General features: G+C 37.1%; 1 protein-coding gene across 1 annotated transcript; it reads left to right on the top strand.

Moving 5' to 3' along the window:
* The first annotated feature begins 14,908 nt into the window (after positions 1 to 14,908).
* Positions 14,909 to 110,349, top strand: frem2b (FRAS1 related extracellular matrix 2b). Its single transcript, XM_048161110.1, is given in 25 exon segments — positions 14,909 to 20,088; positions 23,616 to 23,705; positions 62,249 to 62,395; positions 65,823 to 66,053; positions 69,390 to 69,515; positions 70,670 to 70,921; positions 82,847 to 82,924; positions 82,927 to 82,995; positions 84,033 to 84,242; positions 84,771 to 84,968; positions 87,519 to 87,683; positions 88,197 to 88,379; positions 89,317 to 89,447; positions 89,565 to 89,720; positions 89,828 to 90,131; positions 93,573 to 93,704; positions 94,373 to 94,704; positions 97,234 to 97,426; positions 97,892 to 97,996; positions 99,012 to 99,139; positions 99,295 to 99,429; positions 104,730 to 104,856; positions 104,976 to 105,163; positions 108,178 to 108,324; positions 108,404 to 110,349. Coding segments are annotated over 25 exon segments (9,336 nt in total). The 5' UTR covers positions 14,909 to 15,071; the 3' UTR covers positions 108,896 to 110,349.
* Positions 110,350 to 116,017: the final 5,668 nt, after the last annotated feature.

The following is a 116,017-nucleotide window of genomic DNA, read 5'->3' as shown; positions in this document are numbered from 1 at the left end:
GAGATTAAAGCTGGCAGCCTTTAATGGGCCATACCCACAGCTTCAAAATCTCGGGATGAGGATTCCATATCTTGCCCTGAAGCTGAGACAGCAGGAGAAGAATCAGCTCTGAGAACCATGTCTGGGATGGCCAGAATGGGGCTACAAGTAGGAGACGGACCTGTCAGCTTGACAGGTGGGAACACATAGAGTTTCAGTCTCGGCCATGGGTGAGCGAACGCATCTATGCCCAGAGGCGCTGGGGGGCTCAGGGAGAACCAAAGCGGGCATTGAGATGACTCATGCGATGCAAAGAGGTTCATCTCTGCTCTGCCAAACACTTCCCAAATCTGGGCTACTGTTTGAGGGTTTAGCATCCATTCCCCAGATCTGAGTTTCTGCCTCGACAGAAAATCTGCCACAAGGTTCAGTGTCCCGGGTTCATGAACTGCTCTCAAGGAGAGGAGTTTGTTCTGAGCCCAAAGGAGGAGATGACGTGCATGCCTTTCCAGGGGTGCGTGATCGTGAGCCCCCTTGGCGATTTATGTGAGATACCACCACCATGTTGTCCATCCTGACAATGACGTGGTGTCCCCTGAGAAAGGGGAGAAAGTGCAGCAGGGCCAGGGATACAGCCCTGAGCTTTAATATTTATGTGCCATTAGAGGAACTCTCCCGTCCACACTCCACTCGCTGGCCTGCCCTCGAAGACCGTGCCCCAGCTGGTCAGAGAGGCGTCCGTTGTAATCAATGGGTGACCGCAATGGGCGACCACAGGCTCCCCAAATCGTAGTCAGTGGGGGATGAACCGGGTCACTTCTCCTACTGGCGGACTCCTTCCTATGCGATTCCTATTCCTCTCTTTATTAGATTGCTCTTAAGGCCAAATCTTTGGCTCTGCAGAGCTCCTTGACCACTTCCGGCGTCAGACTATCGCCCTCATCCATTTCTTTCAAAACATCCGCCTGGTAGGCTTGGAGAATGGCCATTATATGAAGAGCCATGCCAGCCTGACCAGCTGCCATGTAGGACTTTCCGATAAGGGCGGAAGTAGACCTGCACGGTTTAGATGGAAGGAGGGGGCGGGGACTTCCAAGAAGGAGCCGAAGATGGAGAGATGTGTGTAGCCAGCGTGTCTTCAATTGCTGGAATGGCAGTATAGCCCTGCTCCACAGAACCAACAAGGTTGGTGAAGTCAGCGGCTGCCGCATTAGTCAAGCGGGTGGAAAACGGCTGCTTCCAGGATCTGGAAATCTCATTATGCAGATCACTGAAAAAGGGCAGCTTTCTCCGTACTGGCCTAGAATTGAGGCTGCTCAAAAACCTCTCATCTAGTTTAGACAACTGAGCTTTGCAGGGCTCGTTGAGCCAATCAATAACGAGCTTCTCTGTAGCGCGCAAAAACACGTCGATAAACTCAGAGTAGGCCATACTTCCTAGCTGCCAATCGGGAGAGCGTCAGCTGAAGCAGGCGACTCAGAGTCAGATGCTGCGGTGTAAATAACATCGTCTAACATGAAGGAAACCGTCTTTGCATGCCTCCGGGCTAGGACACAGATAATCATGCGAGAATTCGACCGGCAAAACCCCACGCGTGTGCTCAGGAAAGGGAGGGAGAGAAAGGGCGAGGCCCATCTGCTCGCTCTCCATGTCCTCGAGCTCTAAATCCGAACTACAGGACGCGGATTCACGTGAGGCCTCGGCGGCTTCGGGAGCGCAACGGGGAAAAAACGGATGACACCTTCTCAAAAACCGCGAGTCTAGAACAAAGAGTTTTACAAGCAAAAGTGCCATGAACAGCCTCACGCGTGTGCGAAAAACCCAAACATTTAACACACTTACTGTGTATACTAGAGCCCGACCGATATATCGGCCGGCCGATATTATCGGCCGATATGAGCTAATTGCATTTAAATCGGCATCGGCGTTTATAACGGCAGATGAAACATGAGAAACAGAGTCTCATGCTTCACTCATGTTATGAGTGTTGCATAGTTTGCCCACCAGAGGGAGCTCTCAACTCCCCAGTTGACAACAGCGCCAGAAATCCACTACAGAAGAAAGCTATCAGCCGAGCCTTTTGACAGTGAGTCTGTCGTTCGTCATGTGAAATGATTGTAGATTTAGTTCATAGGTAACACGTTAGAATAATGGTCATTAGTTAACATTAATGTATTAACTAACATGAACTAACCATGAGCAGTTCATTTGTTACTGTATTTGTTCATTTTTGTTAACATAAGTTAATAAAAATACAGCTGTTCATGGTTTGTTCATGTTAGTTTACGGTGCATTAACTAATGTTAACAAGATTTTAATAATGTATTAGTAAATGTTGAAATTAACATTAACAAAGATAAATAAATGCTTTATAAGTGCAGTTCATTATTAGTTCATGTTAACTAATGTAGTTAACTAATGTTAACTAATGACCATTATTCTAAAGTGTTACCAGTTCATACACTGTATATAAAAACAGTGTGGTAGTTCTAGCTAACGGTCCTATCATTATCACTTCTAAATATTCTGAAATCACTTACAGCCGCTAATGCATTGCTATATTAGATTAGCCACAAAGCTAATACCATGTTTATCAGTGGAAGAGCGTGAACGTTAATAAGAGGTCAAACATAACGTTAGCGTTTAACTTATTCTAAATATATCTGCAGTGTTTCCCATTTAACTTATTTTAATTTTATTTTCAATTCATTGACATGGTTTTGTGGAATATTGAATTTGTTTGGTATAGCTCTTTTACTTAGTATTATAATTTATTTACAGTACACACACAGACTGTTAAAACCAGCTTCAACTGGAAGTAAGTAAAACTGTTAAATGTTTAAAACCAGACTGTTTTTTGATCAAAAAAATATATACTTTTGATGTGCAATTGTTTAGTCATTGAGACTGTAATCTAAGCTTTTTTTTAACATAATCCCTTCTGGAAAATGGTTTATACAGCCCACATATAGAACAGGCAGATATTTTGCTATTGAATGTTGTGTAAGTGTAGTTTATAGGAAATGGGTCTAATATCCAGTTTATTTTCAAAATCAAAATATCGGCTTATAAATCGGCTCTTTTCGAGTTAATATCGGCATCGGCATCGGCCCCCAAAAATCCATATCGGTCGGGCTCTAGTGTATACAATGGTATACAACGACGAAACTCCATGACACTTCACCACAAGGAGAACTGAGTTCCATTATTGCAGTCGCTGAAGTGCAGATGAAGAAACACTCGAATAATAATCCAAAATTCAGGTCAGATAAACCATAGCAGAAGGGCTAAAATGGCCACTTCATGAAGGCAGAGAAATCTGAGGAGCACATGGCACGTCTTCAGTATATGCGCCATCAGCCAATGTATTGGCGTGATTCTATATGGGCTTCAGACAATCGGCACACCCAGAGGGCGTTTCCATTGCATCATAGCTATGCAGCTCGAGTGAATCTATGAAAGAGAACACCCGCGTCACTATTCTCCTCCGTGTGTATGACGTATCCTCTCCCGTGGCCTCCTGGGATAGAAAGTATCATCGGATGAGCACTCAAAATCCGGGCGGAAGCAGTAGGCCATCCAGGAACTTCTCGACTACTCTTTTATGATTGCTGAGGTTTCGGACATACTTATTCACTCTCCTACTGCTTTTCCCCTACTATATCGAGAGAAGTAGGTGGTTTCGGACGCAGCCAGTAGCTTGTCTGTTGGATCGGACCACATGGGCCAGCCTTCGCTCCCCACAAGAGCTGCATTTTGGAGACGCTCTGACCCAGTATCTACATCACAATTTGCCTTGTCAAACTCGCTCAAATCCTTCGCTTGCCCATTTTTCCTGCTTCTAACACATCAACTTTGAGGACAAAATGTTCACTTGCTACCTAATATATCCCACCCACTAACAGGTGCCGTGATGAAGAGATAATCAGTGCATTTATGTGCATTTAAGTCTTAGTGCAGGTTGTCACTTCAATTTTAGTGAGTGTATATATTTTTTTTCATATATATTATATATATATATATATATATATATATATATATATATATATAAAAAAAATATATATAATGAAAAAAAGCTTCTGAAAGCTTCTATACTGCAGATCTCATTTATTGTGGTTTCACATTAGCAATAACTGTAATAACGAACTATGGTAGGCTACTTGGAGAAAACATTAATTTTGGTTCTTCAGTAATGTAGATTAGTCATTGTCACTGGAGAATAGAAATGGACAGGATGGGAGTATTCCATGAGCAATGACAATGTGACTCATCTGCTGCTCATTAAACTGATTTCATAAATACAGTTTAGTTTGCCATGAGTTGCTTGTATATACAGAGTCACAGTGAAATTAATTCAAGTGGTGGTTGTTTTTTTAAATTGGACAGTTAACGCTTTCATTCCCATTGTTGTTCGGAACAGCAGATCAAAAACCTGCAGATGTAAACAGAGCAGATTGTATTATATCCAATCTGACATGAAATATGATGAGGTTAAAACTGATGTCTGTATACATGCCACTTTTTCAATTGCAACCTATTTTACATCATATCCACAACCACAACAATCCCATATCCTGTTTTTAAAGGTGATTTTGGAAAGTAAAGTTAAAAGTTATTTTTTTTTCTTTCTCTCTCTCTTTCTTGTAATGCAATATTTTGTGTAGGCAGTGGGGAATGTGACACTTTTTGATTAGAGCGCCATCTAGCGGCATATCCAATTTTTCTCCTAAATTAAACTCTTTCTTTTGTTTTAAATAAAACAGAGCTATGCTGGTAGAAAATGATAGTAATGTATGCTTTATGGGTTTATTAGATTGTATTATTAGGTTTCAAAACACTTAAAACAAATGTATGCATTAGAACAGGGGTTTTCTTTAAATTATGACCTTTAAATGGTTGCATATCTGTAAAGTGGGCACAAGGGGGCAGTTCAGACCTAGTAGAATCACATTCACACCTGACCTGCACAAGGGGGAAAATAGAGAGGGACAATGTATCATTGCATTTACTTAAAGATTGTTTGCGTGACCTGAGGCTTTTTCTTACAAACTTATAGCAAATATAAAGAATTGAGACAAGTCAGGTGATTACTGCTTTTTACAATAAAAAAAAAATGCTAAAAAAGTTGGGTTCAATATGGACAAACCCAGCGACTTGGGTTGTTTTGAACAAGCAGTTGGGTTAAATGTTTGACCCAACCTGCTGGGTAGTTTTATTTAACTCAACTATTGTTTAAAAATTACTATATGGCTGGCTTAAAATGAAGCCAAAATTAAAATAAAAAATCAGATACATAATTACTAGAGGAAACGGTAATTATCAAAAGGGTGAACACGTAATAATAAGCAATTTAATAAATGTTAATTGTTTACTTATTATTTATTAAACTTGTTAATGTTCATGTATTAAACATATTAATAATTGTTAAATTTCAACCTTTTTTGGGTTAATTTGAAGTGAGCAATATAGTATATTTTAAACAACAGTTGAGTTAAATAAAAGTACCCAGCAGGTTGGGTTAAACATTTAACCCAACTGCTGGGTCAAAACAATTTAATCGCCAAGTTTGTCCATATAAAACCCAACTTGGGTTGTTTTTAACCCAGCATTTTTTAGAGTGTAAAAAGCATTAATCACCTGATTTGTCTCAATTCTTTATATTTGCAATGAGTTTGTAAGAAAAAGCCTCAGGTCATGCAAACAATCTTTAAGTAAATGCAATGATACATCGTTCCTCTTTATTTTTCCCCTTGAACAGGCCAGGTGTGAAATGTGATTCAGTAGGCTTACAGCAGAATAGCATTCTTATAAGTTACTTTTTCAAGAGCACAGTAGTGATGGAGCAGGATTGAGAAGATGAGGAAATCTCTCTGACTTGACTTTCTGTCAACCTACCCAGGAATGAATGATTCATATGTTAAGAGACTAGACTTACATTAACCTGACATGATTAGCCCGGGTTAAAAAGTCAATGTTAGTGGTTTAAATGGGAGTTTATGTTGATTCTGAACAGTAAATTTGAGTTGAAGGTGTAAGGTGTTCAATTCAATACAAATGAAATTCTGAATAGTTATACTGGTAATAATGGTGGTTCATCAATGCAAAAAAACAAAAAAAAAAAAAAACCTCAATCCCTTGACGCAGACATTTTGGACTATATAGTGTCATACCTGCTGTTAAGTCTAGTGGAAAAAGCTTAACTTTTGGAACTTTTGAGAAGCTCAATGAAAGATTAATGTTGCGCTTAATTAATGCCAAGCAGGGAACAGTGAAAATATTTTTGTCAACCCCAAAACAAAGCAGCATTAGCTGCCATTGATGTTAACCTTTAGCTGGCAGTTTGACAGCACTCTGAAATAATGAATTTTTCACTTACTCTTCATTCAACAGAACTTTGTAATTAATTCCAAACAGCACTTACAGACCTTGGTTACACTGTAAAGAAACTTGTTAAGTGACTCCATGTTGGTAGGTGAAAGGGATGATGGCATTTGCAAAATGTAATTTTCACTTTTTTTCATCCAACAAGAAAAAAAAAAAAAAAAAAAAAAAAAAATACAGGGAAGCACAAGAAACCAAAGCATATAAAACATATTTTCTACACACTATTATAGAATGTGAAGTAAAACCACTTGAAATTAAATATTTATGTGTTAAAAGACCTTGTAGGCTTTTCAAAACGCTATAAAATGATACATATTTCTGCTAAAATATTTTCTTTCCACAGTGTGCAGCAGTGTATGCACCAAGTGTCAGCTTGAGGGTCCATCAGGCAGAAATGGTATCGTGCTGGGTGTGGATTCAGTTTTGGCTCAAAGCAGGATTAGAACAGGTGACCCCTAATGTGCCTTACTGACCACTGAACAGCTGGAGGCCCTGAGACTTATTAACAACTGTTTAAAAGTTTAGGATCTAAGGGGTTTCTCCTGAGCGAGCTTGTTTTATAACTGAGTAACTTCTGATGTTAATGATCTATGACTAATTTATTTCTAAGCGCCCCCTCCGGCACAACTTTAATATGAATTTATCTTTCTGCTCATTACTATTTCAGCATCAGTTTTAGCACTCATCTCATGCAAATATGATTTTAGGCCAAATTTGAAAGTTTCAAAACAAGATATAATCAAGATAAATCACATTGGGTATAAAATAATAAAGGTAAAGCACTTTGATTATGAGAACAGAGTTAATTAGAAACCATTTTAGCTTTAGAAATGATGTACAATATCATTCAAACGTATGGGGTCAGTAAAAGACAAAATTCATATTTTTATACAGCAAGGATATATCAAATTGATTATAAAAGACAGCAATGGAATTTATAATGTTAAAAAAAGAGAGCTTTGCCATCACAGGAATACTTTTTAAAATGTATTAAAATAGAAAACAGTTATTTTAAATTGTTATAATATGTTGCAATATTACTGTTTTACTGTTTTATTGATCAAATAAATGCAGCCTTGGTGAACATAAGAGACTTCTTTCAAATACTTTAAAAACTCTTACTGACCTCAAAGTTTGTAACAATAGTGTATCTTTACCTCTAAGTGCATGTAATGGTTGTTTAGACAAGATGCAGATGTCTAGCTAAGCCTAGAAGAATGTAGCATTTTTATGGAAATTCACAGAACAAAAGTCATTTTAAAAGCATTTTATGCAAACACATATGAACAATATGTCTTAAAAGCATTTTTGCTGTAGATCTAAAACTTCACAATTATAGATGATGGCATACTTTCTTTGATGTTTTCACTCCAAATCCATTTCCTTATAGACTCAAAGACAAGCCCAGACATTTGCACCGCTGACACATACTGTTTTTTGACCTCTATTTGCTGACCTGAACTTGTATGCCATAAAAATTGTGTTGACATGTTTTAACAACAAGCTTACCTCGTCCGGCCGGAGAGCATGTCCAATCAAAGACAGAGTTCAGTAGTGAACTAAAATAGCGCTAATGAGATATGTGGGCTGCATTGTCACAACCAAGTGCATTTCAAGCAAAAAATAGACCCGATAAGCTCAGCAATTGTTGCAGTGGAAAGGCAGAATGACAACTGCGAGTCTTGGCAGCTATGAATGTTGAAATCCACATGGAAAATCGGCAGCATCAAGAGCGCAGCATGTTTTCTTTATCCATATTATGATGTCATAGCTATTCATTTCTCCTGTTAAAGGGTTAGTTCAGCCAAAAATGAAAATTCTGTCATTAATTCCTCACCCTCATGTCGTTCCACACCCGTAAGACCTTCATTCATCTTCAGAACACAAATTAAGATATTTTTGATGAAATCCGAGGTTTTTTTTTTTTTAAATCTTTTTATCCGTTTTTTCTCATCACTTCAGAACATTAAGGTTGAACCACTGTAGCCACTTGACTATTTTAATGATGTTTTTACTACTTTTCTGAACCTTAAATGTGGTAATTATGTTACTTTCTATGGGGGATAAAAAACAAAAACAAAAAACTCTCGGATTTTATCAAAAATATCTTTGTGTTCAGAAGATGAATGAAGGTCTTACGGGTGTGGAACGACATTAGGGTGAATAATTAATGATAGAATTTTCAGTTTTTGGATGAACTAACCCTTTAAGCTTATACAGTAGGCTAATGATTTCAAATGTAAGACAAATTATGCTTTAATTCTTCAACATTTGATTCCATCAACCAGTCCTGAATGATGCAGGGTAATGTTTGTGTGCACACCATAATAGAGTGCCCCAGGGATGACGCGTTTTTGTAGGCCAACCTGGAAGTTAGCGGCGCGCGGGTTCCCTCGACTGAAAGCCTATTCATTTTTCCCATAGACTTTTGGAAAATCGCAGAAAATAAGCTCTGTGTTTAACAAAGGGTTATGACACTTACACGTTTTGTCTATCAAGATAATCTTTACAAGTTAACACAACATTTATAGATTTTGAAGCCTAAATAAAGTCGTCAGATATAAAAGGCTAACAGTAGGCTATAAACGGACTACAGCACACCATGGTCGCGGATCAACGTCGTCACCACCAAGCGTCCTCAAACTTTATTTAGAAATCAACATTATTTAAAAACATGTTCACTGATTATGATCTGCGCTGTGTATGAATACTTATCCACTTTTTCATGAGAAATGCTGTCCAAATGTCCCGTTTTAATGATGACGTCTAAAGTCCCCGCCAAAGGAAGTAGTCCCTTTTAGCAATTTGTTAGCAACCGCCGATTTGAAGACGCAGTAAAAGTTTAAAAAATCACAAGTGGGTTATAACTGGTGTGTTTTATGTCATAGATCAAAACGTGAAAGTATTTAGAGGCTTTGTTTACCACAGACCTTATTTCAGGCGATTTAGCAAAAACCCATTAAAAAAACCCATAGACTTTATGGCGTTGGAACCGGAAGTCCTAAAATGCTAACTCGCTTCCGGGTTTTGCCTACAAAAACGCGCTCTAAATGGCATGCCATAATTTGTCATACAAGCCCACTAGGTTACCTTAATCAAACAGAACCTGATGCAGATGATGGTGTCACTGAAAATTGTCTAACCTATAGACCAGAGTAGACCTTGACTGCGTCCGAAAACCTAGGTAGCTGTCTTGCTGCATCGCTATCTTATAAGAGAATGACTTGTACGGCAGCATTTGTGCATGAAGGTACCTCACGAAATTGATTTCGGACAGACTTCTGAGGCAGCGTAACAGTTTAATGATCTACAACAATATAGCGCGAACTTTGGTGAGAACTAAACAAATATTTAATTACTACAGTAGTAATTTCTCGATAGAAATGATATCAAAATTGAAACATGTTGATCAAAATCGTACATTTATACACTAAACTGAGCAGCAAACGCAACTTTCGGACGCCATCTTTATTTTTCTAGCTTAACTGTCACAGAATGGAAAGCACAGGATTGTGGGATATCAAAGGCAGCTAAGGATACATCTATGCTTCCTTCAAAAATCGATCTGAGGAAGGTATCTCATGAGACAGGAAGTGAAGCTAACATTGGATTCGGATGTGCCTTGATGCCTTACTACCTTGAAATGTGTCCTCGGAAGGCAGCATTTTCCAGTTTTCGGACGCAGCCCTTATTTACCAGAGAAACATGCGCGCCGCCATCTTTAGAATATTGTCTTTGAACTTCCGTTTTTGCGGTAACGTTAGCCCCATTTCTATGGCATCGCTGTTGAAGAATAATTAGCTGGTGAAGTGAATTTACCTGTTGTAGAGTTAATGAAAGTTATCATGAGCCTTGTTATGTTTAAAGCAGATGTCTTAACAAATGTCAGTAGACCGGGAAGATTTTAAATGAGCAGTTCATTCATAAATACGTAAGATCGCTGTGGAAATACAAACCGGAAGTCAAAAGACAACGAGCGCAGCGCTGAAAAGGGGCGGGGCTACATAAGGTCTATAGACAGTTTTAATCTTTTTTTTTTTTTTTTTTTTTTTTTTTGCTTGAGGAAACTCAAAAATTGACAAATTTTTGAAAAGCATTGCACTTAGAGAGTTACCTTGTTGCATGCTTTAATATTTTATGAACCCTATAAAAACACACTGCTACATGTGTTTTAAATATAGGCTACTAAAACTCTCAAATATGAACTTAAAATGTGTAAAGTAGTTTTGTTATTAAACCTTAGAACAGTCTAATGTTAAATAGCATCTGATGGTATTAAGACTTGGTCACTTTTTGCATTTTTACTGATCTGATAACAGACACACCTAGTGTTAAAGCCCTCGAAGATGCATTTAAACTGGATAGTGATCTGATTAATTAAACCACAGAGTAGATCAGATTTATATATGTTTTGCACAGATTCACACTATGTTCAAAATCCATCTAAACGTATGAAGTGACCAGGTGTAAGTACCCCCTCAGGGAACAAATGCACTGAATAACAATCAACCAACATGTCAAGTCTGGGCACACAACCACCGGTGATGTTCTGGAAAAACTATGCAGCAAAAATAAGACAAACCGTTTTACTGTCTGGTGCGTTACTCATAATAGTAAGGAAGGGGTATCCTTAAATCAAGCCTCGAAGAGAACTTAAAATCCTAAGTGGAAAGTCCCCTAGAGGAAGTGCTTTAGAAAATAAATGGATTTGAATGGAGCTCAGGTAATACTGGGTTTATACTCTAGATAGAGATGTAGAGAGCTCATGCTGTAATTGTCGAGTAGGATCAGACTGAGGTAATGACAATAATCTGGGCTCATGCGAGAGGATGTAGGAGGTTTCTCAGTTTCTTACATTTTCTTGAACTGTTGCATGACGTTATCACCATGACAAGTAATGTAAAAGCATAAGACATATAAAAGAGTAAGAGTGCATTTCATTAAAAATGATAAAATTGGCCTATCTCTTTAAGATGTACATGAAAATACAGGCAGACTAATGCTTAAACTGCTGACTGTTTCACTGCTGCCTTTCATCTTTTGAGAACATCTGCAGCTTCCTACACATCCAATAAGACCAAAATAACCATTATGTTAAATACAGGGCAGCAGCCAGGTGATGATAAACACTCATAGAGCTTTCACTTTGACCATTTCCCTGAAGTCAGAGTTGGAAAAACCTTTTTCATTCTTCATGCAAGTCACATGTGAGAAAACACTATGCCAGATTAAAGGTAGGGTAAGCAATTTGTTTTATAAATACTTTTTGTTATACTGGTTGAAACTCTCTTCATATCCTGAGAGCAATCAATAATAAAAGTGGTCTAAATATTATAACATGTACATATATATATTCTTGGGAAGTCACAGGACCAAAAAGTGTTCGTCTAATCATTCTGCTACCTCCCAGTGACGTTCTACCCAGCGCCGAAATGAATATGCAGCAGTCAAGTGGTACAACTAGAGCTCTGTAAGTTCTTTGTTTATTATTATTGTAATTATGTGCTTTGAGACATGAGGTAATTTAACGCCATCTCTCAACCTGTGACTCTTTGCAGGCGCTGCTATGTGCGTGGTGTTAATGGGCCCTATTTTAATGATCTAAGCGCATGGTGCAAGTTCACTTATAGGGCGAATCCACTTTTGCTAGTTTAAGGACGGGAAAAATAGTCGCACACCCGGCGCATGGTCTAAAAGGGTTGTCCTAAAAGGGTTGTCCCTATTCTCTTAATGAGTAATGGGTGTGTTTTGGGCATAACATGCAATAAACCAATCAGAGTCTCATCTCCCATTCCCTTTAAAAGCCAGTTGTGCTCGCACCATGGCAGATTTGCTATTTACATGACGGAATTTGCAAGCAGAAAAACTGAACACTTCTCCGGTGTTTTGCTTTGCTTTATCCTCTGAGCTTCCGCATTCGGCATGCATTGGGTCAGAAGTCACTATTCCACTGCAAATCGATACCTATGGCCGTCTGCTGGAAGCTAGTTATTATACTTAATAAAGTTTTAAATATGGATATTTTTCTTACAAAAAATCCCATCGCTTCACTTCAGAAGGTCCTCACCCCCCCATTCACTACCATTATAAAGCTTTGGAGAGCAAGGATATTTTTAAATATATCTCCAGTTGTGTTAATCTGAAAGAAGGTAGTCATATACACCTAGGATGGCTTGAGAGTGAGTAAATCATGGGATACTTTTCATTTTTGGGTGAGCTATCCCTTCAACGAGCGGTTTTCATGGTGGAAAACCACTCATCAAAACTGCTTAGAGGAAAATGTATAAATTGATATGAACACTCAGATGAAACCAGACCAAAAAGTTCCAATAAGAGCAGCATTCCAGTCGATACATCCAGTCGTTCATACACCCGCATTGCGCCGGGTGTATGATAGGGCCCGATGTGTTTTACCAGACTACCTTTAAGTCTGGTAATAGATTGTGTCATACAATTAAGACCCTTTAAGCTCTTCTGATGGTGAGCATTACAAAGAGAAAAATTGCAAATATTTCACGAATGGGCAATAGGTGCATAAATCAGCACTAGGCACCTCTAATCTGATCTGTCTGATTCATACTGGGGGTGTTGACAGGGTTGAATTCCTCTGTGATGTGCATAATTTTAAGCCTTTCTGGAAACATCAGCCAAACAGCAGGATGCCAAAATAGTTGGCTGTGTGAGTTAGTATGACTGTGTGTGTAGATGAAAGTTTCTTCGTGCATTTAAGCCACTTCTAATTTCTCAATAAGAATAGTGCAGGGATGTTTACAAATAATGAATTAAAATTGGTCTCATGGTATCATTTATGCAGAATTTTTCATATCATAGATGATTTTGCACAAACATATATTGGATAAATTGAAAAGTATATGTAGATATTTTATATACTTCAACTATTTATGCCCGCAGTATTAAATAAACCATCTTAAATGTATGTTTAAGCACTTCAAATGGTGCCCATACCTATATAATTTACCATGCAAGCATTAATGTATTACAAACTGTATCACATTGATTGAATAAAATATAAAGATACGGTTTAAGACCGCTGTTGAGTGTATTATGTTCTCCTCTCTTCCTCTCTCTCTCCAACACCTGCTCTGTTCTCTCACATCCTTTGGCAGCTGCACAGAAAGATGCACATGTCTTATCAGTCAATAAAACCTATCACATGTGTGAAATACAGCTATGGTCCTAAGGAACATTTGACCTAAATAACTAACATGCCTGATTTTGAGTCTCATTTAGAGGGTATTATATAGCTGGAATAGAACAATACATTATTTGAAGGATAAAATATATCACTATAGTTTTTTTTTTTTTCTCATGTTTTTTTTTAATGCCAAGGACCCCAAATGTAAGAGACCCCATTCTTAAAATATAAAGGCAGCTGAATATTTTAATGTATTCAGACCCATTTGTGATGTGTGTAAGAAACAGCAAGCATTCTATTATAAAGACAACATGTTTGTAAGATTACAAAATGATTGGTTTTTATTTGGCCAGAATATATTTAAATAATATGTGGAAAAAGTTTATTTTGTATTAAATCAATAGGGTGTCTTTTTTCCCTTTCCAATAGAGCAATGCCAAATTAAAAATCATTCATCTCAACTGACTATTTTGCAAAGAACAGGAAAACTGTTATAAAGTGGTAATCAAAAGTGAAGCTCAAAAGATCTACCGCACAATGAAGTTCATGATTTTATTTTTCACCACCAGAGAGAGCTGACACAATGCACAGCAGCTGTAATACATATTGGACAGTTAAATTATGAAAAAGTCTCTACATCATTTATTTTCTGCTTTCTGACTGTTTTTTTTTATTATTTGTCATTGCCTGTCAAAGCAAATTGTCTCAAAATGAATAGCACCAGGATTTATGTATTCATTTATTTACTTTACTTATATATATATGCTGATAATAATGTTATTGTTTTGATTATTTCATAAAACCAAATAGCCTAATAAATAATTACGGAATACATCACCATCTGTTGGCCAAGTCCATTTAATTGCATGCTACTGTATCGGTTGTCTTTATTCTTTCCGTTTTTGTAGAAAAGTAGGCCTACATAAAATGTTTAGATTACAATTAAAATAAAAATAAATTCAGAAGTGCTGGATTTTATGTCATTGTTATTTCAAAGCTTATAGCACATGATTCAAAACTATACATTAAGAATGGCTACTATGTAAACGTTATTTTATTTAATTTTAACATGTTTTCATTTGGATATGAGGCCGTGGGACTCTTTAGTCAGAAGGAAAAAAGATCACCGTTTTTGCTCTAAATCAACCCAGATGAAAAACTTAGAAAAATAAAAATAGATGCTATTAGTTTAAAGGAAGGAATGCTAAAACAGCTTGCCATAAGACGCCACAACAAGTCATTCCTTCTGAATACATGTCGATCTGTCCCCGCTTGCCTTTGTGTGACAGTTCGTGCGACCAATCAGGGCTCTCCGAACGAATTCCATCGTAAAGTTCAGCCAATAGCGTGAGAGAGGGGCGTGATTTCCCTCACACGGCTCCGAGAGGCATGAAGTTTATTCAGAGTGCGAGCTGCTCAGGGAGAATGATGCACCTTTGCGCGGATGCGAATGGGAGATTTTTCTGTTGTGCGCTTTAACTTTTAACACTTTCTCATCTTGCCACGGATTGTGCCGAACGCGAAGTAGTAATTCTAGCTCACATTATTACAAATGGCTTGGAGTATAACAGAGCAGCGAGAACGTAGAGTGTGTCATGTGCACTTGTTTCTCTTTATATTGACTTTGATTCACGATGCATCTACACAGGGATTTGAGAGTTTGGGATTAACCTACGGTTTAAGATCTGAACTTTCAGAGGATGCTATTCTTGTTGCCAATAATGGAATACGGGTTCCCTTTGGGAGATCTGTTTATATTGATCCAATCAATGATCTGGTTATCCAAGTTCAGCCGGGAGACAAGTGCACCATAACAGTTCTGGATAATGACCCACTGTCACAGAGACCGGGACAGCTGTCCCCGAAAAAGTTTCCTTGTGAATTCGGTCCCAATGATGTAAAGTACTCGCATTTCGGATCCAGGAGCCCCTCAAAAGACAGAGTAAGACTTCAGCTCAGATATGATACTCAGACTGATACAGTCATCATTCCCTTTATGATGGAAGTGGAGGTGATTTTCACTCAGCTTGAGATTCTCACCAAACACATGCCTGTAGTTGTAGAGAAACTGCTTGGAATGAGTAATCCCATTGATAAGAAAATCCTGGAGTTTACTTATGATAGAAATGCTCATTTGTGTAAAGTTACATCTCTGGCCAGTGGCAGCTCATTACCCAGGTATGGAAAGCTGGTTGATAATGGAAAATTAGGGAAACCAGTGAACTGTGATGAATTTGTCAGAATGGACATTCGCTATCAGCACACTTTTGCACATCGTTCACCAAACCGAGATTATATTCCCATGTATTTAGAGTTACAAGACAAAGAAGCGAATGTACTGAAGCAAGAGTTTTTCCAAATTGTGGTGCTTATAAAAGAGGGTGAGGAAAACACAGCTCCTAAACCGAGTTTTGTAGCAATGATGATGATGGAAGTCGACCAGTTCGTAATGACGGCTATAACCCACGACATGCTTGCCGCCGAGGATGTGGAATCTAATCCTGATGATTTAATCTTTAACATCACTTCTCCGCTTTCCTTTGAGGAGGGCTACATTGTAAGCACAGATGACAAGAATTTGCCCATCACGTCTTTTTATCAATCAGACCTGAAAGATTTTAAAATAGCCTACAAGCCTCCTTCTGTAGATTCTGATGTGGAGAGAATTTTCCAAATAGAGTTTGAAGTCGTAGACACTGAGGGGGCTATATCAGACCCTTTTGCTTTTATGATAGTGGTTAAGCCCATGAACACTCTAGCACCGGTTGTGACCCGTAACACTGGCCAACTGCTTTATGAGGGTCAGTCCAGGCCTCTGTCCAGCTCACAAAACCTACAAATTAGTGACGAGGACAATTTAGACAACGTCCAAATCACAGTTATTAATGGGCTCCGCCACGGAGAGCTCACAGTTCTGGGGTCCAAGCGAAAATTTTTCACCCCAGCAGATCTTGATGTAGGTAGCGTCATTTACCAGCATGATGGCAGCGATACGTACAGCGATAATATCATTTTCAGAATGACAGATGGCAAAAATGAAGTTGAGTTTCTATTTCCCATTACAGTGGTGCCAACTGATGACGAACCTCCCATAATCAATGCCAACACGGGTTTAGTTTTGTTTAAAAACCAAATGATCCCCATTTCTCCTTTAATGCTTAGTGCGGCAGATATAGACTCTGAGGATTCAACTATCAAATTCATCATAGTGCCTCCCTACTCTAATATTGGGGAAGTGATTCTTCGTCAATCAGATGCACCAGAGGATCCATCCACATGGAAGTTCAATGCTGAGGAAGAGATGTATGAGAAGGTAGTGACCGAATGGTTCCAGCATGACATCACAGAAGGCAAGCTGTTTTACAGACATATCGGGCCGCATAATACAAAAACCATCATGGACCAGTTTGTTTTCCGTGTGCAAGATGACAATGACCCACCAAACCAATCAGGTGAGAACTCTTTCATCATCAAAGTTCTCCCCATTGATGATATCCCCCCAGAGTTGTACCCCGGGACCACTCTGCAAGTGACTGTTCACGAGTACCAGCTCACCTATTTTCGAAAGAAATTCTTGCGCTACACAGATTTGGACTCAGAAGACAGAGACCTGAAATACACAATTACCCAGCCCCCCACTGACACAGATGAGAACAGCCCTGGCATTCTGGGAAGCATCGTTCTAACTGAGAGTCCAAACTCAGAGGTCACCGAGTTCACTCAGGCACAGATAAACCATCACAAGATAGCCTACAAGCCTCCTGATCTAGAGCTCGGAATAACTCCACATGTGGTGCAATTCCATTACAAAGTCGAGGACATGGCGGGAAACAGCGCCAATGGAGTTTTCACTATATTTTTACAGCCTGTTGACAACAAGCCTCCCCAGATTACCAACACAGGCTTTACCCTGCAAGAACGAGGGGTGCACGTCATCACACGTGCTGAGCTGGACACCACAGATGCAGACACGGACAGCTCACAGATACTGTTTACAATCACCCAGCCTCCAAAGCACGGTCAGATTAAGTACACATTTACTGATATGACTAAAGGGAATTCATTCAATTTGGACGATATATCTAATGGCAGAATATCTTACATTAATAACGGTGATGAGTCAACCAGTGATTTCTTCCAGCTTGATGTCAGTGACGGTGTCCACATTGTCACGATCACAGTCAGGATCAATGTGAAGCCTATTGATGATGAAGCACCAACCATCAGTCTTCCAGAGGGCACTATCGGTTCCTACATAGATGTTTTGGAGAACGGAGCGACTGAGATCACCACCAATGTCATTCAGGGTCGAGACGAAGACACTGATGATCTCAGGTTGACCTTTATCGTGGAGGATCCACCAGTGTTTGGTGAAATATTAGTGAATGGTGTACCTTCCAATAGGTTTACTCAAGCAGACATCATTAGTGGATTGGTTGTGTATGCACATAGTGCTGGAGAAATTGGCGTGACAACAAAACACGACTTCTTTAATCTGACGCTCACCGATATGTCTGATGAATGGACAGTTGGGGGAAATAAAATCAAAGGGGTTTGTGTGCAGGTCACCATTCTGCCGTTGGATAGTCAGGCCCCTGAGGTCTTTGTGGGCCCCCAATTCATTGTCGTGGAGGGCGAGAAAAACGTTATCGAAATTTCGCATATAAGTGCTAATGACATTGACACCCCTAACGATGACCTTCTTTGCACAATTATTGTGCAGCCCACCTCAGGATACGTAGAAAACATCTCCCCTGCACCAGGCTCTGAGAAATCCAGATCAGGGATTGCAATAAGTGCATTCACCATCAAAGACATTCGGGAAAACCACATTTATTATGTGCAAAGTATTCATAAAGGCGTCGAGCCAGTTGAGGACAGGTTTACTTTCAGGTGTTCAGATGGGATAAATTTTTCAGAGAGACACTTTTTTCCAATCGTGATAATCCCATCCAATGACGAAAAGCCAGAGATCCATATGAGAGAGTTTGTTGTGATGGAAGGCATGAACATTGTGATTGACACTCCAATATTAAATGGCGCTGATGCAGATATTCCAGCGGATGAGCTCACGTTTATTATTTCAAAACCCCCGAAACATGGATATATCCTCAACCAGTTAACCTCAGGCACTATTCCTGTCACAAACTTCACTCTTGATCAGATACGAGAGGCTTCAAGTATTGTCTACGAGCATGATGATTCAGAAAACACAGAGGATAGTTTTGAAGTTCTTCTCACTGATGGCAAATTCACAGTGGAGAAAACCGTCATGATTATGGTAATTTTGGTCGACGACGAAACGCCAAGGATGGCGATTAATGATGGCCTTGAAATAGAGATAGGAGAGGTAAAAATAATCAACAATAAAGTCTTAAAAGCGACTGATCTGGATACAGAAGACAGCATTCTGACTTACATCATCCGCTATGGTCCAAATCAAGGGTTTTTACAAAAGCGAACACCATTCGGAACACTAGAAAACATAACCGCTGGAATGAACTTCACACAAAATGAGGTTGACCAAGATATGATCATGTACATTCACAATGGACAAGAGGGAGTTCGTGACCTTATCAAATTTGATGTTACTGATGGCATTAACCCCTTGATTGACAGATACTTCTATATAACTGTGGGTGGAATAGACATGGTGTTCCCTGATGTGATCAGCAAAGGTGTTTCTCTGAAAGAAGGAGGAAGGGTGACTCTAACCACAGACCTGCTCAGCACCAGTGATCACAACAGCCCTGATGAGCATTTGGTGTTCACCATCACTCGTGCCCCTATACGAGGACACTTAGAGTGCACTGATACGCCAGGGATGCCCATTAGTTCATTCACTCAGCTTCAACTAGCTGGGAATAAAATATACTACATCCATACTGCTGATGACGAGGTGAAGATGGACAGCTTCGAGTTTGAGGTGACTGATGGTTACAACCCTGTGTTCCGCACATTTCGTGTGTCCATTACGGATGTAGACAACAAAAAGCCTGTGGTCACCATTCACGGACTGGTTGTTAATGAAGGCGAAAATAAGTTAATCACTCCTTTTGAGCTGACGGTGGAGGATCGTGATACAGTCGACCAGCTTTTAAAGTTCACAATCACCCAGGTGCCTGTACATGGCAAGTTGCTGTTTAACAACACCAGACCTATCACTTCCTTCACCAAGCAGGACCTAAATGAAAACATGATCCGCTACAAGCACGATGGAACTGAGTCTCGTTCCGACAGCTTCTCATTTACTGTCACCGATGGAACTCACACAGACTTTTACGTGTTCCCTGACACGGTTTATGCGACTCGCAAACCCCAGATGATGAAAATCACAATTTTTTCGGTGGACAACGGAGTTCCGCAGGTTGTGACTAATAAGGGTGGTACAACATTAAGAATTCTCCCTACTGGTCACCTTGGGTTCCTAATCACTAGTAAAGCATTAAAGGCAGAGGACAGCGACAGCCCTCAAGGAGCAGTGACGTTTAAAATTACTGTGGGTGCTGAACATGGCTATCTCATTAACTTGGGAAAAGGCAATGCCACAATCACTACATTCACCCAAGGTAAGTTTTGTGAAGTTAATTTAATGCAGTATAGGTTATATTAATTTAAAACATTTATGAATTAATATTAACGGTGGATTAATGCTTAATGCATCAGAGTTGTATGTGAGAGAATACTGGAGTAACATAAATGTGAGAATACTATATTAAAGGGATAGCTCATGCAAAAAATGAAAACACTGTGATCATTTATTTACCCTCATGTTGTTCCAGACCTGAAAGACCTTCTTTCTTTCATGCAACACAAAAGGTGATCTTTTTGAAGAATTCCTTGGCTGCTCATTTCCATATAATAAAAGTGAATCTGGACTGAGTCTGTCAACCCCTTTTTGAGAAAAAAAAAAACAAAAACTAAAAATACGCTTAAACCAGCCAAAATGATCTCCCAGCTTGACCATAAGAAAAATGGCCAAAACCCCTCTTAAACCACCAGCATAGGTTGGTTTAAGTTGCTTTTTTTAGCCAAGGAGTTACAAATTTACACAAAGGCACAATAAAATTATCATACAAAATAGCAGGAGCATACTCAAATTTAAGATGTTTGTCCCCAAAAAATAAAACCTTACTTTGGATTGTCTCATGACCAAAAGGTTTCAGAGGACTTTTAGTGGAAAAGTCTGTTTATCACCCAGCTAAAATACAGTATGGTTTCCTAGTTTAGACCCCTTTTATGACGCTTTTTCCATTTTGGAGCTTGGAGCACCAAGTTTCTTTCATTTTTATTAGATGGAGAAGAGCAGCCTGGATAGGAGGGTGAATAAATGATGACAATTTTTTTTTTGGGTGAACTGTTATACAGTATACTGTCTTACAATGTTCTGAGGAGTGGATGGATGATTTATCTTGAAAAGCCTATCTGGAAAGTGCACACATTGCCATAAAAGAATGGCGTCAGTATTCTATAAGATGTTTTTGGCATCGATTAAGACTGGTAATTTACAAGTCTTTTTCTTTCACCAATAGATCGTACAAAGCAAACAGTTGTGAGTGTGTTACACGAGTCATAGAGTTACAATAAAGGGCTTTTTGAGCTTTCAGGCATATCAGGAAAGCCTAAGTATAGTTGTACAAAGTTGTAAATGTCAAAACTAGCAGGGGACATGCTCAACTTGCCACTGTGCTTCCCAGTTCTAAATAAGCTCCTTTTTGAGGATTCTCTTTGAATATTTCAAGGGAATTTAGCACAGTTGGGGGTGGGAGGGAGGGGGTGTTGGTGTGGGCTACTGACAGTAAATAAAGTTGCTGCTCCCTTGTGGGCATTTGAAAATGATGGGTTTACATTTTTATGAGCTGGCCACTTTGAAGAGAAATGTTTTGACATCAAATATTGAAGATAGGCTAGTGCTGCGGATGTAACACCCTCTCAGAGAAAACACATACATAAAATGCGCTCTAAAGTTTGAGCACAAGAGAGGGTGATGGAGAAATTAATAGATGGGTGCCAGCTGGAGACCTGCTGCTCTTTGTGGCTCTTTTCAGTCAGAAGGGAACTGATGTACCGTGGCTTTTTTGCCTTGTATTTTTTTTCACTCTAAATTAAACACTTGCCCAACTGACAAATCTCAGACATAATGCAGTCTGGTGCCTACAACCCTCTGTGCAGGAGCAGATGGGCAAAATGCCCTTATTTGAAAGCGTTTTTCAACCTAGTTCATATAGACCCTTTTCACCTTTTTAAAGTCTGTTCTTTGACACATGGGTTGATGGCTGTTGGATAATAGTTCATGTGGAGTTCACATCAAGTGCGCCATTTGGGATGCCTACACTTTTAAGAAAAATGTGCAGAGATTTTACATTTAGGACTTATCTTTTGTGCCTTTTCTACCCCTAAAAGGTGTGCATTAGTACATTGGCAGTACATAATAGTACATTAAGACAGGAGTTTTCAAACTGGGGTCCAAAGACCTGCAAAGGCTTGCTAGGAAAATGTGAAAAAAGTTGCACTGAGCCAATATTTATTGTGAAATGTGATATACAAATACATTGTATTTATTTATTTATTTACATTATATTATTGGCTTTAGTACAATAACAAATGCAATTATTTAATTTTTAAAAGGTTAGTTCACCCAAAAATGAAAATTCTGTCATTTATTATTCACCCTCGTGCCGTTCCACACCCGTAAGTCCTTCGTTAATCTTCGGAACGCAAATTGAGATATTTTTGTTGAAATCCGATGGCTCCGTGAGGCCTGCATAGCCAGCAATGACCTCTCTCAAGATCCATAAAGGTACTAAAAACATATTTAAATCAGTTCATGTGAGTACAGTGGTTCAATTTTAATATTATAAAGCGACGAGAATATTTTTGGTGCGCCAAAAAAATAAAACTTATATAGTGATGGCCGATTTCAAAACACTGCTTCAGGAAGCTTTGGAGCATAAATGAATCAGCGTGTCGAATCAGCGGTTCGGGGCACCAATATCAAGTGATTTCAGCAGTTTGGCGGTTTGACACGCGATCCGAATCATGATTCGATACGCTGATTCATTATGCTCCGAAGCTTCCTGAAGCAGTGTTTTGAAATCGGCCATCACTAAATAAGTCGTTTTTTTTTTTTTTGGCCACACCAAAAATATTCTCGTCACTTTATAATATTAATATTGAACAACTGTACTCACATGAACTGATTTAAATATGTTTTTAGTACATTAATGGTTCTTGAGAGAGGAAATGTCATTGCTGGCTATGGAGGCCTCACTGGAGTCCATCGGATTTCAACAAAAATATCTTAATTTGTGTTCCGAAGATTAACGAAGGTTTTACGGGTGTGGAACGGCATGAGGGTGAGTAATAAATTACATTATTTTCATTTTTGGGTGAACTAACCCTTTAATATCACACAATATACATTATAGCTGCATTTATATTTTTTGGATTTTTCTCATGGGGATCATATTTGGGGGTCCTTGGCATTAAAAAAAGTTTAAAAACTCCTGCCTTAATCTACTAATATGTCTATCTTTTAGGTGTAGAAAAAATACTTAAAGGTATAGATCACCCAAAAATGAAAATTCTGTCATCATTTTCTCACCCTCAAATTGTTCCAAACATGTATGAATTTCTTTCTTCTGCTGAACTCAAGAGAAGATATTTTGAAGAATGTCGGTAACCAAACAGGCCCAGGGCCCCAGTGACCTCCATAGTATGAAAAAAAAAAAAATACTGTCTAAGTTAATGTGACTCATCAACTGTTTGGTTACCGATATTCTTCAAAATATCTTCTTTTGCGTTCAGCAGAAGAAAGAAATTCGGGTTTCAAACAGCTTGAGGGTGAATAAATGATATTGGATAATGCTACAGGAATAGATTCTGGAAAAATGTTTGAAATGCAAGGCAAGGCACATTTATTTATATAGCACATTTCATACAGAATGGTAATTCGAAGTGCTTTACATATGAATAATAAATGCATAATAAAATCGATCTTGATCTATATAAAGCAATAAAGTGCATCACAACTTAGCTTAATATAGTTTAAGTAACTTAAAAAGTTACTTATCTGTCTGAATGTTTCCTCCTTCAGCTGACATTGATGACATGCACATATGCTACGTGCTTCGAGACGGAGACAATGCCACAAGCGACATGTTCCACTTTTCCATTGAAGACAATGGTAAGCCATTTCAACCTCTATTTATTATTTTGGCCTCAGGATGTTTAAAATATGACTGGTTGGATGTGCATTCCTATCTGCATCATCCTTCATCTCTTTGTGTGCTCGACAAGTGCTTGTGAAGGTGTGACTGTGCAAGAGCAATAACTGGAGTTAGTTCTGTCTGGAATGTCTTTTGATTGACACCTTGGCATATTGGGCTGGAAAACTTTCATACAGCTTTGGTTGGGTTTTAATCATTTTATTGAAAAACATTTTTCAGTCCCAGACTTTCACTCATGGGTTGAATGAAACTGTCCAATTATAAACCTACCAAGTGCACTTAGTACGCAGTGTGGTAGAAGTCCCAGAATGCAATTAAGGACTTATTGCTTGACTGCCAAGTAAAATTAGAGCTGATATGTTAGAAACAAGTGTTCTACTTTGTAGATCAATTGTGTGATGAAAGCTTTTGTCTATATTTAGCCACCATAATATAATTTGAGAAGGATGACTGTCTGACTTAATGACTGCCATTGTCGGGCTAATTAGGTGATGCTGAGTAAGTTTTATGATAGTTTTATTTGAAACTCTGATTGATTAGATACATTTTTACAAAGATTATCCATGCCTTCGTTATTTGATTTTCTTGTCAATTTACAGTCCTACTTGTCTTCCTTTATTCATTTTTGTACTCACAGCCCACTATAAAACATTAAAGGCTTCCACTTTTACATATGCAAATGCCGATTGCTTGTTTTAGTGGGCTTTTGAGGATGGTTTATGTTTCGAAACCCTCCTGATAGCATGTTTATTGTTCTCCTTCACCATGGCTATAAAGAAACATGCTGTATTGTGGCACGATTTCTCTTTTTCCCATGAATATAAAGAAATGCTCTCACCTCCCACTCCCAATCCCAATCTTCTGTAGCCACAGTGGAATCAGCTGGTGAAAACAGTTTGCATGGTTCTGTATGGGAAATGTAGGTATATCAATTTTTAATGAGGATAAGAGAAGACAAAAATGAAGCGTTTCGCATGGTTTACTTCAGATCTGCAATATGAGTTTGAACTCTTCCTGAGTAGGTTAATTTGTTCATTTTTTTGCATTTTGTATCATAAAAGCAAAAAGCATAAAAGATGAAAACTATTTTTTAAAGAATTTGACATTCTCTGCTGTTTTTCTGTGTGCATGCTAATTAGATTATTCATTTGCTGAGTCAATTGACTGGCACAAAGAGCCTGTGTCTAACAGAAGTTGGCACGAGGTGTGTGTGTCTTCTGAAGTTTGGCAATTATACAATGGGATTCTGCAGAATGTTGTCATACACTCTGTTCAGAAAGGGCTCAAGATGCCCTCATTGTGTCTTATGGCTGTTTGTTTTCTAAATTAAGTTTTCCTCTTTCATTTCACTGCTTGTCAAAAGGTTATGAGGAATTTTGTGCTTCTTCAGTAATAAGCACTGTGCCCAGTGGACTTTACAAACTATATAAACTCTGAAACATAATCTCATCTCAACAGTGTACATTCGCAAATTACTGGAGAATTTTGTAATTTTCTGAAACATCATGATCATTTCCACTGCATCACAATTATTTATTTTGTTCAAGTTCAGTTCTGTGGTGCAAATGATGTTGATGAAGGATCAAGGATAAAGGTAGGGTTGGCAATTACTAATAGGCTAGCAATAATACCCTCCCATCAGAGCGCTCTCCAAAGCCACGCCTCCTCTAAAACGCCTGAACGCGCACAGCCAGAGCAGAGTCTGCAAAGCGTCACGACAGACGGCGTTAAAATACCTCATGTCTCAAAGCACATAACATTACAGTATTAATGGCTGCTGTTTGTTTGTGGCACTCGGTGACTGTCTGTCTACAACTCTGCATCACCTAATGGAACACGCTGATGATGTATGATGTCTGCGCGAGCAGGGTGCACGGAGGTATGGAAATACATACGCTGACTGACATTTTATCGTTGGAATTGCAATGATCGGACAAACATTTTTTGTGTATACATACTGTATATATTGTATGCTAAGTGTATCCTAAATACACCTAATAATATTTCTGTAATCAGAAATACAGTAAAATTTAAAAATACAATTATTTTAAATTGTTGCAATTTAAAATAATTGTTTTATATTTTAACAAGTAGTTTATTCCTGTGATCAAAGCTGAATTTTCAGCATCATTACTGCAGTCTCCAGTGTCACATGATCCTTCAGATCATTCTAAATCATTCTAATATGCTGATTTGGTGTTTAAGAAATATTCATTATTATTTTTATTAGTGTTAAAAACAGTTGTGCTGCTTAATTTTTATGGAAACTAATACATTTCTTTCTGGATTCTTTAAAGGTGCCCTAGAATTAAAAATTGAATTTATCTTGGCATAGTTAAATAACAAGAGTTCAGTACATGGAAATGACATACAGTGAGTCTCAAACACCATTGTTTCCTCCTTATATAAATCTCATTTGTTTAAAAGACCTCTGAAGAACAGGCGAATCTCAACATAACACCGACTGTTACATAACAGTCGAGATCATTACGCCCCCAATATTTGCATATACCATGTTCAAGGCATTACACAAGGGCAGGACGTCTGGATGTGTACAGCGGAATCATCAGACTAGGTAAGCAAGCAAGGACAATAGCGAAAAATAGCAGATGGAGCAATAATAACTGACATGATCCATGATATTTTTAGTGATATTTGTAAATTGTCTTTCTAAATGTTTCATTAGCATGTTGCTAATGTACTGTTAAATGTGGTTAAAGTTACCATCGTTTATTACTGGATTCACTGAGACAAGACTGTCGTTATTTTCATTTTTAAACACTTGCAGTCTGTATAATTCATAAACACAACTTTATAAATTTCTCCAACAGTGTAGCATTAGCCGTTAGCCACGGAGCATAGCCTCAAACTCATTCAGAATCAAATGTAAACATCCACATAAATACCATACTTACGCGATTAGACATGCTGCATGACGAACACTTTATAAAGATCCATTTTGAGGGTTATATTAGCTGTGTGAACTTTGTTTATGCTGTTTAAGGCAGTCGCGAGCTCGGGGGGTGGGGAGCCCGAGAATTTAAAGGGGCCGCAGCCTGAATCGGCGCATATTTAATGATGCCCCAAAATAGGCAGTTAAAAAAATGAATAAAAAAAATCTATGGGGTATTTTGAGCTGAAACTTCACACACATTCAGGGGACACCTTAGACTTATATTACATCTTTTGAAAACACGTTCTATGGCACCTTTAAATAGAAAGTTAAAAGGAGCAGCATTTATTTGAAAAGGATAACATAAATGTGTTAAATGTATTAAAATTAAAGTCACTTTTGATCAATTTAATCCATCCTTGCTCAACTAAAAATACTTAATTTCTTTAAAAAAAAACTCTTACTGACCCCAAACATTTGAACAGTAGTGTACGGTACATAACAGCATTTATGTATCATACTGTATGTAGTATCTAAAGTGATTTTTCTTGATTTCTCTTTAGTTTTTCCCTCCAATATATATAATTGTGTCTCCTTATACACATAAACTAACTTTTAAAACTTTTAGTGGCAAAATTGAGGGACATGCATTGTGGAGCTCCCTGTAATGGTTTACACCTCCTTAAATGGACAGAATTTGTCCTCACCCTCATGAAACGTCTGTGAAATGGACTTGATAAGATCTAGAGGCCCCTCGGACCCGTGTGCAGTTCAAGTACGCCTTAACATTTGCTTACTGGTGAGTTACTCATGTTCCTCCCCATGAGAGAGTGCCTTACATGTTTAAAATTATGCCCAGCAGGTGAACCGATGAGCAAAAAGACATGTTGAGGGCTTCAAATCTCCAAGCCAGCCCAGGACTTTGCTTTAATGTTCTCACCTTTTCTTGCCTATAGCGGAATTTGTTACCTTAATCATATTGGACTTTTTTTCATTAACCATTCATTAGTCTTAGTCATTAGCTGCATCCCAATTCTCTACTCATCTGACTCATATTGAGGCTTTATTTTTTCATAATGTGTAGCAGTGAAAGTACACATATTCAGATGCAAGGATTGTGATTAGATATTCAACCTGACCTGGGGTTAGCTTTTAGAATTTAATTTGTGAATTGTGTGCTTATGAAACTCTGGATCATTGATAGCGAGGCCGCCAGGCTGCTGATGTTATTTGTAGGCATGAGAGCCACTGTGGCTGCCACACTAAATTCCCCAGGTACCCCCTGCGGCTGTTTCAGTGACTGTGTATCATGCAGCCACACTGGATTGTGAGTGCTCAGATACAGCTGTATCCTGTCATGTTCCAGCAACCAAAATCACTTTGCAGGTTGTGCTTGTATAGTAAGAGAAAAAATGGAGATGAATCCAAAGGACTGTTTATTCTAATGCAACTTAAGGTGAGTGAGCTGCAGTACAGCTCATTCAGGTTGTAAAATAGGGCATTTTTGTTGCTTGTAGAGATTATGTGTTGGGTTTATATAGGGTTTATTTAGGCTAAGCTGAATAAAGTCGAGAAAATGCTACTAGATGTGTGGTCAGATTAAGCAGTTTGTTTTATAAGGCATTGCTGTGTTTAAAAGTGTATCTGTCATCTCATATAAATATATTTTAATCTCAGTCTTGAGCTATTGGGAAATTTAGCCAGTCGTAGTGAAAAAAAAAAAAACATTAGTATTCTCAGTCAGCTAGTTTCAGGGCTTGCTTTCAGAATCGTAATCAGATTTTATGTCTATTAGCAAAATATGTTGCATATACAGGGAATTTGACTTAAGAGAACACGTTAAAACATGACAAATCAAATACTCATGATATGACATTACATATAGATGTATATACAATACATATGGGGTGTATAAGTAAATAAATATATCCAATAAATGCAATGAATTATACAGCAGATGCATGCTGCCAATCTGTTATTCACTGAGTGAACTGAATGAAATGTTTTTCTTATTGAATCATATACAGAGTATTTACATGAGTATATCCAGTGTTATTAGTACTAGCATTTTCTTTAGGTATAATTTTATTTTAATTGTTGTCAGAATTAATTTGTTGCCAATAACCTTTGCCCTTCTCCTTCTCTAATGGAGGCCAAATTAAATCTAGTGCAAGTAATTAATTAGCATCATTTTATAAGAGGTGTTGAAATTGCCCTTCAAAATGATGCTGTTATTTGGCAGCAGATTCTTCCGTTTAGTTGTTTTTTGGCTCATGTTCCAACTGATTAATATAATTGGTCTCCCAAAGGATTATTAAGTTTGCAAACTTTGACACAAATATCAGCAGGTGGTTACTCAAGGATCTAAAGCTGATGATGGTTTTTGGATGATTCCAGTTTTTTAGTATTTGGGGAAGTGGTTACATTGCCAAAAAACATGCCAGAAATTGTACATTAGAAGATGAAGATGCCAGTAGATATTATGCTCTAGACTTTAGATGAAGAAACAAGACACACACACAAAAAAAAAAAAAAAGAGAGAGAGAGAGAGAGAGAGAGAGAGAGAGAGAGAGAAATACAACAAAATATGGTTTTATAGATGTTTTGTGTAATTCTGTCCTTACCACCAGTGGAACATGGAATTGGAAAATTATAATTTTATTTAGATTTATTTAGATTCTGCTCTATATTTATACTATTACTTTTTTATTATTTAAGTTTAATAAAGCTTTGTGTGTATGAGACTAATTCAAAGTTCATGTTCTTTGGTAATGTTTGGTAATGTGAATGTTCTCTATGTTGATCCATGAACAACAATTTTATGTTGTATTTTGTGACCTAAAAATAAAACAACAAAAACCTGAGGTGACTAACAAAAAAGCAAAGATATTATTCTTTTTGCCTTCAATTTAATATCTGGAGGCTCTATTTTTCTGAAGGCAAGTTTAAAATTACCCAGTTTTGAATCTGAAATGCTTTTGAATTGAGTGTTAACATGCAGTTAAATCCTTTTTTAATGCTGCTATTGTGATGTTTGTATTATAGTTGCTGGTGTGATGATTTGCTGATTCCTTGTACAGATCAGTCAAAGAATTGATTTGAGAGAAGAGAGTCTTGTAGCACCATGATTCTTTTTAAAGATAGTGTAGGCATTTTTTTTTTTTTTATAAACAATTTGTTGTTCTGGTTGAAACTCTCTTTACATCCTGAGAGAAATCAATAATAGAAGTATTCTAAATATTAAAAAATGTACATATATCTTCTGTGGAAGTCTCAGGACCAAAAAATGTTTGTCCAATCATTGCATTCGGTCCAATACAATGTCCTACTTGCCTGTCAACATATGTACAGTTTTTCCTCCGCGCACCCTGCTAACGGACATCACACGTCATCAGCTCATCCGTATGGCTATGCAGAGTTGTAGACAGATAGCCAACGAGCTCCAAAAACAAATAGCAGCCACCTTTTACAGTTCCTCCTGAACAAAAACAACAAGCTTATGCTGCATACATGCCATGGGAGTCACCTTAGACTCCCGGGTTTGGTAACGATACGCGAATGGGTTCATAAAATACAGCATTTTTGTACAAAATTCGAAATGGCCGTTATGGGAAAAATGGATATCTTTCGACTTGGCATGGCACCCGGAATCTAATGAGACCAGATTTTGTGATTTTTGGACAAACCCATCAGAAGTTATAAGCAAAAATAGCCATTTTTTTTGTATCTCCGGACCAGTGGGTGGTGTTGCGTTGAAACGCTGCATGTTATCTCAGGTCATGCTTGTGATAACATGTAGCAAATTTGGTCTGAATACGATAAAGTGCTGCAGAGATACAGCCTTATGTTTATTTTTGTAAGCGCTACGTAAAATTCGTTAATGCGTTTTTCGAAAAAGGATTGAGAAATCGATTTGAATTCTAGAACTTTTTGTCGGCATGGTCTGAAGATGATATAGTTCATTTTTTGTGTAAATCGGAGCAACGGCCTAAGAGGAGCTCGAAAAAGTAGGTTTTTCAGAAAATTCAAAATGGCGAAAAAATTTCATGACAGAAAATAACGGTTTTATGGTTCATGTCATAACCGTAATTATGAGATGGTAACCTGTGACATTCTACCCAGAGCTGTTCATGTCCTCAGACATGGATCAACGCCGAAATGAATCTGCAGCAGTCAGGCGGTACAAGTAAGAGCTCTGTAAGTTTTTTATGTTTATTATTATTGTAATGTTATATGCTTTGAGACATGAGGCAATTTAACGTCGTCTCTTGTGACGGTTCGCAGACTCTGCTGTGTGTGTTCATGTCTTTTGGAGAAGGCGAAGCTTTGGAGATGCTCTGAAGGGAGGGTGGGATCTTATGCTTTCGAAGCTAGCTTGCTACTGTTAGCCTGTCTGAAATTGGCTACCCTACCTTACCTTTAACTAGAGAAATTCAATCTCACAGCCCTCAATGCAGAAATAATGGAACAAACATCATTGAGACTACTAGGTGGTTCTGATTTCATCAAAAATACTTGGGTTAAAAAGTTTGAGAAGCACTGTTCTGCCTTTTTCAATCCCCTCAGTGTTGTTTAATACAGCTTTAGACTGAACACTGCTCAACAATAAACAGATGAATATTTCTTGTCATGCTGTCAAATAGACGCTGAAATGGCAGTTACCTGAAGGCACCTCATAAATATTCTCAGCTAAGTTTTATAAAATGTTTGTCCCACACTTCACAAACACAATTTAGTGGCTCATTTAACCTTCTTGAGGTAGACTACAAAGGCCTGGTTTCCTCATTTTTGAGAAATAATACTCTCCTTTTTCAGGTACGACATTCTTTACCACATTTTTCTGCATTCATTTGAATAAAGGAAGCTGCTAGGCTTTAAAAAAAATGGTATTAAGGAAGGATAAACTCTGGAATAGGAGATGAACGTGGCAATAATTGTTATTTGTTAGACCTGTCAGGTAGCTGAATGGAGATTAACAGAGAGTGGATACTTGTGCTTTTCTTTGGCTGAACCCAGCAAACTCTCTCACCTTTCTCCCTAAAAATTCCCCTTGGCAGTGGTCAAGCTACAGAGACTGTGTGGATAAAGATACGTAGATGGACATGTAGCCACCCTAACCCCTCTCTTTCATTTTCGCCTCTGATTCTTTTCCTCTGCCTCAGTAAATTGAGCTTACCTGAGCACACACACAAGTTCTAGCACTGCCTGTGGGTTGTTTGTGGAGCTTTAGAGAAGCTGTCTGCCTCCAACCTCTAATCCACTCAGTCAGTCAGCGGAGGAGATGTCCCCACTGACAGATTCCCGCCTGCACCTTGCTCTTTGTTTTCAATTCCTGCCTTTTCTTTCTCTCTCCCTCTCCCTCTCTCGCTTTACTGACTTGTTTGTCTCTGTGCTTGCACCTCCTGTTTTTTGTTTTTTTTTGCCAGTTCTTAATGAAGTTGTGTCTGTTCACTCTCTACATTTGTGATATTTTAAATGTGAGCAGTCAGTGATGATGTTTTATTCATTATTTTATTTTCATGGCATGATGTTTTTCAAGACAAAAAGAGTATAGGTTCCAATCCAACAATGCAACAAGTTTGCATGCGTGCTTCCTCAACTGTTTTATTACTTTTAACTTTTACAGCAAAAAATGGTGAACATCTTGGTACACTTTTGGAGATAAAAATAGCACTGATTCTGCCTACTGTCATAAAAAATAAATATATAAAAATAAATTAAATTAAAATAATATATACACAATACATATAACTACAATAATATTATAATTGTCAATGTCATGGCTGGGCAGGCAATCAAGAGAAGAATAGGATCTAATTGCAACACGTTAAAGTATAGATAAACCAAAAACAAAGGATTGGAAACAACAAAGAATAAACAGAGAAAACATGTGGCAGCATGAACAACACAAGACAAAGAATAGAACAAACCGAGGGCTTTAAATACCTACGATAATGAGAACTATAGAAGAATAGGTGCGAATATAATCAATAACTAAGGGAACAAATGAGGACACACTTAGAAACTATATGACTGTGTCCGAAATCGCCCCTATACACTTAAATAGGGCACTATTTGAGGGGACAGCCATTTGTAGTTGTGTCTGAAACCATTATCGAGTGCATTCATTCAATCCCATAATGCACCTCAATAATGAGTGCACAACTAATGTGCACTCAACGGCTAGAGAATACCCATAATGCACTGTGAGAGTCGGTCACTGAATGAATTCCCGCGTCTGACCAGAAGATGCTTTTTAATACTGGTTGATGCTGGTTTAATATGATATAATATAATATAATATAATATAATCAGGGCTGGGACAATAAATCGTTGAATCGCGCATCGAGAAATGATTATTTTAATGATTTTCCGAATGCATCGCAATTGACTATTCGCAAAGACCCGCCTCCTTTAGTTACTGTTGCTATGTCTGACAACCCATGCCGATCTCTCTCCACACATCATGTTCTCACAGTGAAAAATACATCACAGAGCAAAGAGGACACTGACAACGCGTCGACAGACAAGACAGAGCAGGTTACTTTTGATATGAAACAAAGTCTCAAATTTCAAATTTTGTCATTTTTAAAGAAATTTAAACAATAAAAACCCTTTTGTGGCTCTTTAATGTGTCATGACAGATCGCTATAGCGCCTCAGCTCAAACGGCTCGTGAACCGATCATCTCTTCTTACTAGTTAATTTATAGCATCAAATAAACATGAATGAACATTATAAGGAATGTTGTTTCAGTCGTGGAAAGATGTCAGCATACACCATTTTTCAAGTTCAAATCCACCGACGTAATCCACTAACTTACCTGACTGCTTTGTCGGACAAAATGGCGGATTCAGCGTTATGATTGGTTAGATCGCCTGTCAATCAAACTCCTGGTGAAGGGTCAATTCCCTCTCGATTCGATTCTGAGCTTAGTTTTTAGTGCAATCATGTTTATCTTAGCTCAGCAAACTTTTGTGGGTGAAAAGCAGTCATTTCAAAAGAAATATGCGCAATCTAGAGTTTCGTGTGTAGGGGTAAAATATTCCCTACAAAGATTTAGCTTGTGTTCAAGACAAGATGGTCACACAAATTCACTAAACAAAAGAAAGCTGCTTGGTTTGAAAGTAAATTTGAAAGTGTGAGTGGTGCTTACTGATAATGGACAACGGACATTTTTTTTCTCAACATTTTGCAGAAATTTCACTAATTTGACTGCATGGAGCAAGAATACACACAACTTTTGTCCAGATTTTTGTCCCGATTTGCAGTCTGGAGGAGTTGACACTATAGTTGCCAAATATCACAGTCTGCAGATTTGAGTTGACCGATTCGGAATTCGGAAGTACTACATCTGCCATGTTGTTACTGTCACGTGACCTACCAGCGTCAGTTGTGCCGTTTCACTTCCATTAATTAATCCTCTGCCATGGCCTCATGGGATAGTAAAGTGTCCACCAAATGCGCACTTTAGAATCTCGGCGGAAGTATTAGGTCATCCACGGACGTTTCGCCTAGTGTTTTTCGAATACTATGTATTCGGACATACTACAATTTTGGTGTACAGTTTTTTGCATACTATATAGTAGGGAATTATTTGATTTCAGACACAGTGTTTGTTTTCATTTGTTATGCGTCTACTAGCAACAAGGCACATGTTTCTGCATGAGTTTGTTGTGTTTGGGACAACTTGAAAGTCTGGTAGTGTGTGCTCCTCATTTGTATACTGTATAATGCCTACTTCTCTGCAACTAGTTACAAAGATGGCAAGTGTATGATGCCTTGTGTTTTAAAACTTGTTCATATTCAAGTCGTGAATAATGTATTGCAGCCTTTATTCGGCATTTATCATAGTAAAACCACCAAACACACTGGGCTGAATTCACTAAACAGTAATGTGCTGTGGAATTGCATTCAACACTAATTGTTTGGGCATCTTATGCTTTTAAAATGTAAAACATGTTTTTTTTTCTTTTCATGAATTGGATGCAGAGAGTATGTGCAAATAATCTATTACACTACATTCATTCTAAGTGAATTCCTCCCTCTTTGCTATTTCATTTAAAAGGAATTGTTTGGGTCATGTTGACTTGCAAAACCTGTGCAAGCGTTGGTCGCTCAACACAAATCTTTTGTGTTCATTCATAACCATTGACTTTGGAGGAACTCTTTCCAGCTCATCTCTGAAGCACCACCTCACTCCAATCTCAGGTTAGCAGAAGGATTAGGTTTCACCACATGCCATGAAGTGCTACGAAGACAACAAGCTCATACATGCACCGGTCAGGTCAGAGAGTCTCTTACAGGCTTTATCCTTTATCTTCACAACGGATGTGCATAGATCAGCATATTTTTTTTCCACTCTCTCATCTGTTCGCATTCCATTATTAATGAAAATACCACCTTTGGCTCTGCAGAATGGCACTTTAGCAGTGGTACAGATCCTCCAGCGATTAAAGCAAAGTCATTCATAATTACAGGATAAGCACAATCATAAATCGCTGCAGCCAATTTTAGGCCGTAGACAAAAACATGTGCTATTTAGCACATTCATTGACGGCAGGCCGTGTAAGTAGTGATTTTGACATTATAGACACTGATTCACATAAACCATCTGGTTGTGGATTATAGACCATATACAGGTAACATCTGCTGCCCGGAAGGGTGTCATTATTATTTTCCTGGATCGGCACATTGGTGTTTCAGAGAAAAATGTGAAGTGGTTTGATTTTAATATCCCTTTCATTTTCATGTCCACTATTTGGAAATATAGGCTCATAGTTAAAGAGTAAAATAGTTACAATAAAGAAGTAACAAGCACTAAACTTGTTGATGTAACAAGCGCTCCCTCATCCTCCTCTGCACACTTGTTCTGCACAGCAGTACCTTCAGTACTCTTGAGTGGGAGTTTTGTTTCTCAGCAGTGGAGCTTGCTTACAAATACATGAGGTTAGCGGGTCATGAAAGCATTGCTTGAACTCCACTGCCCTACTTATCTGTTCTGTTCTTTTTCCTGTCCGTGAATTGAATACTTTAACACAGGGGGTTGTAGCGCATATCAAGTAGGATAAAATAAATTAAGCAGTATCGGCTGATTATGGATATACAAAGTTCTGTCATGAAACTCTAGATGGCACAGGCTGATAGGTCCTTCTCAATCTGCTTACTGTCACATCATTATCTATAGGGCACAGCTGATTGGTTCCTGCTGTATCAGTAGCCAATAAGCTTGCTGCTCAACCTTCAAATACTTGGTCAGCATTTGCAGCGTGCTTTCAGAAAGCCTCCACCTTCCCCAGCTCCACCTGTATAAATGTATAGATCTGCTATGGGTACAGCATATATTGTACAGCAGCTCTTTCGCCAAGATCTATCAACATATGAGCATTGTCATATCCATTACCATGCCAAACACTTCGAGAGTTGTCATGACAGAAATTTAATTTTGTGCATACTTATTTCCCCTATTCTTACATTTGGATTACCTTTGCTATCATTTAATCTTGACTTGAAAAAATAACAATTGGATAACACTTGTAATCTTTGGCAAATCTCAATATCAATATCTGATTTTTATACTGTACATTATAATGTTGTGATACCTAATTTTACTTGAAGCATTTAAATTGATTTGATTTTAGTTTTTAATGTTTTTTTTTTTGTTTTGTTTTTTGAATTTCAATATCAGCTTAATTTTATATTGTGCATCCCTATACTGCAGCTAAATATAAGATTAAGTTTGGCAACCAAATCATTTTTCTTGCTGCTGAAAATGAATAGTCTGTATAAATTGGAACAGTGCATACAGCATCATATCATCATCTATTTTTTTTTGGCTGCTAACAGAAAGTTTGCAGGTTTGGCGGCTGAGAACTGTGGTGTTACTGAGATCAATTTATCACATTGTGCCCTAGAGCAAGGCACTTAACCTTAGGATTCTCCAGGGTGAGACTTCCTGGAGTTCTGGAATGAGTTTTAAATGAATTCAAATAAAAAAAAAAAAATAAACTAAAATTGTCAGTTGACAAAAGGAGTTATATATAACTTGATATGGTAACTAAATTGGTCAAATTATAGCTGTGAAGTCAACAAGATGCTAACCCTCATAATTTGAGATTGTACTATCTTTGTATTGAAATTGTGTTTTAGGGTCTCTGTCCAGATTTACATGCCCAACATACATTCTCCCCATTCTGTCCAGGCTTGCCCTGCCGGATCATTTGTGTGTCGTCATTCCCTCCCTCAGGATGTTGCTCTTGCTGTGGAGGGTTTGAAGACGAGTTTTTATTAGGCTGTACATACCATTCCAAAATCAAAGTTTACAGAAAACCAGCTATTAAACTGGGTCAGTTTTCCATGCCAGTGCACATCAAGACCTGTTATGCTATGGTAACTGGCTATTGAAATATGGAGTAGGGCTGGGCAGTGTTTTTTTTAAAAAATCTATATTTTTCATCCTTTTGATTATATATGCACTGTAAAAAGTGGTAACCTGCAATTAGTCATTTTGTTGGTATAAATTAATGTATATAGGTTAGTTCAGTGATGTTAAAGGTTCCCTAGATTCAAAAATTGAATTTACCTCGGCATAGTTGAATAACAAGAGTTCAGTACATGGAAATGACATACAGTGAGTCTCAAACTCCATTGTTTCCTCCTTCTTATATCTCATTTGTTTAAAAGACTTCCGAAGAACAGGCGAATCTCAACATAACACCGACTGTTACGTAACAGTCGGGATCATTAATATGTACACCCCCAATATTTGCATATGCCAGCCCATGATTGAGGCATTACACAAGGGCAGCCAGTATTAACGTCTGGATGAAAGGCATTAGAGAAGGGCAGAACGTCTGGATGTGCACAGCTAGGTAAGCAAGCAAGGACAATAGCAAAAAATGGCAGATGAAGCAATAATAACTGACATGATCCATGATAACATGATATTTTTAGTGATATTTGTAAATTGTCTTTCTAAATGTTTCGTTAGCATGTTGCTAATGTACTGTTAAATGTGGTTAAAGTTACCATCGTTTCTTACTGTATTCACGGAGACAAGAGCCATCGCTATTTTCATTTTTAAACACTTGCAGTCTGTATAATTCATAAACACAACTTCATTCTTTATAAATCTCTCCAACAGTGTAGCATTAGGTGTAATATTTAGGTGTAATAGGTGTAATATTTTTTTTTATTACGTTAGCCATGGAGCATAGCCTCAAACTTATTCAGAATCAAATGTAAACATCAAAATAAACACTGTACTTACGCGATTCGACATGCTGCATGACGAACACTTTGTAAAGATCCATTTTGAGGGTTATATTAGCTGTTTAAACTTTTATGTTGTTTAAGGCAAGCGCGAGCTCTTGGGGCGTGGAACACGAGATTTAAAGGGCCACACACCCTGAATCGGCTCATTTCTAATTATGCCCCAAAAATTAAAGTTAAAAAAATGAATAAAAAAAAATCTATGGGGTATTTTGAGCTGAAACTTCACAGACACATTCAGGGGACACCTTAGACTTATATTACATCTTTTAAAAAAAAGTTCTAGGGCACCTTTAACTAATAATTTTGACTTGAGTAAAACCAGTTAATTTAGATGTTACCACTTTTTTTATCAGAATAGATACAAACAGAGTTGCCAAAACCTCTAAGTACATCTGACTTTTTTTTACCAGGCTCCTATGTTTAGGGTCAGTTATTAAAATGTCCTTGTTTTCAAAAATGTCACTTTAGTCAATTCATTGGTATTTAACAAATTTGACTGTCTTTTGCTGCAAAACCAGCTAAGTCCATGTGTGCTTTTTTTGCAAAAACCTCTAAGTCCAATTCTTTGGAAAACAAGACATATTAAAACGTCAATTTCTGTCAGTTTTACAGCAGCAAAAGGAATACTGTTGTGTTTACTTGTTACTCTCAAAATCCTGTCATTGCCACTGTAACGATGGACAAAACATGATAAAAACTTGCAGCTGGGCAATTGAATACCAGCTCATACACACACCGTCATTCATCTTGAAATCATATGATTCGATTTGCGTCTTCCGATTGGTTCTTCTGTGGACTTAGAGGATTTTGCTGACAAAGGGAAGTGGCGTTTAGTGGTTTCTGCCAACGAACCGGTATTTCTGACTGGGCTGACGCTGGGATTTAGCGGATTTGAAATGAAAGTATTTGATGAATGTATACTATGTGAGGAGAGCATTCGCACGAATATCTAATTTTTAATGGAGGTGGCGTTTAGCAGGCTTTTGCATCTGAACTCTTTAAATATATTGTAAATATTCAATATATTGTCCAATGCTAGTTAAATATCCAAAGTAAGTAGTAACATTTCAAACATTTTTAGACTATAAGCACTAAAATAGACTGTAAAAATCACAGAATGACAACTGTGACTCAATATATGAAACATTGTCAAGACAGTGATACAGTTTTCTTGTTGGCACTGTAAGCATGAATGCTCTTCACGGTAAAGCCAGTCTTTCATCTTATTTTTTGTGGGCCTCAGTCATGGTTTTCAAAGGTAATATCCTGCAAACAAAAAGACCATGTTTGCTGTTCTTTCGAATGCCCCAGCGCTGCAGACACGCTGTCACTCTGCATCTGTAAGCCTGGCACTATCACTCAATATATCAGCCTGCATAATGTTTCCCTGGCCTTCAGTTTCTCACCGCCTCCTTCCTGCTTCTGTCTTTGAGGAGCTGCTGACAGCGAGGGCCAAGCTGCAGCCTCGCAGTCCCTTCCCGCAGGGCCTGGGTGTCTTGACTTGAAAACGACAAGCTTTTCTTCTCCCTCCCCCCATCTTTCCCTCTATCTTTTCTCTCTCTTGCCCTCCTACTCACTGACACAGTCTGAAAGTGATAGCCTATCTCATCGTATAGCTCCGGCAGAGCAGTGTACCATCTTGAGAGCTTGGAGAGAAATGAGATCTCGTCCAAATTCCTGATATAAAGATGTAAAAATTGTGTGGTGCTGTCCATTATGGAATAAAGTGTTTGAAATTTTGGTTTTGGACTGAATGATCTTTGACTGTGGTGTAATATTTTTTTTTTTATTACGAATTGTCCCACAGCTGCCTTGTATGTTCTGGCATTGTGCTAATAGTCAGATGCAAGTATCTCAGGGGAGGAAGATGTGAGCAGCCGGTGCTGTTGAGCATCTCCTCCTGGGAGATAACCTGTGAAGCACTACCCACCTGCCCCCGCCTCAACCTCCCTTTGAGATAAGAGAATATTTAGAGCTGTGTAATGGCTGGGAGGAAGTGCAAGGGGAGATGAAAGATAGAAATGTGGCTCAATCCCTTGGAGTGGTTATGAGCAACTTCCGAAAGCCCTAAGCCATGTCACGCCATTCTTTCACTCTGTTGCCTCAAATAAATTCTAATTTCTGACTTCTAGCTATTTACGGTTGTGTGGCTCATCTGAACAAGCGTTCAGTTGAAAAGAAAAGCACAGTTTAGTTTCATTCTGGATTTTCTTAAAGGATTAGTTCGCCCCAAAATGAAAATTCTGTCATCATTTACTCACCCTCATGTCATTTGAAATTTGTATGACTTATTTTTTCCTGTTGAACATAAAAGGAGACATTTTTAAAGAATTGTACTGGTTGTTTTTTGAGATGGAATCATGGATGGGGATTGAGACTTTCAAGATTAAAAGAGGATGCAAAAACAACAATAATTAAGACTTTATAATCAAAGTCTTATGAAACCATACAATATTTTTGTTTGAGAAACAGACCAAAATGTATTTTTTTTTTTAAAAAGTTGTTATTCACCTTAGTGGTGCGCAGTGGTGTAAAGTATTTTAATAAATGTAATTAATTACTGTACTTAAAGGTGCTAAAGAGGATGTTTTGTTTTATACATTTTTGCAATATTACTTGAAACTGCCTTTACTAACGGATAAAAGACTATTTATTAGGTGCACTGAAAGGAATAATATTAATATACATCATCTGTGCACGAGGTAGGGCCTTAAAAACATCAGCCAATCGGCCAATGGCAGCCAATTGGCCCTCTGACTTGTCAATCACTGCCATGACGTTCCTTGTGAGAGACGTGCGCGGCTGCGTGCTCCAGTAACTTTCCACACTCTACAGGCGCCGCATGCAATGTTTTTGTCAGGAGACAGGAGTAACAACTGCAGATTATGAGTTACCTGCGCTGAGTCCGACATAATGAATCCACTAACATGACACAGCGAATGCCGGTGGTAAACACTCGTGTTCCAATACTCGTGCATGAGTTTTGGGAGGCGTTCCTTCGAAATGAGCTGTGAAGGAGGGGGTTGTTCTTACGCATGTGCTCATTTCAAAAACTCACTAACAGTCTTTGGTTTCTCAGTCGACGAAAAGATCCTCTTTAGCACCTTTATAGGTTCCCTATAATCAAAATTTGAATTTACCTCTGCATAGTTAAATAACAAGAGTTCAGTACATGGAAAAGACATAAATTGAGTTTCAAACCCCATTGCTTCCTCCTTCTTATGTAAATCTCATTTGTTTAAAAGACTTCCGGAAAACACGCGGATCTCAACATAACACCGACTGTTACGTAACAGTCGGGATCATTAATATGTATGACCCCAATATTTGCATATATGCCAGGCCATGTTCAAGGCATTAGACAAGGAAAGGCAGTATTAACATCTGGATGTGCACAGGTGAATCAACAGATTAGGTAAGCAAGCAAGAACAACAGCGAAAAATGGCAGATGGAGCAATAATAACTGACATGATCCATGATAACATGATATTTTTAGTGATATTTGTAAATTGTCTTTCTAAATGTTTCATTAGCATGTTGCTAATGTACTGTTAAATGTGGTTAAAGTTACCATCGTTTCTTACTGTATTCACGGAGACAAGAGCCGTCGCTATTTTCATTTTTAAACACTTGCAGACTGTATAATTCATAAACTCAACTTCATTCTTTATAAATCTCTCCAACAGTGTAGCATTAGCCGTTAGCCACGGAGCACAGCCTCAAACTCATAGAGAATAAAATATAAACATCAAAATAAATACTTTACTCACATAATTCGAAGCATGCATACAGTATGCATGACGAACATCTTGTAAAGATCCATTTGAGGGTTATATTAGTTGTGTGAACTTTGTAAATGCACTGTAATATAGTCGAGAGCTGGTGTGGCAGGGAGCAGGCAAATTAAAGGGGCGGCGTGCTGCCAAAATCAGTGTATAGTTAATGATGCCCCAAAATAGGCAGTTAAAAAAATTAATTAAAAAAAATCTATGGGGTATTTTGAGCTGAAACTTCACAGACACATTAAGGAGACACCTTAGACTTATATTACATCTTGTGAAAAAGCATTCTTGGGCACCTTTAAGTATCCTTGCCTACTTAGTTTGTAGTTTGACTGAGTATCAGAGATATTAGCAATTTTTATTCTCTACTTGACAACATTTCTAAATAAGTATGTGTACTCTTTACTCCAATACATTACATTTTGCATGGCAGCTAACTTTTTCTACAGCAGTTTATTTGTGTCTCAGTGTCTGTAGACGTTTAAGAGGCTGTTGTGTCTATTTAATTTTACTTAACATTATTTTATTTATCCGAACTTGATTTATTGCAATTTTGAGGTGTTATTTAAACATGATTGCGTTCCTCACAAATTTCTTGTTTTTCATTGGCATGTCTCTTAGGTGTTGACTAGTGCATCTTTGAACCTACCTTCAGTATGAGTGAAATTACTTGGTAAAATCAGATACTCTAAGACTTTTAATCAATTCTTATTAGAATTGGTGACTTGTAACTTATAATGGAGTCATTTTCGCTAAAAGGTATCTGTACTTTTGCTAAAGTATGGTTTTCAGGTACTCTTTACACCTCTGTTGGTGCGTTTATGAGAAAAGAAGAGATGTCTGACTCATTCTTTTGAATTAGATTTTTTCAATGAATCAGGTCATCACTGCAGGGGAAGATAATTGAACATTAAAAAGAAAATTTACTGTATAGTGACTCACTTCAGCAAATCATGCAGTATTGCTTTCATGGTAATTCTGAACCATACTGGAGCCAAATTAACCATAATTTAGACTCCCATTTTCAAGATGTTGTTCTTTGTGCGCATTCGAGTGCGAATTCGAACAAAACTAACCAATATCTGACATACTTGGTTGGTATGCACCCAAAGTTTTTAAAAGCATCATTTTCTGGATGACATCAGTACTCATTTAACATGAAAGATGAGTGCTGTGACTGAGGAGCTTTAAGGACCATGAGGGATAAAGCTCATGAAAGGACAGGCTTTTAAACCTCCCTTTTTCCTTCATTCATTCAGTTTATTTATTCATTTATTCATGATTAGTCAATAGATGTCATTAACACTGCATGTCTTTAGCACTTGTCTAATCATCAGTCGACGCTTTTGCCAAGATGTAGCACTTTTCGTCACTGTCCTTGTAACCTTGAGTTTTACAAGGAACTAAAGGGGATTTAGCGCATGTTGCAGACTGTGAAAGAGCCATCAGCGAGCGGAGCCCAATCCCAGGGGATGAAAGTCAATCTGTCCCGGCTGTGAGTGTGACCTTCGTCCTGTAAATCAATGACACGCTTGCTGACCGCCTCTTCAAGCCTCAGGACAGCAGCGTGAGCACCTTAGTCTGTTAAAGCCGCAATACGTTTCCTATTCGCTGCTCTTCATCACAGCGCTGTACTTATGTGCAAGCTTCAGCATGCCTCTTTTGCCCTACTAAATCAAGTAAATCACTTGATTTATGTGTTTTTTACATGTCGTTGGGACTTTAGTCTGTTTGGGAACTTGTCCGGGGGCCTGAAAATGGCCAACGTTTAGCAATGTATATTTACATAGCCATAAGATTTATTGATATTCAGATTCCCGGGACTTGTTGGGGTTTTTTGTTTTTTTACTCCAAAACATTTGGAGTACACCCTTTGGATTCATTTCTTGTCAATAGCAAATCTGTGAGTGTTTTTATAGAGGCAATCACCTCCTGTCTTGTCTCATTGTTTGACCTCCAGGTTAACTTAGCCCTGACTTTAGTTAACTTTTAAGTCATTGGCTCAGAGATTTATATACTTTTTCCACCCTGTACTGTGACTTTTTTTACATGGTGTGTTCATTGAAGACATGAAATTGTTTGTTATTTATTTGAAGCACAATGTGTTTGTCTGTTATAGTAACTAAAGAGGCACTGATATTAAAATTTAGATTAATTATTAATTAAAACCGATCATTTTCATGTTGATGTGTGTGTATATATATATATATAATTTTAATAATATATGAATATTCATGGCTGATTATTACAATAAATTATCTACATAAATTAAAAACAAAAAAAACTGAAAACTAATTTTTGTTGTTTTAAATGCTGCATCACAATATTATAATTTACAGTATGAGAAATATTCGTTTTAAGATTTGCTAGATTGCCAGTGTTACAGATTGCATCAATAAATTATTAGAGTTTTTAGAGAGAAACTTGTGTGTTAAAGGGTTAGTTCACCCAAAAATGAAAATTCTGTCATTAATTATTCACCCTCATGTTGTTCCACACCCGTAAGACTTTCGATCATCTTCGGAACACAAATTAAGATATTTTTAAAGAAATCTGAGAGTTTTCAGTCCCTTCATTTGGAGCAATGCAATTTACAAGGTCCAGAATGATAGGAAAGACATCATTAAAGTAATTCATTTGATTCCAGTGGTTTAACCTCATATTTTATGAAGCGACACAAGTGCTTGGTTTGCACATATAAACATAATTTACCACTTTATTTATGAAAATATTGACCTGCAATCTCAACCTGTGTTGACTCAAGACCGGAAGTTGTTCTGTGAACATGCTTTGGACAATATCATTTTGTAAATTAAGAGGTAAATTATGTTTTGTTTTTTGTTTTTTGCATAAAAATTATATTTCTTTTCCATGATTTTATCCCACATAACATATTGCTTAATAAGCTGGTCCAATACTCACTCTACAACAATAAAACCATTAGAAAGATTATACAAACAAGCATTAAAAATACTGGATAAAAAACCATACCACTACCACCACTGTAGTATTCTGAGGAAATATCAGTTACTTACCTGGGATAATCTAATTAAATTTAAAAACATTTGTTTAATTTATAAAATTAGATATGGCTTAGCACCTCCTCCACTATGTGATTTTATACATTTTAGATCCAGTGAGGTTAGGGTAACTAGAGGGGCAGTGAGGGAAGACTGCATCATACCCCGGAGAAAAACAAGCTTTTGGTCAGGCTGTCTTCTCCGTAAGAGCAGTTCAGCAATGGAACACAGTGCCGGCAACCATTAGAGAGTCTTTGTCATTCTTTTCATTCAAAAAGAATGCAAAAAAAATGGCTTGTAGAGAGCCAAACTTGTGGGCACTAATGCTTTTATGTGTGTATTTAAATATTATATCATTTTTATATGAATTGTATTTATTAATCATAATGTATTTATTAACCATATTTTGTACTTGTGATATTTTTAAAGGTTGCCTTGTTTAAATCTGGCTGGGGGACTGCCGATGAAAATTAGCACTTTTGAGCTAACTCGGGTACATTTACATTGTTTTAATGTTTATTAATGTACATTGTCCCCTTTCAAATAAAGAAATAAATGAAAAAAATAAACAAAGGACTTGCGTCACTTCATAAAATTGAGGTTAAAGGGTTAGTTCACCTAAAAATTTACTCACCCTCATGTCGTTCCACACCCGTAAGACCTTCGTTCATCTTTAACACAAATTAAGATATTTTTGATAAAATCGATGGTTCGGTGAGGCCTGCATCGCCAGCAAGATCATTTCCTTTCTCAATGCCCAGAAAGCTACTAAAAACATATTTACAACAGTTCATGTGACTACAGTGGTTCAACCTTAAAATTATTAAGTGACAAGAATACTTTTTGTGCACCAAAAAAATAAAATAAAAAAATAACGACTTTATTCAAGAATATCTAGTGATGGGCGATTTCAAAACACTGCTTCATGAAGCTTCAAAGCTTTATGAATCTTTTGTTTCGAATCAGTGTTTCGGAGCGCACTTGAGACTGCCAAAGTCACGTGAACCATTTAAATTTTTAAAACACTTTAACAAACTCGTGTACTGAAATCATGTGATTTTGGCGCTGTGAACCACTGATTCGAAACAAAAGATTCATTAAGCTTTGAAGCTTCATGAAGCAGTGTTTTGATATCACCCATCACTAGATATTGTTGAATTATTTTTTATTTATTTTTTTTTTTTTACAAAAAGTATTCTCGTCGCTTTATAATATTAAGGTTGAACCACTGTAGTCACATGAACTGTTTTAAATATATTTTTAGTTCCCTTCTGGGCATACTGCCTACATTTTGCTTGCTGGCTAATGCCTTCGTCATGCAAATGCATATTACCTGGTTGCGATAATATACAAGACAGCTCAGTCTTCTTATTTAAATTTCCTAAAAATGATGATATGAAGAAGGGGTGGAATTACTTTTGTCTCTGCAGTGATCATTTTACCCTGGATAGTTTCACAAACTTTCATCAGAGACAACTGGGATTCACTTATAATCCACTGTTATTGGTGCAATGGGGCTGAACAGACTATCTCCCGCTTCGGCCTTCATCCTCCCTTCCCACTGACAACCGATGACATGGGGCCGTACAGAGTCTCTCCCGTCCCGGCATTCATCCTCCCGTCTCGCGCCGCCGACATCTGTCGACCTCGACAACAGACGGCAGTACGTGCCCACCAATGAGTGCAAGTTGCCTTATGTGCTTATGTTACAATTTGTAGGTAGTCCGCAGTAACTCTACTAAATTTTGCAACCTTCTAACGTGATACTTTTGTTTATATGCATCAGTATGTTGGACTCACTAGGCAAGTCAGTTGAGACGGCAGCTCTCGCGCCACCAGTGGACACGCCCCCAGCATTTGAGAGCAGAGAATACTGCTTATTTTTTCACGATTTTGATAACTTATTTCATTTACTTGGCGACTTTACTTACTTTTACTTTACTTTTTTTTAATTATTCAAATTTGTCTGGGTGGTTAATAACACATTTTTCTGTGGTGTGACAAACTCAGAACATATACTTTAATATGGCTTTACATGGACTTTAAGTGAGTGTTAGGTTATGGCAAATGTTATCTAAATGTAAAAATAGGTACTAAAAATGTAATATATTTTGTGTGTCTAATTGTGACGTATTTGAATTTCATGAGCGATTTATGCATGTAAATCTACTTTTTCCTGTATCTGATTCTGAAGTATCCTTTTATTCACAGCACATTTGATTGTCGGTTCTTCCTTTCAGCTGTGTTGCTAGTCCGCTTTGCACAGCCTCTTAAGTGAAGATCTCTTGGAAATGGCACTCTGAATACCACTTTTCAGTAAAAAGGTCACCGGCTGTCCAGAATGCATCAGCACGTACTCTAGAACATGGTAGTGGCCTTTCACGCTTGTACACCGAGAAAGTTAAGGGCAATGTTCATTTTTAGGCACTCTTCAGGACTGTGTATGTCACATCAGACTACTCAGGTGTGATGCTCACTATGTCATATTTTGTTACTTCAAACCAGTGTTCATCTTTATAATAATTTTCTGATTTGCTGGATTCCTCCCTGTCTTCTATTTATTTATTTATTTATTTTGCTTCATTTTTCATGAAACCGCAATGAAACTCTTACACATTCAGGGATGCTATCTTGTACTTTATTTCTTAATTCATTGTATGTACGGCCACTAGAGTTTTAGACTTCAGTTTGGTCTCATGCGAATGTCTTTGGGGATTTGAGAAGAATGGGGTAGAGTTTCAGGGGAGACAGGGAATAAACTAGGCTTATACTGAATTAACTCGGACTTTGTCAGTCCCATTAAAAAGTTATTCTTAGCCTCTGGAGTCAGACTGAAAGGGACATTTGGAAACTTTGTTTAGAGCACTTTGTTTGGGGTTTTTGTGGTGTGAATTAACAACAAACAGGCTCATTTAAAGTAAAGCCTCTGTTGGCTGCTCAGTACTTAAAATTCATGTCTTTGCCGATAAGCAGTGAAATGGTTGCATTTAATTAACTGCGATGAAAGAACTGTGTATAAAAGCATAAATATGTGTTTTGACTGCAGATTGCATTAACTGTGCTAGTCAAAAACATTTCTTTGCATATGCCATTTGACCTTCACATAAACCAGTGTTGACCATGTCTGGATACACTACTCTTTACGCTAATAAGTTTTGATATGATTGATTTTGATATGCAAATATTATAGTACTTGCGATGGACACATTAAATAAATTATACATTTTTTAAATATTATTTGATATAAATATGGATTAATGTAAGCGTCCATTGCAAGTACTACCGTCCAAATGTGTGGGCTTTGTAAGAGCTTGGTAAGTTTCAAGTTTTTAAGTATCTATGCTGCATTTATTTGATCAAAAATACAGTAAAACAGTAATATTGTGAAATATTATTACATATTAAAATAACTGTTTTCTATTTTAATATATTTTAAAACGTCGTGTGATCAAAGCTGAATTTTCAGCATCATTACTCCAGTCTTCAGTGTCACATGATCCTTCAGAAATCACTCTAATATGCTGGATTTGTGCTCACGAAACACTAATTATTATTATCAATGTTGAAAACAGTTGTGTTACTTAATATTTTTGTAGAAATCTTGCTTTATTTCAGGATTCTTTGATAAATATATATGGGTTTTTTTTGTGCATTTATTTATTTGAAATAGAAATTTCACTTTTGGTCAATTGAATGCATCCTTGCTAGGTGTGTGACGAGACAGTTAGGGGCCATATTCACACAGAATGCGTCTTTGTGTTCAAAACCGCTCAGGAACAGTTTTAAAAAAAGCGCAGCGTAGAACGAGAGGGTCTCAAGACGCGCTTTTGAGACGTGATGCAATAACGACAATAACAGAAATAATAGAATAGGCAAACAGCAGAAATGATAGATATGAGTTTTGACATGGAAAAAAAAAAAAGATAATAATGAGCGCCTCCTCCACCATGTTGCCGTCAAATAAAACGGCCCTTATAGCTCACGAGATGAGACACGAGATTCAGTTCATGAGAACGAGATGAGATTTTTACACAGTATTTTTAAGAAATCCTCAATGATGAAATACATGCCTTTAGAAAAATAGTCTGCAGGTACATTTGAAATGGTTTAACTAATCATCTTGTAATGAATGTCATTTCAGTTCTGAGTATGAATTATCATATGCAGTAAAAGACAACAATACTCAAGCACTGTAAAAGGTTTTGCCACAAACTCAACTGACTGGCTTCTCTCCTGTATGATTTCAGTCTCTTCAGATCTTAGAACTGTACAAGATTTATGAGCTTCTACAACTTTTGATCTCCTAACTGAACTCCTTTCCACAAATTGGTCATAGAAATAAAAACAGTATAAATAAAAATAATAAGACTAAGAGAAACTGTTATTCATGTGCAAACAATAAGTGCAACCATAATCAAAGCACTCTCTCAATATTCAAAGTGCAATAGAGATCCAATTTTTAGGTGGTGCTTGCCTCTGGCAAACTTATTATTCTTCTTCTGGACAAAACTTTGGCGCATAACTCGTCCCACACCATTTGTCATAGACCCATGAATGAGGTGTCAAATCGACTGGCTCTTTGACGATGTTCGCACAGCGGATGAAAAAGCAGGCAAAAAAGTCCCATAGACTCAACTGTGAATCTCAACTGTCACTTACACACACACACACACACACACACACACACACACACACACACACACACACACACACACACACACACACGCACACTCGCAGGACCTGAGGAGCCCTTTTTTTCTCTCTTTATTTCTCTCTCATTTGACTTATCTTATCAAGCAGCCAATAAGTAATAACCTAAAATTTCATAGCCACACCCTAGCAACCACTTAGAGCACCCTAGCAACCACCCCATAGACTTCCATTAAAAAAAATAGATGAGAGGGATATAAATGAATCAGAGCATTATAGAGACATGAGTTTGGCTCTTTTGATATCTTTTTCCAGTCTATTAGTTTTAACCCTACTAACTCTCTAGCCATGCCCTAGCAACCATTAAGAGTACCCTAGCAACCCTATACTAACATGAAACATAAAAAAATGAACAAGCCATATTTCAGCACCACTGTATTGTAGAAACGTGGAGTTGGGCTTTTTTGACTCAGACTGGCAAATAATATTTAAATATCATCCCATAAACTGTATAAGCACACCATAGCAACCATATAGATTACCCTAGCAACCTTCAAAACACACGAATAAGCCATATCTCAGCACCACACCATCATATAGACATGGGGATGGGCTCTTTTGTTTCAGGTGAGAAGTATCACCATGGTAACTGTGTAGCCACACCCTAGCAACCACTTAGAGAACCCTAGCAACCATACAACACATGAATATCCCAGCTCCACAACAGCTTACAGACATGGTGACTGGCTCTCTTGCAATAATGCAGAACACTGTAGCATCTGACCAGTGCTGAGTTTTGCCCCTGCAAGCACCACTCACATTTTTCTTCAGGAAATGTACATTCTAGTTTTATAAGTATGATACAGAGCTACAACTACACAACTCAGCCTAAGATAGCTTTCATATTGAGAGATATTTGCATGCATCAGGGAGCCGCTTTCAAAATGCGGAGTATTGAAATTGCGCACTCACGTTTTCCTTTTGCTTTCGATTTCGCGATCGCAAGTACTCTGTGAATAGGGAGCGGCGGTGCTAAACGCGAAGTCTAAAAGACATTTATTGCTATGTTTATTGAAACAACCGCTATCCAACTGAATTAAATGGTTTATATTTTTATAAAAATCAAAACGACAGTGAAGGCTTAATGTAAATGTAGCGGTGACATATTCTATCCTTCTGTCCTAATTTCACCCTCACGCTCCATCATGGCAATATCATGAGACTGCTTTTCTGAAATCTCGTCACACTTTAATCTCACCCCTAATCCTTGCTGAATTAAAGATTCTTAATCCAAAACTTTTGAACTGTAGTATACAGTATCTTATGAAAAGCACAATCTCCCACTACCCAATTGATTTCAGGCAGCCCAGCTTCTAGCCCAGTATGCTATGCACTGTTATTTTTCATCTTTTTCATCTCCTACATGTTATGCAATAGAATCTTGAATCAAATGTTTCTCCTTTTAATCACTTCCACAACACAGACTTTCTTCTAAAGAGAACTTCAAAATCTTTGTTTTTGAAGTGTTCTGTTTTTATCTTCCCAAAATTTATTCTTACATCATATGCTGCTTTTCAGTAGCTAGTTAAAGAGAAACGTCACCATAGGCAGTCTTTTTCCATTAACTCCCCATGTTATCCTTTTGACAGGTCGAATGCAGTTGTTTCAGGCAGCGCAAATTGGCATTCTCTCTCTGCTCGAATTTGCAGTAGAGATCCCTCTTTTTGAGAAAAGATTTGTGGCAAGCCACTCAAAAAAAGTAACAAGTGACTAATGCTGTTCAAACATGTCCTTCCAAAAGAGGCAGCTCAGTTGGAACTCTCCCAGAGGGGAGAATAGGCTCGCCACAAACAACCTGAGAGCTATTAGCATGAAGCTCGACAGTCAGGGGGCCCAGCTTTTACTCGCCGTGTCCTTGCGCTGAAGCCATTCAGCAAACAAGCAGCCATTATTCTGCCTGATGAGCCAGCAAACACTGGGCATTGAGGGGTCAAGAAAATCCACAGTCCCTCTCTCATTGTCACGTCCCTCTCATCCTGAATCGTTATATGCCTGTGTTGTTTTTTCCTTTCTGCTTTCAGTGTTCTCTCTCTGGCCCCTTCACCGCCTCCACTTCAAGTCATTGAGATTTTCACTGGTTCAGCAGTAAGGAGAAACGCACTACTGCTTTTCTAAGTTTGGTATATAATGCTCTTTTCAGCCAGTTGACATGTTAGTCTAGACTTTGCCAAACTTGTCCACTTGAAATGACATGCTACCATGCATCATTTAAAGGGTTAGTTCACCCAAAAATGAAATTTCTGTAATTTATTACTCACCCTCATGCCGTTCCACACCTGTAAGACCTTCGTTAATCTTTGGAACACAAATTAAGATATTTTAGTTGAAATCCGATGGCTCCGTGAGGCCTCCTTAGGGAGCAATGACATTTCCTCTCTCAAGATCCATAAAGGTACTAAAAACGTATTTAAACCGGTTCATGTGAGTACAGTGGTTTAATATTAATATTATAAAGCGACGAGAATACTTTTGGTGCGCCAAAAAACACAAAATAACGACTTATATAGTGATGGCCGATTTCAAAACACTGCTTCAGGAAGAATCGGAGCACAAATGAATCAGTGTATCGAATCATGATTCAGATCGCGTGTCAAACTGTCAACGGCTGAAATCACGTGACTTTGGCGCTCCGAACAGCAGATTCGATACACTGATTCATTTGTGCTCTAATGCTTCCTGAAGCAGTGTTTTGAAATCGGCCTTCACTAAATGAGTCATTTTTTTTTTTTTTTTTTGGCGCTCCAAAAATATTCTTGTCGCTTTATAATATTAATATTGAACCACTGCACTCACATGAACTGATTTAAATATGTTTTTAGTACCTTTATATGTTTTTAGTACCTTTATGGATCTTGAGAGAGGAAATGTCATTGCTCCCTATGGAGGCCTCACGGAGCCATTGGATTTCAACTAAAATATCTTAATTTGTGTTCCGAAGATTAACGAAGGTCTTACGGGTGTGGAACGGCACAAGGGTAAGTAATAAATGACAGAATTTTCATTTTTGGATGAACTAACCCTTTAAGTAATTACAAATCTTTTACTTTAGCGGAATGTTGTCAGTGGCATTGCAACAATTTAAATTGGGATAGCAAACAAGATGTTAAATTGCAATTGAGAGTTAAAACGAATTGAAATTTAAAGAAATTCATATATGAATTACAAGAGGATTACAATTTCTCTTCAAGTCAATTCTTTGATTCAAAGAGAACGCTGCACCACAATTTGATTTATTTTTTCTATGGAAGTCTATTATTCTGGCCTCTGCTTAGTCAGACACTCTCTTCCTTAATTGGCTAGAATGGCAACCTGCTAAAATGTCCATGTTAAACATTTTTTTAAGTGCATTTGGCGTGCCAGTATCAGCTCAGTATTTCTGAAACGTTTGATTAATGTCAGCTCAGTAGAGATGTTCTTTTTGAGTGCTCGGAGGCTGCGCATAATTGCTACTTTCAATATTTAATCGTCAGTGACCTTTATGTGTGCACACTAGAGGTTTTGCCATGCTAAAAGACTACACTTTGTTGTTGCTTCCAGTGCCACCATGAATTCTTGATCTCAACATTACAACAAAGGTGGTAATTAAACCACTCAGTGGGTGGAGAAGACTTTCCTATGGATATAATAGCTTACAAAGTCATTTTTGAAGTCTCTCATCATGAACCGCCTGTACTGACTGCCTGATAATTCCCTTATTCTTTTTCTGCTTCAGTTTTCCATTAGCCAGTCAGTGGATCGACAGTGGCATTACAGCGAGTTATGAAAACAATGATGTCCGCTTTCCAAAAAACACAGGGATTGGGAATGTATTTTTGCTATTAATTGCTATTTCTTTCCTTGCCATAGAAAATGAAAAGGATTGTATTAGTCTGGAGAGGTTATGTTATCTTTCCTGAAACTGAACTTTTTAGGGGGAGGAGAGTTTACATTAGAACAGGCTCAATAATGTGGATTACACCTACTATCGCTTACTTGTATTCAAACACTCGCTTGATCCTCAAGAAACTGTTTCAGAGCAGGCTATTCAATCAAAAAGCAGTGAAAGAAAGCACTGTTAAATAATCTTGTGTCCATCCAAGTCTACGCTCTAATCCTCTTTTTTTAATGAGCAGCGGTCAAGGATAAGACCCGACCTTGGTGCTTTGGAATGACATTCCGCCTTTCTCTGCCTTTAAAGGAGATCACAGGGAAGAGAGAGAATGTTTCTTCCACGTAGTTTATAGTTTTGGATGAGGAGAACCTTTAAATAGCTTTTCATTTTGTGACATTCGAAATGGTATAAAAATCAGCTCCAACATCTTTTAAAGTTTAATACTACCATTCAAAAGTAAAAAAGTTTTGGGGTCGGTAAGATGCTGAGTATTAAAAGAAGTCTCTTATGCTGACAAAGCTGGATTTATTTAATTAAAAAGTAAAAAGATTTAAAATAACTGTTTTCTATTATAGCTTTTCAAATGTATTCTTGTGATGGCAAATCATTACTCCAGACTTCATTTAGGGTGTAAGGATACCCTCATGTCACGATTCGATACATATCACGATACTGAACTCATGATACGATATTGTTGCGATACTCCAAGACATATGGTAAAAGGTTAACATATACATATGTAAGAATTACATTAGTTATTTTAAAATATTAAAATCTAGTTTGGCCCATAAATACCTGAGAGAGGTACAGGTTTATGCTTTTGGTTCAGAGTCTATCATGAACTTGTGTGAATGAACTAGTGCTAATAGGATTAGACTCTAAATTACAGGATTTAGTTTTTGTGTGCCAGTGTTTTCCAGGCATATAGGGAACACTGACCTTCATAAAATCCCCCTGCCTGGTGTGATAGCAGAGTGCGTGCACAGCCAAGACCACAATACGAATGCGATGTGCTAAATGAAGGAAGTGCACTTTAAAATGTTCAAAGAGTGTTAAAACACCTTGCACAACCAACATCTCTGGAGAGCTGAGAGGTGAGAGACATCTGCAGACAGGCTTTATGGGTGAGAAGCTTTTACTGACAGGTTTGGTGGAAGGCCATCTCGTTTTATTGACAACATGAAGTCTCCGTCATCCTGCACTGTCACAGGATTTAGTGCTCTTAGAAGCTTCTACATTCTCTTAGCTTGTCCTTTTTCCATTTGGAAAAGTGCATAGTGAAAGGCATTTTGCAATGAAAAGACAAGCAATGTATTTTCTGGCACTTCTCAGAGTCCTCTGTCAGTGTGTGTATGGGGGGTTGGGTTGGCAGGGGACTTAAGCAGGTGTGTGAGAGAACTGACCTCAGCGGTGATTGCAAGTGCAGTCACTAAAGCATGGTGCAACTCCCAAGGTTCAGTTTGACCTTTAGTTGCTAACACACTTTATTTCTCACTCCCTGTCTCCTTAAGACACACGTAAATTAGCAGCGCTGACTTCAATGAATTCCAGGCAGCTCCTCCTCACAAGAGTTCATGAGAATCCTGCTTTTGTGACCCAGGAAGTGAGCATCAGAATGGTTTCCACAACAACTCTGCCTTGCAATGTGGAATCAAAAAGGCTGAATGAGATTAAAAAAATAAATAAATGACAGAGAAAGTGTGACGTTTTCTTTATGCCTTTGTAAAAATTACAAATTAGATCTATTTAATATCTCATTTGTTGCTCCTACACTGGAATTTGTCTTGTATGTTTTTCTCCAGAGGAAAAGACCCACTTTTATTTTTCATTTTTTAAAATAATTATTAAATTTAACAACAATTCAATATAACATTTATTTCATTTAAAGGGTTAGCTCACCTAAAAATGAAAAATCTGTCATTAATTACTCACCCTCATGTCGTTCCACACCTGTAAGACCTTCGTTCGTCTTCAGAACACAAATTAAGATATTGTTGATAAAATTCGATGGCTCAGTGAGACCTGCATTGACAACAAGACAATTAACACTTTCAATGCCCAGAAAGCTACTAAAGACACATTTAAAACAGTTCATGTGAATACAGTGGTTCAACCTTAAAGGATTAGTCCACTTTTATATACACTTTTCCTGATAAATTTACTCACCCCCATGTCATCCAAGATGTTCATGTCTTTCTCTCTTCAGTCGAAAAGAAATGAAGGTTTTTGAGGAAAACGTTCCAGGATTATTCTCCTTACAGTGGATTTCAATGGCTACCAACAGGTTGAAGGTCAAAATTACAGTTTCAGTGCAGCTTCAAGGACTTTAAACGATACCAGATGAGTAATAAGGGTCTTATCTAGCGAATCGATCGGTCATTTTCGAAAAAAATACAACCGTTTATGCTTTATAAACAAAATATCGCCTTGAATGTACTTTCTGCTTCCGCATTCTTCATAACGCTTACGCTGAATGTCCTACGCCTTCCCTATTCAAGTTACGGAAAAAAACGAAACTGGCGCCGCGTTCGTTCCGTAAGTAGAAGCTGCAAGAATGCGGAAACGGAAAGTACGTTCAAGGCACTTTGTTTAAAAGCATAAACGGTTGTATTTTTTTCGAAAATTCATCGATTCGCTGTTAAGACCCTTATTAGCCATCGTGAAAGCCCTTGAAGCTGCACTGAAACTGTAATTTTGACCTTCAATCTGTTGGTAGCCATTGAAATCCACTGTAAGGAGAATAATCCTGGAATGTTTTCCTCAAAAACCTTCATTTCTTTTCGACTGACGAAAGAAAGACATGAACATCTTGGATGACATGGGGGTGAGTAAATTTATCAGGAAAAGTGTATTTAAAAGTGGACTAATCCTTTAATGTTATGAAGTGATGAGAATACTTTTTGTGAGCCAAAAAACAAAACAAAATAACTTTCAATAATAGTGATGGGCGATTTCAAAACACTGCTTCATGAAGCGTCGAAGCTTTACGAATCTTTTGTTTCGAATCAGTGGTTCGGAGCGCAAATCAAACTGCCAAGGTCACATGATTTCAGTAAACGAGGCTTCGTTACGTCATAAGTGTTTCGAAACGCTTCGAAATTTCAATGGTTCACATGACTTTGGCAGTTTGATATGCGCTCGAACAACTGATTTGAAACACAAGATTCGTAAAGCTTCGAAGCTTCATGAAACAGTGTTTTGAAATTAAATCTTGATTAGGCTTTTTTTTTTTTTTTTTTTTTTTACATTTTAAGAAAATCTTATTGACCCCGAACCTTTGAAAGACTATTTGTAATCACACGAAAATAGTAAAAAAAGCAAAATCAATAAAAGTTGTAAAACACATTAACCTCGTGTTTATCAAACAAAACCCTGGAAAATTGGGACCTTTCTTGCATCCAGTAGCAATAGATTAGGGTGACCACCCGTCCCGCTTTGTGTTGTACCGCACAGCATTTTCAACCACCCGTCCCGCTTGTGTTGTACCGCACAGCATTTTCAATCCTTGTCCCGCACATCGCATATTGAGAAAATGTACCGCATTTTCATCAGTCTGTTGGTTTTTAATGATCATATTAGGAAAACGTGCATGCGTTCTTTTGCCTTTTTAAGAAAGCATTTTATTTATTCTTTTTGCTGTGTAGTTTTTCATCTATATTTAACAGCGCTTTGACAAAAGTAACATCCCGCCTTACACAAATACAACAGTCGTTTTTTTAAAATCCTATCCAATGGTTGAAAAGAAAGGAGTAAACATGGTCACTAGTAGGTTGTGACGGCTGTCAATCGAAATGTGGAGCTGAGTTGGACTTGGTCAGAACTGTTTCAATAAATAGTTATCTGTACAATGCCTGCTGCCTTTAGGGTCAGTGATGTTGAATTTAAATTACATGTAAAATAAAGACGTTATGTTACATTGTGATGTAATGGTGTTATTTGGAAGGGACTAAAGAACAAAGTATTTTTATCAGCTGAAAGGCAGAATACAAATGTTTTTATTAAGTTAGATAGACATTATATAACAGCTTCAGGTTGTGTTTTAGTGTTGGCCTTGGCCTGCAACTTCGCAAACAAAAGAAAGATGAACAAGAGAATTTGACAAATGAGAGTGGCTTCTGTTATTCTATTTTATTTTACTTTTTATTTATAAATATCAAAAGTTTGGGATCAGTAAATTTTTTTTTTTTTAGTATTTTTGAAAGAAGGATGCTCACCAAGGCTGCATATATTTGATCAAAATGCAGTAAAAAATTAAATATTATTTCAATTTAATATAACTTTCTTGTTATAACTTATAATTGTTTTCTATTTTCATATATTTCAAAGTGTAATTGTATTCCTGTGATGGCAAATCTGAATTTTTAGCATAATTTGTCCAGTTCTCAGTCACATGATCCTTCAGAAATCATTCTAATATGATGATTTGGTGCTTAAGAAATATTTATTATTATCAATATTAAAACACTTGTGCTGTATATATATATATACTACCGTTGAAAAGTTTGGGATCGGTAAGATTTTTAACATGTAACATGTCCCACATTGTCCCACAAAAACTTAGTAATCGTCGCACATTTGGTTTGTTTGATGGTGGTCACCCTACAATAGACTTTCCATTTTGCTCCAAGCTGGTCCTTAATTTAGGCACAGACAAGTCAGTGTTCAGCAGTGATGCCTAACAGGCAGGTTTGTCTGATGGAGGGAGAATGATGGTGGGCATTGTGGGCCCCTCGCTCTCCTCAGTGACCAAATAAGGGTAGTCTGCAGGCTCAGTCAGTGCTTATGGAGGAGACAGGGGACACAGAGTTGGCACAGCTCAGGCTGAGCGGAGCCTCCGGTCTCATTCATAACAAATCTGTCCATCAAAAGCCGATGTCATGCTTATTATCTTGTGGTGAGAGACAGGACATGCTATGTTAGGACTGTAGTAACTACTAAATCTATATTTGCTCTGCCCAGAGCATTAATTGTCAGTGACATCATAATTTCTGTAATGTCTAAAGTAATGGGCTTGTTCATGAACTGGTAGTTCACCCTATGCATCTTATTGTTCTTCCATACATAGGTTTCTTTTTATACATTTTGAGCTAGTAATTCTTAATTAATGCCAGACTTATGCAATAACTTTAAACTCCACCCCTTTTTTTGACCGCTGGCACACATTCAGATCTGCTTGCATCCAATTAACAACCAATGGATGAACCAAGTCGCCTACATTTTTTATTTTTATTTTTTGATAATCCATTTCACTTACATGTACATTACAATACGAAGGAATCCACTATATTCAGATTGATTTTTGACTTGAGTAAAGTCATTAGATATGTTATTATATTCCTCTTACAAAATATGTAATGATTAAATGTCAGCACTTATTGTCCATGTGTTTTTTAAGAGGTGATAAAGAATGTTCTTGCTTAAAAAATTGTTTTAAATTATAAATAATTAATAATAGTTTAGTTTCCGTAACATATTGCCTGCAGCAACCAGCATATCATCAAAGAAATTAGAAAAATACATTTTAGGTTGTTTTTCAAAGTAGTGTCTTTGCAGAGGGGGTTTGGAAAATGCGCTAGACTGTGACCTTAGAAAGCAGGACCTTGAGAAAACATTGGTGTTAACGAAACCCCTGCTCAGCAATCTTAACCTACAGTTATAGATTAACTGGGAAGGTTTTCCTTGAATTCTTTGAAGTCGGTTTATCCTGCTGAAACACAACCTCACCTCTAATACCTGAACTATGGGCCGGATCTAGAACAATGCTAGGCCTACCATTTGTTGGTTGAACATGACTTATCATATTGCATTTAAAATATGTGCGTATATGCGCATTGAAATCAAAGCTTGAGCTGGTCTTTCTGTGGGAAACCCATGTGGTAGGCTTTTGTATGAATTGCCTCTGGAAAATGCTCTTTGAAAGGTTCTTGGAGATAAAGTCAAGTGAATGAACTTGTTGGATTTTCTTTGTTTTATCAAGTTGACAGACACTATTGAATGTTTATCTCAATAAAACTTCCTTTGGCACATGAGCTATTTGATCTCACCCACACACAAAATCAACTCCCATACAAAGGTCATTTTGTGCAACCAAAGGTCCCTTTGATTTCTCAGTTTTTACACTGAGGAGGATGAGAATCATTTAGAGTTGATACTTTGAATGAACAGAATGAAATTTCACCTCACATCTTTCCTCAAAGGTAAAGTGAATCCTGTTTATTCGCTGTCACAGAGAGCAGTCTTCGGTGAAGTCCAAAAATCTTTGTATTCTGCGAATCTTGAATTCTCTTTCATCAAAAGCATGTTGACACAGCCAATTATTCTGCAAAATGTCGGACTTTGAAGATGAGCCAGGTACTTCAGCTCAGATCTGAATCTTCTGTCATTTTCGGTTAATTTCTTCACTCTGACAGGACTTCATCGAGCTCGTTCTCTTGCAGCTTTGAAGACTCTTTCTTCGCTTGTTACGTTTCATAAAAGCAGGTTCTCACAAATCCTTCAAATGAATTGGCAAAGTGTCTCTACTACTGTAGCTGTTGATCCATATTTGTCAAGGTTAGAACATGAAACATCAGAGGCGATACACTTTAAGAGGATGTTTGTCTGTGCTGTAGTGCTTTAGCATTTTCTTTTGTGCAACTTCCTCAGTGGCCATGCTAGATATTTGGATTGATGGGATTTTTTTTTTTTTTTTTTTTTTAGTTTTTAGAATTATAGGTGTAAAAATACATGAAAAGCTCTTAACAGGTGCTACTAGCAAGCTTTACACGCACGCACATTTATAAAACATCCAGACTTTGTGCTTCTCGCCCTTTGCATGAAAGGGGAAGGGGGATAGTTGGACGTGATGGGTTTGCAGAGCGTGACAACTGGACAGAGGAGGAAGGAGAGGAGGAGTGTGCAGGATGGGTACAGCCTGTGTAGTGTTGCCAAAAGCAAACAAAGCCACAGTCTACTGATAGCTCAGTACAAAGAAGCCAGAACAGAACAGACTTATAGATTGAAGTCTCTCTCTCTCTTGCTTACTTCCTCTCTATCTCTTATTCTCTCTTAAAATGCCAGCTGGGCTGGACTCTACAAACTATGCCAAATGCTGATTGGACAGGTCCGTCAGACAGACCAATCTTTCTATTTGTTATACTAAGAATGTTTTTTTGTGTGTGTGTGTGTGTGTGTGTGTGTGTGTGTAAGACTCACAATTTTCCATTTCCGAATTGAAACAGGAAATTAGGCAGAACTTCTTAGGGCTTTTTCTGGCAAATTCCACAATTACAGGGAACTTTGTTGTTCTTCTACTACAGGCACAATTCCCCTGTTTTTCTATAAGGTCTATGTGAGATAGACTATTATGTAACATAAAATTAACTTAGTATGAAAAATATCTAGTAATAAATGCATCTCTCCTCCCCCTTTAAAATAGTAATGTTGGCCATAATCTGTTGATTTGATGTTAAATCTTTTAATACATGTTGTTTAGTCATGAAACTCTAGATGGCGCAGGCAGGTCCTTAACACAAGCTGATGATAATTACAGCATTAACTACTTGGCACAAGCTGATTGGTCCATGTCACTTATCTAGCCAATGAGCGCTTCAGAGTTCCTCTAAAACCCTCCACCTTCCCCAGCTCCACCTGTATAGATCTGCTATGGGTTATTGATATATGCTATTTGTGCAGCAGTACTATGTCTTACTCGCAGCAGCGTGTTGGCGTATGTATTGGTAATAGCAAGTTCCTGTACTTGCTTTGCAGCAGCAGAAATAATCTACAACAACAGCAATAATCTACAGTAGCAGCAATTCAGCTGCAGCATAGCAGATCTATTCCGCCAAGACCAAATACATTAACATTGTCATATCCTTTACCATGCGTGATGGGTATCGAAAAACCTCGAAAAATCTTTTGAGGTTGTCATGATTGAATTATTTTTCATGAATAATTATTATTTGTCATGTTTAATTTTTTAATTTAAACTATTTAAATATTTAATCACTATTATTATAATTTTTTTTTTTAAAAACTATTTATATAATGTATAATACTTATTTTGTATAACAGCTGTGTCCCAGTTTTTTTGCACAAAATGGTTACAGATAAGTTCCATTTTTTATTTTATTAAACAATATCTTGTATTTACATAATTCTATCTGAATTATAAATATTTAATTTAACATAGATTGACTACTGTAGACATATTGCGTTTGTATATGTGTCTATATTATATGTAGTTATTTTGTTGTGTATATTTTGTGCACAACGCTTACAGACGGTCAAAGCCACAGAATTCCAATTTTTATTTTATTAAGCCACATCCTGAATTTACATAATTGTGTCTGAATTATGCATATTTAAATTTAACATAGATGAGCTAGACATTACATTTTTCCATTTATTTGCATTCCTACATGGGAAAGAAAGACATGTTTTTGTGTGTGTTTGATGTCTGTGTGTGTGGCTGTCTTTGTGTGCAGATTGTAACTGGTAGGGAATGCCCTCCAGGAGCGAGCCCTCACTTTGAATCGCACTTCAAACGCTGACGATAAAACAGACTAACACAGATAGAAAGCAGACAAACCTTTTTTATTTTAATTAGAAACGATGCAATTAAACCTGCGCTTTCCCTTACTGCTGCATCAGAGAGTTTGACTGATATCACACTGTTCTCGTTGAGATGAATAAGGTACCCTGTATGAATTGGAGGATTCAGCTCCATTAAACCTCAGTGGGCCATATTAAAGCTATTACTTCAAAGAGAAAGCCTTTGTGTACTTCTAACAAAAAAGGATAGAGTTAAGTCTAACTTTTGTACGTTTGTACTTATTTGTACAAGCAGTGCACAGAAAACAATTCATACCCTTATGTAAAATTAATCTTTTCCAAATCATTACTGCACCTTTGATATTAATCCTTACCTGATTGTATGTTCAATATGTTTCTTCTGTTCGTTCTGTAGGGGGCAACAAGCTGAAGAACCAACATTTCCGGCTAAACTGGGCTTGGATCTCCCTGGAGAAAGAGTACTACCAGGTGGATGAAGAGACTAAGTTTCTGGAGGTGGTCTTGAGACGCAGAGGTTACCTTGGCGAGACCTCATTTGTTAGTAAGTGATGTTAAGAGAGTACTTAATTTCCCATCATGCACTACTGATAAGATTTTATAAAGAAAAAAGCCTCTCTGTTGTGTTAAATAACTGTGACCTCTAATTTGCTGATAGTAGTCTCTTTATAACATCATTATTTTGGGCTCTTTGAACCTCTGTAGATGTTGCTCCTCATGTCATCAGATTTGGTTACTTGGTGTGCATCTAGGCATGGCTACGCTGCCGCCCACATACACAATGATAATACTTGTTTTTCTGACTTGGTTTTAAGATCACCCACCCACATATCTCTTCGTTGCTGGTTCCCAAAGGGCAGAGTTGAGTTTCCTCAATTAACAATAATTAAAAAAAAAAAAAAACGTACATTCACTTCAAAACTCTCTCATCCATGTCTTTATGGACCTTGCTTTGCAAGCATGAAATTGTCCAAAATATCTTGGTATGCTGAAGCATTAAGAGTTCCTTTCACTGGAACTAAGGGGCCAAGCCCAACCCCTGAAAAACAACCCCAAACCATAATCCCCCTCCACCAAACGTTACACTTGGCACAATGCAGGTAAGTACCATTCTCCTGGCAACCGCCAAACCCAGACTCGTCCATCGTGAGAAGAGAAGCGTGATTCGTCACTCCAGAGAACACGTCTCCACTGCTCTAGAGTCCAGTGGCGGCGTGCTTTACACCACTGCATCCGACGCTTTTCATTGCACGTGGTGATGTAAGGCTTGGATGCAGCTGCCCGGCCATGGAAACCCATTCCATGAAGCTCTCTATGCACTGTTCTTGAGCTAATCTGAAGGCCACACGAAGTTTGGAGGTTGACTGTTGACTGTGGAATATAGTGAGGAAATTTCACGAATGGACTTATTGCACAGGTGGCAACCTATCACGGTACCACGCTTGAATTCACTGAGCTCCTGAGAGCGACCCATTCTTTCACAAATGTTTGTAGAAGCAGTCTGCATGCCTAGGTGCTTGATTTTATACACCTGTGGCCATGGAAGTGATTGGAACACTTGAATTCAATGATTTAGAGGGGTGTCCCAATACTTTTGACAATATAATGTATTAACATTTGCTGTTTTATGCAGAATATGGACTACAGCTTTACATTACTGCCTATTAATATTGAAAAGTAAAATCACTATTTATTTATTTTGGTAAGTAACAGTGTAATAAGTGGAATAATGTACATTCAGCTTTGTGGTGTGGTTCTGATCACCATGTAAGGGTTTATTTTTGCATTCATTTATTGCCGGACTGTACATTTACTACCGTTCAAAAGTTTGGGGTGAGTAATATTTTTCTTTTTTGAAAGAAAGGAAGTAATATTTTTATTCACCAAGGATGTTGTCAGATATGTGTATCTAAAATTCAAGAATTCTTGGAGAACAAAGAATGCTGTCAGCATTTCATGAATTTGAGAAAAAATTTAGGTTTTTTTAAATCAATGAACCAAAATGGCATAAAAAGTGACAAAATATTGTTAAAATATTTAAATTATGACAGCAACAATTTCCCATATTTCTGCAGGTATTAATATTATCTTTGATATATTTGATATATTTGATAATATTTTTATTCTAAGCCTAAAATAGTTTAGGATCTAGTTTTGAATTTGCATGAGCTGCAAAATCAAGTCAAGCCAGCTTTATTTATATAACGCTTTATACAATACAGAATGTTTCAAATCAGCGTTACAGTGATAAAAAGGTAAAAAATGATCAATAATAAAGCAATAAAGCAGATCTTAAAAGAAAATAGTTTTGTTTTTCGGCTGAAGTCAGTTCAGTATTGATTCCGTTCTGTTCAATGTGTAAAGTTCATCAATTATGGAATGAGTTAAATTCAGCTATAAAGCAGCTCTGAAGAAAACAGTGATATCATCGTCCAGCTCAGTTCAGTTCTCCTCCCAACAGTCACTGTCAGTGCAGTCAAATCAGTAATACTGCTGAATATGAAGTGTCCCCAACAAAAAAAGGTCAGATGTGACAAACAACATCAGGTTTTCCTCTGGCCAAAACAAAACTGGCATAGAAAAGACTGTGAAAACAAGGCTTAGACCTCTGCGTGAGACCTGCAGGATCACACTGACAGACCTCCACAAGTTCTCATCACATAGATGAATATTCCATCCACATGCTGAGCTTGACCACCATTTCACAGCTCACCTCGGTTCCAGTCCAGAGCTTCATGGTAAGACAGGCTGCAGTCCTGCTGTTCATCTGCCACTCGCTGGGCCTGGATCAGAGACCTTGCTGTATTGAAGTGAGGAGATGAGGAAGTCTTTGAAATGATGATTTTTATTCAATTATTATTTAGATTTTTCACTGTCTCCCTCAGTTTCTCTTCAAGGACTGATGTTCTATGAATAATTGCATTTTATGCTGGCACATACGCAGGCAGGACATGACAGGACCCCTCCTTTTTTTTGTGTGATGTACCTTAATATCAAAGCGTTTCTTTCTAAATTTGCTTCAAAGTAGTCTTTCTTCTTTTGGCAGCTCAATTTCTCCTCCTTTGCCAAAGCTCATCATTATGTTTCCATCGTAACCTTTCCAGTCTGGCCTTTCCCCTGGCAGAATTTCTTTATTTCTGGGTTATATTAATATCTCTTATTTTGTTGGCGACCTTTGAGATTTCTGTGTTGCAAAGTTATTGTTGTTATCAGGGACTCCTTTCCACACAGTTGCTCACTAGCTGACAATGCCCACCTGGCGCACCTGCTATGAAGCTCCTGGAACTGTAAAAACCCAAATGGACAGAGATCCACCAGCGGGACTGTCAGGCTAGGATGAGCATCTGATCTTCTGAGGGATGTTGATGGACTAGCCTTCTGAGTTTTGAGTCTCTTTCCAAAGACCTAAACACCGCTCTCTTTGAAGCTTTTATTACAGAATAGTTGCGTCACACATGCTGCATCTTCTCTACATTGGCTGTTAACAAACCTTTGCTGTCATTTATAGAAACACAGAAGAGGTGATATAAACATTTTGTCACGTTTTTGTCAAAAGTGCATCTGTAAAACATTATTTTCTTAGTACTCCACAGCACTGAAAAATATTTTATCTTTTTTTTGTTTGTTTGTTTATTTGTTTGTATAACTCCAAAAAAATCTCAGCCAAAAACAAGCCTAAAAAGACTTCTAAAAAATGGATACATATTAAAAAAATAAAAAAATACTTAATCAAATAATATTTAATTATTTAATTAAATCAAATAATAAATATTATCAATTAATTAGTACATAATATAATTAATTAAAAAAATAAAATGAATATAAATCTTACACATATATTTTATATTTTTGAACTTTGTTTTCCTTTAATCTAGCATCTAATCTACCATTTAATCCACTGTTGTTCTAAAATACTAAATGCTTAAATGTATGTGCCTTATTTAAAGGTTATTTACTCTTATATTCTTAAGGTATCGGCACCAAAGATGGTACGGCTGAAAAGGACAAAGATTTCCGAGGAAAGGCCCAGAAACAAGTCCAGTTTAACCCAGGTCAGACCACTGCTACCTGGAAGGTGCGCATCTTGTTGGACAGCCTGTACGAGCAGTCTGAGACCTTCCAGATTGTCCTGTCAGAGCCTGTCATGGGAGCACTGGAGTTCCCAGAGGCAGCAACAGTGGAAATTGTTGACCCTGGAGATGGTGAGCTCACACACACACAAAAAAAAAGGGTTCCAGGTGCTGAGAATGGTTTAATGTAGCAACAAAGATCAGTATGGGGGTTCAAAAGCCAGACTATTTCAAACAAATTTCAACTTTAAACAAACAATCTCAAACTTTAGCCAGTCATTAGAAATGTTGATTTAACATGAACTATGTTTGGTCTAACATAGGTTGTTATGTGTTTAGTCTATCACCTGCAACAATGATAGGCTTATGTATTAAGACAGTAAACATGGTAAGTTTATATTAATAGTACAATGAATTAATGAAATTAGAAATATTACACGTTATATTTAATATGCTGACTGAGTGTAACTTGAAGGCAATGCAATAATTTGTGTATGAGACAAACAATCCGACCAGGCAAAAAATAAGGGAAAAAATGTGGGGAAGGAGTGTCAGTGGGGGCAGACATCACAGCTGTCACCCCTCTGTACATTAATCATAGCATAATATCTCCAGAACATCTGAATAACATCCTGGTTCCTTCTCATCAAAACAGAGCAGCCAAGCCTCTTATGGCAGGATATATGGCTGATTTACCAGGAGCAGTCCCTTTGTTCTCTTATCTCACTGAATGAGCTTTCTCCATTGATCTTATACTTACACTACTTTTCTTAAGATGGTGACTCTCACACTTGATTTCCCTAAAATATCTTGTGCACTTACAAAAATTAACAAAAGAACCATAGTATTATGTTTCCTTTTTCTTTTCTTTTTTTTTGACATAGTGTTACCATGGTTGTTGTGGATATTGTATCATATGGTATTGTTTGATGGTAGGAGTAAAAGTCTTTTTAACAGTATTTAAGTATTTTACTCATCCTGAAAATAGGCTCAAAGATGCACTAGTCATCAACAGCCAAGAGACATAAATCAAGTTCGACACAGCAACCGCGTAAACATTCTACAGACACTCAAGTCTTAGTTAAGCTCAAGTGTTCAAAAAGGGCATAAGCTAACCAATATCCTTCAAAAGGTCTTTTCAATGTAATGGATGAATAAAATAATGTTAAGTAAAGCTGCAGTCTGTAACTTTTTTTGATTAAAAATGATCCAAAATCAATTTTTGAGCAAGTACATAACCAGCCAGTGTTCAAAACTATCTCCTTACTTCCTTACCTGATTCACAACAGCAAGCTTGTAATAATGTTATATATATACATATATATATATATATATATATATATATATATATATATATATATATATATACAGTACAGTCCAAAAGTTTGGAACCACTAAGATTTTTAATGTTTTTAAAAGAAGTTTCGTCTGCTCACCAAGGCTACATTTATTTAATTAAAAATACAGTAAAAAACAGTAATATTGTGAAATATTATTACAATTTAAAATAACTATGTACTATTTAAATATATTTGACAAAGTAATTTATTCCTGTGATGCAAAGGTGAATTTTCAGCATCGTTACTCCAGTCTTCAGTGTCACATGATCCTTCAGAAATCATTCTAATATGCTGATTTGCTGCTCAATAAACATTTATGATTATTTTCAATGTTGAAAACAGTTGTGTACTTTTTTTTTCAGGATTCCTTGATGAATAGAAAGTTCAAAAGAACAGCATTTATCTGAAATACAAAGCTTCTGTAGCATTATACACTACCGTTCAAAAGTTTGGGGTCAGTAAGAATTTTTATTTTTAATTTTTTGAAAAGAAATTGAAAGAAATGAATGCTTTTATTCAGCAAGGATGCATTAAATCAATCAAAAGTGGCAGTAAAGACATTTATAATGTTACAAAAGATTAGATTTCAGATAAACACTGTTCTTTTGAACTTTCTATTCATCAAATAATCCTGAAAAAAAATATTGTACACAAATATTTTGTACAATTGTACACATAAAATGTTTCTTGAGCAGCAGATCAGCATATTAGAATGATTTCTGAAGGATCATGTGACACTGAAGACTGGAGTAATGATGCTGAAAATTCAGCTTTGCCATCACAGGAATAAATTACTTTGTGAAATATATTCAAATAGAAAACAGTTATTTTAAATTGTAATAATATTTCACAATATTACTGTTTTTACTGTATTTTTAATTAAATAAATGTAGCCTTCGGGCGTTTGACGCGCGTAACGCGTGATGCGCGCGAAACACATAAAGGAGCGGGAGAGCCCCCGCGTCTGTTGTGAAGTGAATTTCACGAGCGAATGAAGCGAGTAAACTCAAAATGTCCAAGCGTCCAACTACGCGTGAATAGCGCGTTTTATTCGCGCAAGTCGCGTCTGGTGTGAACCGTCGAATGGTGGCTAGAACGGCTCCAGGTTTAAAGGTCAATACGGAATGGATTAATCTGCGTTATTTTTTTAACGTGTTATTTTTTCTCAGATTAATTAATCGAAATGAACGCGTTATTTTGACAGCCCTAATATATATATATATATATATATATATATATATATATATATATATATATATATATATATTATATGCTCCTTTTTAAGTAACATTAACATCAGAGATCAAGATTCGATCTTCTCAATCTTTATATCAGTGTTTAATTAAGAGGATAACATCACATAGTTGGAAATGGAGTGATGGAGCAGGGTACATAACGCTCATTTGACATTTATAAATTACAGTGATAAGCCTGTGTTATTCCCTTGCACAAGGACATAAAAGCAACTTAAAGCCACAGTCTGAAAGGTTAAATCTCATTTAATTATCTTCTGCCTCTAAGTGCAAAGAAAGCTTCATGCAGATTTGAACAAAGCATAATCAAGTTTTTAATGTCTTTTTCTGAAAGAAAACCCAGTATGTGTCCTTAGAGAGCTGTTCAGCCATTGTTCCAATACTCCCTGAAAGTCAAGTCTTATACGGATAAAGGGGATTAATTTATTTGAAATGGTGACCGTGAAGTTGCCAAAAGTTTTTAACCCACAAATACACCATAGTATTAACTTTCATGCTGTCTTCTGTGGTTTTTTTTTTTTTTCAGTGCTACTCATATTCCTGTTATTGTTTTATCCATTCCCAACTCTTCTGATGAAGAGTTTTTATTTGTATCTCTCCCACTACAATTACTTATCTTGGGTCTGTCAAATTATTATAAAATTCTGAACCTTTTGACAGCAGCTGTGGGAAATCAATCCCACATTAAAAATACAGAAACTAAAGTTACACATACATTTTTAGAAGGTTAGAAACTTTGGTGTCTGTTTGAGGACATACATGTCAAGCTTTGACAAGTCAGAATGATGATTTCAGTAACTCTTTTCTTTCTTTGTCTATAAAGTTATTTTATGCGAATTTGTATTAAACAATATGATGATTGCTTTTTGCCTTAGAATCCACAGTGTTCATCCCGTTGGCAACATACTCAATTGAGGAAGATATTGGAGAACTTCTGATTCCTGTGCGAAGATCTGGAGATGTCAGTCAAGAGCTAATGGTGGTCTGCTTCACACAACAAGGTGAATTATAACTGGAGCTCAATTAAATTTAACTTAAAGGTGCCCAAGAATGCTTTTTCACAAGATGTAATATAAGTCTAAGGTGTCCCCTGAATGTGTCTGTGAAGTTTCAGCTCAAAATACCCCATAGATTTTTTTTAATTAATTTTTTTAACCGCCTATTTTGGGGCATCATTAACTATACACTGATTTTGGCAGCGTGCCGCCCCTTTAATTCGCGTGCTCCCTGCCACACGAGCTCTCGACTATATTACAGTGCATTTACAAAGTTCACACAGCTAATATAACCCTCAAATGGATCTTTACAAGATGTCCGTCATGCATGCTGTATGCATGCTTCGAATTATGTGAGTAAAGTGTTTATTTTGATGTTTACGTTTGATTCTGTATGAGTTTGAGGCTATGCTCCGTGGCTAACGGCTAATGCTACACTGTTGGAGAGATTTATAAAGAATGAAGTTGTGTTTATGAATTATACAGACTGCACATGTTTAAAAATGAAAATAGCGACGGCTCTTGTCTCCGTGAATACAGTAAGAAACGATGGTAACTTTAACCTCATTTAACAGTACATTAGCAACATGCTAATGAAACATTTAGAAAGACAATTTACAAATATCACTAAAAATATCATGCTATCATGGATCATGTCAGTTATTATTGCTCCATCTGCCATTTTCGCTGTTGTTCTTGCTGGCTTACCTTGTCTGTGCACAGATCCAGACGTTAATACTGCATTTCCTTGTCTAATGCGTCGAATGGGCTGGCATATGCAAATATTGGGGTCATACATATTAATGATCCCGACTGTTACGTAACAGTCGGTGTTATGTTGAGATCCGTGTGTTTTACGGAAGTCTTTTAAACAAATGAGATTTACATAAGAAGGAGGAAGCAATTGGGTTTGAAACTCACTGTATGTCTTTTCCATGTACTGAACTCTTGTTATTTAACTATGCCAACGTAAATTCAAATTTTGATTCTAGGGCACCTTTAAAGGTATTTCCATTCCTTTCTAACCAAATCAAATTTCGTGAACTTTCAAGCTCATCAGATTTCTTCAACTACATGTTTAGACTTTAAAGTGGCGTTTATTCCTGACTAAACCTGTGAGTCTGAATGCTCAAATCTTCCCTTTATCCTCTCGCGTGCAGGTACAGCCAAGGGCACTGTTCCCACTACTGTGCTTTCCTATTCTGACTACATTTCCCGACCCGAGGAACACCACAGCGTGCTGCGTTTCGATAAGGGCGAGACTGAGAAGCACTGCCGTGTGGTCGTCATCGATGACTCACTCTACGAGGCAGAGGAAAGCTTTAATGTCACTCTTAGCATGCCCATGGGTGGCCGTCTGGGTCAGGAGTTCCCCACCACCAGAGTGATCATCCTGCCTGATGCAGATGATGGTGAGATACTTCACTGTGTTGGATGTGTTTGGCATGCTTGCTGTTTATATTTCAGTTTCGCAATACTGTTTCGCCAAGAGAGCATAGTTTGAGGATCATGATCAGAGGCATTTAAAAAATAAACAAATTATCTATTGGGATTAAGTTCTGCAGTACATGGAAAATATACTCGCAAGAGTTTGTAACAGTTGCAGGACATTTTGAGTGGGATTTCACTTAATCAGTAGTGTTTTGCACTGTTTAAGCAATGCACACAAAGACTGGAGCATTTTTAAATAATCTTAAAATATTTATGAGCTCTCTGAAGTTTTTTTTTAGCTGGGCATCTTATAAAACAAACTATTCTTTTAAATCTTTGGGGTACTTGCAGGTTGAAAACATTTTCTTGACAGGTGCTTCCATTTGAGGCAGCAGTGTGGGAAGCTGTGGGAGGCTTTGTTTTAACACAGTCCCGTAGCGATCTAGCACAGACATTTGAAGGCAAGATCACACTGAATGTTTAATCTAAATTCATAGGATTTATTGAACACCACAGCAAACCTTGAAACGATTTTCCAGCCATAATTCCTGAAGTATGAAAGCAAAGAATGGTGCAGCCTCGTCTTAAAGTGGGGAGAATTGATTATTTTGTCTGTAGAGAGATAGTTATTATTCCAATATGGTGTTTTGGGTTTGTTTTTTTCTTTATGGTGCTTGAAAGAGCCTGTCTGAACATTTCAGAGTAAAGCTGTGCTTGGAAAAAAAAAATTGTAGGGAAATTTTAATTTAATTATGAATATTTGAATTTAAATGTTTGAATTTAAATATTTAAAATGAAAAAAAAAATAAAAAAAATAAATTATGTTATCATCCACTCACTATCATCTAAACGTGCATATTTTCTTTTTCATACAATGGGAATTATCTTTAAATTGTCAGACTTTTGGAACTGACATTAGGTGAGCAACATGAGAGTGTATAGAAAATTTCATCTATTATAGATGCAACTATAGAACATTTAGAAATGAGTAGTTTTTAATGATTAAAAAAAACATAAATAACAGATCCCGTCATGTATATTTTATCCTTACAGTTCAGTTTGATTTAATATGACATTAAATGCGCATCAAAAGCAGGACTATCCAGTATTAGGTAGAAAGCAGTGTTCAGCTGTGTGCACATGTGCATCTGTGCCCCAGAAAGCACCTTATCGCTCATCTCCAGGCATAGTTACAGGTGCTGTTCTGTATCATATCTCCCCACGGTGCCTCTTTGTTCAGCAACACCTCCGGGCCTCCCCTCCTCTCACAGCTGCCCGGCTATCTCTTGAGACCGATGCTTATCCTGCACAGACAGGGTAGACTGGAAGTAAAAGATCCAACAAAAACCGCTGATTTTTAATTTCTACCTACATGAAACTTAGGTTCTGCTGTGAAAAACAATCCCTCAAGTTTGTGGGAGGTCTGAAATCTATTTGCATTTACGCACACACACACACAAGCCAGAAGAAAAAACTTTGGCAAATTAAATTTATTCAGTTTGTGTGTTTGATGTATAACAGTGTTTGAAGTAATTTGGTTTATACAAGCAAATCTTTCATTAAAAAATCTCATGGAAAACAAAACAGCAGGGAAATCAGATGATGGACAGTTTATGGATTAAAGCTTCCATATCTCTTGGCAATTGAATCGTGGATAAGACTGATTTTATTACTATTTATGGCAACATTTTATGTTGTTTAAAGTGCCCTTCTTTTTAGAGGACAAAGGTTACATGCCTGAAATTCCCAACAGTTGGTCATTGCGATGAAATTTAAACCGCTGCATGTCGAAACGTCGTGTTTGAGACTCCAGGGTCAGCTCTGGAGGCGTCAGCACCACTGTGGTGCCATGTTGATGTCTCTGTCCGGAGTTTTATGAGGGTCGAGAATCTTTTTCAATCTGTAACTCTGTCCAGAATGTCACCAAGCCATTCCAAATGTAAGGAAAGTGAAACATTGACAGGAAGCATTTGGGGTAGTGTGAGAGATCAAGTGACTGAAATGGTGACCATTTCATTACAGCTGCTTTTTTGATTTTTAGTTGATAATAGTTGACTATGATTGCAGATAGATAGATTTTTTAGCTAACATAAATAGTACAAAAGATATTTTGTTTAGCACTTTTTTTTTCAGTTTTACCTCAGCTCTTGCTTTTCAAGGTGACGTAAATGACAATTGGAGGCCTCGTACGCATATCAGTTTGCAGGTTGATCCTATTTTTTACGGGTGATTTGTCAAGTATAAAAACACAGGGTGGAGGATAGCACTGCCTTGTAGAAACTGGCTTTGTTTGCATCTTCATTGTTATCTTGTTTTCCAGTCCAGATTCTTGGCTGATGTCAAGAATTTCAGCAAGAAAGAGAAAAAAAAAAAGAGCGAAAACATCGCCTGGAGCTACTGTCTGACAGGAGTGCTCGTTCGTCTTTGCAAATGACGCATACACCTGAAACCTGATCGACTGTTTTTAGAAAAGACAGCACCGTGTCACCTTATTGAGTGCCACCTACTTAGAGTACTCAGAGCACGCACAGATAGCAGCAGCACTGGGTAAAAATAGTCTGCTTAGACTGGACTTTACTATAATGTTTTTTTTTTTTTTGGTAGATAGATAGATAGATAGATAGATAGATAGATAGATAGATAGATAGATAGATAGATAGATAGATAGATAGATAGATAGATAGATAGATGGATGGGAGGGCGACAGATAGATAGATTGACAGACCTCTCTTACAGGCTTTAGTTTCTGTACTACTACTCTACTCTGTACTGAGTTTCGCACACACTTTGTTTTACTCTTGGGACTTTGTATTGATTTCTGTTGTTTTATACTGAGCTTATACTGAGAAAAACTTTGAACCTAACTCTTAAGGCTTGTTCACACCAAGGACAATAACTATAAAGACTGATAAATATAGCTGCAAGCAGCGATGACGGGCTCAAGCCCGTCATTACTTTAATCCCTCGCCATGGCAACACTGTAGAAGATATCCTATTATCGTTCACAATTTAGTTTAGTTCACAATTTATCTTCAGTGTCTTTGTTTCATGTTGACCGAGTTTGGTGGAGATTGCATGAATCTCCTACAAGGAGTACTTAAAAACTCAGAGCCTGATTATTCAAAAAATCCACATTCAAACCAAAATATCTGTCTTCCTGTTGGTCGGAGCTACGAAAAGAATGCAATTTATGCAATTTAAAGCATGCCATTTTAAGAGCCTCAAAAATACCCAAGAATATTATAAAAGTTTGATGTGTTGCCATGGCAACATCATTTAAGATACCAAGAATCCTTTCACAGGTCTACATCTGCCATGTCGTGACATTATTCTGATGAAGTATAAGGGGGCAATTTCAAAGCATATTGAAAGTGACACACTTCCTGTTACCAGTTGGTGGCGCTATGACTTAGACTTACAATAGTCACATCCATGTGATCGGCCTCCTACAATGAACACAGGAGTTTCATCAAAATCAGTCAATGTTTGCAGAAGTTATAACACACTTCCTGTTTCCCTTTTTTTTACCATAAATATGTTGCCTCGCCATGGCCAAACCATTTGAAATATCAAATATCCATCCGCAATTTAGCTTCTCAATGTCTTGACTTCATGCTGACTGAGTTTGTTGGTGATTGGATGAATTCCGTATGTGGAGTATATCAAATTCCAGAGCATGCGTTTTTCAAACAACCCTAAATAGCCGTCATCCTGTTGGGATGCCGTATGACTTAAACTGCGAAAGTTGTTCGGCCCGATGAGATCTATAATAACCAGGGCTTAAAAACGAAAAAAAAAATTCAATCGTTCCACTCCGAGCAGAATCTGTATTTTAACGTTTCTGTTCCAGCGTTCCTTCGTATTATAAACGTTCCGAAACCGGTTTGATTAGAAAAAATAACGGTTAATAACATTATTTTTATTTATTTATTTATTTTTTGCATGTAGCCTATAATAAATAATAATAATAATAATAATAACACGTACAGCATTTTATTTATTAAAAAACAAAGAGAGTGTATTTGCCGTCTTAGCCAATAGGTCTATAATTATCTTTTATAACAAGATTCTGTCCAAATGTAAACCTATTAAACGAAAGGAAAAACAACGCTTTATAAATTAAAGTATTTTTTCAAGATATTTGAATGTTTGCTGCATGGTTAAAAATACAGACGATATTCCTGAGAGGAAAAAAGATAAGTGGCATAGGCCTATACGTCGCATTTTATTATTACATTCAGAAATAATAAAGTTATTGGTAAATAAAGTAAAATGTTTACAAATAGCCTAGCCTACATAGCTTTGTTTATAATGTTTGTAAACATAAATTATGAACAAAACTGTAGGCCTAGCCTATATTATTTTACCTATCCACTTAGCCTGTACTCCACAACAAAACCTCTAAAATTAACAGCTGGACTATTCAGGCTATATAAACGTCAAGCCAAAACGAATAATAAAAAAAAATCTTTTCTTTTTAACGCCATTCCAGCTTCTATTGCTATATTCAAGGCGAGAAACAGGTTTATTTATTGGAAATAAAACTAAATAAGATGCAAAACAAATTAATTTAAAGTGAATCTGTAGCCTTCCTTTCTCATTTGGCACGAATCCAACTGTTTTCATTTTCGAGACGAATGTGAAACTATTATTTATTATATGAGCTTTTATTTTACTCGCATTATCGATGTAAAACATCATCCTTCACATATAACAGCACAGTGAGGCGGTGGTCACGGTTGGTAAACGGCAGATTGTATTACAGAATTGAATTGAGCAGTGTAACATTTGGTTGATTGTGTTTTATTTTAATATTTAACAGCTGCGATATCAAGAAGCCTAAGCAATGCAAGAATCTGTGCGCGCGCGTGAGGCGCGGGCACGACCAATGGATTTGTTTTCCTTCTATAAGACAGTAAATTTTCTCCGTAATTTATGGTCATACAGGTAAAAGCAAGACATCATTCATACATTTACAAAAGATGCTCAAATAACAAAAACAAGCAGAATGTCTGTTTCCTTTTCTAGATCTTTGGAGTGCGCCACACATAACCACTTTTGTTTTGTTAATCTGTAAACCTAATTTTTTAGGCCTATAGGCCTAAATATTCCCTTTTATTTTATATGTGTTATGTTTTCTAGTTTTCTCCATTCACAGAAGCTGCAGATGCGTGATGTGACGTTGAAAATTGTACTATCATGCAATTTTCGCTGGTTTCAAAACGCACAACAAACTGCAAATTACTTGACATTCATTTTCACTTAAATGTAGGCCTAATACTTGATGGTTGGTGACATATATAATCGGAAAAAACTAATGCCAGGGTATTGCCATTGTGACTTACCTAACCTATGATGACTTGACAGCTGAGCCTGAGCGCGTCAGCGCGGGCATTTCACTCACTGTAGAGCGTGAGTGCGGGCATTTCACTCATGTTGGATGCTCAGCATCACATTTGCATAGGCTGTACTATTTGAATTTGTGATTGGTTGACTGCCAAATCAAAATATTAAACGGAACGATAAAATAACGTTATTAACCGGTTAATGGCCATTTCAAATTACCGTTTCTGTTCAGAATGATTGAATTTGATTTTGTTTCCGTTTCTGGTTATGTTATGGTCAAATTTTCATTCGTTTCTGGTTTTCGTTTTCGTTTTCGTTCCTTGAACCAGTTCAGAGCCCTGATAATAACTGTATGAAGTTTGGTTATTGTAGGTGAAAAAGGGTGCGCTACAGAGCCCCTCAAATACAACCACATAAAAGGGTGTGCCACAGAGCCCCCCCACGGCCCCCTGTGACAGCTTGTGCCTGGCCCTGATGGCTGACGATTCCTACATGTATGAAAGGTTTCAAGAGTTTTAAAAATGTTAAGGGAACCAGAAAGTTAAAAAAAAAAACTTACCTAAGGAAAACAATAGGGCTGGACAGGGATCCCTTTCAGAGATTGGACCCTAAAGATATAGTTCTAAAAATCATTCTCAATAATAAAGAATAGCAGAGTTCACACCACAGCAATAACAAGAATGACACAGAGGAACGATATCGTTGGAATCACTTTCAGAACGATTTTATCCAGCTAATGAACAATAAAAACATTGACAGCCAATCAGAATACATCCTGCTGTAACGAGCTTGAGCATTTAAAGTGACAGACAAGCATGCGCTTAGAATAAACAGAACAATATCGCCCACTGGTATGGACGCCAATATCTTTATAGTTACCGTTGTTGGTATGAACGGGCCTTTAAACAGACCTTTTATGGTTTTACTATTCTTGTATTTGGTCGTCACAATCCTTCTGTAATTGTATTGGTAATAAAAATCAGCTGGCAACATAACATTTAGAAAATCTGCGTGTTGATAATGAGTGTGGTGGGGATGTGTTCTCGCACGCTGCAGTAATTGCCGCTGGATACAACAAAACACACTCTCGTAAGCGTAGAGAAAGACCTGTGCGTGAGTTATTGTAAATATAAAACAAGAGGATACTTGTACTTAAGGATCAGGCTCAGTAATATACTGCTTGATGTCAGGCAGTGAATGTGTGTTGGGCTAATAAAGCTATGATTATGGACCACTTGGAGAGAGAAGTTGGAAGGGAGTATCCGGAGAGAGCAAAATGAGTGTAGGTGGCTGTCTGTCTGGAGCCTATTATTAAGATTCAGTCTTCCGATTCTCTGTCAGCCTGGAGGAGACGAGGCAGATGTCCTGTGGTGAAGTTAGTGATTGAGGAAATCTTGTTAGGTCACGTTTCTTTCCTCAACCATTTGTTGATTCCTGGTTGTACATTATTTGAAGAAAGATTTGCTTCATGAAAGAAGAAAGATGAATAAAGAAAGATGTTCTATGGAAAAATTTAAATAATTTTAAATGAAAAGTTATTAAAAAAAGTTATAAAAAATATTTAAATTTAAATCTACATCTGAAGGATATTGTCAGCCTTGCAGGTTTCATGTGCATTAATCATCCTTTTTTTTTTACTTTTGACTTTTGAGAATTTAAAAAACTCTTTCATTTGGTCCACATTACATGCAAGAAAATTACCTGTCCTGGAGCTTTTTATTTGCAAGAAAATTACCTGTCCTGGTGCTTTTCTCAAGAAAATTACTGTAAATCAATTCAGACTCACTTGAGAGCTCCTGTGGAAAAGGTGTACAATGTATTCTCACTGAAAAACACTTAGCACTGTGTTAATGTGTTCTGCCATTTTCTTCCACCCAGAGGTCTTTGCTTTTTATAAATGCTGTCGCTCTGTGGGAATGCTAAGGAAAGTTCACAAACGTGTCTGTGCGTAGATGTGTGAACCGCACACCAGACTCCCAGGGTACATTCTGTCTCTCTCCCCAGGCTAACGGCAAGTGTTTAAATCAGATGTACGCTGTGATATACATATATACATACATATATTAATTATTTTTTCACTCTAATGCTAAAACATTCTAAGACAATTACTATATAAATTAACAAAATATTCAAGTCTTTATATATACACGCACACACAGTGTATTTAAGCTGCACTTTAGCTATGCTCATAATTCGTTCTAATTTGTCAGGGGGATGTTCTTAAAACACTAATCAAAGTAATACCATACCTTCTGTTCTCTTCTTTTTAAAGAATGTCAAAAGATGCGCTTGAACCGTTCTCCTAATCCTTTTGAACAAGTGCAAAAAATGACGAAAGTTTGCTTGTATGTGCGCATACTGTGTTCTAATTAGTCAGTCAGTGTTATTTATAGTTTAATTATCATACAGAAAATTTCAATCACTGTTATTTACAGTTAAATTGTCATACAGAGAATTTTAAAATTTCGTTTACATGATAAGTTTTACATAATACATAACTGTTAATCTAAAGGGGATGGTAAGGTGGGATGGTGGCATTACAGAGGGAATGCTTTTTGTCATTTTTTTCAACAAGGGGGATACCATCCCTTATATGGTTATATAGGGAACAACAGTGAACTTTTGAAGTGCAAGAAAAATTATGGGCCCTATTTTAACCATCTAAGCGCATGGTCTAAAGCGCACAGGCGCAAGTGCACTTGGAGCGTGTCCGAATCCACTTTTTGCTTGTTAAATGACGGGAAGAATGGTTGTGCCTAAACACACCCCGTTTTCAGACAGGCATGCCCATGGGTGCACAAACGGGCACAAATGCATTTGCTATTTAAACAACGTGGCACAGGACGTGATAATGATAACTGCCTTGGGCTGAAACTAGCAAAAAACACTTATGTGCTTAAACTGCTAATTTAGCTTGTACAGTTTAACTAGTGTGGAAATGGGCATAGAATGGTGAATAAACAAAATGACTTTGGTCCCCTGTTAGATGGTAAAGTGCAGCACCTGTTTGGTTGCTTTGCCATTGCTTACCATTACAATATTTTTTATGAACTGGTGTTTTAGTGATATTATGAACATTTCCCCTACAGTCAGAGATAGTCAGGTGTCAAGTGTCAACTGTAAAGGCAACCAAACAGGTGTCACACTTTTTTGGGTTAAATCAAGCAGAAATAGCTCTTTAAGGTAACAGTTGCAGGTCATAATTTTACACAATGAATAGTGATTTTATAAAACAAAATGTCTTTAGTACCTTGTTAGATGGTAAAGTGTGACACCTGTTTGTTTGGTTGCTTTGCCATTTCTTACCATAACAAAAAATACTGTAAAGATTTTGGAGATCAGATCAGATCTGTGTGTGTGTGTGTGTATTAAAGTTTTAAAAGTTAAAAAAAAAAAAAACATAAAATAAGATGCCATCGACGGAAGAAATATTTTATGATTCAGAAATCATAGTTTTTGAAATGATTTCCTTGCTTTGTTTTGGCTTTTTTTTTTTCCACCTGGAGGTTTAATTACAGTGAGTTGAAATTAGGTGAGATGGAGCTGTGCATTAATGTCTTCTGGCTCTGTCCTTGTGAAAGGGTTGTTGGCTGGAGTTACATTAAAGAGCAGCTTTTGACCAAAGTGGTCAAATGTGCAGTGAAGTAAAATGCCAGTTAAGAGTGAGTGTCAGAGCGTACTATAGTGGACAGGCCAGATCATTCAAGTTTTGGAAAGATAATGCATTAGTGTACCTAACTGCAGAACCTTTAAAGAAAAGAAACCCTTAGTAGTTCAAATTAAGCCCACTATCACCATGGCAGACTGCCACATGGGTAACCTAATCCACTCAGTGAAGCGCCTGAGTTTGGGTTTGGGTCGTGTAGGAGCCAATGGTTTGCCTTTCAGTTAATGGACTGGGGTGCTTTGAAGCTCACTGTTTGTCCTTTTTACAAATGAACCTTATCTGATTGTGGGAACAGTGAGACACACTAAAGCATACCCACACAACAAGCAAAACCAAAGCACTCATTTTATATCACCTTCCGATCGCCCACAGTACTCTGCAGGGACAGGCTCTGGCAGTGCCAAGGCACATCATGCAATTATATTTAATGTGTCTCCAAGACCTAGATAAAGCTGGAGATAACTGCCTCTCTGTTTTTCTGAAGTGTACATTTTATAATGGGATTTTCACATCATACGCAATTTTCGCCCCTGGACAAAACCTCTAGGCAGTGCCTAAAGACAGATAGCCCCCTGAGAGCTTCTACACAACTTCACATGGTCGTTATGTGCATTTTATTGCAGGTGAAGCATGTCAACTTTTTTGTGAGTTTAAGTTTAGCCTTTGATCATTAATTCAAGTTGTTAATTTAGTAGTTTCAGCACATTATTAAAAAGGAAATATGAAACACAAAATTATTACTATTGCTCATACTTTAGCATTCAGTGTTGGCAAGTTTGGAATAGAAAAGCACCACTTAAACTACCTTACAGAAGTTTTCAGGGTCATTGTGATTTTTTTTTTTTATGTTTATAAAAGTCTCTTATGCTTACCAAAGCTGCTTTTATTCGATCAAAAATACAGGGAAAAACCTAAAATATTTAAATGTAAATTATTTCTGTGATGGCAAGGTTACATTTTCAGCAGCCATTACTAATGTTTAGTGTAACATGATCATTCAGAAATCATTTGGAGTATTATTAATTATTGAGTTTTTTTTTTTAAACCAAAAATTAATTTCTGTCATATTTACTTGCCTTCATGTTATTCCAAACCTGTGGGATTTTCTTTCACTCTCAGGAAAATATTTTGCTGAATGTCCAAGCTGCTCTATTCATTTATGATGACATTCAGTTTGTTCGGATGCATCACTTAGTGATCAATCAAAAGACATGCATTCAGAAGAACTTGTGGCATGGGATATTTGACAGAATTTTCATTCAGTGAGCTAATTCTGTCACTCAAAATGTTACTGTGTCCCTGTCAGTATTTCCTAATAATGTAGGAGTTGTTGGAGCTTGAATAACTCTTCAGTGAGAAATAAAATCATTCTATGATGGGCCCTAACAAAAGCTCAAATGTGGTTCTATTTTAAAGGGTTAGTTCACCCAAAAATGAAGATTCTGTCATTAATTACCCTCATGTCGTTACAAACCTGTAAGATCTTCGTAAGATATTTTTGATAAAATCTGATGGCTCAGTAAGGCCTGCATTGGCAGCAAGTTAATTTACACTTTCAAACGCCTAGAAAGGTAGGAGAATGTATCAAACTGCCAAAGTCATGTGATTTCAGTAAACAAGGCTTTGTTACATCACAAGTGTTTCCAAATTTCAGTGGTTCACCTCTGGGGGCCATGACTTTGGCAGTTTGATACGCAAACCACTGATTCAAAACAAAATATTTGTAAAGCTTCAAAGCTTCATGAAGCAGTGTTATGAAATTGCCCATCACTAGATATTGTTGAATAAAGTCATTATTTTGTTTTTTTGGCGCACAAAAAGTATTTTCATTGCTTCATAACAATAAGGTTGAACCACTGTAGTCACATAAACTGTTTTAAATGTCTTTAGTAGCTTTCTAGGCGTTTGAAAGTGTTAATTAACTTGCTGTCAATGCAGGCCTCACTGAGCCATCGGATTTCATCAAAAATATCTTAATTTGTGTTCCGAAGATGAACGAAAGTCTTACAGGTGTGGAACGACATGAGGGTGAGTAAATTAATGACAGAATTTTCATTTTTGGGTGAACTAACCCTTTAAGTTTTTAATGAAAAAACAAAAAACAAACAAAAAAAACATCTCCAAACACTTTCCATGACCTCCTCAGTGCATTCCATCCTAATGCGTCAACAGTTCAGTGTTGGTTTACGGGTAAAAATGAGCCTGTTGGTTTTTTTTTATCACGTCGCCTGCGAGACATCCATGCCACACAAGAATAAAACGAGAGGGAAATAGTCTCATCACACATTTAGTTTATTTTCCTTGGGCTTAGATGCGCTTCCTACCGTGGACATATAGCAGCTTAAACTCCTTCAACACCCTCAATGACTTACCCTCAATCAGATTCAGTACATGACACTGTGTGTTCCAAGAAAACACATTTGGAAGCTGAGTGTGACATAGACCTTTCACCAGCAGACAGGGTGTTAGCGAGCTATGAACAAAGATTTGGCACTGGAATCTAAGATGGGTAAAGTGTTAATTGCAGAAAGACAGGTCCATGCTAGCCCGTCTGTCTCCACATCCCCTTACCTTTTGTCAAAGCTGCCCCAGCTCCTCATTCTTAAAGGGATAGTTCTTCACCCAATAAAATTCTGTTATCATTTACTCACCCTCAGTACAAACCTGAATGACTTTCTTTCTTCTGTGGAACACAAAATATATGTGGGTTTCTTTGCCTAATAATTAAAATCATAGGGGACCAGTGTTGTTTTGGACTCCATTGACATTCATAAAATGAACAATAACTGTTCTTCTAGATATTTTCTTTTATGTTATGACATTACTCATGTGGTGATCATGCTTATATCTAGATTGTTCCTTCCATAAAACATCTCTCTTTATTGTCTAACAGCACCAGTCTTTTATTTTGGAGAAATGGAGTACCATGTAGATGAGAGTGACGGTTATGTCGAAGTCCGGGTTTGGAGAACAGAAGTGATCTTTCCAAAACTGGAACGGTCACAGTACGGTCTCGAAAGACTGACCCTGTTTCAGCCGAAGGTATGTATCAGACAGACACATATGGCATTTCTTAGTATTATATGTGCAGATGCTTTCATATATAATTTCTGTCAACATGCTCGGTTAATAGAATACATTGTCGAGCTTGTATTCTTGAATCAAATGTAATATTTTAATATTACATTAAAATATTACATTATTTTAATAATGTAATATTTTATCCTTTAATTAATCATTCTTGTAGCAGAAATGCCATAATGTGGCATTTCTGCTACAAGAATTATTAATTAAAGGATAAAAGTGCATAGCAATTAATTTACCTACTGTATATGATATTTGTAAATAAAATCACTTTATTTCAGCCAAAATAAAGTATTGTATAGCAAGTCAAAAATCCAAAGTTTAACCACCAGTGTTGGGTAAGTTACCCTAAAAAAGTAATTAATTACTAGCTACTAATTACATCTTCAACAGTGTAATTATATCACTGTACTAATTACTCTCTCTATATATATACTTTTTAATATTCCATTACTTTTACTAATTACTTTCTAAATCCCATATCAACCTTGTCAGGTAAACAATACAAGGACAGACACTTTTGATTCTTTCAAATAAACAATATAGAATTGCATAAATTATTCTTGAACTGACCAAAGTGTACATTTTAACATTAAAATTTGATGTTAAATCCAATATTGTTTTATACAGAATTGTTGTACAGTCTATACAGTATTTAATGAAATTACATCAGAAGTAACTGTAATTAAATTACAGAAAAATTAAGAGTAATTCCTTACTCTTCTTTTACAATGGAAAGTAATTAAATTACTTAATTAATCACACCCAACACTGTTAACCACAAATGTATTGTTTTACCAGTCTAATATCAGTATACTTTATTTGTTTTGCTTTATTTGGGATAAAAAGGTTGGTTATTCCTGTAGTCCTTTGATACTGAAAGAGGCATTTATATTCCGACTGTTAATTTACCTGTGAGAAGAAATTGTTCTTTTGTCACTTTCTTAATTTGTTTCTCCGTTGACCTACTAACTTTCTGCAAACCTTTAACACAGCTGGTGTGGACTATGTTGGGATTAGTAAGAACCTGGACTTTTCCCCGGGCGTCAACATGCAGACATTCAAGGTTACAATCCTGGATGACCTGGGACAGCCAGTGCTGGAGGGGCCAGAGAAGTTTGAGCTGGTTCTCCGTATGCCCATTAACGGTATATTGGGAGAACCAGGAAAAGCTACCATCTACATCAATGACTCCATCTCAGATTGTGAGTGGTCTTACACTAAACCTTAAAAAATAAAATATGCAAAATCATTCACATTATCTTAGACAAGGCCAAAACAATAATAAGATCAATTATGATGAACAGGATTTGGGTTTAAATTAGGGCTGCCGATTTAACATGTTGATTTAATTAATTAGTTATGGGGGAAAAAATAATGTGTCGAAATTATAAACTCATTTAACGCACCCGCCTAGCCCCAGACCTACGAAGGTCATCTTACATTTCAGACAGTTGATGAACATGATGCAGGGTAACAGCTCGTCATTCTGTCATCATTTACTCACCCTCATGGCCTAAGTTTATGTGTAATAAATGTTGAATCAAATTTAATATTTCTTTCTAAAGCTACTCTTTGTAATATCGATTTGATGCTTTTCTCAACACAATAATGACTTTAAATTTTTCAGCCAAACTTGATGTGTGATTAATTAATCGCCACATTGTGTGATTAATTAAACATTTTTAATTGCTTGACAGCCCTAGTTTATATATAAGACTTTTGTTTTTTAGTGCCCAAGGTGCAATTCCGAGAGCCTATGTACATGGGTAATGAGAATGATGGACAGATATCTGCTGTTGTGTACCGGAGCGGAGATCTGAGCTACAAGTCAAGTGTGCGATGCTACAGCCGTCAAGGCTCAGCCCAAGTTATGATGGACTTCAACGAGAGGCCAAACACAGACATCTCCACCATCGTCTTTTTACCAGGTATTGTTTTTTGAGGTATCAGTGTTGGAGAAAGTTACTTTTAAAAGTAATCCATTACAATATCGTGTCACTCCCTAAAAAAGTAACTAATTGCGTTACTTATGACACTTTTCCACTGTGTGGAATGACTCGACTCGGCTCGGCTCAGTTCGGTTCGGTACAGCTCGCTTACTTTCGGTTTGCTTTTCCTCTGCAGTTTAGTACCGCTTCAAAGTGGGTGGGATTATAGAGTGATCATTATAGTTGCGCTGTCTCTACTGCCGTGGATCCGCTCCTCGGCTACCACTGAGTCTGCATCTCATCTACTGAGCACGATGCAGCAATTTCTTTTTTCAAGTTCTGTGCGATGGTCGTTTAAAAAAAAGTTGCGCGAACAAATGATACAGCGGTGGTTGTTACTGACTATTTAAATCTAGCGGGTTTGGTGTCTCGTGTTTCAAATCGAATGAGGCTGGTAATGACGATTCTCTCTGACCAATCAGTGATCTGCAGTGTTTACACATCACATTTAGTATCAGTTTGGCTCACTTGGAACCTCCACCGAGGAGGTACTATTAAAGCGAGCCGTACCGAGCCGTCCCATGCAATGGAAAAGTGCCAAAAAGTGAGCCGTACCGAGCCATCCCATGCAGTGGAAAAGTGCCATTAGTTACTTTTTATGAAAGGTAATGTGTTACGTTACTTTTGCATTACTTTTTCTCATCTGGGCTGGGTTTGCTTGTTTTTTTAAAAACAACAAAAAAGTTCTATTTTTGGCAAATGTTAAGGCCTTTTCACACCAAAAGTGAAATGAATAAGCCTCAGGCTGAAGGAAATGCATATTTATGCATGATCAGTAATGTGCACAGCTCAAATAAACCTTTCAGCTGTGCTGCCATTCTGGAATAAAGAAGAATAGGAAACAGGAGAAGGAAGTTCAACACTCTTATTTCTAAATCTAATCTAAAGTAATCTTTGCTTATTAGTATGGTTGAATTAGATCATTGAAGGTCAGCAGCAAAGATAAATTGGTCAATAAAGTGAGATTAAATACATGAAGTATATTTGTGTAATTTAATATAGTTAATTATTACAGGTTTGTGTCTGAGATTGCATTTCACTGTTTTTATTCATTTTGATGAATACTGAATGTTTTCGTGCAAGTGAGATGAGTAAATGCATGTTCATATTTAGTCTAGAACTACAATAGCCATCACGTTTACATAGCAGACACAACACCTCTGCACTTTATGTCTCTCAACATGGGGACAGGAGAGCTGTCAGTCAATAAATGTGAAAAACTTGTGTTACTCATTTAAAAAAGTAACTTTCTTATTTTGTTGCAAATTGAAAAAGTATTGCATTACTTTACTAGTTACTTAAAAAAAGTAATCTGATTACATAACTCAAGTTACTTGTAATGCGTTACCCCCAACCCTGGGAGGTATTATTAAGAATCTTTAAAGGTGCCCTTGAAGGAAACATTGAATTTATCTTGACATAGTTAAATAACAAGAGTTCAGTACATGGAAAAGACATACAGTGAGTCTCAAACTCCATTGTTTCCTCCTTCTTATGTAAATCTTATTTGTCTAAAAGACCTCCGAAGAACAGGCGAATCTCAACATAACACCGACTGTTACATAACAGTCGGGATCATTAATATGTACGCCCCCAATATTTGCATATGCCAGCCCATGTTCCCAACATTATGAAAGGCATTAGACAAGGGCAGCCAGTATTAACGTCTGATCTGCACAGGTGAATCAACAGACTAGGTAAGCAAGCAAGAACAACAGCGAAAAATGGCAGATGGAGCAATAATAACTGACATGATCCATGATATCATGATATTTTTAGTGATATTTGTAAATTGTCTTTCTAAATGTTTCGTTAGCATGTTGGTTTTCGTTAACTTTAATGTGGTTAAAGTTACCATCGTTTCTTACTGTATTCACGGAGACGAGAGCCGTCGCTATTTTCATTATTAAACACTTGCAGTCTGTATAATGCATAAACACAACTTCATTCTTTATAAATCTCTCCAACAGTGTAGCATTAGCCGTTAGCCACGGAGCACAGCCTCAAACTTCATTCAGAATCAAATGTAAACAATATAACAGTATACAATACTCACATAATCCGACGCATGCATGACACATGCATGACGAACACTTTGTAAAGATCAATTTGATGGTTATATTAGCTGTGTAAACTTTGTTTATGCACTGTTCAAGGCAAGCGCGAGCTCCGTGGGTGTGGAGCAGGAGAATTAAAGGGCCAGTAGCCCTGAATCGGCTCATTTATAATGATGCCCCAAAATAGGCAGTTAAAAAAATGAATAAAAAAAAATCTATGGGGTATTTTGAGCTGAAACTTCACAGACACATTCAGGGGACACCTTAGACTTATATTACATCTTTTTAAAAAAAAGTTCTAGGGCAACTTTAAGCTATAAATTCTGAAGGAAATCCATTTTATTTTCCTAAATAATTATTTTGCTGTTTGATGTGCTGACATATTTTATACCTACTTAGCAAAAACTCTCTCTTGAAATCATTACTTGTGTAGGAGAGGTGGAGAAGCCTTGTGTCCTCATCCTGGTGGATGACACTGAACATGAGGAAGATGAGGAGCTGAGATTGGTGCTGGGAAGCCCCAAGAGTGCGTCTCTGTTTGGGGCCTCCATAGGGGCTCAGAATGAGACACTCATCAAGATAAAGGATGATGCTGACAGTAAGACGTTATCTCCCAATTTTCCACATTTTTGTACCCGCTTATATTCACTTGCAATTGCTGTTGTCTGTCGGAGATCTAGAAAGTACTTAATTGGCCTAAGAGCAGAAAATGTACTGTAAGGCTGTGAGGTGTTTTTTTTTTAATTCAGAAATGTAGATATTAAAGATGTGAAGATGTGGGAAAAGGAAAAACCTACAAATTGCTAGTATTATAGTATGCATTCATTCACAAAAAATATTTTAAACAAGATGAAAGGGAAAGAATGTAGAATTTAAATGCACTTATCTGCTAGATACATTTAAAGATAAAAGTATAATTTTGAAAACATTTACGAATTCACTAGCAAATAGATTGCTTAAAATCTAATAGACCTGGACTCATTTTGATTTCATCATTTTTTGATCTTTAATCATCAGTCTGGTTAAGCTGATTGGTCGATATTAGTCCTGACTGAAGCGATAATGCGGTGCTGACATACATCTGTACTTTCCCACGATCCTCCTTCCCCAGAGGCCATCATCAGGTTTGGAGCAACCAAATTCAGTGTCAGTGAACCCAGTGAGTCGGGGCAAATCTCAGTGGTGAGGATCCCGGTCCAGAGGACAGGAGACACGTCCAAAGTGTCTGTGGTTCGGGTCCACACAAAGGATGGCTCAGCTTCCTCTGGAGAAGATTACCATCCCATCTCTGAAGGTGGGTTTAAACAACATCATAGCAGAGTTTTGTAAGAAACTTTTACCCTAAAGCCATCATTTTTTACTTTCAAATGATGCTGCTCAAAAAAAATTAAGCTTATTTTACGACCATTAAGATTTTAATAAAAACATTTCCCACCTATATTCACAGTACCACTATACAAAAGAAAAAATAGTATAATATAGAATAAAAAAAAAAATTCATTACTGTAAAAAATGTTTCAAGTATTTATACATCATAGTAATATTTGTTATATTTACTTAATTTATGCTGATTTAAAACAAATACTACTATGAAAACAACTGTTTTTCTTTTAAATCAGCATAAATTTTGTAAATACAACAAATACTACTAAATGTTATAATAAAACATTTTTCAGTTTACCTATTTTATGCTGATTTACATAGAAAAAGAATTGCATACAGAATAGAGTGTTATATTTACATAATTTATGCTGATTTAAATATAATAAATACTACTATGAATATAATTTTCTGCTTAAGCATATATACAATATAACTAATACTATTATGAATACAATTATTTTCCTTTTACATCATTTATGCTGATTTAAATTTAAAAAAGTATTTTATTACTTTTTTTTTACTCTTGTACTGTTAAAAATGGCTGCATTACAGAAAAGAGAATCTAAGAGAGAAATATCTGAACACATTACTGTAGTGATAATTTAGACAGGAAATATCTTTAATCGAAAACAATGTCACAATGCAAAAAATCCTGATAGTCATAAAATAGACTTAATTTTCTAAAAGGAATTAAAAAAAAAAAAATTGGAGTGGATCATGAGCTGGACATGTTTTTGTGTTCCGCCTCACTGGTTATTTGTCACACTTTTAAAAAAGACTTTATCATGTACTTATAGAAGGTGATCAAAATCAAACATGAAAATGACATGACAATTTCTCAACTACAGATGTGGAGTTTAAAGAGGGAGAGACAGAGCACATTGTAGAGGTGGAAATCCTGTATGATGGTGTACGAGAGATGAGAGAGGCCTTCACTGTCCACCTCAAACCTGATGAGAACATGGTAGCAGAAATTCAGGTACTTCAAAATATGCTTGCACTGGAATATGGAAACAAAGTATATAATCTGGCTGTGCTGTACCAGTAGTATTAGACCCACACTGTGTGCATTATAGCTTCTCTTCCAAACCTTCAGGTCACTAAAGCCATCATCTACATTGAAGAGACGAACAGTATGGCAGACGTGACCTTCCCCTCTGTGCCAGTGGTGGTGTCTCTGTTGCAGTACGATGATACAAGCAGGACAAGAGGTACACAGCCAACTGCAGGATATCCCGTAGTCTGTGTCACGGTAAGTTCACTATATAGGGAAACAATGAGCAAAAAATCTATCTATATCTATGTCTGTCTGTCTCTCTGTCTAAATTATATATTAATTTCTTTGTATATTTATTATAGTCGTGCAACCCCAAGTATCCTGACTTTGACCGGACGGGCTCCATCTGTGTTGCTGAACACATTAATAACACCCTGACCCGGTACCGCTGGCTGGTCAGTGCCCCCACAGGACCTGACGGTGTGACCAGCCCCATGAAGGAGGTGGATTTTGACACCTTCTTCACCTCCTCCAAAACAATCACATTAGACTCAGTGTATTTCCAGGCAGGCTCACGTGTGCAGTGTGCAGCCCGGGCTGTCAACTCTAATGGGGATGAAGGCCTGGAGCTCACCAGCCCCATAGTTTCCATCAGCCTAGAAGACGGTGAGTTTAGTGCATTACGGAAATAGCACCAGTTTTAGGCAAAAAAAGAGATGAAAAGACAAGTGGCTGTCTGATTTAATTTTCTGATTCTTCTTTCTGAGTTCTGCATCATTTGATCCTGATAAAAATTCAAATTTTAGCCTTGCTTTGCTACAGTATTGTAATTTCCACAGTCAATTTTTGACAGTAATCTCTATGATAATATTTAAAAGTTTATTTCTATTTTATTTTTCCTCTAAAGTCCACTTATAATGTTAATTAAGGATTCTTGTACCAAAATCATAGTAATTTAGTTTCACATGACCATTTTAAAGGTCCCGTTCTTCGTGATCCCATGTTTCAAACTTTAGTTAGTGTGTAATGTTGTTGTTAGAGTATAAATAAAATCTGTAAAATTTTAAAGCTCAAAGTTCAATGCCAAGCGAGATATTTTATTTAACAGAAGTCGCCTACATTGAACGGCCAGTTTGGACTACATCCCTCTACTTCCTTCTTTAATGACGTCACTAAAACAGTTTTTTGACTAACCTCCGCCCACAGGAATACACAAGAGTTGCGTTTGTAGAGTGTGTTTGTCGCCATGCCGTCGAAACGCTGTTATTTTCATCCCGCAGTCCAATCACCGGGTCTGATTCCGGCTCAAATTGATAGGGTAAAATTAAAGACATGTTTACAATAACACTGAGTGCGTGCATCTCCACGTTATGGTAAGAGGCGTGACCTTTCTGGGCAAGATGCGCTAAACTGCTGTCGAATCACAACACAGGAATCGCTGGCACAATCAGAACTCGTTACGTATTTCTGAAGGAGGGACTTCATAGAACAAGGAAGTCATCAGCCTGTTTTTATGACAGTGGAAACAGCGGTATACAGATAAGTAAATTATGTGAAAAATACTGTGTTTTTTTACACGCGAAACATGAACACATGTAATATTGCACACTATAAACACAATCAAAGCTTCAAAAAACCACGAAAAACGGGACCTTTAAACACTCTGTCTGATCCTCTCTGAGGCCATCTTTTACCCCCTCTGTTATGATTGGCTAACCTCTTTGCATGTCCTTAATGCACATTGCTGGGCTGCGTTTAACTCCACTTTTAGATATTCACTTGCAAAACGGCAGGGAATCCTGCTGCCGTTTTGCAGTGCATTCAACTTCATCAAGTGTGCGAGGGAAGTTTATTTGGACAGACCCTTTTTTTTAATTTTGACCGAGGAAGCGAGTCTCCTCAATATGTACACTTCAGGCAGATCCACGGACCACAATGCAACACAATTATGACATCACATCACGCTTAATTTACCCCCAACCCACACAATCTAGTGTATGATATTGGTTACTTTGACATTTAACCGCATAACACTTGTAGCTACCTTAAGCTGTTTTTTACACAGTTATACAAACCCGATTCCAAAAAAGTTGGGACACTGTACAAATTGTGAATAAAAACAGAATGCAATGATGTGGAAGTTTCAAATTTCAATATTTTATTCAGAATACAACATAGATGACATATCAAATGTTTAAACTGAGAAAATGTATCATTTTAAGGGAAAAATAAGTTGATTTTAAATTTCATGGCATCAACACATCTCAAAAAAGTTGGGACAAGGCCATGTTTACCACTGTGTGGCATCCCCTCTTCTTTTTATAACAGTCGGCAAACGTCTGGGGACTGAGGAGACAAGTTGCTCAAGTTTAGGAATAGGAATGTTGTCCCATTCTTGTCTAATACAGGCTTCTAGTTGCTCAACTCTTAGGTCTTCTATGTCGCATCTTCCTCTTTATGATGCACCAAATGTTTTCTATGGGTGAAAGATCTGGACTGCAGGCTGGCCATTTCAGTACCCGGATCCTTCTTCTACGCAGCCATGATGTTGTAATTGATGCAGTATGTGGTCTGGCATTGTCATGTTGGAAAATGCAAGGTCTTCCCTGAAAGAGACGACATCTGGATGGGAGCATATGTTGTTCTAGAACTTGGATATACCTTTCAGCATTGATGGTGCCTTTCCAGATGTGTAAGCTGCCCATGCCACACGCACTCATGCAACCCCATACCATCAGAGATGTAGGCTTCTGAACTGAGCGCTAATAACAACTTGGGTTGTCCTTGTCCTCTTCAGTCCGGATGACATGGTGTCCCAGTTTTCCAAAAAAGAACTTCAAATTTTGATTCGTCTGACCACAGAACAGTTTTCCACTTTGCCACAGTCCATTTTAAATGAGCCTTGGCCCAGAGAAAACGCCTGCGCTTCTGGATCATGTTTAGATATGGCTTCTTTAATGATCTATAGAGTTTTAGCCGGCAACGGTGAATGGCACGGTGGATTGTGTTCACCGACAATGTTTTCTGGAAGTATTCCTGAGCCCATGTTGTGAGTTACATTACAGTAGCATTCCTGAATGTGATGCAGTGCTGTCTAAGGGCCCGAAGATCACAGGCATCCAGTATAGTTTTCCGGCCTTGACCCTTACGCACAGAGATTGTTCCAGACTCTCTGAATCTTTGGATGATATTATGCACTGTAGATGATGATAACTTCAAACTCTTTGCAATTTTTCTCTGAGAAACTCCTTTCTGATATTGCTCCACTATTTTTCGCAGCAGCATTGGGGGAATTGGTGATCCTCTGCCCATCATGTTGCCAATTGACCTAATAAGTTGCAAATTGGCCCTCCAGCTGTTCCTTATATGTACATTTAACTTTTCCGGCATCTTATTGCTACCTGTCCCAACTTTTTTGGAATGTGTAGCTCTCATGAAATCCAAAATAAACCAATATTTGGCACGACATTTCAAAATGTCTCACTTTCAACATTTGATATGTTATCTATATTCTATTGTGAATAAAATATAAGTTTGTGAGATTTGTAAATTATTGCATTCATTTTTTATTCAATTTGTACAGTGTCCCAACTTTTTTGGAATCGGGTTTGTAATTTGTTAGCATTTTTGTTTGTGCAATGTTTTTTATTTACTCTTAACAGCCCAAGCATACATACAGGACTAAAGAATGGTGCGTAAAACAAACACACCAACTGTAAGTATTAAATCAGTTCCATATGTGATCAAGGGCTTAGTGTGTTCCATTTAAACCCATTGCAAGGGTTCCACCAGTAGGGGGCTCTCGTGCAGTGTAAGCAATGCCGTACAGTCAATGAGACGGAGGGAAGTTACCGTGGGAAAGGCATAAAAAATGGACTTAAACACAGCCCTGGTCTTACTGTGCATAATTCACACCCACTATTGTGATCCAGTTTTCAGTTGAAAAAATGTGTCTTCTCATTGAATATCCTATTTCACTCATAAATATGGCGTTTACGAAAGTAAAATGGGTTCAAACATTGTTTCATGTTGACTTTACAGTATTTTTTTATATGATACAGCCCCTTTATGGTGCTGCTGTTTAATGTTTCTTTCTTTTGGCATCAGGTATGTGCCAGCCTCGGGTTGTTGGCACAGTTGGAGCTGAACCTTTCTCTGCCAGACTGCGCTACACTGGAGCAGAAGATCCAGACCATCCAAACCTCATTAAACTGACTGTTACCATGCCCCATATTGACGGTCAGTACACCTACCATAGTGTAAGCAGATTTTGCTGATCAGACTGTCCAGCATATAGGGAATCATATACATTGATAAATTACATTTTTTCTTTTTTTTTCCATTTTATATTAATTTTTACACAACCATTTTTTTTGCAATTCATTTAAAAAGTTATGTGGTGTGACAGATTTTATAAAAGCACAAATATTCTGTGTAGTCTCACAATTAATATATAAGTATATATAATAAAAAAAAAAGAGTTTGATCACTTTCTGTGTCAGATCAGATCAGTTTTATTTTAGTGTTATGTACTTTTATAGTTAATATTAATATTTTTAATTAACTTTTATTTTTAGATTTTCAGTATTTATTGTAATTTTAGTTTAAGTTTTAGTAATTTTGTAGTTTTGTCATTTTTATTAGTATTTTTTTATTTAGCTTTAATTTATATATGTTTCCATTTTAGTTATTTTAGTACCTCAACTTATTTCATTTCATTTTCATCAACATTTCTAATTTTCAGTAGTTTTTTTTAAAGTTTATCTAATTATTATTTTATTTTATTTTTAATTGCTGCTTTATTTCAGTGACCAAAAATGATTTTTAATATTTTTAGTTTTAGTTAACAGTAACAACACTGGATCAGATACATCCATGTTACATCATGTACCTCATTGCCTTGTTAGGTATGTTACCTGTAGTCTCCACTCGGCCGCTCTCCAACTTTGAACTGACCCTGAGTCCAGACGGCACACGTGTAGGAAACCATCGCTGCTCAAACCTGCTGGACTACACAGAGGTGCGGACACGCTACGGTTTCATCACCGACGCCACCCGCAATCCAGATGCCATTGGTGGGACTGCGCCCTACCAGTATAGCACGACCATCAGGGGACAAAACACCCTGCGATTCTACCGAAACCTGCATCTGGAGGCATGCTTGTGGGAGTTTGTCAGCTATTATGACATGTCTGAACTGCTCAACGATTGTGGAGGGACCATCGGGACTGATGGACAGGTGAGGAAAGAGAAGAAAACTTTTTTTTTTTTTCTAATTTAATTTCATCATGCCTTTAGCATCAAGCAAATACAAAGATATATACACTACCGTTCAAAAGTGTGTGTGTGTGTGTGTGTGTGTGTGTGTGTGTTGTGTGTGTGTGTGTGTTTTTAAAGAAATGCTTACTTTTATTCAACAAGGATACATTAAATTGATCAAATTGACAGTAAAGACATAAAGATTTCTATTTCAAATAAATGCTGTTCTTTTAAAAGAATTCTGAAAAAAAAAAAAAAAATCCACAGAAATATAAAGCTGCACAACTGTTTTTAACATTGATAACAGTAATAAATGTTTCTTGAGCAGCAAATCAGCGTATTAGAATGATTTCTGAAGCATCATGTGACACTGAAGACTGATGCTGAAAATTCAGCTTTGCCATCACAAGAAAAAAATGGCATTTTAATATGTATTAAAATTGAAAACTATATTTCTAATATTGTAATAATATTTCACAATGTTTTTACTTTATTTTTTATAATAAAAACTTTTATTAAATAACTGAAGCCTTTGATGAGCAAAAGAGACTTCTTTCAAAAACTTCTTTTGAACGGTAGCGTAAGAATGTGTTTTGTGCCCTTAAAAGCAGCTAACATGTCTCTGTCTCTGTTTTGTTTTGTTTCAGTGTCAGTTCAGGAATGTATTTAATGCATTTTAAGGTTTAGACTCCTGCTCTTGATATATGGATATCCAGTCTTTGCCAAACATATTACAAGACTTATTTCACAGTTGTGAGATCACATCAATCCATTATGTTGTGGCTAACCATTTTAGCTTATTGGAAAAGGCATTTGCTTTATGTACCTCTAGTTTAAGCAGTCCACTATTTGTCTTTCACCCACAATGAGTCAAAACTGACCTTTAGATCATAAAAAGCTTCTCTTTTTTTCTGTTCTTCCCTTTAAACAGCTAGCTAGACAAGGCTAGCCCTTAAAACAAACTTCAGACAACTGTTTACATGCCTGTTTAAGCCAGTCGTTCATCTTCACCATGGACACAGGCTCTGCTGGTTTACTCTGCAGTTAATTAAAGTGGACTAGTGTCATTAAACAGGGATGGATGGGTGTACAGGCCACATTTAAGTTCAGTGAAGTCGATCTGTGAAGATATCCAAAACACTTGGAGAGTTAGCAGTTAGCGGACTAGTATTCAGTGCTTCACAGCTGAAGTACTTTTAATTTAAGAGTTTAAGAAGAATTTAAAAAATTAGAAGAATTTTAAGAGTTTACTGCAAGGTGTTTTTTTTTTTTTTTTTTTTGGTTAAATTTTTACTATTAAAAGCTCATGATTCTGACTATTGATGTAATTTTGTGAGTTTAAAGATATTTCAATTCATTAGTAATTTCTTTCTAGGGTAAACTGAGTGAGGCTTCCAGAGTTAAATTAAAGCAAGAACAACAGCACCATCTACTGGTGGTACATATACATGACATGCATATACATACAGCCATTCCAAAAGCCTTTTGCTTCCCTTAACATAATTAAGATTTTTATTTGACAACAAAGGTTTATGTGTAATAATCATGACTCATGAGGTTAGAAGTCTAATTCTCCTGTCCTTAGAGACAGTTTACCCAGAACACAGAACGATCCTATAATGTTGTCATAACGTTCTAAGAATGTTCTCTAGGTTCTTTTTTGTAACCAAAAACTAAAGTTTCAGGGAGGTTGTTTGTGACAACCTTTAGAGAACTTTCTCTTAATGGTTATTTTTACAGTAAGTTTTATTTTTATAACCATAAATTAACCATCCCAGAACATTGCAGGAAGGTTTTTTTTTTTTTTTGTGACAACATAAAGAGAACCTATCCAGAACTTTCTCTAATGGTTATTTTTGGGTTTTATTTTTGGGTTTTATAACCATAAACAAACATTCCCATAACACTGCAGGCAGGTTTTTTGTGACAATCTAAAGAGGATCCTTTATGGATCTTTAAAAGTTATTTTTATAATCAAAATTTAAAGGTGCAGTGTGCAAATTTTAGCGGCATCTAGCAGTGAGGTTGCGAATTGCATTTTAGAGAAGCTACGGTCGCCAACACTGGACAAAAATGTCTTCATCTACAGCAGAGTGTAGCCAGTCAAGCAAACACGCTCTGTAGAGCAGTTTGTTCATTTAGGGCTACTGTAGAAACATGCCGCCGCAAAATGGCGACTTAACATGTAAGGGGACACGCGGTGTATGTAGATAGAAATGACTCAAACCACCAACTGTTCATTACTTAAGGTCTTTATACACCACTGAAAACATATGTATATTATATTGCATTTCTGCCAATAGATCCTCCTAAAATGTACACATTGCACCTATAACCAAACCTAAACCTTCTCCAATCCTAAAGGGAATGTTCTATTTACGTAAAAAGAAAACTTTCCTTACTAAGTAACAGAGTATGTTAGGATGTTCATTCTGGGTTAGTTCCAGGTAGGTTCCAAAAATTGTTAGCTGGGTGGTTACTACAGAATTCATCTTTCTGTCCTGTGTAGGTGCTGAACCTGGTGCAGTCTTATGTGACCCTGCGTGTCCCCCTGCACGTGTCATACGTGTTCCATTCACCTGTCGGTGCTGGTGGCTGGCAGCACTTTGACCTGCAGTCTGAGCTGCGTCTCACTTTTGTTTATGATACTGCCATCTTGTGGAGAGATGGCATTGGTAGTCCACCAGAAGCTGAATTACAAGGCAAGACAGCACATTTTTCCTTTATTAATTATTTTTTTTAGACCATTTCATATTGTTTTTGCATAGTATTTACAGTATTGTTCAAAAGTTTGGCATAGGTAAGATTTTTTTTTAATGTTTTTGAAAAAAGTCTCATGAAATTATTTATTATTATTACAGTGAAACAATAATGTTGTGATATATCATTGCAATAAATGTTTACTATTAAAAAAAAAATTAAAAATAAAGTGTAATTTATTCCTGTGATGCAAAGCTGAATTTTCAGCATCATTTTCCAGTTCTCAGAGTCTCATGATCCTTCAGAAATCATTCTAATATGCTGAAATAGTGCACAAGAAACAGTTATGTTGAAAAAATTGATGAATAGAAAATTCAAATATTTAAAAAAAAAATGTTACTGATCCCAAACTTTTGAACAGTAGTATATATGGATTTCTTCATTATGTGGATTTTTTTTTTTTTTAGGGGCCCTCTATCCTACAAGCATGCGTATAAACGAACAAGGCCGTTTGGTTGTCAACTTCCGTACAGAAGCACGTTTTCGGGGGCTCTTTGTCACTGCACATTCAGGTGTGTTATTACACATATTAAATATACTACAGGTACCTGTATTATTTCATCTGGTTCTAATAATTGTTTTTCATTAGTTTTTTTGGCTCACAGCTTCATGAGAGCAATTATAGATTTGGATGAAACTCACAAGACTGTCACTAGTAATTTTTCAATCAAAAAGAAAAAGAAACAAGAAATGATATTTTGAATATAGAAAATGAGGCTTATTTTTGAAACCAGCTATTATTATAACTGCATTCTTATAACTGTAATTCAATTAAAACAATATTGTAAATTACCTTTGAAAATAACAGTGGATGTCCAATGTAATGTTTATTCTTATTTATTTTTATTTGGGGGTGAATTATGAGACCTTTCTTGTGAAATTTGTCCATTTAAAGGTGTTAAAGAGGATGTTTTGTTTTATACATTTTTGCAATATTACTTGAAACTGTCTTTACTAACTGATAAAAGACTATTTATTAGGTGCACTGAAAGGAATAATATTAATATACATCATCTGTGCACGAGGTAGGGCCTTAAAAACATCAGCCAATCGTTTACGCGATCATCGTGTAAACGATTGGCCCTCTGGCTTGTCAATCACTGCCGTGACGTTCCTTGTGAGAGACGAGCGCGGCTGCGCGCTCCAGTAACTTTCCACACTCCACAGGCGCCGCATGCAATGTTTTTGTCAGGAGACAGGAGTAACAACTGCAGATTATGAGTTACCTGCGGTGAGTCCGACATAATGAATCCAAAAAACACGACAGCGAATGCCGGTGGTAAACACTCGTGTTCCGATACTCGTGCACGAGTTTTGGGAGGCGTTCCCTCGAAATGAGCTGTGAAGGAGGGGGGTTGTTCTTACGCATGCGCTCATTTCAAAAACTCAGTAACAGTCTTTGGATTCTCAGTCGACGAAAAACTCCTCTCTGTCACCTTTAATGAGACAGTTTGCTTGTAATGATGAGGCAGTGTCATGTGATCTTACTTGTATCCAATCAGAATAACAACATTTCTGTCAACACAGCCTCTCTTATGACTTCCATGGTCATGTGTGCGGACCACCCTGGGCTGACCTTTAACCTTAGCTTGGTGAGAAGTGAGCCAACATACAACCAGCCAATGCAGCAATGGACCTTCATCTCTGACTTTGCGGTAAGTCTTTAGGGTGTCTGGATGCAGCTGTAAAAATGAATTTTTTCTGCATTCAAAGCAAAATCTGCTCATGATACTATATGTTCATGATTGCATTTGACATTATTGGGTCCTTTACTGTCTCTCCTGTTAAGTGTTGAAATATTTTCCTCCAGGTGAGGGATTACTCAGGGACTTACACAGTGAAGCTGGTTCCCTGCACGGCTCCTCCCAATGTCGAGTACAGCTTCCGTCCTGTGTGTCACCCCAGAGAGCCAATCACCTTTGATCTGGACATACGCTTCCAACAGGTCATTACTGAATCACAAGCACTCATCAAAGAGTTCATCCCATTGGCTGTATAGCCAAGCTCAGAGTTTTCCTGTGTGTGATTGGGGCACTCAAAAGCAGGGATCACATCATACATCAGTGTTTCCCAGCCTTTTTCTTGCCAGGGCACAGTTTTGATAAGTAAAAAACGCCACGGCACTACCACTAAAACATCAAAATTGCACAAACATGCATTGCTTCAAGTGGCATATTAAAACTGGCTATTATATTAAAAGTAGTAATCACATTTAATGTGAAACTTGAGCTTAAAGTGATAAAAAAAAATGAAAATTACTCCATGATTTACTCACCCTCAAGCCATCCTAGGTGTATATGACTATCTTCTTTCAGAAGAACACAATCGGAGATATATTTAAAAATATCCTTAGTCCTCCAAGGTTTATAATGGTTGTGAATGGGGTGATGCATTTTGAAGTCAAAAATAATGCATCCATCCATAAAAAAAGTAATCCATATGACTCCAGTGAGTTATTGAAGGTTTTCTGAAGCGAAGTGATGCAATTTTGTAAGAAAAATATCCATATTTAAAATTTTATAAATTCAAATAACTAGCTTCCGGGCGGACAACCGTATGCTGAATGCGCAAGTCGATTTGGGGCAGAAGAATATCCTTTGATCTGACGCACAACGTAATGACAAACGCGGAGGCGCAGAGGATAGAGCAAAACAAATCACCGGTCATGGATTATAAGTCTAAAATGATCATTTTTAAAGAGAAATGTCTGATGATTTCGTCATACATCGCGTCACTGGGTTACTCATTTGGCAGAAGACCTTTATTAACCCCCTGGAATCGTATGGATTACTTTTTTTAATGGATGGATGCATTATTTTTGGCTTCAAAATGCCCCCATTCACAACCATTATAAAGCTTGGAGGACAAAGAATATTTTTAAATATATCTCTGATTGTGTTCGTCTGAAAGAAGAAAGTCATACACACCTAGGATGGCTTGAGGGTGAGTAAATCATGGGATCATTTTCATTTTTGGATGAATTATTCCTTTAAGTCAGGAAGGAACACAATAAGGTCTTATATAGGTAGCTAAATTATGTTGTTTGTGATGGTATCATCAAAGTTGGTATTGTGGTATTGTATATATGTCATACACATGCATGTATCATTATAATATTAACATATCATGAAAATCAAGCTCAGATGGAGTTGCAAGGTTTTTGAGCAGCAAATTACATATTTTGTCTTGTTGAATAGCCACATCTGAGACAGTAAGTGCTTCGAATTATCCTTTTTCATTAACTTAAGTTTTCTTGTTGTTGAATACATTTGGACAAAATCCCATGATATATTAGATAGAAGCAGGATATTTAAAACATTAGCATACCGGCTACAGCTAGACAGGAAATATCAGGCTAAGACTCTTCTCTGCTTTTTAAATACATAAAACATTAGCCTTTATAGAAACAGTGTTTCTTGAGCAAAGAAAAGGCTGTACTTTTTTTCAAACAGTTTATTTATATTTGCATTGCAAACAAGCAAAGATCTCCAAACTACGTGCAGCACCTCCCTCACGGTTCACTTCATTCAAGGTTTCCGCCTGATCACGACAATATATTCTTAACTGTATAGTATTCATTTAATTTAATGTATTTATTTTTTGGCATTTGGTTATTTTCCACGGCACACTTGACAAACTGTCACACTGGCACAGTGGTTGGGAAACACTGTCATACATAACTCTGTGCAATGCCTGCATTACAGTGTGACAGCTTTACAAAACAATCCATTCTGAAATGTACCAGACTGATCAGTTTTATTTTAACATTAAGCAGAGCTGCATGTTAGTCCACAGCAAGGAACAGCACAATGTTTGGCAGACTTCCCTATATCTTCCTTCTTATTATTTCAATTTGCTGAACATTAAATACAGAAATTAATGGAGTATATTAAATATGAAGTTCTTGCACATGTACACCATTCAGAATTTTGTGGTCTGTAAATTTTTAGTTTTTTAGAAGAAGTCTCTTCTGCTCACTTAGGCTGTATTTATTTGATTAAAATACAGTAAAAACAGTAATATTGTGAAATATTTTTACAATTTAAAATGTAATGTTTTCCTGTTATGGCAAAGCTGTATTTTTAGCATCATTAATGCCAGTCTTCAGTGTCACATGATCCTTCAGAAATCATTCTGCAAATTTAATATGCTGATTTGTGGCTCAAGAAACTTTTTTTTTTTTTTTAATCAATGCTGAAGACAAGTGTTGCTTGGTATTCTTGTGGAAACCAGATTTTTTTTTTTTTTTTCAGGACTCTTTGGTGAATATAAAGTTCAAAAGAAGCATGTCTTTACTGTCAATTTGATCAATGTAATCATCCATATGAATAGACCGGTTTAGTCCAAATTTTCTGAAGAGACTCGATCGCTTTATATGATGAACAGATTGAATTTAGGCTTTTATATATATACACTGTGTTCCAAATTATTCCAGTTACAATTATTAGTGACATATCAGTAGGATTTTAGTACAGTAAACATTCAGATTTTAGATGTTTAAAGAAAGTGTTTGTTTGTTTTATTTCTCATACCGATAGCACTCGTACATCTCTGAGATGTCTGTATGATTTGCGTGTTTACGTCTAGAAGACAGATGTTTGGAGTGTTTGCTCATCTGCGACACGTCTATAGGACGTTTCCTGTCAGACATCAAATAGATGTTTAGAAAATGTCTTTACGATGTTTATGATTTAGAATGTATGTAAAACTGACATCTTTAAGACATCTATCATGTTTGTAACAGCAGATGCTTCCCAGATGAAGTGATCTTTAACAGTCATCTTGCAGAAGTACGTGTGTTATCTGGGTATATTTTTAGATAACTGGTATGATTCTCAGACAGGTTTAAGTAGTTTGTAAGGTGTTCTTAGTTAAATGGAAAACCTGCCTAAAGAGGTTACACATTATTAAGCAAATCACAGTTCTCATCCAATATGGGAAGATCTTTCTGAAGATGAAAAACATCAAACAGCGAAATGTCTTGCAAAAGGCATAAAAAAAACAACTAATATTTTATGAAAACTGAATAGAGATTATCAGACTATCAGAAGATATGTGAGTGATTTAAAGCACAGAAGCTTAAGAAAAGTTTGTCAAACAAATTAATTGTATTAAAAGGGCAGCTATAAAAAAGCCACTGTTGAGCAGCAGATATTTGAAGCTGCTGAAATCTCTGGAGTCTCAAGAACTTCTCCATGCAGGCTGGCAGCTATGCATAAAGTTATATTTCAGCCACCTCTAACCAAAGCTCACAAAGATATATAGCCAACAATGCACCTTTAATTAAACCAATCAAGCACTTGAGTCTTTAGGGCAAGAGCCACAAATTTAATGGTCATGCGAAATAGGATAGCCTTAGACTTCCTGCTAGTTGAGAAAGGAGGCATGTGTGTGCTCATAAATGGCACTTGTTGTGGGAATGTACTATTTTTGTATATCTCTATTTTATATTTCTGTATCTTACTAAAGGGCGAGGGTCCCTTTTCAGACAACACAGTTAGCAAGATCTGTTTCCTGTTTTGTTGTCAGAGGTGAAAACTAGTGACTGGTAAAAAGAACTGTCTGCTTACATAACACCCACAAACTACAGAAAGATTCCAAGAACACAAAGAAACGAATTGCTTTCTCATTGAGACTGGTTTTGCCGGGTTACCTAGAAAGAGCGAACTCAGAAGGACGCCAAGACACCAGTGGCGGCTGGCGCAAAAATTTTTTGGGGGGGTGCAAAAATTTTTTATTTTTTTTTTAGAAATGCAGGAATGAATAGGCTAATTGTTAAATAATCATTTAAAAAGTGATATAATAATGTATAATTTCTGCTTATCTAAAACATGGAAAATTCAGTATTTAAAGCATGCCATAGGGCTGGGATCTAAAAAAAAAAAATCTATTTAATTTAAAAAAAAAATGTTATTTCACATCCTGCCCAATATTGTTGTAGAAACAATGTTCATATTGAAGGCTATGAAAACAAACATGAATGTAACTGTGTAGTATATGCTATATTATGTGCAAAAAAGGGGTCAAATCACATTAGGCCTAGGCTATATTCTAAAATTGTAACTTTACAATCTAAAAACAAAATGTTTTTAAAGCAGTAGTTAAATACACTAAACTAAAAATGAAAATAAATAAAAACAAAAGAACAGACTAATTATTATTATTATTTTGATTACCCTACAACAGTCACTTTATACAGTTACTATCTACAAATACACTTAGTTGTAGGTTCGAAATTCTACATATGGCATAATTATGTTCACCAACAAAAATTTAACAACAAATATTTTTAGCAAAATGTATTTTACTCAGATTGAACTCCGTCTGTTTGGAGCGCATGCGCGCGGCGGCGCTCGTTCACGGAAGTTTGTCCACGCCGGACTGCAAAATGGAAATATTTTCTCGACTTTCTAACATTTACAGATGGAGAATATGTATGTGAAATGTAAATTGTGCACTGAGGAAATTATTGGACGTCACTTCAACTTAAAAAAAAAATTATTAATAGAGGTACAGTATGTTTGTTTCCACCAATCGCTGCACAAGTTAAGGTTACGTATTATGACGAAAGCACGTTAGTGCGAGCCCTCCCGGAACCCATAGAGATTGCTTTGCAGTGCCTGCAGTTCGAAAAAAAAGTTCTTTGAATGGAAGTCTATGGGAGCACTCGGGGCAAATCTCGGCCAGACTGAAATCGCCCAAAAAGAGGCGGTACTCCACAGAGCGTGACTCGACGCTAATTAGACTATATCCAGAGGCAGAACAAACAGCCTAGCAGTGACAGCTAGCGTAACTCTGTGGTTGAATGTGATTGAAAAATCCGTCTCTTTCTCACTTTGGTGGTGCGTCGCCCTATTGCCCTAATGAAGAAACCGCCCCTGCAAGACACAGAACATATCATTGTGAGAATTAAGATGTGCTGTGAACTTGTTGCTCAACTGACCATCCCAGTAGTGTACAATGCACAATAAATACAACATAACGTCACAAACAAATGTCATAACCTATTAAAACATTTCTTGATAACTAATGACAGAATTTTCACTTTTGGGTGAACCGGTCCAACAGGATCAAGTCATAAGTGAAATTGTCATATTTGCAATTTGTGTTCAATAAATGGTCTTTTTTGGACTTAGGGGGAAGTTTTGAGTTCTGTTCTGGTATTTAATTTTTCATAGTAGATCAAACTCCATTTCAAAATCTAGGGAACTTTTAATTATAGAATATATATGTTGTTCCCTTTAGGTGAGTGATCCAGTGTCAGCAGAGTTCAGTCTTAACACACAGATGCTCCTGCTTTCAAAGAGGACTCTCTGGTTGTCAGACGGCTCCATGGGCTTTGGTCAGGAGAGTGATACAGCTTTCTCAGAGGGTAAAGTGCTAAAAACAACACTTTATTCATATGTTATTTGATCCTGTGACCAAAAATAAAGATTATGAGAATTGAAGTATGACACCTTTCACTAATTCAGGGCTGTTGCTTTTCTCTAGGCGATGTCATCTATGGCCGTGTAATGGTAGATCCTGTCCAGAATCTTGGAGACTCGTTCATCTGTAACATCGAGAAGGTGTTCCTGTGCACAGGGGCGGATGGATACATCCCGAAGTACAACCCTGACAACTTTGAGTACGGCTGCCTAGCTGATTCACCGTCTCTTTTGTACCGGTTCAAGATTATTGTAAGTATAGACACTGTTTAATAAAGCCCAAACTTTGCATAAACAGTTGGCATTTTAGATTAGAAATCCAATATTATGGATGAAATTATTTTTTAAAAGCAAAGGCAAATAATGTATACAGCGAAGCCACCAGGAAAAAAATTATGTGAAAGCTTTAGGTAAAAGTTCATTTGAATATTAACTTTTAAAGTCTAAACTGGATGTACAAAATGTTCATTAATATATAAATTAATATTTACTTTTAAGACGGTTTTCGGGAAGAAAAACTAAAAACGTCTTACCTGCAGTAGCATTGAAGAAATACATACAAACAGCTAATTTTAGTTACAAGTAATCATATGTAGGAAACTTTTGCAGACATAGAATGAAATTAAACAATGACATAATGAATTAGGCTATATTTTAATTCCATTATTATTTTTTCAGTTTTAAGTTGTGGTAGTTTTGTTGTTTTTATTAGTTTTTGTTTTTAAAACATGTTTAATATTTAGTTTTATCTTTTTTTTTCATTTCATTCATTTTCAGTTTTAGTCATTTTAGTACATCAGCTTAAACTAAATGAAAATTAGAAATGTTGCCTTGGCAAGTAACTAAAAAAAAAAAAACCCTTATTTTATTTCAGTTATTATATTTCAGTTACCATAAATGTTGTTTAACTCTTCCCCACGCATTCCCCAGTCCATCAACACCTCCAAAGCTTCACAGTCCTATTCCTTTTCCTGGGTCGACATTACAATCTGTAATGTTAGGCAGTTTAGATTTTTATGCTGTTTAAAGGATTAGTTCACTTTCAAATGAAAATTACCCCAAGCTTTACTCACCCTCAAGCCATCCTAGGTGTATATGACTTTCTTCTTTCTGATGAACACAATCAGAGATATATTAATAAATATCCTGACACATCCGAGCTTTATAATGGCATTGAACGGGACCAATGAGTATGAAGCTCAAGAAAGTACTCCAACATACGAAGAAAGTGTAAACTTGCGTTGTGTCAGTTAACCCTCTGGAGTCTGAGGCTGATTTGGGGCTTGGAGAAGTTTTGACATGCCCTGACATTTGTGCTTTTTTCAGTTGTTCATAAACATATAAATGACAAAACTGTCATTACACTGTATTCAGCACAAACTAGGCTACAATAATATGTGAGGAACATGTATGTACATGTTTGTGTTTTTGAAGAAAAAATGTTTATGCGTGGTTATTGAAAAAACAAAAAACTTAAGTCACTGAAATAAGGCCAATGCTGCCTACTCCTTCATATAAAACAATATATTGATTTAGTTTTTGTAAGACACTTTTTGTCAAGAAACACAGTATGTGTGGAGGTGTGAATCTGCATGAATAATGGGCCATTTACACCTGAGAAGACAAAAGAATCACATAATAATTACCTGAAATGACTTGCATATTAATGAGGCCTTTCAGTCAGGTAGGCTGTGAAAAAAACCCTCTGTAATAATGTCTCAGCTCATCATAAACAGCAATACTGTGAAATATTATTACAATTTAAAATAATGGTATTCTATTATATTCTTTAAAATATAATGTATTTCTGTGATGCAAAGTGTCTGAACAATTATGTTACATCTATGGCATTTCATATAGGCTTTTAGCTTAAAAGCATGCACATTTGGAGAAATATTGATGGATTCTTATATATTTATGTCAATTTTCTATACTGAGAAGTAATATTTATTGTCATCACTATGAGTGCTGGATACTGTGTTTTCAATTCATACTTGCAGCCGGAGGGCGGTCTCTGTACACCTTTAGTCCACAAATTATTCTGAAGAAGAAGAGGACATTTCAGGAATGGTGTTTTTAATTCATACTTGCAGCCGGAGGGCGCTCTCTGTACACCTTTAGGCCACAAATTCATATAAAGAAGAAAAGGAACTAGGAACTAACGGCATGTCTTCTAGAGATCGCTAACCATTGCTTTAACATCCAAATAAACACTTTTCAAGACAATAAATACACGATTGAGACGATGAATGCATGTATTGCCTCTGAATTTGCGTCTGAATAGCGCTGGCTCCGTGGGCGTGGCCGCATTAGCGGATAATGAGCTGAATCACGGACTTCTGACATGGCTCTCTTTTCATACAGAATACATAAACACAGAATGTGTTTATGCATGATTTAAAACCTGACATTTCAACGTTTCTTTAGACGTAAGTGTCATTTTTTTTTTGTCATTAGTATTCATAAGTTACAGTTCATTTTCTGAGAACTATCAGATTGGACTTCGTTCAGAGGGAGACGAGAGATCACGCATCATGTTAGTTTTCTTTATTTTACAAAAAGCACAACATTGTGTACACAAATAAAAGAAGACATTCTATAGTTTCAATTGATATATTACTTATGTCTCTATGACAAGAAATGACGGAGTATTTTAAGTCTGTTTTGCTGCAATGTGAAAAAAATCCTGCAAAACGTGCCGGCGCGTTTTCAGACCTCAGGGAGTTAAGCTTTTTCTGTAAGTTAAATAGGGAAGGCGTAGGACGTAGTGTAAGCTTTTTGAACTGCAAGAGTTTTACACTTTCTTTGTAAGTTGAATATGAAATGCAGTCTGGCGGAAGCGCGATATTTTACTTCATAACTTGTTAAATATAGATTATTTTTTGAGTAAAGCTTGGGGAAATTTTCATTTGAAAGTGAACTAATCCTTTATTGTTTGATGATTGAGTTAGCTTACATATGTGTAAGCAATCCTTCTATCGCTTGTTTCGCTGCTTGTTTTCTTCACCTGTGTTTGGATCTGGAGCTTCTGTACTCTTTCAGAAGATGCGTAATAGCGCCCCCTACCATATAACACTGAAAACATGGATTGCCAGAAAATTCTATCAATTGTGGGGAAAGAGTTATTAGTTTTAGTTTTAATTAACTATACGACCAATCAATAATGATGATTATTCTTGAGAGCATGGAGAACAACCTTGCCTTTGTGCTGTTTTAGGATGATTCGACAGTATAACTTACATGTTTGAACTCATTCTGCTTTACAGGACAAAGCTCAGCCAGAGACTCAAGCGAGAACATTTGGTAGCATTAGTTTCAATGCTTTCCTCGCTGTAGATGATCCTCAAGCGCTGGCGCTGGTGAAGCAGCCGGGCTCTGATGGCTTTAGTATGGATTCCACAGCTTTGTTTCAGGTAAGAGGCACACAACAGCCGGCACATTAAGAAATGGTGTGATCATGCTTTGATGCTAACCTTGTAACACTCCTCCCAGGTGTCGGCAGGCAGGGAGTGGTACATTCACACCATCTACACCGTCCGGTCCAGAGACAACGCAAACCGGGGCATTGGGAAAAGGAGCCTTGACTATCATTCTGTGACACATAGCCACTCGATTTCCAAAAGGTCAGCCCGCGGCATTCCAGATTTGGCTCAGGATATTGGTGCAGAAAATAACCGCGGCACAAACATCTTACATATAGCGCTGGACCGCAGCACTCAAAAACAACCCAACCTTCATGAGGAATCCCAAGAGGAGGGTGTCATTCCCAGAGAACTGAATCACAGGGACTCTAGTGACGACCAGCTTGTCTTGATCATAGGAATCTTGGTAGGTCTTCTTTTCACCATCCTCCTTGTCGTTCTCGTCATTCTGGTGGTGCGATCTAGACGGGAGAAGAATGTCACTGAGTCCCCCAAAGGCTCCAACAGCACAGAGCCCATGATGACGCAAGTCCTCGATAGCAACGACAGTTCAGAGGTTTGATTTTCTCAACAGTGGACCCTCCTATTCAAATCACTTTTTGTTTGCAAGTGTGCCTCTTGTTCATTTGCTTGGGCACGCAAAGACACACAGTGACTCGGAGTGGTTGCTCTCTACCTCTCCTCGGGATTTTGACGGTCCGAAAGTGTACTTGAAATTCAGAAGCACTTCTGTTGTCACTGCTTTAATAATTGTTTGAAGTCTGAATCTTTTGCAGAGAGAGTCTTGTATACTACTACTGCTACTACTACTGTTACTAGTACTGCTTGATGACATTGATATTCATCCAAATGAAAGTTTTACTTTATACCCAAAGGTGCTAGATGAAAGAACGGTATTATGGGAAAGGATGATATTGTATAAATACAGGTTGTTTTCAGTCACTGATCATTTTTAATGGCTTGTTAGTATTATAATGATGAATGAATTGTATTATACTGGATGGGTGATCCATCCATGACATAATTTTTTTTTTTCTTTTCATTTATGTTTTTTTTTTTACTGCTATTGTTTCTACTTTGCAAAAGAAATATAGCCTACTGTAGTACAATAACTTAAATAACATCAAACTAGTGGTTTTGCTATTATCAAGAATGAATTTTTTTTATCCTTGGCGGAACAAAAGCACATTAGTAGCCTATTCCTTTTCTGTATTTTACGTATTTATGGTCACTATCAAGTTTGCATGGTTTTATTTTTATTTTTCATCTACACTTACTGTGTAAAAATGTATCATAGTGTATTATAAGTCAGATAAAATGTTGGGGGAAATGATCAAATGATTTTGCCATGAAGCGTTTCTTTGCCGTTACACAATATACCTTATGATGCCTTCATGTTCTATCGGAAATTTGATAATTCCCATTTCTGAAGTCATGATTACGTGCTCATCGCATTCAAGTTAAAATGGGAGGGCGTTCATGTGCAATTTTTACCTAGGAAACTTGTATTTACCATCATTACGAGAGCATGTGAAGGCAGCGTTATTCACAGCAGTGCCATCTTTGATTTTTAACAATGAAATCAGGCTGTGAGGGATAGACATACATCTCTTTAGTGGGTTATTTAATGTGTTTTTTGGATTGTTCTGCTGACAAAACACTGCAAATATCTTTCCAAGAAATTTCAGTTGACAAAAAATTCCAGACAACAGGAGCTGTGGAAAATTATAAGTGATCTAGGAGCTTTATACAGATTATTACTCACAGCCTCACTTCCATACCTGTCATGACGCTGCTCTATCAGCCGTTACTAGTGTGACCACCTTGTTATTATTGCTCTGTTGCAGGACAGTATATGATTTTGTGGGTATGTGAGAGATAAATTTACTGCTATTATTTTATATATAAATATATATATTTTTTTTTTCTTACATTAGTTGGATAGCCTATTTGCCATCATATTGGATTAATGTTTTAAATCGCCAAATAAACTTGACTGGCACTCAATTGACCATTTGCAAATATCCAGCCCCCTTTTAGTTACTGTTGCTTTGTCTGACAAGCCGTGGCGCTTTCAAGCCACACATCATGTTTTCACCGGGTTTCCATCCAAACGTGAAGCAAAACTTTTCAAAGTTTGCAAAAACAAAAAAACACCCACACAAATACCCTTCAAGTTGTTCAATCGGAAGATGGTGGTATTGGTAACCTAGTAACCAACAGTAAATAAAACACCATCTGTGGTAACAGAATGCGTTTCTCAATGTCAAGGATACTTCCTTGGCAGGACTGGTCCTTCCAAGTCACTTCCTTCAGAGGCTAGGCGAGGCTCCTCTTTAGCATTCGGAGAACACGTAAATGGAACAGACTAGCAAGTGCACGTCTTTGCGTCATTACGTCAGTGAAAAGGTAAAAGAAATGCTGGTGACGGCAACCAAGCTAACAATTGTTAAATGACGGTCCGGATCAGTTAGCCATCAATAACGTAATTTGTATTTGTATAATTTATAATTTCAATACGGTAGTAATTTGTACTGACATTTAAATGTTAAACTTTATTTATCTGACATATTTACTACAGTTATAACAAATGTTTGGTAACGTAAATATACTTACATTTGAAAGCATATTGCCCGCTAGCGTCCGACATTTTTTTTTTTTTTAAATTTTTTGAACAAGATTGCAAAGCTGCACGCATAGGATTGTGGGTTATTTTAGAGCGCGAAGGCTACACATATGCATCCTTTCCTGTATATGGGATATTGTTCGAACGAAGGACTCAGTCCTTGTTTGCAATTCCGAGGATCCTCGACATTGGAACAGTCCTTTGACGGATGTCGATGACGTAGCATCCTCGAAATTCTGACTTCCGAGGATCCTTCCTTGACATTGAGAAACGCCTAGACAATTAGGCACGTCGTGGGTTTAATGTTCGCTACATCAGAATTTATTCGGCAAGTACGTTTCCATCTCCCATTAGGCCATGTGTCCACCAAAGCATTTTTTTCAGTGGCTAGCTTACTTTTTAAATTGTTTTCAATGGGAGCGCAACGTTTTTTTAAATGCCAGGAGTGTAACGAGGCGCTGAGTGTCTTTTTCACGCTCGAGCGCTGAGTCGCCTCGAGTTGAACAACTTTGAGTAAAACCAAGCGGCAACCTCCCCCAGTTTCTCTTGAAGCCAATACGAAAGTGACTTACACTGCAATTCATCGACTGGCCACTAGGACAGGCTCCAAAAGAGAGCAGAATCTTATTGAGTCCCAAATAAAAAATTTAAAGTTAAAATGCCCAAGTTTACAGCAGAAAAAAACATGTTTACAGCTTAGTACAAATTGTGGTTTTGGTCTTTACTGCTAATTTTGCCCTTCATGACAACTGTTTCGGGGTGAATATTTTTATAACTCATCCGTTTAAATTATATTAAGCCTTAAAGTTCTGCATAATTAAGGGCGTGGCCACTTGAGTGTCAGGTGGATTGTCGCTGCTGTCTCTGAGCCGTCACTTTACCTCAGCTAATTCCAGCCGCTGAATTTATACTATTATATATATATATATAAATTATGTTCTTCTGTAAAATAGCAGATTATGTTGTTTAAATTGTGTTCCAGTGACTGTGCTGAAAAACATCACACAACAACAATTACACAATAATAATTAAAATCAATTATAAGTTTAAAATGTAAACACAGATTCTGTATTTATTTATACTCTCATGGTGCAAACAGTGGCAAAAATAGTGCAAACAGCAAAAGCAACAATCACCAACCATGTCTTCAGTTGTTTCAAAATTACAACACAGTACAATTGCAAATAAATCCTGATAAAGTAACAAACATGTTAAAGTAAAGAAGTTCAGTGTGAAAGAGTCAATAACACACTCCGCCTTCCGCCATCCTTGTTTTCTGAATGTGAACAGTGAATGGGTTGCGCACAAAACTACGTCATGAACTAGACTTATCGTTATTATCGTGAGGAGACAAATTTTTATTGTGAGGAGAATTTTCAACGGTATATTGCAAATGATAAGATATATCGCCCATCCCTAGCCGACACAAATTACAATATTACTTGTGTTGGAGCATCTGTATCATAAACAGACACCGTATATTGACAGGAAACCTTTAGAACGTTCTAATGATATAACTTGTTATCTTTATTGATATTTTAGATAAGTGTCTAAGAGATAGATAGCTCCTTTGCCTGCTAACATGATCACGTTGGGCAAGGCGGGCTTGGTTTCAGAAACCAGGCACCTCCGTTCCAACCACGTCCCGCCTCTTTGCCCATTTTCAGTTATCCAGGAGTGACGCGCGATGACGCGCTGATGGCAGCAGCCTCTTTTTCGCTTCAAAAATGCTCTTCAGAAATCTACGGGTGACGTCACAGACACTACATCCATATTTTTTTTACAGTCTATGAGTAAAACACTGTGCTCATCACTGTCACTTTTTAGCCAGCTGTCCAATCAGAGTGGAGGAGGGGCGGGACAAATACAACACCAACCAACTGCCATATTCTGCTTGTACAGTGTCAACAGATAACAACAGCAAGCAATAATAACGGAACAAAGTAATTAAAAAAAAGTAGAAGAGACACGATCACTTTATATGATTAACAGATTTTATTCACATATAAACATTGATCGGCAAACATAATCAGAACCTAAACCGAACTTGCTTGACGCGCAAGAACAAACCTCTTCTAGAAACTCAAATGTGTAACACATGAGAATAAACCCCTTTGGCTCTTACGGAATCTCAAGCGTGCTGTGTAATACATAAGAATGAGCCTCATTTGTTCTCGCACATCACACAAGCATGCTTGAGCTTCCTTTTACCATAACTGATGTGTGAATTAATTAATATTTATATTTTAATAAAAGCCTAAATTAAATTATATGTGAATAAAAGCCTAATTTAAATCTGTTCAGCATATAAAGCAATCATGTTGAAGCGTAAAAAGATCAAGTTGGAAAGGCAGTCTATGGAAGGACAGGAAATTGACGTTCACACTTTATCCAAATATTAATAAAAATGTGTTAAAGATTTTGTGAGCATATTGTGTAGTTCAATCTTTTTTTTTTTTTTATTTGTGATAAAATGAAACAATGGGCAGATTGTCATACAAAGAAATTATGAACACATGCAAAAACAAGAGAGAACAAATGAAATGTTATTAACTGATTAAGTTGTAGTCAATGCATGCTTTTTCCTGTGAGCATTTTTTATTTTTATTTTTCATAGTAAAATAAAACCTGTAGCTGGTAGTGCCTTTTTTGCCAAAAAAAAAAAATTGTCATATAAATAACCAAGTTTAGTGTTTTGATCTTCCCTCATATTTAACACAAACACACACACACACACACACACACACACACACATATATATATATATATATATATATATATATATTTTTTTTTTTTTTTTTTTTTTTTTTTACTCATATTTTTGATGGTTTAAGCAAACTTGTAGGGTCATTAAAAACAAATATCCCTGCTTACTGTGCACTGAGTCATCATCACTGGATCACTGCTGCATTTTTCCAGTTGCCTAAAAAAATGGCATTAATACTTTAATTTGTGCAGTTAGAAATTTCTTACAAGGACAGTTACAGTACAAAAACAATACCTTGACAGTCAAGCCTGTTTCATTTGATCAACTCCCTGTCATCATACTGTATAATATATTTTATATCTTCATTGGAATGTGTGGTCTCCTCCTCTCTGCTGCCATCTTGTTTGACTTTCTTCTTTCAGATGAATACATTGGACTATTAAATAATGTCCAGCTTCCTAGCTTAGCTTTTTAATGGCATTGAATAGAAGATGAGATTTTGAAGCCCCAAAAAGTGCATCCATCCAAGTGCAATTTTTGGAGTTATTTAAAGACGCTGGATCTTGACATTAAACAAAGGTTGGGTTTTCACTTTCAACTGAATTTTGACGTCTGAGCAACATTTGGAGTTCCAACAATGTTATCACTAACCATTTATAGAATGTTTAAGAGATGTTATCCTACCTTTTAGCATAACATTATGGGGACAGAATGCCGCTGAAAACATTACCAGAACATAAAAGATTTTTAGCTGGGCCACCAGCCTGATATTTTATTATGGCTTTTAACATAGAGCATTGTTTTGCAACAGTGATATTTTTTGGCAACGTATGTGTAAAAAGATGACAGAAGTTACTGACAAACAGAAGAAAACTAGTCAGGCACATCTGGTTGGAAATTTTTATTCAGTGCCACTCATGTGTACATTGAGCACTATATTGTCATAATCTAATGTTATTTAAAGTATTACTGAAGAGTAAGGCAAAGTTCAAATTCATCCATTGCACACCTACCAAAGCTCACCAGCCTGTTTACACCCTGGGCTGATCTCAGCAGCCATTCCCTCAGCTTGCTTTTCATTGTTCCTCACCCCTTCCTACTGTATGGACTGTTTTCACCTCCTCACCCTCAATATCTCGTCTTAAGTCTTGTCTTACCAATAAACCTGTAACACTCATCCTGCGATTGAGTCCTCCCTCGTAGATCCCTGACAATTCCACTATATGTTGAGACATTCAAAGTCATGCCTCACAGGATCACAGTGCTATATATGTAAACATATATGAATGAACACAAGACATACATCCTGGATGTTTTATGTACCTTGCCACCTCAGGTGGTAGCTACCATCACTTCGCCTAGAGCCTTGTCTATAAGGCAGGCCTACACTTTGAAGTGGAACCTCTTCGTCACTTGGTGTTCTTCTCGTCAGGAAGACCCCTGGAAATGCCTGATCAGGTCGGTGCTCTACTTCCTTCAAGAAGGGTTGGAGGCTGTCTCCTTCCACCCTGAAGGTCTATGTGGCTGCCATTGCAGTTCCACTGAAACTATTTCAGAGGCTCCCGGGGCATATGGCATCCGCAGTGGCTGTCATACTGTTCAGGTTGCTTCATATGAGATCGCTTCAGCACTGGCTTCGCGGCAGAATACTGAGATGGGCATGGCAACACGGCATGCACCGAGTGACCATCACTCCGGCCTGCCGCCAAATCTTCACCCCGTGGTTGGACCTCTCGTTTCTATGGGCTGGTGTTCCTCTAGAACCAGTTTCCAGGCATGTTGTTGTCTCAACAGATGCCTCTGCCACAGGCTGGGGTGCCATGTGCAACGGAGTTCAGTGGCATGTCAATTGCCTCAAGTTGCTAGCAGTACGGCTTGCTCTGCAGCGCTTCAGATAATTTGGGAACATTTTGGAGACACTGTTCCCACGCTTTGAAGTGGAACCTCTTCATCACTTGGTGTTCTTCTCGTCAGGAAGACCCCTGGAAATGCTCGATCAGGTCTGTGCTCTATTTCCACCCTGAAGGTCTATGTGGCTGCCATTGTGGCTCACCACAATCCTGTCGACGGTAAATCTCTTGGGAAGCATGACCTGATCATCAGGTTCCTGAGAGGGGCCAGGAGGCTCAATCCGCCTCACCCTCAACAAGTTCCTTCTTGGGACCACACAGTTGTGTTATCCTCTGCAGAGAGCTCCATTTGAGCCTTTGCTCTCAGTTGATCTAAAATTTGTATCTTTAAAAACTGTGCTCCTTAAGAGGGTCAGGGTATTGTCTACTCCACGTTCATTATGGAAGGACCATTTGGACATCTGATGACAGAATATACTAAGCCAAGTCAAAATGATTTCT

Source organism: Megalobrama amblycephala, linkage group LG16 (assembly GCF_018812025.1).
Source record: "Megalobrama amblycephala isolate DHTTF-2021 linkage group LG16, ASM1881202v1, whole genome shotgun sequence".
In the NCBI taxonomy this organism is placed as follows: Eukaryota; Metazoa; Chordata; class Actinopteri; order Cypriniformes; family Xenocyprididae; genus Megalobrama; species Megalobrama amblycephala.
This window is presented reverse-complemented; position numbering and strand designations above follow the sequence as displayed.